This window comes from Pleurodeles waltl, chromosome 7, assembly GCF_031143425.1.
Source record: "Pleurodeles waltl isolate 20211129_DDA chromosome 7, aPleWal1.hap1.20221129, whole genome shotgun sequence".
NCBI classification, from domain to species: domain Eukaryota; kingdom Metazoa; phylum Chordata; class Amphibia; order Caudata; family Salamandridae; genus Pleurodeles; species Pleurodeles waltl.
This window is the reverse complement of record NC_090446.1, coordinates 1,144,362,494-1,144,506,672: the sequence shown is the minus strand read 5'-3', so window position 1 is coordinate 1,144,506,672 and position 144,179 is coordinate 1,144,362,494. Positions and strand designations below refer to the sequence as shown.

Sequence of the window (144,179 nt, the reverse complement as noted above, 5' to 3'; positions counted from 1 at the left end):
TGCCTTTGGTGTAATAGGCAATTCTCTTTTGGCTTTAAGATAGCATGTTTGAATGCATCTGACTATCCATCTAGCAATGCCTTGTTTAGAGATTGGATTTCCTATGTGTGGTTTTTGAAAAGCTATGAACAGTTGTTTTGTTTTTCTGATTAGCTTTGTTCTGTCAATGTAATACATTAGTGCTCTTTTGACGTCTAATGTATGTAGTGCCCTTTCAGCCACAGAATTTGGTTGTGGGAAGAACACTGGCAATTCTACTGTTTGATTTAAATGGAATGGTGAGATTACTTTTGGCAGAAATTTTGGATTTGTTCTTAGAACTATTTTATTGTTGTGTATTTGAATAAATGGTTCTTGTATGGTAAATGCCTGTATTTCACTTACTCTTCTGAGGGATGTGATTGCAATGAGAAATGCGACCTTCCAGGTTAGATATTGCATTTCACAGGAATGCATGGGTTCGAAAGGTGGACCCATGAGTCTTGTTAAGACGATGTTAAGATTCCATGAAGGAACTGGTGGTGTTCTTGGTGGTATAATTCTTTTTAGCCCTTCCATGAATGCTTTAATAACTGGTATTCTAAATAGAGACGATGAATGAGTAGTTTGTAGGTAAGCAGATATTGCTGCGAGGTGTATTTTTATAGATGAAAAAGCGAGATTTGCTTTTTGCAAATGTAGTAAGTATCCTACTATGTCTTTAGTAGAGGCATGTAATGGTTGTATTTGATTGGAATGGCAGCAGTAAACAAATCTTTTCCACTTAGATGCATAGCAGTGTCTAGTGGAAGGTTTTCTAGCTTGTTTTATGACCTCCATGCATTCTTGTGTGAGGTCTAAGTGTCCGAATTCTAGGACTTCAGGAGCCAAATTGCCAGATTCAATGTTGCTGGGTTTGGATGCCTGATCTGTTGTTTGTGTTGTGTTAACAGATCTGGCCTGTTGGGTAGTTTGACATGCGGTACTAGTGAAAGGTCTAGTAGAGTTGTATACCAAGGTTGTCTTGCCCATGTGGGTGCTATCAGTATGAGTTTGAGTTGGTTTTGACTCAACTTGTTTACTAGATATGGAAGGAGAGGGAGAGGGGGAAAAGCGTACGCAAATATCCCTGACCAACTCATCCATAGAGCATTGCCTTGTGATTCGCGGTGTGGGTACCTGGATGCGAAGTTTTGGCATTTTGAGTTTTCTTTTGTTGCGAACAAATCTATTTGGGGTGTTCCCCAAATTTGAAAGTACTTGTTCAGAACTTGGGGGTGAATTTCCCATTCGTGGACTTGTTGGTGGTCTCGCGAAAGGTTGTCTGCTAGTTGGTTTTGTATTCTTGGAATAAATTGTGCTATTAGGCGAATGTTGTTGTGAATCGCCCACTGCCAAATTCTTTGTGTTAGGAGGCACAATTGTGTTGAGTGTGTTCCTCCTTGTTTGTTTAAATAATACATTGTTGTCATGTTGTCTGTTTTGACAAGAATGTATTTGTGTGTTATTATGGGTTGGAAGGCTTTTAACGCTAGAAATACTGCTAACAGTTCTAGGTAATTGATATGAAATTTTGTTTCGTGTATATCCCATTGTCCTTGAATGCTGTGGTGATTGAGGTGTGCTCCCCACCCTGTCATGGAAGCGTCTGTTGTTATAACGTATTGAGGCACTGGGTCCTGAAATGTCCGCCCTTTGTTTAAATTTTTGCTGTTCCACCATAGAAGCGAGAGGTATGTTTGGCGGTTTACCAACACCAGATTTTGAAGTTGACCCTGTGCCTGTGACCATTGTGATGCTAGACACTGTTGTAAGGGTCGCATGTGTAGTCTTGCGTTTGGGACAATGGCTATGCATGATGACATCATGCCTAGAAGTTTTAGCACATGTTTTGCTTGTATCTTTTGGTTTGGAAACATAGCACTTATTACCTTGTGGAATGCCTGCACTCTTTGTGGACTTGGAGTGGCAATTCCTTTTGATGTGTTGATGGTTGCTCCTAGATATTGTTGTGTTTGACACGGTTCTAGGTGTGATTTTGTATAGTTGATGGAAAACCCCAGTTTGTGAAGGGTTTGTATGACAAATGTGGTGTCGTTTGCGCATTTTTTTACTGTGTTGGTCTTGATTAGCCAATCGTCTAGGTAAGGGAACACATGTATCTGTTGTCTCCTGATGTGTGCTGCAACTACTGCTAGACATTTTGTGAACACTCTTGGTGCAGTTGTTATTCCGAATGGCAACACCTTGAATTGGTAATGTATTCCTTTGAATACGAACCGTAGGTACTTTCTGTGAGAAGGGTGTATTGGTATATGAAAGTACGCATCCTTTAGGTCTAATGTGGTCATGTAATCTTGCTGTTTGAGCAGTGGAATGATGTCTTGTAGTGTGACCATGTGAAAATGGTCCGATATGATGTAGGTATTTAGTGTCCTGAGATCTAATATTGGTCTTAATGTTTTGTCTTTTTTTGGAATTAGAAAGTACAGGGAGTAAACTCCTGTGTTTTTTTGTTGTACTGGTACTAACTCTATTGCATCCTTTTGCAGTAGTGCTTGAACTTCTAGTCCTAAAAGTTCTAAATGTTGTGGTGACATTTTGCGTGTTTTGGGGGGGATGTTTGGTGGGAAGTTGTGGAATTCTATGCAATAGCCATGTTGGATTATTGCTAATACCCAATTGTCTGTTGTAATCTGTTGCCAAGATTGGTAGAATTGGCTTAGTCTTCCCCCCACTGGTGTTGAGTGAAGGGGTTGCGTGACTTGAAAGTCACTGTTTAGGTGGAGGTGTTTTTGGAGTCTGGAATCTTCCCCTACTCCTTGGGAATTGACCCCCCCGATATCCCCTGAAACCTCCCCTTTGGAAGGAACCCTGATATGGTGTGGTTCTTGTTTGTTGGCTGGTGGTGTCTGTAGGTTGGCCACGAAACCCCCCTCTAAATGGAGTTTTTCTGAAAGAGCCTCTGCTCTGCGGGGAGTAGAGTGCGCCCATGGCCTTGGCCGTGTCTGTGTCCTTTTTAAGTTTTTCAATGGCTGTGTCCACTTCAGAGCCAAAAAGTTGTTTCTCGTTGAAGGGCATATTAAGGACAGCCTGCTGGATTTCAGGTTTGAAGCCTGAAGTGCGTAGCCAAGCGTGTCTCCTTATGGTGACAGCAGTGTTGACTGTTCTCGCTGCAGTATCGGCTGCGTCTAGTGAAGAGCGGATTTGATTGTTTGAGATCGTTTGTCCCTCTTCCACTATTTGCTGCGCCCTTTTTTGGTATTCCTGGGGAAGATGGTCTACGAGAAGTTGCATCTCGTCCCAGTGTGCTCGGTCATATCTGGCCAGCAGCGCTTGTGAATTTGCGATGCGCCACTGGTTGGCTGCCTGTGATGCTACTCTTTTCCCTGCCGCATCAAATTTTCGGCTTTCTTTGTCCGGAGGTGGGGCGTCGCCAGATGTATGTGAATTTGCTCTCTTGCGAGCTGCCCCTACTACCACGGAGTCAGGTGGTAACTGCGAAGTAATAAACGCTGGGTCTGTGGGTGGTGGTTTGTATTTCTTATCCACCCTTGGGGTGATGGCTCTTGATTTTACGGGCTCTTCAAATATTGGTTTTGCGTGCCGTAACATCCCTGGTAGCATTGGGAGACATTGATATTGGCTGTGTGTAGCCGAGAGGGTGTTAAATAAAAAATCATCCTCTATAGGATCGGAATGCAGTTGGACATTGTGGAATTCTGCTGCCCTAGCCACCAGTTGCGAGTATGAGGTACTGTCCTCTGGCGGTGACGGCTTTGTGGGGTATGACTCGGGATCACTGTCCGGCACTGGGGTGTCATACAGGTCCCAAGCGTCTTGATCCTGATCGTCATGACTTATGGTAGTTTGCGCTGGTGAGTGCATTTGTGGCGGTGTTTGTGCCGGCGATGCCTGTGGTGGAGAGGGCGGAGGCGTGACTTTTTTAACCACTTTGGCTTGTGGTTGTGCGTCATCCTTTGGAAGTTCGATCCTTCTTTTCCTCATGATTGGGGGAAGGGTTGATATTTTCCCTGTGTCGTGCTGGATGTACAGTCTCTTTTGTGTGTAGTCCGATTCTACACTTTGGAGCTCTTGTCCAAATCTGTGCATTTGGCCACTTATTCCTTGTTCCTCTGAGTAGGATGAAGGTGTGGTATTTTTCGGCGCCGAGAGAGAATCTTTTTTCGGTTTCGGCACCGACAGAATTTTTGTTCCTTTCGGCATGGATTCTCGGTGCCGATGTTTTTCGGTGCCGGTATCTTGTTTTTGTCTCTCGGAGCCGCTTTCTCGGCTCCGAGGTTGCTCCATGGCGGTCCCTCGACCGGAGTCGGGTGTCTTCGCTATGGGCGTGCCCTTTTTCGGCGCCTTCGACAGGTCGCCTGTTTTATGGGTCGAGCCATGGCCTGTTGGCAGTGGCGTCCCCTGGGCTTTCGGTTTGTCGATGGATTTACTTTTCGACGTGTTACTCACGGTTTGTTGCTGTTGTTCGACGTCGGAGTCTCCGGATTCTGATTCCGGAACCGAGAATGTTTCCTCTTCCTCGTCGAAACGTTGTTTTGTCGACGTGGACGCCATTTGTTGACGCCTGGCTCTTCGGTCCCGGAGTGTTTTTCTGGACCGGAAGGCTCGACAGGCTTCACAGGTATCCTCCTTGTGCTCGGGGGACAAGCACAAGTTACAGACAAAGTGCTGATCTGTATAAGGATACTTACTGTGACATTTTGGGCAGAAACAAAACGGGGTCCGTTCCATCGGCTTCGATGTCGCACGCGGTCGGGCCGACCAGGCCCCGATGGGGGATCGAAACTACCCCAAAGTCTTCCGATGATCGGTGTCGATGTACCTAACTATCCCGATACCGAACGGAACAATACCGACGCTTTCTTCCGAGATTCTGACTAACTTTCCGAACCGAAACACGGAGCGAAAAGGAATACGTCCGAACCCGACAGCGGAAAAAAACAATCTAAGATGGAGTCGACGCCCATGCGCAATGGAGCCAAAGAGGGAGGAGTCCTTCGGTCCCGTGACCAAAAAGACTTCTTCGAAGAAAAACAACTTGTAATACTCCGAGCCCAACACCAGGCAGCGGACTGTGCCACACATGTGAATCTGCAGCAACATATGCCATCGAACTTGCTTTTCCTAAATGCCCAATTCACATTTAGGAAATGCTTTGTACATGGCACAGGAATCGCAAATAGGTAATCCCTTTTTGAAATTTCCTATTTAGGGAATCTCAAATTTAATTTTATACTGGGTAGGCATCGCAATTTGTGACCCCTTAAAGGGCTTTGTGTGTATGAAAAGCGCATTTAGTATTTCTTAATGGCCCGAAATAGCAATTCAGCCTGTTAAGAAATGCTAAATGGCTTTGTACAACCTTTGTGATGTCAGCACGCCGCGAGTCGCACTGACGTCACTATCTGTTTTACCCCCGAGCAGGAAGCGACCTGCTCCAGTGGGGAAAACGGGCCCAAACGTGCCTCCCCTAGGTTTGGTGAGGCCTCGTTTGAAAGGGGAGATTCTCCCCTTTCAAATGAGGACTTCCTGAACCGGTTTCCTGGCCCTCGATCACAGCCGTAATCAGGGCGATGCCACGTGGGCGCAATATTTTTTAAATAGTTGCATGGTTTCCCTGGGGGCCACTATGGGCCCCAAGGAAACCATACAGCTATTTAAAAAAAAAAAAAAAATATATATATATATATATATATATATATATCTATCTATCTATCTATCTATCTATATGGGTGTGGCTTTCCTGGGGGCCGATCGCAGCCCCCCCCCCAGGGAAACCACACATGCTTTCACAAATGTGATCGCTATATCTATATATATATTCGCCACCAATTCACTTGCTGTTGCAGCTTGCGTCTTCAAAGCAATGCACATACTTCAACTGGCGCGTTTCAACTGTACCTTTTAGGCAGCAATAAAGTCAAGTTTTGTGATTATGTTTCTGCTACAAAAAGATCTGACTTTTGTCTAGTGGCAGTTTTGGTGCCATAAAGTAGGATGGAAGGTTTATATGCCTACTGCAAAGATCAAATCTGTATTTTATGTGAACAGCTGAGTAGATTAGTAAAGCCAGCCATTACCTGTGCTATAATACAAATGAAATGTATGTGTGGGGGGCACTATGGAGAGATGAAGGGCACTTTTGCTGGGTGGTAGTGAGGGAATCGGTGGAGAAGGCCATGGGAGTGGGAGCACCAATAATGATCGTTGGACTGGGCGCTAAAGACTGTGATGATTGGTATGTGACAAGGTGAAATAATAGTGTTTATTTTTTTGAGTGTCTTGAGAGAACGTGCTGATTGAGGGAAGAAGCGAAGGCAAGATGACCTCTGCGGTTGCGTATCACACACACACCAACCCACCAGAAAGGTTATGACTGTCTATGTAGGCTAGTGTTTTAGAGCGACAGTTTAGCCAGTAGCAGAGATGGCATCTCATGGATGACTGCTGCTCAAGCCCTCACTCGGGTTATGGAGGACAGCTCTGATTTAGGATCAGATACTGAGAAAGAATCTGAGGGATAGGACAATGGCACAGACTCTGGGAGTGATTTTTCAGTCGAAGGAGTCCCATTCGATAACTCCTCTTCCAGTGATTATGAGGGAGGTGATGAGGACAGTCCTGCTGTCCCTTCGCAAGCAGTCTGTGCAGTGGGACAATAGCGGGATAGCCCAACCCAGACAGCAGGTGCATGCAGGGGCAAGCACAGAGAGAATGCTCTCTTGGGAGCATCCCAATTTAATTTAGCCCCAAATTCCAGAACCAAAATCGTATTGTGGAGACATCAAAATTATCTATCACAAAACAACCTGGTTTTGTAAGGCAGACACATGCATTTTTGGTTCTGGGCTCGGCGACCATATAGGGAAACATACCAAACCCAGACATTTCTGGAAACTAGACACCCGGGGGAGTCCCCAGAGGTGTGACTTGTGTGGATTCCCCAAAGTTTTCTTACCCAGAATACCCTGCAAAGGTGAAATGCTGAATAAAAACTAAAAATTTTCTTGCATTTCTGTCGCACAAACTACAGGAATATGCTGGGATCCACAAAATGCCTACCACCCAGTGTTTCCCCACCTGTCCTGATAAAAACGCTATCCCACTTGAGTGCCTGTACCTAGTGCCTGCATCAGGAATGGATCACCTTCGGGTCAACCGTTGCCCTGATATAAGGGCCAACATTGACCGTGGTGTGATCTAGTCCTGACACGGGCACAAGGCCTACCCACACAAGCGAGGTACTATTTTTATCGGGAGACTTGGGGGAGTGCTGGGTGGAAGGAAATTTGTGGCTCCTCTCAGATTCCAGAACTTTCCATCACTGAAATGTGGGGAAAAGTGTTTATTTGCCAAATATTGAGATTTGCAAAGGATTCTGGGTAACAGAACCTGGTGAGAGCACCACAAGTTACCCCATCCTGGGTTCCCCTAGGTGTCTAGTTTTAAAAAATGTACAGGTTTGGTAGGTTTTCCTAGGTACCGGCTGAGCTAGAGACCAAAATCCACAGCTAGGCCCTTTCCAAAAAACACATCAGTTTTCAATGTAAACATTTGATGTGTCCATGTTGCGTTTTGGGGCATTTCCTGTTGCGGGCACTAGGCCTACCCACACAAATGAGGTACCATTTTGTATCAGGAGACTTTGGGGAATGCTGGGTGGAAGGAAGTTTGTGGCTGCTCTCCGATTCCAGAACTTTGCAGCACAGAGATCTGAGGGAATTTATTTTTTTTCTTTTTTGTAAAATGTTGAGATTTGCAAAGGATTCTGGGTAACAGAACCTGGTGAGAGCCCCACAAGTCACCCGATTCTGAATTCCCCAAGGTGACTAGTTTCCAAACATATACAGGTTTACTAGGTTTCCCTAGATGGCAGCTGAGCTAGAGGCCAAAATCTACAGCTAGGCACTTTGCAAAAAACACATCCGTTTTCAAGGGAAAAATTTGATGTGTCCACATTGTGTTTTGTGGCATTTCCTGTCGCGGGCACTAGGCTTAGCCACACAAGTGAGGTACCATTTTTATCTGTAGACTTAGGGGAATGCTGGTTAGAAGGAAGTTTGCGGCTCCTCTCAGATTCCAGAACTTTGCAACACCAAAATCTGAGGGAAAAATTTTTTTGGGGTCACATTTTGAGGTTGCTTATGGATTCTGAGTAACAGAACCCGGTGAGAGCCCCACAAGTCACCCCATCCTGGATTCCCCTAGGTGTCTAGTTTTCAAACATGCACAGGTTTGGTAGGTTTCTTAGGTGCAGGCTAAGCTAGAGGCCAAAATCCGCAGCTATGCATTTTCCAAAAAACACATCAGTGTAAAAATGTGATGTGTCCATGTTGAGTTTCCTGTCGCGGGCATTAGGCCTACCCACGCAAGTGAGATACCATTTTTTATTGGGAGACTTCGGGGGAACACAGAATAGCAGAACAAGTGTTATTGCCCCTTGTCTTTCTTTACATTTTTTCCTTCCAAATGTAAGACAGTGTGTAAAAAAGACATCTATTTGAAAAATGCCCTGTAATTCACTTGTTAGAATGGGCATCCCAGAATTCAGAGATACGCAAATAACCACTGCTTCTCAGCACCTTATCTTGTGCCCATTTTGGAAATACAAAGGTTTCATTGATACCTACTTTTCACTCTTTATATTTCACCAAATGAATTGCTGTACACCCAGTATACAATGAAAACCCATAGAAAGGTGCAGCTCCGTTATTGGCTCTGGGTACCTAGGGTTCTTGGTGAACCTACAAGCCCTATATATCCCCGCAACCAGAAGCGTCCAGCAGACATAACGGTATATTAATTTTGAAAATCTGACATCGCAGGAAAAGTAAAACATGGAGAAAAGTGGCTGTTTTTTTCACCTCAATTTCAATATGTGTTTTATTTCAGCTGTTATTTTCTGTAGGAAAACCTTGTGGGATCTACACAAATTACCCCTTGCTGAATTCAGAATTTTGTCTACTTTTCAGAAATGTTTAGCTGTCCGGGATACAGCATTGGTTTCACAAAGGTCCTGTCACTAACTGGAAGGAGGCTAAAAGCACAGAAAATAGTAAAAATGTGGTATGTCCCAGTAAAATGCCAAAATTGTGTTGAAAAATGTGGTTTTCTGAGTCAAGTCTAACTGTTCCTGAAAGCTGGGACTATGGTGATTTTAGCACTGCAAACCCTTTGTTGATGCCATTTTCAGGGGAAAAAAACACATGCTTTTTTCTGAAGCCCTTTTTTCCAATTTTCATGGAAAACAAAAAGAAATAGCTGTATTTTGGCTAATTTCTTGGTTTTCTCCAGGGGAACCCGCAAACTCTGGGTACCTTTAGAATCCCTAGGATGTTGGGGAAAAAAAAGATGCAAATTTGGCCTGGATAGCTTATGTGGACAAAAAGCTATGAAGGCCTAAGTGCAAACTACCCCAAATATCAAAATAATGGCTCAGCACGAGGAGGGAGTGGGGTTGGTAAAGGCCCAGCAGCTAAGGGGTAAAAGAAAAACAGGATGCATTTAAAAAAGAAAAATGAAAAGTTTTCTTTTCATTTTTTAAGAGTAGGCAGTAGTCCGTGGGACCACTGCCTGCTTTAAAAACATGTTTTTGCATGCATTCACAAAAAGGAAGGTGTCCCTTGGGGACTCCTTCCCCTTTGCGAATGGGTTACCACCAATGTGAAATTGGTGGTAACTGCAATTGTTTTGAGATCGCATTCACGGTCACAAAACAATCATACATACCTCTGCGATTCGGTAATAGGAAGGGACGCCCTTGACACGCCCCTTCCTAATACCGAATCGGTATGTAGTCGCAAATCCAATTTGTGATTCGGTAACAAGTTACAGAATCGCTAATTGGACTTGATACATCCCATAATGCATTTTTGCGATCACATATACATCTGGCCCTTTGTCTCTACAATGACGTCACAGGAAGCAATGTCTTTCAACATTTGACTGCAATGCCATTTCAGGAAGTAATATGTGACCTTTGGAAAATCATGTTGCAGGTTTTTTCCCCTAACAAAGGTACATATCTAGAGGAGCCTTATTAGGGTATTTGTTAGGTATTTCTGTTAGAGGACAGGCATCCGTTACTACCATATACTTTCTATGCCTGGGACCACTATCAATATATTAATTTGCCTTAGGTGAAAAAGCACTTTAACAGGCGGGAATAAAATGTGAAAGAATACATTTCGTAAGAATAGCAGGACAGTCCAATCAGAATTTGGAGCTCATATGGAGTAGGACAGTGCATTGTTTACATACAAGACGGCGCACTGCTGACGAATAAAAGTAGTCGAAGATAGTACCCTTGTTGCTCTGCAGCTGAATGATCACTGGACATTAGGTACTACAAAACCTGATGCCACTACATCCACCTGAAAATAATGCCGATTTGTTTAAGTACAACTTTATAACATGTTTTAAGCTCAAGTTTCCAACTTATGACATGCTTAACTTGAATGCACGCTGGACAGCACCACTGTCCAGTCAGAAAAACCAAAATGTCACTTACGAATGGAATACACTTAAAATGTAAGATGTGTAAGATCTGTTATGTTTCAACGTTTAATGCATTTCCGTTTTGCTGTGGAGTCATCAACTAGAACACATATTGGTTTAACTGGCTGAACTGCCTTAAGGTTAAATTTGTACTCAAAGTTAGAAAGAATTTCAAAAAAAGTAAATGTTTTCAATATGGTTTAATTCATAATTCGGGTTTCTTACAGAATGCAGCTTTGCTTTAAATACAGTATGTGGTGCCCAAGGATCGCAGGGCCAAAGGTACCAAATGGCAAGCTAAGGGTAGCACCTACTGCGCCTTGAGACCCTCACGGGTGAGTAGTGCGCTTTACAAATTCCTGATCGATTGATTGATTGATTGACTGCGTCTGGGAATAAATGTCACTTTTTATATACTTTATAGGTTGGGGCAGTCCAAGGCTGCGTTGCTGACTTCTGGTTAAAATTCAGATTCCATAGTTACCCGAAAATTCTGGACATTTTGCAAAGTGTCCAACTTATGAAACGTTTGGAAACTGCACACAGATCTACCCTCTGCCTGACTTTCCAAACAAAGCAGAAGTATGCAGAAGCATCAGTAAAGAAACGACTGGGGCCAAGCAGGCAGCTTTCCTAAGCGAAGTGTGCCACAAGTGCATATCAAGTGTTTACAGGCGTGCCCGAGGAGTGCACGGCTTGCCAGGAAGCAGATTCCGGGCCCGGACTGGCGCTACTAGCACAAGGTGTTTTCCCAGTGGGCTGGCAGAGGACAGGCCAGCCGCGATTCCGGTCTGCAGCGCTTTATACATAAACAATGCAAAACAAATGATTTTAAAGCGTGCGGCAAAACCATTACTTTTGCATGTAGATGGCTCCCATACACTGCAGGGTCACCACGAGCAGCACCGACGTTCCGGTTTTGAGGCGCAGGGGTTAGCTTTTGCTTAGCTCAGAGTCGAATACATTTAGCATAAAGACTCTTCGAAAGACAAAACGGTTTAGTTCTTTATAATGTGACCTCTGCGACGCATTTCAGTTTAGTATATTAAATTATACAACTGCATTGTAATTGTAATTGTAATCGTATTGACTGCTAGATGTTAGAAGTGTCAGATTCTAACCCTGAACTAAAAACATTCATGCCCCACCAATGCTGCCCTGAGGACGAGCTATTAGTGAACCAACAGGAAAACTGTCTTTTGTCCCCTATATGTGCATAGGGTGTTACTATAAATGCAGTCACGACAAATATGAAGTAGCTCGTTTTCTAAAAGTCAAGTTGTCAAGAATAGTGAGCACAGTCTGACTTAATCTTCTCATTCTTGGCAGTAATCTCAACCTCCTTTTCCAGGAGGAATTTGTAAATACTTCAGCATACTTCGACTGCCTCTGGAAGTAGGTGTGAACTCTGGATCAACGCGAATACAAATCTCTCTTGTCTTTAGGAATTTAATCCTCCGTTTCTAAGTTGCTCAAAACATTACTGTGTAGATGTGCTAGTCCGTCAACAAGCCAATGTGGGCCAAGCAGATCTGCGTACACTAATTCAAACTGCTGTAGCTTCCTCAGGCTAGCCACCATTTGTGGTGGAGGACTGGTTTACAGTCTGTGCACAGCATGTGTATCTACAGACACACAGGCCTCGAAAGGAAAATGTTACTTACCCAGTAAACATCTGTTCGTGGCATCCATTGCTGTAGATTCACATTTACCCACCCTCTTCCCCGGACGCTGGTGCTTGTTACAGTTACTTTCACTATTCTTCCACAAACTCCTTTGACATCTCTCTATACTACGCGTTGCTTCATGTTTCATCCTCACCTGCAATGCAAGAAAACAATGGAGTCAATGACCATGTGCATTACCAGAAAATAGGGTCACAGTACCTTGCGACTCAAAGTACTTTCTTTGAAGAAAAACAACTAGCACAAACATAAGCCCAACACTAGATGGCAGAATTAAGCACAAAATTTGTATCTATAGCCACACATGCCTCGAACAAAGGAGGTTTGACTACACCCACTTGGATTCCAACTAGCCACTTCACTTTCCTACACGTCTAATGGTTATCCCCTTGCTCTTACATAGCTGAACAGTAGAGCACAACAGGAGCACTTCTGAACAAAGTGGGAATACAATTCCTCAATTTAGAATTTGAGTTATTGGCTCCAATGAAATTCATTAGGGGAAATATGTGGTACACTTTAATACATTTCTTCTTTTTCAGCTTCCAAGGTGGCCTGATGTTGCATGCATATGCAAAAGAAAAGTTACATGTATGTCCATTTTAAACCTTAAGCCGCTGGGGTCTAAAATTGAAGTCAGAATGTTAGGTATCAAAAATCTTCAAAATGAAATTGCAAGTGTCTAAAAAAAACTCTTTTGCAAAGCAAAGTCATTGCGAAGGTTTCACTGCCAAAACATGGAACAATTTAGGCTTCTCTGTTACAAATTCTTTCTGAGCCTTACAGTGTCACTTTTTCAAAATGTCTGGCGCCAGCGGCATTAATGTGGTAGTAAGACCAGTGGCGTCCTTAGTCTTCAGTCTTTTACAGATTCAAACTGGTATGTATCTGTTACTTTCCTTCAGAGTCTGAGGAGTTTCGAGTGGCCCGCCTTAGCAGATACACCCTCAGATGTTCTACTGCTGGGCAAGAGTAAACACTTTAACCAACCCCCTATCCTCTTAGGGGGCAAATAATCAGACAAATTACTACCTAGAAGAAGCACTAAAAAATAAATGGGAAACAGCAGATCATCAACGGAAGGGACATGACCCAAGAACACCTTAGCAGCCCTTTTGCACAAAGAAAAACATCCTCTGCCAGGAGAGTAGATACAAGATGCTCTGATGCCATTTAGAAAAAGCTAAGAGAACCACAGCCTGCTCAAAGTTGAATTACAAGGTCCCCAACACAATAAGTGCAAGATCATCAGAGATGGACAACAAAAATATGAGAGACTGCACATGCAAAGGGGGAAGATCCACAACAGTGGTTACTTACCTTCGTAACGGGCATCCTCTGATGGAGGATACAGCTTCTGCAGATTCATCACTTCAATCCTTCCCAGGTGCCCGGGAGGATCCAGTCTTGTTTTCTGTGCACAGTCAACCATCAGTTTTTGTGCCACACTGACATCATCATCAGTGCCAGACAACCACACAGGTTTATATACGGCACTAACAGTGCTGTGATATCAGCTCCACTTATTAATGTTCTGCACCTTCATTGAGGCAAAGTCACAGGACAAGTAAATAAGCACGGGCACAGCCAACAGGTTTGACATTTGTAAAGTGTGCTATTAATTTTGCCAATGCTTGCGTACCAAGGAGTGAGCACAAAACAAATTATCTTAGAAATGGATTCTACTGGAGGAAACGTATTGCTTTGTTTTCTGCAGAATCAATTTGCTAATATTTTGTGCTACTTGGCTGCTTGTTGGCCATAAAAGAGCCCCTCAGTCATCCCAGTAGAGGACGAAAATCAGATCCACACAGCCAATAGAATTACAGGGAGGCTAAATAATCCTGGGGGCTGAGCCAACAAACGAATGACAGTGACTCCAGAAAACAGTTTAAGGTTCCGAAACAAAAAAAAGCCAGTGGCTAAAGGAGACTGACTGGGAGCCCCTCAAAGTGATGATACAATACAATGTTTGCTAAATAATGGTAAAGCTAATAGGTCTTGCCTTGACACTAGGCAAAGACTTGACTTAATCCATTTTTGGTTTTGCCATTTTTATTGGAGGAGAAAGCATTTAAATAACGCTGCTGCTTTATATGTATGTAAAGTAACCTCTTGGTATGTTCTCTGTTATGCTTTATCAAAACATTACAAGTTCGCCACAATGCAAGGGTGAGGAGGCAGAAGAAATAAGGTAAGAATAAAACATGAGGCAGACAAAATAAGGTAAGAATAAAACCTACTAAAGTAGTAAACCACTTTTGGATTAAAAATGGCTTTGCAATGACCCCATCAACACACAGCAAATGGTGGAGAAGCTGAAACAAACTTCAACTCAGCAATCCTTCTACTAGAAGGTATAGCCAAAAGGAAATCCATCTTCCAAAAGAGAAACCTGAGCTGAGAGGAATTGAGAGCAATGAAGAGGCTAAAAAGAGAGGACCTTTGTAAAGGAAAAAAAACATAAGAACCAAATTAAATTCCACAAAGAGACCAGGAAGGACTTCAATGGAAACAAAATGGCCAAATCCTTCACAACCCTCGAAACCACCAGATTCTTATAGAACCACAAAACGGTAGAAAAGAACAGGGACTAAAAAGCAGATAGATATCCCATTATGATCCATTACAGACCTTAACTGGCCAAACTCAAAGTAAATTGAAGTACATGTCAAGAGTAGCTTGACAAGGATCCACAGTAGACTCATGACACAATGTTATCAAAAGAACACAATCTACTACCCTAAACAGCACATAGGAAATGCACGACGCTGCGCGAAGCACACCAATAATCTATTAAGGAAAACTGTAATCCAACAAAGGTAATCTTTTAAACTCCAAGTAAGTAACCTTAACATCTGAAGATTAGAACTCAAATGTTTATACCCCACCTCTAAAGACAGCAGACCCGCCAAATATGAAAGAGGCAGAGGAGTGCAACGTAATTACAGCTAAGAATAACATGCCCTAATGGCCTAGTATGAACTGATGAGATTAACATGAGCCATGTGCATTTCAATATTCTGATCACCTTTTGAATTGACAGGATAGTAGGAAAGCACAATGGAGTGAATATGTATGTGGAATGATACCAGCTCACAATGGTTCCCTCCTTGTAAACTGCATGGAGGACACACCCTTCCTGTACCCCTTGGCTGCAAATAGGTCTATACTTGGGACCTCTAAAAATGGGATACTCATCCACTACAATCTGCAGCAACTCCCCTCATGATTCGATAATTGTATTACACAGAGAATGTCTACCATAACATTCTGTTCTCTGACTGATGAGTTTCTGAGAGAATAATTTGATTCAACATGACCTCTTCACAGTTACTGAAAACTCCAAGCCATTTGAAAGTTTGCATCTTTCACAGACTTTTCTAGAGCCAGAATGAACAAGCTGCTTACGTACGGTAATGCTCTTTCTGGTGGATACTCTTATTTAGCTGTAGATTTCTCACTTTTAGAATATGCCCAGGCACCAGACTAGATCTATTGGATTTTCCAGCTTAGCCCCTGCACGCTCAGAGGTGGTATCTTAACGTACTGTGTTGAACTTGTTCCACTCCGGGAGTTATGGCTGGAGCTGCATATAAGCCCGTTCCCAAGAATGCAGGCTTCAGTTTCTTTGACACTGTCTGTACCCTCAGAAGTGGAGCCCAAGAAACAATTATTTGTGCCACTGTGCAGGTCATTGATTTAGGGGCTTTTGTAGATGAAAAGAAGCCATTCTAAAGAATGGGGAGGCAGCAGAGAAAAAGTTGCTGCTAGATAGAGTATACACCAGAAAGTGTGTTACTAAAGGTAACATGCTTGTCTGATGGATACTTGGAACCCCAGATTTCTCACCTTTAGAATAGATACCAAAGCACAGCTCTCCCCCATGGTGGGTCTGTGGATTGACTCAGAACAAAATGTCCTGCAGTACTCACTGACCAAAACGCCCTTCCCATCGGACCTGATTGTTAAGCAGTAATGCTTTGTGAACATGTGCAGATGCCACAATGCGACCTGACAAACATCCAGGACAGGCACTCCACATGCTAACGTAGAGATGGCAAGCCTTGGCCCGATGAACGGTGCCCTCAGTCCTTTTGGAGGCTACACATAGCAAATCTTAGAGGACTATCCAACTGCACCAAAGTATTTTTCTGCAGTGCCGTGCCTTTCTTTGCTCCAGAGAAACCTACCAAGAGCTGACTGTCCAACCAATGGCCTTAGGTATGATTTCTGTAAAAGCTCAGTCTTCTTTTGGGGTACAACCGATGGAGGCTCTTCTCTTTTAAGAGGTGAGGTGGTATGAAGAACGTCAAAAGTGTGGTGAACTGCCTGAAAGGGAGCCACAACCTTCAATAGGAAGGCTGCTATAGCCCTTAGCACCAGTTTGTCCTGAAAGAAGGCAATGTAGGGCAGCTGGACTGGAACAGCTTGAAACTCGCACAATGGTCTGAAGTTATCGATATTGGAAAGACAAACTTCAGGGTCAGAAGACTTAGATGGCAGCTGTGCACCAGCTCTTAAGTGGTCCATACAAGAAAATTTAAGGACCAAATGCATCACAAAGCATTTAAGGAGAACATAGGACTTAGGGCTACATGTATCAAAGTTTGGTTTTGCGAATCGCAAATTACGAGTCAGAGCGACTCGCAATTTGTGCGTCGCAAAACTGTATGTTGCATAGTGTCAATGACACTATTTGCGACTCGCAAGGGAGTCGCAAATGCCCACCTCGTGATTATTCATGAGGTAGGTCGCAATTTGCGACCCCCTTGGGAATGGCAGCCCTCAAAGGGATGGTGGCCTGCTGGAGACAGCAGACCACCATGTCTATGACTGCTTTTAAATAAAGCCGTTTTTTATTTTTTATTTTTTTAAATGCAGCCCATTTTCCTTTAAGGAAAACAAGATGCATTTCAAAAACAAAAAATTAAACGTTTTCATTTCATTTTTTCAGAGCAGGCAGTGGTCCATCTGAAAAAATGCTTTTACTGACATTCACAAAGGGAATGGGTTAGCACCAGTGGAACACTGGTGCTAACTGCAATTGTTTTGCGACCACAATCGCGGTCACAAAACAATCATACATAGGACTGCGAGTCGCAATTAGGAAGGGAACATCCCTTCCTAACTGCGACTCACAATCCCTTTTTTTGCGATTCAGTAAATAGTTTACAGAATCGCAAAATTGGTTTGGTACATGTCAAAGGGCTTTTTGCACGTCGCAAGTGGCCCGATTCGCCGTTTGCGACGTGCAAAAGGCTACGTACATGTGGCCCTTAATCACTTAAGAAATCTTATCACAACAGGTGATTTGTACAAGGCTTGTTAGTCTGTTAGACACAAAAAGCCCAAAAGAGCCAACAAATCATACCAGTCCCCAATACAAGTCCTTGCTGGGGTCATACAGAACTTCCAAAAGTTTGGTCTGAAACAGGTCTTTATTACAGGTGCCACACAAAACCACTAACCTGTTAGTTTGAAACAAACTGACTTTGAAGAAGGACACCTGGCAGGGATTCCTCCAATACTTCAGGAGAGAGATCCAATTCATCAACCATCGACACACATGGAGGCGTAGACAGAGCAGGCCCAGGTACAAGACCGTACCCTGCTACTGCGAAAGAAGATCCTCCAGAAGCCTTATTGGAAGGCATATGCTTACATCCAGAAGTTCCGGGTTCCACACTCTCATGGCCCAATCCGGAGTAAACTAGGATGACTTGGGCTCAATGGTTCCTGATCTTCAGAACTCCTGGCAGAAGAAGCAGCATTGTGAAGGCATACAGGAGTCCTGTGCTCCACTCTAGGCTGAATGAGTCTCCAAGAGAAAGCCTTCTTGGGAAGTCCAGCTTGCAAAAGTTCTGACATTGTGCATTCACAGCAATGGTGAGGAGATCAAGCCAAGTTTCCACCTCCAGGAGTAAGTGCCATTTGCAATCAGATAGGAGTTCCAGTCTGACTTCATCTTCCGTGGTGTTTAAAGATCCTACCAGGTGGTGTACAATCGAGGAAAATGGCCCGACGATTCACCCAGTTCCAGAGGTGCGGGTTTAGGGTACAGGGATAGGACCGCACCCACCATGTTTGTTGCAATATCACATGGCAGTGGTTTTGTCCAGGAGGACCTGAACCAGCCTACCCTTGATGGACAGCAAGAAGGCTTTTAAAACCAAGTGAATGGCCTGCAACACCACTGGGGAGTCCTCTGACCTCTACATCTCCAAGATAATCCTTTCAACCGAGCAGTGATGCATCAGTCATCACCTTCAGCTCTGGGTGAGGTAGGGAGAAGAGTCTGCCACTGGTTTAATTGCGATCTAGCAGTCATCACTGCAGATCTTTTGCAGTTTCCTCTGAAACCTGGAAGGAATCCGACTGGTTCCTCTCGTGCTGGGCCCACTGCAGAGCCAGCGTGCATCAACTAGCATGTTCAACAAGCAGGTCAATAGTCCAAGAAACAGAGCCACCATCACAGAGACTGAAACATCAGGATCATAGCCTGAATGTCCTGGACTCTTTGATCTGGAGGGAAGGCCCGATAACGTATCATATCTAGAATGGCTCCAATGAAAGAGAGCCTATGCAAAGGAGTCAGGTGCGCCTTCAAGCATGTCGACAGTGAACCCAGACAATGTCAGGAGGTTAACCATCACCTGGAGGTGGCCCACAAATGACTGTGGTGGCCTGCCTTCAACAGCCAGTCGTTAGGATTTGGGAAGACTGACATCAGACTTGTGAAGGTATGCTGCGACCACTGCCATCACCGTTGTGAGTACCCGAAGGGCACAGGTGAAGCCGAAAGGGAGCACAAACAAATTGAAAATGCTTCTGCCCCACTTTGCACTGCAAGTAGCATCTGCAGACCTGCAGGACAGAAACATGGAAACAGGCATACTGCAGGTCCCGGGCCAGTGTGAGAATCTTGAACATGTCCTTCTGCAGGAAGTAAATGAGAAAGACTCTAGAGCAGAATTGGCCTTCTCGCCACACAGGGGGGACCTGCCAAAAAGAATATTCATGAATGACATCTAGATGCCACCTGAAAAGCCTGTAGATCGCATTGATGTGTGGTGCCAGAAAACCACACTATTCCAGACTGCTCTGCCTACACGGATAGTCATGTCAAGGGTAGATCTTATGACTTGTCTGGCTGCATCATGGACAAGCATGGGCTGAATAGTTTTGTGCCAAGCTGGAGTGGAATTCTTCCAGGACTGCTGAAGACGGACGCTACGTGAAGAGCTCCGCAGAGGCCTCCACCTAAAATCCTGAAAACTGCATCCTAACCCCTCCGGACCACACTGGAGCAGAGAGGGTGACTCCTCTCACCCCCCTCCGAGGGACCGCAGACCACAGCAAGATGAGAAGCCGTGGAGAGATTGAGGTGCTCCCGGGCAGCTGCGAGAGCTGCTCAGTCAGGCCCAGGTCCCTAGGAATCCCCCTCTACAGGAGATCGGGTGGAGGCGGAGTTCCTCAGAGGAGAGGAAAGTCCGGGACGCGGGACCTCCGTTCGGTGGATCGGCCCCTGGAGCATCAGTGCCGGGGAGATGAGGAAGGAGGCTGGTCCTCCACAGATTCCGCTGGAGAGCTGAGATGGCCCTCCCCCCACCCTCAATTATTACGGCTGAATTTGGTGCAGAAACCGGGGCCGAAGTGAGTCGGAGGCCTGCAGGAACAAGAGAAGGGGCACGGAGGACGAGACCCCTGTCCATTCAATTACCAATCGATAGCCGGTGCCGGTAAACGTGCCCAGAGAGCGGTGGGGAGACCAAAGGCTGCCCCGGGGATCACAAGCAGGACGTGAGGGGTTGCCGAACGAGAGATGCATTCCCCCTTGGTGAGGAAGGGGAAGGAAAGCCCGGCTGCAAGACGGTAAAACTGGACACCCGGGGTGGACACTCACTCTGGGGGATCAGGGGGGGGCTTGGAAGCTCTCCACCCAGGTCTGTCCCGGCGGCTGGGCATCACAGCACATTGCCTGACAAGTGGCGAGTGGTTGGTACTGAGGAGCCTGTCGAGGTCTTCCAATGGCGAAAGACAAGGAGACTAAACCGCCTCGACAAGGCAAAATAGATCGGTATATTAAGGTGGTGACTCCCCTGCCACCGGTGACGGATCCCCTGGTGGCCCCCGACAACGCTGTGCTCCTATCGGCGATCCAGGCATCCAGAGAGGTCCTGGAGGGGAGAATGGGCGAAGTACGCTCAGAGGTCTCCCTGCTGGGACAAGACCTCCGGAATGTGGCAGAACGAGTTTACGACTGCGGAGACGCGAATCTCGGATCTGGAAGACACTGTTAGGGGCCTGCGAAAAGAAATTTCAGAAGCCAGTGTCCTTAACAAAGATATTGTGTGGCGGTTGGAGAACACTGAAAACCGGGGTCAGCGAAAAAATCTACGATTTGTGAGTTTTGCGGAGGGACTTGAAGGGACTGATTTTTGGATACATGACTACGGAGAGTCCTCCCGTCTGAAAAATTCTCTACTTGTTTTGTGATTGACATACCCACAGATCGCTGGGAGGGAGGCCTCCTCCTAGGGCACCCCCTAGGCCGGGGATTGCCCGTTTTCTAAACTACCAAGACTGGGACATGATCCTAATGGAAGTACGTAGAATGGGCGAGGTCCGGTACGAAAATTCTAAGATACTAGAGAAGTCTAGAAACAACACTGTACTTTTGACTCGGTTAAAGCCAAGTTTCGTGGTCTCCAGCTCCAATACATGCTCCTCTTTACCACCAAGTTGAAGGTTCTGTTTCAGGGAAAAGCTTTCTTTTTTCAATCTCTAGAAGAGGCCTGGGGGTGGCTGGAGGAACACCCCCAGCTTGCAAGGAAAGGGAGTGGAAGGACTGATGGCGTTCCCCAGGAGAAGGAAGGCGCAAGGCCCAAAGAGTGGTCCCTCCCAAAACGTAGAGGACGGCGATGACAAAGAGGTGGTAGAGACACGCCGTGGCGACTCCCCCAACAGGTGGGGGGGGGGGGGAAGCAGTCATAACTGATTCAGAGGGAAACCACAGTGCAATTATCCGGAAGAGAAATAGAAGTGCAGATACGGATTCTTTCACGTCAGAGAGTCGCCTGGAAATGGGCAGGGAGTCCCCCTCACCCGCTGCTAGAGGTCATTGACAATATGGAGACTAGAAATGAGGCCCTGGAGGCCCTGAAGTCCGGAGGGGTAGTCATATGAGGAGAGGCCAGAGGAGTGAGGAAAGATATTATCGCTCCCCCTGACGGATAGAGACCTTACACATGTCTACGGGGTTCTCTACGGGGGGCAAAGAGGCCCTTATCTATTAAGTACTAGACAGTTGGGTTTCCACTTTCAATAGTGGTGTAACCCCTTTAACTGAGTTTTATAAGTTTGTATTGTTGAGGGGGAGGGGTGGTGTTGGGGGGTGGGGCTACAGACCTCTTCACTCCTGTGGTGCAGGCGTGCGGAGATGAACACTCACAGGGGCCATTGCGCGGTGGGGATGGCGGTGGATCGGGGTTCTACTCTAGGAAGTTTTTTTTCTCTTGGGTTCTCACATTACATAGTCAGCCCACAGACACAGGTGGTTGGGCACTTTATTCTTAGGGAGGTTAGTTCTCGAGCTCCCCCTTTACATTCCTGGAGGCCTGGGCAGCTGCAGCGTTGTATAAATATGGCTGGTTGTCTTGAATGGCCCCCATGAGCAAAAACAAAGAGACACCTTGCGAAGGTGAGCAAGGTTTTATGGTCCTCTCCTGGAATGTGAACGGACTTGGAGACAAGGTTAAACGCGGATTAGTGTCCCAATATGTAAAGAGGCAGTGACCGGATATAGTTCTCCTTCAAGAGACATATCTCCGGGGTACAAAGTGTGCTTTCCTGAGTAGAGGCCCCTATGTTATGTTAGCGCATGCGGGATATACGTCTGAATCCAGGGGAGTGGCGATCTTGATTCATAGGTCTCCCCCTCCCATGTCACCCACCAATGGTCAGACCCTGAGGGCAGATATGTAGGAGTGAAGGGGTTCTGGGGACGGCAGGAGGTTTTGCTGCTGAGTGCGTATACCCCACTGAGACTCCAAGCCCCCCTCTTGGAGAAGTTAGCAAAGATCATGTTAGAGACTACTTCCCCACTCCATGTTTTGGGTGCAGATTTCAATGATGTGATGGAGGCAGATATGGACAGATCAGGAACAGGGAGATCATTGGGTCCCACCACCCCACTGTACGAGTTTGCTACCGCACTGGGCTTGTCGGATCTGTGGAGAAGGGCCCATCCCACCGACAGCAAATAGTCCTACTTTTCAGGGGCTCATAGGGTGTTCTCCCGACTAGACTATATCTCTGCTCCGGCGGGAGAGGTGGCCACCATACAACAGGCCGATTACCTAGCAAGAGTGCAGTCGGACCATTCTTCTCTGATGGTGCGTCTGGGTGGACGGGTGACGGGGCGCAGAGGGTGGCGGCTGGGAGCCCCGGGCCTACAGGACTGTGAAGTAGCACGTGGGCTTCGGATAAACACTGAATTATACTTTAAAGAAAATACAGGGTCAGTTATCTCGGCAGTGGTGCTCTGGGAGGCTTAGAAAGCGGTACTTCGAGATACTGCTAAAAAGTTAGTAGCCCAGAAAAGAAGGAGAGACAATTGATAGCGGAGTAACATGGAACATCAGCTCCTAGTTCTAGAAGAAAACGTAGGACAAGCGTCGACACTCTCGACACTTCGCCAACTGGAGTTGCCGAGAGCTGAATATCGGGAGACGGCAGAAAAGGAGGCTAAGAGTCGATTGCAGGAGGTCCAACATAGGTTGTATGATACTGGGGATAAGGCCGGGAAACTCCTGGCCTGGCTTGGGAGAAAGGAGAAGGAAGCTAGGTGGATACAGTAGGTGGAGACCCAGGAAGGGACTAAGGTGCCCGCCAACAACGATATTGCAGAGACCTTTGCCTACTACTATAGGGACTTCTATAGGGAAAGATTACTAGAAAATGTCAACCGCATCACCGAATATCTAGACAGTATAGACATTCCTGTCCTGGAAGCTGAGGGGCGAGAAGAGCTGGGGGGAGATGTCACTTTAGAAGAGGTCACAGCTGCCTTGACAAGGCTTAGACCAGGCAAAGTCCCGGGACCAAACAGGTTTCCGGCTGAGGTTTTTAAGAGCTCCGATTTTGCTGTTTTTGTTACTCTGGGCACTTTACCACTGCTAACCAGTGATAAAGTGCAAGTGTTCCTTTACAAAATGTGTATGTAATTGGCTTATCCATGATTGGCATATTTGATTTATTAGTAAGTCCCTAGTACAGTGCACCAGAGGTAGCCAGGACCTGTAAATCAAATGCTACTAGTGTGCCTGCAGCACTGGTTGTGCCACCCACATAAGTAGCTCTGTAATCATGTCTCAGACCTGCCACTGCAGTGTCTGTGTGTGCAGTTTTAACTGTAAATTCAACTTGGAAAGTGTACCCACTTGCCAGACCTCAACCTTCCCTTTTCTTACATGTCAGACCCCTAAGGTAGGACTTAGGTAACCCCAAGGGCAGAGTGCAGTGTATGGTTAAGGTAGGATATATAGTAATGTGTTTTATATGTCCTGACAGTGAAATATTGCTTAATTCGTTTTTCACTGTTGCAAGGCCTGTCCCTCTCATAGGTTAACATGGGGGCTACCTTTAAATCTGATTAAAGTGTAGATTCCCTTTGGGAGCAGATGGGCATGTGGAGTTTGGGGGCTCTGAACTCCCAATTTAAAAAATACATCTTTTCGTAGAGTTGATTTTAAGATTGTGTGTTTGAAAATGCCACTTTTAGAAAGTGGGCATTTTCTTGCTTATACCATTTCTGTGACTCTGCCTGTTTGTGGATTCCCTGTCTGGGTCAGTTTGACAGTTGGGCTGGTTGCACCTCCCACTAGACAGTGACACAAAGGGAGCTGAGGTGTAGTCTGCATTTTCCGATGAGACATCTGTGCTAGGAGGGGGGGAGGAGTGGCCACTCACACCTGAAAGGGCTGTGCCTGCCCTCACACAATGCAGTCTCCAACCCCCTGGTGAGTGTCTGGGGCCTGGCCTGGGCAAGGCAGGATTTCACATTCAAGAGAGACTTTGCTTTGAAGTAGGCCTACTTCAAGGGAGAAATTGGGTATAAGAAGGGCACCCAAAACCACAGACTTTAGAACACTTCTGGGAACCAAGAGGAACCTCTGCCTGGAGAAGAGCTCAAGAGCTGAGGAAAAAGAGCTGCCCTGCCAGTGACTGTGCTTAGTGGAGCTATTCTGCAGTTGCTGCTTCTGCAAGAGTAATAGGGCAAAGACTGGACTTTGTATGCCTTCCATCTTGTGACGATCTCCAAGGGCTTAATTTAGAGCTTGCCTCCTGTTTCAAGTCTCAGGGACCGCAAAGACTTCTCTCTGCCAGCACCTGGAGTCTCTGGAGAGACTCCTACTCTGCCCTGTGGTGCCCATCCAGTTCCTGGGACCCTGAAAGGAGAAGCTGGCAGCCTAAGAGGAAGAAATCCACGCACAGTGTACCGTGCAGGGTAAAGATTGACGCAACTCCGGGCTGCGGCTGAAGAAACGGTGCACCGCCGGCTCCGCAGCTGAAAGTTGATGATTGCCGGAAACGCGACTTAAGAATCAACACACGGAGCTGGAGAAATGACGCACAGCATCGTGAAGGGAGGCTGGGAGATCGCAACCCGTGCTGAGTGGTTTTCGGATCATCGTGCGGCAGGATTTCCGACGCAAAAAACACCACTGGCGTGTGAAAGCAACGCAAGGCCTGCCCGAACCCGAGAGTGCTGACCGGATCGACGCCTCACTCTCCTGTGGAGAGAAAAAACGACGCGCCCGACCCGACAAAAGGAGAACCGATGCAAGGTCTCGCTTGTGAGTGAAATCAACGCATCGCAAGCCCTTTTTGACACACACTCACCTGTGCAGGGTTATTTTTGACACACCCAAGGTACATTTTCACGCTAACAGTGTTAGTGTGTGTTTTAAACTACAGAAAGACTCTTTTTGCTTTTAAATTGATAACTTGACTCGTGTATTGTGGATTTTTGTTGTTTTGGGCTTGTTCTGTTTAGATAAATATGTCCTATTTTTCTAAACTGGTGTTGTGTCATTTTGTAGTGTTTTCATTAAGTTACTGTGTGTGTTGGTACAAATACTTTACACCTAGCACTCTGAAGTTAAGCCTACTGCTCTGCCAAGCTACCAAGGGGGTAAGCAGGGGTTAGCTGAGGGTGATTCTCTTTTACCTTGACTAGAGTGAGGGTCCTTGCTTGAACAGGGGGTAACCTGTCAACCAAAGACCCCATTTCTAACAGGGTCCTTTCTTCCAACTTCCCCATTGCACGGGGCACAAGGCAGGGATGCCCACTGTCCTCCCTATTGTTTGCCCTCACCTTGAAATCCCTAGCGTGTAAGATCCGTACTTATGCGGGACTGCATGGTTTCAGACTGAGAGAGGAAGATGTGGAGGAGTGTATTTCTCTATATGCGGATTATATCCTTCTATATGTAGCATGCCCAGAGATATCACTACCAATGCTTTTCCACCTGCTTGAGAAATACAGGAGGCACTCAGGACATCATATTAATTGGGACAAGACAAACCTATATGCTCCGCGGGGAAATGTACCACTCCCCCCTCTCCCGGTACACCTGCAAAGCACCACTGAAGGTTTCAAATACCTTGGTATTTACACAACACATAAGGCCGACAGCTGCCATACTTATAACCTGGGAGGGTAATGAGAGAGTGCAGGGCTGATTTGGAAAGATGAAGAACTCTGCCTCTCACGCTCATAGGGAGGGTTGCCATAATTAAAATGATCCCTCTACCAAAGTTCCTTTATGTTTTGCAGAACACATACTATCAGATCCCCACAAGCTTGTTCAGGGTCATAGATCGAGATATGCGACTGGTTATTCGCATCAGGAGATCATCCTACCTTCCGCCTAGAGAGACTACAATGGAAAAATAAATCATGTAAACACTACTTATACGAGGGAGAGGGGACCGGGAATCCAGGTGGCCTTAAAGGCTTGGATCAGAGCTACTGAGATGACAGGGTGGCACCGCTGTCCCACCAGGGAAACCCCTCTATGTGAGGAAGGCTAGCTGCTGGAGATTAAAAAATTGGATGGCTTCGCATGTTGGGATCGTATTGGTATCTCAAAAGTGGGAGACGTGATGTAGGGGGGAGATGTTATGTTCTTTGCATCTCTCCGGACTGAGTATACGCTGAACAAGTCACAGTTCTATCATTACACATGCTTGCGACATGCATGGAGAGCTGAGGGTCTCCCGGCAGAGGGAATACCTGATTATGCCCCTCTAGAAGGTAGAATATTAGCGGACGGCTTAGACGCTGAAGCAACATCCCTAACATATAAGACTATTAATAACAATATGCCAAATACACTTATAAACCTGCGTAGTAGGTGGGAAGCAGAGCTGGGGGCTCTAGAAGATATAGACTGGGAGGCTGCACTGATGTTCCCTAGAGAACTGGCTATCCGGTCAAGACTCAGGTTGATCCAGTTTAAAATTCTACATAGGGTATACTATGATAGACAACGACTACATGTGATGGGAAGAGCGCCTCATCCAAACTGTATTAGATGCTGAGGCAACATCGAATCCTTCTTCCATTTACTATGGGAATGCCCCAGGATTAAGGAGTACTGGCACAAGATGATAGGAGAGATGGAGGGAGTGCTGTCGGCGAAGATTCCCCCGGATCTCAAATTTACCCTATTGGGAATACCCAATGACATTGACTTGCTCCGACATAAGCTCATGCTCTGTGGACTGGGCTGGTGGTAGCAAAAAGGGACATCGCCCACCTTTGGGGCTCTGAGACATGCCCCTCTGTAGATGTGTGGAGAGGGATGGATGGGTTCATGATGGGGGAAAAAGTGACATACAAAAATAGAGGATACCCTTGGAAGTTTAAAAAGATATGGGGAGATTGGATGATGTACTATTCCCTGGAGGTATAGATGCTTGTTGAGTGTGGACTCCTGCGACAATGAGAGGGCCATATTGTATTACACTGAAAAATGAGAGGCCTCCGGGCTGGATGGGGAAGCGAAGAAACATGAAAGCAGGGATTGCTCAATATACAGATGGGTTCTGTGTCTGGGGATGGTTGGGGAGGGAGGGAGAGGGGTGTTTGACACATGTTCTTAGTTTAGGTGATTGCAAAGATACTGCTATATAATGTATATTTGGGTATGCTATGCACCCGTTGAAAATCGAATAAAAAAGAAAATACAATAAAAAAAAATAAAAAAAAGCAAGGCTAGCTTCAACTATCTCGGACTCTACCTGTGGGTTCCATATGGAATTTGTTAGTGAAAGCCTGAACTACCAGACTTTCAGGAACAGGGTGTTGCATCAAAAAAAGCAAGGTCACTCAGGCCAGTCTGTGTCATTGTGCTGTCTGTTAATAGGTGAGCAGGATCAAGGTTTAGCCGAGGTAACCTTGAGCAAGTGTCTCATGGCTTCATTGAATGGCAGCAAGGGCTCAGATGATGTCTGCCCAGGCTGCAAATCTTCAGTGAGGACACTGGTTTTCAAAGCAACAGTAAACTGTAAGTCCAGGACTTCAAATGCTCAGCTGATGACCACAACAAATTAGGCTGTCTCTTCCGAGGAAGGAACAGGGGGAAGAACCTAGCCCCATATCAGGGAGAATGTCCAATCCACTGGCCTCTTATAGGCCCATATAGAAACTGTCATCTTCATACTGTGGGAGAAATTCATCCCCACCACCTCCGCTGTTGTCCACGGCTGGCTGGCTTTGGTGAGAGTCTTATCCAAAAAAGTTGTTGGAGCACTGGAGGGAGGCTCCTAGGCAAAGGTGTTGTTTTTTTTAAATCAGGGTATATTGGAGCTGGTCATGTCGGTACTGTTGCAGGGGGCGACCTCTGTAAAGATGATTTGGGTAAAAGTCGAACAGGACAATAGAATCTGCATTAGGGTCAAGCATCTGCGTGCCAGGAACCATTGCCAAATAAAGTGCTGGACATGGAGTCGGCTCCATGAGACAGAGCTGAACCTAAAACTGGTTCCAGAAGCACAGACTGCACTGAGAACAGATCTGCTGGTGGTAAACCGACCAGTGGTGTGTCAGGTCTGTGGGGCCAGAGGGTATGCTAGAAGGAGACGGCAGGGTGGCAAAGATATACAACATGGTTTCCTTGAATCAATCTGTTCTGACATCAACAATAATCCCAGAAATTCAGGCTTCATCAGGATCTGCTGCAGAATTGGCTCCTTGGCAGTGGACCAGGATCGGCGGACACCCTGACTTCCTCAGAGGGAGGATGGTGAGACTTAGAGAAGTCCTGCCTGGCCTTCTTACACCAAAGACTTGGACTGCAAGAAAGACCTGACCTGGGAGGTGGCCCTGGGAGCATGTCCACACGCCTGACTGACAGTTTGCCACGTGTTCCTATGGTGTTTGATATGACAGAGCTGGGCTTTGCGATCCCGGATCACTTTCAGATGCAAAAGGGCACACTCCTCGTACAACCTGGAGTTACTGCCCAAACACAAATACCAGAGTCATACCTCTGGGAAATGTGTCAGACTCGACAAGGCTTAACCCCTGGAGTTTTAGAAGGGTGTATGTTCCCTTTCACACTGGAAAGACTATTTTAAGAAAGAAACATGTCAATTGACAAGAAAAGTTTAGGAACTAGCTCCAGATCCTTGTACAAAGGCATGCATGCAGGGGATATGCTGAAAATCCTTTTGGATTCAATCTGGCACCTGGACATATTCTAAAGGTGAGGAATCTGCAATATAAAGTATACATCTGCAAGATAAATTTAGTCAACCATATAAGGGTAGATGATGTGCTTCTAATAATGCAGATGTGCAATATGATAGTCATCATCAACATAAATGTATTAGGAGCAGACGACAGATCAAACTGAAGATCAGCAAATTGGTAATGAATGTTATGTCACATCACATATGTCATATACTACCTATGCTAAAGAGAAATCCGCATACAGAACTATGCATCCTAGCAGTCTAAGAGTCAAGCCAGTCCCACTCTTGCACAGCCACAGAACTGTTAAATTTTCAAACATCTTGAGTTTCTCAGTTTTGAGAAACTGTTTCAGAAATCTTAAAATGCAACACATGACAAATTTCCATTCCATTTCTGGGGGGATAACTCATGCCCCTCTCCAACAAGGGTAAAACACTTAAACACTCCTTTCTATTAAAAGGTGTTAGCAGAATTGCACATACCAGAGAAGTTACCTGTTTGAATAATTTGGGGGACCAACTGGTCTGGCGTTCACACTCTCAAAAGATACTGACAGCTGGAGAACAGTATACAAGAGCCACCAATGCCTCAATGTAGTTATGAGGTTGCTGGTGAGTAGATAGACGAAGAGGACTGCCATTTCCCCCTCAAAAGAGAGATAATGTGTGTTGTTCCTGCAAAAAAGGCTGTCTTTGCATCACAAATTGTTGGCTGTAGGTCCTAAACCCCACTCAAATATACCAAAAGGATCATTCAACCAAAACCCACAGTATTTGCAAAAACCCGAACTAACAGTGCTAAATAACAGATACTTACCTTCAGTAATGCCTTATCTGGTAGAGCTTCTACCTACCCAAAGATTCCTTACCTTAGAATATTCCCCATGTGTCAGACTGCATCCAGAAAAGTCTGCGCGCCAGTAGGTGACATTGATTGGCTCTGAGTTGTGGGGGTATCCGCGCAAGAGTAACATGAGCGGTGCCTATATAGACACCACCTCAGTGCATTGACATAAGTTTATTATAGTGACATTTCTGACAGACACCCAGAGCCACGTCAGAAGGCTGATGGACCAGTGTGTACATACTAAGGACCGACAGGGACCATTACGTAGGACAAGCCTGTTCACAGAAGTGGGGAGGCTTTGTAAGGAATCTCCAGCTAGATAGTCTATCTACCACACAAGGAGTTACCGAAGGTAAGTAACTTGTTCATTTGATAGACTTCTAGCCACCGATTTCTTACCTTAAAATATGTATCAAAGCAATGCCTTCTTAAAGGAGGGTCTGCAAACTGATTCACACCAAGTCCTCGGGGACCGAACAGTCAAAATGCCAGTCACAAATGACCCAATTGTTAAGACAGTAGTGTTTATCAACATGTGCAGAAGCCCACAAAGCAGTCTGGCCTGGGACTGTGTGAGCTAACGCTGTGGTTGCAGCCTTGGTTCTGTTGGAATTAGCACACAAACCTTCAGGGGTTTGCGTTTTGGCCCGTACATAACAGATCTTAATACAGAGCACAATCATCCGGAGATGGTATGTTTCTGCGCTGCTTTTATTTTTTTCCACTCCAGTGAACCCAACAAAGAGCTGCTCATCCACCCGGTGGTTTCTGGTGCGACGGTGCACTTTCTGGGTCCTGGCAATGGAGTCTCCCGCTCCCTCTTTATAGGGGTGAGGTGATGCGAAGGTCGGCAGCGTGATGTTTGGCTGACGTGGAAAGGCGTAACCACCAATGGCAGGAAAGAGACATTAGTGCAGGGAAACAGTTTGTCTGCGAAGAACTGGTATATGGAGGACTCGCTAACCCTTCTAGCCGAAGTTATGGTCACCAAAAAGACTGTTTTGATTGTCAAGGGATGCAGAGGGCAGCTATGCATCAAATCATTAACATTTATAAAGCGCGCTACTCACCCGTGCGGGTCTCAAGGCGCTTGGTTTGCATGGGCTCAAAGGGTGAACATATCAAAAAGCTTAAGATCAAGTTAAGGTCCCATTGTGGAAGGGTTTAGGTGGAAACGTGTTGGGAATATTTTTAGGAAATGAGTCACATGGCGATTTGAACAGGGCTGATCAGGCTACTGTAAGAAAGCCAAAATGGCCCAAAAGTTCCCTTTAACTGTGCCCCAAGCAAAGTCTTGCCGGATGTAAAAAAAAAAATGCCTCTTTTTGAATGTTCACCCCTACATTTTTGGACTGATGCTGCTGGTTTTGACTCAGGAATGCACTGAGGCCTGCTAACCAGACCTCAATGCCAGTGTTCTAACCCCATGCAAAGTATATGCCAAATTGGATTCATCAAGTTGGCAAGGCCTGACTTACTTATAAGACCCTAGTATGTGGTACCCAGGGCATGTAAGGCAGTGTGTCCACTCAGGGCTGCAGCACCGCTTGTGCCACCCTTGGTGTGACAAGGTACAAAATGGTTCAGAGCCTACCACTGCAGACTGGAAGGACGCTGTGTTCTCTGTTGGTTAGACTTTGCCATGCCACTTTGCTCCTTAACATTATATGCAAGTCTCCTTTATGGAAGGCCTAGAGAGCCCTACGGAAGAGATCTATATTTTTTAAAGTTGGACATACATACTTCGATATGTCTCAACAGCAACACTTCCCAAATGTTGTTTTGCTGTGGGTAAAGTTGGTAGCCCCATTGGCTAACACAGGGTTACTCAGGCTACCAAACTGGGTCATGTCAGTTGTCAAATTAATCACAACATTAAATGTGATCTGAAGCTCAGGTCAAAATTAATGTCACTATTAGTAGTTACCCACTTTTAGAAAAGTGACCACTTTGTGCTCTGCTCGTCAGCGGCCTCACAAAGGCACGGATAGCTTTCTGACCGCCTGGGGAGACATATGACGACTCCCAGGCTCAATGACTAACGCAAAGCTGCAGCAGTGAGGTGTCACTTTCTCTGCCAGCATGGCCACTCAGGGGATTAGCCCGGAGGCATGCTTCAAAGGGGAAGCCGCCTTTGATGGGCCACCTGGCCGAACACCTATGAGCAATCAATCATACAATCAATCATTGGATTTATAAAGCGCACTACGTACCCGTGAGGGTTTCAAGGCGCTGGGTGGAGTGGGGGTGGGGGGTAAGCAGGTGTTACTGGTCGAAGAGCCAGGTCTTGAGGAGTCTTCTGAAGGTGAGTAGGTCTTGAGTCTGTCGCAGGTTGGTGGGGAGGGTGTTCCAGGTTTTGGCGGCGAGGTATGAGAAGGATCTGCCGCCGGAGGTCTTTCGTCGGATGCGGGGGACGAGGGAGAGGCCAGAGGAGCGGAGCTGACGGGTAGTGGTTTAGAAGCTGAGTCTGTTGTTTAGGTAGGCTGGTCCGGTGTCGTGGAGCGTTTTGTGAGCGTGGGTAAGAAGCTTGAAAGTGATCCTTTTGTCCACGGGGAGTCAGTGAAGGTTTCTCAGGTGGTGGGAGATGTGGCTGTGGCGGGGTACGCTGAGGATCAGTCGGGCGGAGGCGTTTGTCCTTGCAGATTGTATTATGAGACGGCCAGAAGTGTTGTTCCCAGGTAGCCACACCTCTACGGTGTGCTGCCTTGCTCCTCACGATTAAGGGTGGTGCCATCTTGGAAGGGGCAAGAATGTGGCATTCTGGGAAAGCCAGATGCCACAAATCACAGGAATGTCATCACTAGGTAGGAGGGGACCCGGTAGCCCAATGGCCAATGACCGGGTGGTCCCCTGAGCACACTTTCCAGGAATAAATATGGCACCCCTGGTGCCCTGACCCTCAGTACTCACTGGATCTGATAAGAGGAAGACCACTCTGCACCCATTGGAAGTGCACAAAGAGAAGCTGAGAACTTTGGGCTAGTGGGTCAGTTGGCTGGCCCCCTGAACAGCACTGGGGGCATTAAAGCTGCAGGAGCCCAAGTCGCCTCTCTGGTCGCCACCGCAGAAGTCTTGTCGCTACTGGATGTGGGGCACCTCCACCTGTCCCCCCCCTCACCCTCCCTGGACCTCTGTCCTGCCAGACTTGGTTGCCCAACTAGGGGTAGGGTTGTCAAACTAAGTTTCCCAAACTTTTCAAAAGTTTCTATAGTTTTGCTGACCAATACTTGTTTGCGGTTAATGCTAAAGTTAGTTATTCCTTTACAAATCTATATCTACGGAACCATTCAGTGGATTTTGATTATCAAAGTCTCTAAGGATTTTTTCATGAGGCACGGGACAGCAGGATACTACCATGTATGATGAGGGAGGGTGTTATCTGTTTGTTGCCCAAGCCTGGAAGGGATGCGGCCGACCCATCTTCGTACAGGCCTCTTATGATGCTGAACACGGACGTAAAAGTATTGTGTAAAGTGTTGGCACCGCGGCTGTCGACGGTGGTTCACACATTCGTCCATGAAGATCAATGTGGCTTTATGCCTGCCCTTAGTACTACTCTTAACGTTCGTAGACTCACTCATGTATTACACGAAATGATGGATGGACTGTGCCTCCAACTTGGCACTGGTATCACTCGACTTGGAAAATGCATTTGATACAGTGGAGTGGCCATACATTATGGCTGTGCTGCGAGGAATGGGTATTGGACCTGTCTTTTGTAGTTGGGTGCCCCTTTTGTATACTAGCCCTGCAGTTAAGGTTCAAACTGGGAGAGACTTATCAGGGGAGTGGGAGGTGGGGAGTGGCACAAGGCAGGGCTGCACCTTCTAGCCACTACTATTCACCCTTGCTATTGACCCATTGGCAATTTGGCTGAGTAGGGAGATGGAACAATTGGGAATTAAGCTTGGTCATTCTATTAATGTTCTCTCTTTATACGCTGATGATGCGTTGATATATATCCATACCCCTGCCTGTGCGGTACCGGTCTTGCTGGGGCTCCTTGAGACCTTTGGTGCGGTCTCGGGTCTCCGTGTAAATGTTGGGAAGTCACTCCTGTTTCCAATGGGCAGCTTGGTGGGGGTTCCTGCTGATCGATTGCCTGAGCTTAGCCTCCACTGGGAATTGGAAGATTTTAGATAGTTGGGTATATGGATGGCCCATACAGAGGAAACACATAGAAGCCTCAACGAGGATAAGGTTATGACCAATCTCGAGGGGTCAATGGCATTTTGGAGTCGACTATCCCTGTCTGTAATGGGTAGGGCAGCTGTGGCGAAGATGTTTTTTCTCCTGCATTGCCTTTATCTGATTCATAATGCCATGCTCCTGATCCATTCTTCTTTTTTCTGGAAGTTAGACAGTTTACTTATCACCCTGGTCTCGGCCAGACGTCGTAGCAGGGTGGCATTGTCGGTTCTTAAATGGAACATGGAGGACAGTGGTCTCGCCCTGCCTGATGAGCAGCATTACTATTATGCGGCCCATTTACAACACGGAGCGCGATGGTGGACAGTGTCAGATAATTGGGAAAAGAGGTTGTTCCTCGGTATGTTGAGTGGAGACACCCTGGTGCAGTAACTGATGAGAGGAGGGAGGTCGGCAGAGGAAGCTCCTTATCTGGTGAGGCAGACCGCAGCAATTTGGGAGTCGTGTGTGGGTAAAGGGCTGGGTAGGGCGCCATTCGACATGGAGATGCACATTTGGGATCTTGCTCCATTCGGTGTCATCGCCGCCGATATATCTATAGATCGTTGGAGGGCAGGTGGCTGCCAGACTGGCGGGGATCTTTACCCCCAGGGAAGTATTCATTGAGTTCCCAGAGGCTCAAGAAACTTTTGAGGTGGGGCCGAGCCAGTTTCTGCTGTATGCCAAGTTGGAAAGTGTGGCGCAGGAGGTTTGGGTTGGGTTCCCGGCTGTCCTGCAGCCATCCCAAGTACTGGAAGGCTTGCTTCGATGGGGAGAATGGGGACACCTCATCTCATTGTTCTACAAAGCTGTCAGAGGTGATCAGGTGCTACCCCAGTGTGTGGCACATGCTGCGAGGGAGTTGGAGAAGGCGATAGCAGATGCGGATTGGGCACAAGCGTGAATGCTGGTGAAGAAAGTGTCCTGAGGGGGATGAGTATGATTCTCTTGACGGCTCAATGAGGAGGGGTGATGTGCGGACACCATTGTAGTGTTTTTTCTATTTATGATTGTTCCGTTTGACGACGAATGGTGTTGCTGGGTGGTCCCCATGTGTGGTCGTTGGGTCACCTGGGCATTAATGTGCCTTGAGAAGGAGGAGGCCCAGCTCCGGTGGATACGTGATCCAGATTGCATTTAATGCCCTTGCCCATGCTCGGGCCTCTGAAATTGTTCCTTCATTGAATTGCCGAAATGCACTGCCTGTTATGTTTTGAGTTATTGTAATATTCAATCATGACTGATGCCAGACGTTATAACAATACCAATAAAGTAAAAAATTTTAAAAAAACAAACAAAAAAAAAAAAAAGAGTCTCTAAAGATTAATAAAAATCTAAACTATTTTTCTAACCTAGAGATTTTCTTTCATGTTGTGACTCTCTTTTCTGTTATTTGGTGGTGTTAAAAGCTTTACACATTGTTCCTTTGCTAAGCCTTACTGCTCGCAGCTACAGCTACCCTAGGCTGAGCTTAAGGTTTTAATAAATGTACCTGACTGGACCAAGAGGGTATTTGTGAGTGTAGTACATGGAAGGGATGCCCAGCTATACCGTATAGAACACTCGAAATCCTCACACCAGGCTAAAGATAAAACAAACAAAACTTCAGACAGTTGTGCAAAAAGCAGATCAACATGCGTTTCAGCACACCAAGCCACATTCTGTTCCAAACAAAAAGTGTATAGAGCCTTTGTTGATGGACATCTAACTGCCAATATCACTTCCCAGACTTTCAAGGAAAGACCAAAACTGTCAACCACCACCGTTCAATCTCCAAGCACCACGGTGAAGCGTGAACACGTTCAGGTGCAGAACCCTGCCCTGTTGCTTTCAAAGGGGCAGTCTGACCGGAGGGCTAATGCTCTTCATCAGGAGTTCAGGATACCATACTCTCGGAGTCCAATCCAGAGCAAAAAAAAAAAAAAATTACTTGGGCCCAATTCACGGTTATTGATATTTCGAAATAAAATGTCATCATCAACAGCATAAATCAATCACAAGTAGAAAAAAAATGTTAAATTATGGTACAAAAATATACCCAATTACTGCATACATAAGAACAGTAACAAATACTGGCTTAAAACTCATATGTACAAAAGCTCATCAAATCAGGCTGCATAAAAAAAAACAAAAAAAAATAAAAAATCACCCTGAAACGTTACTCAGTAGCTTTTGCCTCGTGCAGAAGAATAACAGATGTTCATCTGTTTCCACCACAGATTTACAACAAAAGCAATAGTATGACTCCGACTTCATACCCACCCAGGAAGCAATAAAAGCTGCTGTGGGACATCTTTGACCAAAGGAGAAGTTTCTGGCACCTTCCGTTGTTGCAGAATCTTCGGCTTCTTCCACCCTGAGGCAGCCCTTTTGCACCTTCATCTGGGGTTTAGTGGGCTCCTGCCCCCAAGGACACTTGTGTGACTCTTGGACTTGGTCCTCTTCCTTTACAGGTCCTCAGGTCCAGGACCATCTTCAGTGTTTTGCAGTCAGTTGTTGTCCTTGCAGAATCCCCTATCTCGACTTTACTGTCTTTCTGGGGTAGTAGGGTAGCTTTACTCCTACTTTTCAGGGTCTTGGGGTGGGGTATCTTGGACACCCTTAGTGTTTTCTTATACTCCCAGTGACCCTCTACACACTACACTAGGCCTGGGGTAAATTTGTGGTTCGCATTCCACTTTTGGAGTATATGGTTTGTGTTGCCCCTAGACCTATTTCTCCCTATTGCATTCTATTGTGTTCTACATTGTTTGCACTACTTTTCTAACTGTTACTTACCTGATTTTGGTTTGTGTCTATATATTTTGTGTATATTACTTACCTCCTAAGGGAGTATATCCTCTGAGATACTTTTGGCATATTGTCACTAAAATAAAGTACCTTTATTTTTAGTAACTCTGAGTATTGTGTTCTCTTATGATATAGTGCTAGATGATATAAGTGGTATAGAAGGAGCTTTGTATGTCTCCTAGTTCAGCCTAAGCTGCTCTGCTATAGCTACCTCTATCAGCCTAAGCTGCTAGAACACCTCTATTCTACTAATAAGAGATAACTGGACCTGGCACAAGGTGTAAGTACCACAAGGTACCCACTATAAACCAGGCCAGCCTCCTACAGTGATTGTTTTACGCTGTTGATGACATTTTATTTAGAAATATCAATAAACTTGAGCTGGACTTGGGGCCCAGTACGTCCTGATCATCTTCAGAACCTAAGGCGGGAGTGCTATCAGCTGGAAGACATACAAGAGCCCCACTAAAGACTACATGAGTCTCCAAGCAATAGCACCCTTGTAAACTCCAACACACAGAACTGCTGAGATCTAACTAAGGTTCTTCCCAGTCATGGAAGAGACCTTGCACCACCTCTGGATGGAAATGCTATTTGTGATCTGCTAGATGTAGAGGGCCGAGTTAGTCTGCCCTGGTATTCAGAAGCCCACCAGGACCCCACACTACCCTGTTTGTTGCAATACCACATGGTAGTGGTATGGTCTGTAAACACCTGAATTAACATTCTGTTGACTGAGGGTAGCAAGGCTTTCAATGCCAGGCGGATCTCTCTCAGCTCCAACAAGTTGATCTGAAGCTGAGACTGGGTCAGAGACCAGCGTACTCTAATCTCCATCTCTCCCAGATGGCCGCTCCAAACCAAAATCTAACCCAGAAGGGACAACTGTCACCACTATGAGATCTGGTTAGTGTAGGGAGATGGGTCTGCCGCTCACCCAATCGCGGTTTGTCAGCCACCACTACAGGTCTTTTGCAGTTCTCTCTAAAATCTGGACCTGGTCAAGAGATTCACCTGATGCTGTGCCCACTGGGATTTCAGATCCTACTGCAGAGTCTGAATATGCCAGCGGGCATGCTGTACCAGAAAGACACAGAAGGCCATGAGACCCAGCAGCCTTAGAGTCAGTCTCACCAAAATTGAGCAAAAGGCAGAAACACAGCAATCATAGCCTGAATATCCTGGACTCACCACTCTGGAGAGCAGACGTGGAATTATTTGTGTACAGAATAATTCAGATGAAGGGAGAGTTGAAGAGGGAGTAAGGTGTGACTTTGGCATATATATATATAGTGAACCCCAGAATTTTTTTCATCTTGCACCCCTGTGTCTCCTGCACAGTCTGTATGACAACCAATAGATCCTCCCAACTTCCTCGGACCATATCCTTACTACTCTTAAGATGCATGTGACATGAGTGGTATGCAGAATGCCATCATGCCGATTAGTTTCATCACAGTTCTCACGATCATAGACTATCCCCTCTTTAAAGGTGAGTTTGCACTTTCAATGCCGGAGCTTTTTTGTATACTGTGAATGTTTTTACTTCCCTTCTCCCAGGAATACCTTCTCCTAATCTGGAAATGGGGATGATTTCTACAGATTTATCGACAATGCTAGTCTACAAAGCGTTTGTAATAGTGTTAAACTTTGATTTGATAATGAACCTTGCCAATGAATGATCCGAGGAGCTGCTTGTACTGGTGATTCATCTGAATATACAGTAAGAGCTTGAGATTTCTGGAGGCCATGCAGTCTCCATTTTTCAACAGTGGAATGTCCTCCTGCAATGTGGTAATTTTGGGGAGAGAGAGAAAATTGTGTGTGTATATATATATATATAAATATATATATATATATATATATAGAGAGAGAGAGAGAGAGAGAAAGAAAGAAAGAGAAAGAAAGAGAAAGAGAGAGACACAGACAGACACACACAGACGAATGATCATGTCACTTAGCTCAGGACCCCAGGCCCTTCAGGTTTTGGCCTCTTCCTCTGCCACAAAAGAATTATTGTGGTGTAGAGGGGTACTGCCACTGGGGCACTGCTCCTTGCAAGCTTCCCTGTTGGTTAAATGGCACCGGAGGAGAGCTTAACTGGAAGGTGCCCTTGCATGATTATCTTCAGGTTGGAATTATACCTCGCTTAAAAGGTACCTTGAAACTGCAATGAGCCAATTGCTTTAGCCATTTCATTATCTTTTTTGGATTTGTTGCAAGGCCTCATCTACTGCCGGTCCAAACAAATGTGAAGGCCATGTTGCTGTTGCTTGGAATTCCATCTTGAACCAAGAAAGTCTGAGACAGGCGTGCCTCCTCAGTGTTGTCCAGCACACATTTGTACACTTGAAGGTTTGCAGGATGACTGCAAGCATCTGTTTGTTATCGTCTTGAGCACTTGAATGACTGCTTTTGCTTTTCTCATACTGTTCTGGGAGATTTTGCATCAATCTTAAATTTCCTCCCATTGCTGGTAGACAAGCAGTTTGAGACGTGTGCTAGAATCTGAAACCCTCCACAGAGTGGCAGCCACCCTTTCCATTTTTCTACCAACCATCTCTAATAACCCTAACAATCAGACATCCATGGGCCCACTCCTCAGATAAAGTAAGAGTACTTTCCTTATTTGAAGGTGGACTAATGCATGTAGTATTGTGATGATTATAGAGTCAGGCACTACGTAGTCCCTGATGAACAGTGGACACTGGATCGGGTGCTTATATTGTTTCTAAGCATGAGGCGTCACAGCCTTCAAAGAAGCAGATTTTCTAAAGGCGTTTGCCCTCTGGTCCAAGATGCCTGGAAGCATTGGTAGATATAGGTTTTTCTTCTGACCCACTATGAGGGTCTCGGAAAGAAGCAGAGCTTCATCCGTTTTTTTTCAGGCTGAACATGTGTGCCTGCAGCACATTTTTATCAGGGAGTTGTAGACTGCCAAGTCATGAGGCAGCTAAGGCCACAAACTGTAGGAATCCAGTCTACCTTAGGTGATGGCATTGAGGTCCTGCCACATTTCTTATCATGTGCTCTCGTAGTAGGCCATGTCTTTGACGTTGCAGTCATCGGCATGGAGAAACTCTTCCTGTTCCTCATCATGTGGTTCTGGCATGGGAGGCAGTGGAAACAGCTCGTTTTGCTCTTTCTCGACCCCTTTGGCCTCCCATGGATTTCAAGCAATAAAGAACCATGTCAAGGACTCAAAGACTTTCTTGTGTAATAGGGCTGCCATTTCAGCCTCAAGTTGGAGTTCCATGCGCTCAACCTCGAGCATCAGTTCATTGTCAGCATCAGAGTTTCCTTCTCCTTTGCCTCCTCCCTTGATCGCCTGTCTATATCGATGCTGCCTCTGGGAGTTTGCCTCCTGTGGTGTCCCTAGTTTTGTAGCCATGGAGCCTTTTACAATTTTGCCACCCTTCAATAGTGTTGCAGCACTGGGTGGTTTCTCAGGGACTGCAATTACATTTTATTCATTTCAGACCAGGCACACATGCGCGCTATTACTTGCCAGCATCTCTTGGCTTTGCCATTCTTCAACAACTTCCTCGCCACATTCAGTCTCTCAATTTCGTCTCTTTTGTTAGAGCCCTCACTATGTGAGTTTGGTATCATCAGAGTAATGATTGTTGGATAGTCTGATGCCCTTAAGGGAAGTCTTCTTCTGCTGCAACTGCATCAAAGCGGCTTCATTTCAAATCGGATACCATATTGTGTCCCCCATTGCTTCTATGTTTCAAAATTTTAAGCTAAAATTCAGCACCTGCTTCACAGCCCTTAGTGCTGTGATTTTTCAGTAGAAACGAGTTGCAAACTCAGTGTCTGTTTGTGTGAAAACTTGTGGTGGCCATGCCAATAAAATCTAAAGGAAGAATTTTCCATTTCCCCCCCCTGACAACTCTAGGTATCTGCATATCCATTCTCCAATCAGGTGGTTGGATCTTCAATGTAACCTTTCATTTGAAAACCAGTCACAACTGTGTTACCTCTGATATTCTTTGTTGTTTCAACCCAGTTCATCCTTTTCCCACAGTCTTCCTTGACCATCTGTAAATTCACTTTCTGAATATTGGAGGTCCAGCATCTTGCTTTGAGACTCAACAGCAGACAAAAAAAGCAGAAGATGGCAATCATGCCGAAGGGCTTCTGGGACATATGACTGAAGTCAAAAGGGGATGGACCTGTCACCTAATGGTCCTAGATGACGCTCAATAGCAAAAAAAAAAACAAAAAAAAGCCAAGTGAAGAATTTCAAATACAACCATTAGACAGCAAAACAGACGTAAGCATTAGCAGAAACAGAAAGAGAGCCAACAAGCCAAAGAAAGACATACCTGTAAAGCTCAATCAAGGATTTCACAGTATTAGTTGAAAGGCAAGCCAAAGGATATGCACCAAACCCCAAATGTGCAATGTGGTAACACTACAGAATCCACATAAAACATGCACAGTAAAAATTGTACTACAGAAACAACTGTGCACTAGAACTGAGTTGTGGTCATGCGTAGTCCTTTCTCAAGTGACTCCCAAGGCCTGCTGAAACAGTGGCAAGCTAAAAAAAAAAAAGTACCCAAAGCTCTGACAAGCATAAACCAGTATTAGCAGGAAAGACCTGAGGAGAGGAAAAATGGGCCACGGTATGACAGCAAGAGAGAAGACAGAAATGGTTAGAGGGCAAGGATGAATATAATCAGAAAATAGCCTGGCAACAAAAGCCAGGCAAGTAAGTCTGGAGATGTACTGGTGGTTAAAAATAAAAAATAAAAAAATAAAATAGGTTGAGCAAAGAGGAGATGGGAGAAAACACACAAAGGCCATAAATATGGGTGACAGGAGAAATCTCAGGCATGGCCCTGACAGAGAGCTCTGAGAGCTTTGGAGACCACCTCTTACCAGTGAGAGGGCTCCGTGGCACCTCAGTTAAAAAACAAACTTGGAATGGCTCTCCTGAGTTTGGGCCACCAGTCATCCCCCAAACGACATCTCAGAAGCAGGGAGCCAGCAAGGGTACTTTGAAAATAGTGACAATTTGGTGCTATATTTGAGAACCCAAGGGCACACCTAAAAAAAAAAAAAAAAAAAAAAAAGGGTAAAACAAGGGCACTTCAGGCATAGTCTAATGAGGTCACAGAAGCTCGTGGGAAGACCCTGTAACACCTTGTGGTCCTCTCCGCTAAGACTTTAAGTAAGGCCACAGATGATCTTGTGAAAGGTCCTAGGGAGCAGCCTGAAAAAATACACTACAGAGTTCTGGGTCAGCGCCACGTTAAAGGAACATGAAGACATCTTGTGCGATACTCAGTGAAAAAGGACATGACAAAGTTACCTATGGTCCTCCAGGATGCATATCGGCTTTGCAGAAGAAGCTTGAGAGGCACACAACGAGAGTTTGGGTCAGGGACCCATTGGGAAATGAAAGCAGAGCCACCCTATACCCTTTTCAGCTCCAACATTTCGAAAGCTCCTTGAAAGACAGAACCCGAACGAAGTCAGCATGGGCAAAAAGGGAATTATACAACCCTAAAACAAAAGACAGAGCAAATGAGTGCTTGGTAAAAAGTCCTTCACATAATTCAGTATAGAGTGCAAAATGGCATCAAGAAGCTACTATCCCCATTCCCCCCACCCCCCTTTCTGGTTCAGGCCAGGCAGCCAGGAGCCAGACATGCGCTAAATGCACTAACTCGTGGCTGCTCGAGTTGGCTGCTTGAGTTGAACTTTGCTGTGCTGAAGAATTCACAGCTCCTGTGGGTGTGAACTTTTCAGCCTGACAAAAGGTGCCTCGAGGCCCTCTCCCTCGTGATGAGGGAAGAGCGTCACCAATTGCTTCTGAACTGGGTGCTTCAGTTTTAAATCCTGAAGTGTCCTGGGCTGAGTGTCAATCAGTGACACCCAGTCACAGGGTGGGGTCAGCAGTCTCACTGACCCCATCCCACTCTGATGAAATTGGGACTGTTGCCTTCCCTCACTGACGAGGGAAGACAGCAATACCAACCCTCCTGTGACCTCCGAGGCTTGGGAGGGCTTTACTGGCTGCCCTTGTGTCAGCCAATGAAGGAAGGCAGCAGTCCCAACCCTCCTGGGACTCAGATGCTTTCCTGTCAGAGCTACTGCTCTTGAGGTAAGTTTTGTTTGTTATATGTGTGCATGTATGAATGTATGTGTATTTGTTAGTGAGTGTTGTGAATGGATGTACAAGTGAATGAATGGGCGTTGGTGAGGTGCATATGTACCCACTCCACCCCACCCCACCCCATAAGATTAACAGCCGCCACTGCGATTTTGTGCAGAACATTAGTGACTGCAGCAGACAGGCCTCTATAAAAGAGTAATGCTTTAGCTCTCATGCTTAACCATGCACCAGAGTATGACACGCTCTTTCTCAAAGCATCTCTGCCTTGGACGCCTAATGGAGCACTCACCTTCATATCCCCCTTCTATATAATAAGATTGGTTTGCCAAGAATAAGAAAATTAGTTACTTACCTGTAACTTAAGTTCTCCAGTATTGGAATCTTTCATAGATTCACATGCTTGAATCATTACCTGTCGTCGAGATGGGAGCCCCAGTATTTTTAACCAAATAGTACTAACATAGGTTTAAACCTCAAGGCCCTTAGGCCTCTCAGTTTAACACTATCAGAGTCATTTTAAGAAAAAGGATCAAACTTCAGAGTCCACTAATCAGGTGACTCAACCCTATCGAACCTTCCTGAGAGAAGCTCCAGCACCTCAGATTTTCTAAGCACAAGTGTGTATAAGATGTAAAAGAAAAAAGAGAGGTGAAGGTGAGCCTCTCCGGGGAGGCAGGCGGGCCGCATGTGAATCTATGAAAGATTCCAATACTGGAGAACTAAAGTTACAGGTAAGTAACTAATTTTCTTACTCCAATATAGGAAGTTTCAGTACAAATGCACATTGTATTACACATCTAGTTTGTTCCATAAGTACATTAAAAGCATGTTAACATACACCGATACATAGAAAAAAATTCTAAACATTATAGGCACCCCGCAAAAAGGATTTAGCATGTATCTCAGACGTCTTTGACATAGACAATGTGCATACCTGAAGTTAGGATGGTGGGATGAAAGAAGTAGCTTGCCTTCACCGGGAAAGATTCCTGAAGACTTCTTGACCCACCGTTACCTCTCCTTGAGATAATGCTTCCAAGCAGTAATGTCTAGTAAATGTATGGCAGCTCTTCCAGGTTACTGCTCTACAAAATGTCTTCAAGTGGTACACCTGCAAACAGCGCTGAAGAGGAAACTGCCCGCATTGAGTGCGCACAGACAGATGACTGCAGTGGCTTGCCGGCCGCCTGGTGGCAAAATTGAATACCTGAGGAGATCCATCTAGCTATGCTCCGTTTAGAGAGCAGTTGACCCCGTCTGGGTGCACCGAAAGCCACAAATAGTTGGTTGGATTTACGAAAAGGTCTAGTTCTGTCTAAATAGAATTTAATACATCTTTTAATGTTCAAAGAGTGTAATGCTCTCTCCGCTGGAGTTGTAGGATTTGGAAAGAATGTTCTGAAAACTAAGGACTCATTCAAATGAAAATCTGAAGGGACCTTCGGAATAAAATGCAAATTAGTGCGCAAGATTGGGCTATCCTTTTTAATCTGTAAAAACGGCTCCTGTTTGGAAATGGCTTGTATCTCACGGACTAGTATCACAAGTTGCGTGAGAACAATATTTAAATTCCAAGAGGAAGGAGGAGGTCTAAATGGTGGAAAGACTCCAAAAAGCCCTTTCAGAAATCGTTTAATACGCCTAGAGGACCATAACGAAGGTGAAGAGTCAGAGCATCTATAAGACGCAATCGCCGGTAGGTGAACTTTTATAGAGGAATGCGCAAGGCCTGAGTGCGCTAAATGTAACAAATAAGGTAATATTTGTTCCGGAGATGAGGAAAGAGGATCAATATGCTGCTGATGACACTACAAGCACACCTTTTCCACTTACATGAGTATGTCTTGTTGGTGCTAGCCGCTCTGGCCTTGGACAGAATGTCCCTGCACTCTTGCGGAATATCTAGATGTGCAAACTCACAGTGCTCACGAGCCATGCTGATAATCGCATTGAATGAGGATCCGGATGCAAGATTTGTTTGTTGCTCATTGGTAGATGCAGAGATATTCTTAGTGGGATGTGAGGCTTCACTGACAGGAGAGGAAGCTCTGTGAACCAATGTTGACGAGGCCAGTACAGGGCTATTAATATTAGCGTGCATGGTTCTCTCTTCATCTTCGTTAGGACTCTCAGGACCAAGGGAATTGGAGGAAGAGCGTATGCAAAGATTCCTGACCATGCTATGGAAAATGCATTCCCCCATGATCCCTTCTGGTGATGCCAGCTTGCAAAGTATTGGCATTTGGCATTCGACCAGCTGGCGAAGAGGTAGAATTTGGGTGCTCCCCACAGAGAAAAAATGTGGTTGACCGTGGACTGGTCCAGTTCCCATTCGTGACACATTGATTTTTGCCTGCTGAGCGAGTCTGCTATCATGTGCTGTATGCCTGGAAGGTGCATTGCTGTGAGTAGGATGCCATGCTGCACCGCCCAGTTCCATATCTCCTGAGGTTCCCTGGAGAGAGGAAGAGATCTTGTGCCTCCCTATTTGTTGAGGTAATGCATCGTAGTGGTGCTGTCTGATCATATTACCACTTCTAAACCAGCAATCTTTGGGAGGAAAGCCTGTAAGGCTAGACGGACTGCTTTGAGCTCTAGCAGCTTGATGTGAGCTGTTTGCAACCCCAGTGGCCACTTGGCACTTATTTCTAGGTCTTGTAAAACTGCTCCCCAACCCTCCAAAGAGGTATCTGTGGTGATTGTCCATGGTGCTGGGCAATGAAGAAAAGATAGACCGATAGAAAGATGATGTTTCTGAGACCACCACACCAGAGCTTTGGTGATTACCAGGGTAACTTTTATCTGATCTTCGAAGCTTCCTGAAACCTGGAGCGACAGTAGATTGACCTGCTCCTGCAGGGGGCACATTTTGAGTCTGCTGAGAGGAACTAGAGGTATGCATGAGGACATCATCCCCAATAAGGACTTGAAGAGGCGTACTGAAATGTGCTCTTTTTTCTTTGTATTGATTTTGCTAGAGATATCAGTTTCTGTTGTCTTTCCACAGTGGGGCATGCCATGGTGGATTGAGTGTCCTGTTTCGCCCCCTAGAAAAGTGATCTTGCATGATGGTTGAGGTTTGGATTTTTCCCAGTTGATAGTGAGGTCTAGGCTGCTGAGCATGGCAACGCACTTTCTTGTTGACCTGCGTGCTTGCACATAGTTGTCTGCTTTTATCAACCAGTCGTCCAAGTATGGGAATACTTGATGTTTTCTCCTCCCGAGAAAGGCTGCAATAGGAGCTAGGCACTTTGTGAATATTCTGGCAGCTAACCTTAGGCAAAATGGAAGGACCTGAAATTGAAAATGGCTTCTGGCTACCATGAATCTCAGGTATTGCCTGTGGGCTGGGTGAATGGGGATGTGGAAATATGCATTCTTTAGGTCTAGAGTAGACAAAGTCTCCCTGGTTCAACAGCAGAAGGACGTCCTACAGGGAGATCATGCAGAAAGACTGTTTTCTCAAGTAGGTGTTTAATTCTCTTAGATCGGGGATCGGTCTCCAGTCCTTCCACTTTTTGCGAATGAGAAAGAATCTGGAATAAAAACCTTTTCCTTGCTGTGATGGAGGCACCCTTTCTATTGCACCCTTGAGCATTTTGCAGATCTCTCTCTTGAGTTGTTTTGGATACTTTGGTGAAATTCTGCAAGGAGGCCTTTGGACAAACTCTAGTGTGTGTCCACACTTTATCAGTTGTAACACCACCTTGTCCGATGATATGGTTTGCCATAGCTGGAAAAACAAAGATATCTTTCTGCCTAGAAATGGGGAAGGATGGTCTGGGTAGCCGGAGCCTTGGATACATCATGCCAAGCGAGCCGAGTCTTTAGCTGGACGAGCTGAACGTCCCCTGGAGGCAGACCTGTTGTACGCCACTTGCGGCGGGTGCATTTGGGTGTAATATTGACAAAATTGCTGAGTGGAGGAAAGAGACGACAAATACCTGAATTGCTGGTAGCCTCCCCTATATGACGGCATCCCCCACCCTCTTGTGCCTCGAAAGGAAGGCCTGTGAAACTGGAGTGTCCCCAAAGATCTTGCCCTGTCTGTGTCAGATTGAATCTACTGCAACGCCTCATCAATCGGAACAATATGGCCTTTAACCAACCTTGCCTCCGGAGGGCAGTCGAACCTGACGAAACACAGTAGTGGCTATAGCCATTGCAGAATCTATTATTTCCACCTATGTGCGTTCTCCCTCATTAAATGTCTTTTTAGCTTCCGACTTAATGTCCTCTAGCAACTGACCAAGATATGGGGCGATGTCTGCCCATAATGGTCTATCACATCACATCTGGCTAACACTGCCAGGGAGTTAGCCGCTCTTATAGTGAGGCTAGACATTGATGAAAACCTCTTACCGATGTTATCCAACCGTCTACCCTCTGTCGGGAGGTGCGGAAATTGGAGCAGAGGGATTTTTGGATCTTCTCTGTGCAGCTTGTGTGACCACGGAATCTGGATGGGGGTGACCAGTCAAGCATGCTGAGGCATCTTCCAGTGCTTTGTATTTCTTATCCAAGCAAGGAAGTACTGCTGTGACTGTAACAGGATTCTGCATGACCTTCAAACCCTCCTCCCATATGTAACTCACTAACGGTATGAAACGTACTGACTTCTTGAAAGGCTCTTAAAATCATATAGAAAGCAATCAGTTTGTTTGGATGTCATCTGGAGGTGAATCTACTTTTGGATGAGAAGGAGGAGGAGCTGGAATAATATATTCATCCCACTCCGACTGGCTGTCGAGGAGCTCACCTTCCTCTTGCTCTCCCTCCGAAATGTCAGTCTCATGTATGGTCATATCCGGTGTGGCCACATTCGCTAGTGGCAAAGTAGATGGCCTTTGATGCAGGGTGGTTAACTTTGAAACAGGCAATAAAAGAGGCTGCAGTTGCACCTGTTCTGAAGGAGGAAAACGCCTACTGTATTTGGCTAGCATTGCTCTGAGATCAGACAGTAATGAGCTTGGCATGTATACATCCTCTTGATATGGTTGAACCCCTGCGTAGAACTGTGGATCATACATTTTGCCGTACTCGTCATCCTGATACTTTACGCTCAACTGTGAGGGGCTGTGTGCTGTCCCAAATGGTCCCTCATAATCAGAGTCTTCATCACCCTCCAAAAGATATACCGGCATTAGAGGGGTTAGTTTACTAGGAGAAATATGCTGAGGAGTAAGTTTTTCTGTTTCCTGACTTCTGTGGATTTTTTTTTCCTCGTCGATGGTGACATTGACTAGCTCGTCTGAGTCGTAGACACCTTCGTCAACGGCGTAGTCGTCGATGATGATGTCAGCATGGAAATTTTCACCATCAATAGCTTCAAGGTGGGAGCTACCGTTGACGAGGTCGTCGACGATGAAGGCAGTAATGAAGAGACCATGGTTACTGACTATGAGGATGTGTATGTCTTCGTCGACGATGACGTCGATGTTGACCTCGTCAACTGTGGAAGGCTCGTTGTCGACGATGTCATTAGCACGGCAGTATTAATGTAGAAACCAGCGTCAACAGTGAAATGGCACTCACCACTGTCGTCGACGATGAGGCTGTCGTCGACAGTACAGTCTTTGCCAGCGGTCTATCGGCCATTGGAGCAGAGGAGGGCCGTTTAAGATATTCAGCAGACGTAGATGGAGGCACAGAAGATGATTTCCTAGGCCGTTCAGAACTGTTGAAAAGTCCTCCTTCCCCTTTTGTGGATAATTTGTGAGGTGAGGAAGAAGGGCTGCGGCCTTTGGAAGACACTGAGGTGGTCTTTTTGTGTGCCTTTCTTGGCTGCTCCGAGGAAGATCTTGAATGAGATCTAGGTCTCTTAGATGATTTTCTGGACTATGTTGAGTGATCATCGCTGTCTGAATCAGAGACTCGGTTGTCCCTAGATTTAAGTTTCTGCAGACATATTAATAATCTGCCCTCTCGATCCTTCAGATTCTTAGAAGAGAAGGTGCGACATACCTTGCAGTCCTAGGCAGAGTGGTCTTTGGTAAAGGCAGTATATGCAGTCCTGATGAGGGTCTTCAGAGTGTAACCTCTTTTCCCCCACAGGTCTTGCAAGATCTCAACAAACTTTTCCTTTCCAGACATGTTGTAGGCCTTACCCAAAATGAGTCAGAACAAGTTTTGAAGAATATCAACTTGAATCTATCCCTAAAGATATGAAGAATGGAGCAGAGCTCTGAGGAGACTCCCTAGCACAACATGTGGTAGAACATCTGAGGTGCTGGAGCTTCTCAGGAATGTTCTAAAGGGTGGTGTCGCCTGATTGGTGGACTCTGAAGTTTGGTCCTTTTTCTTGAAATGACTCTGATAGAGTGCTAAACTGAGAGGCCTAGGGGCCTTTAGGTTTAAACCTATGTCAATACTACTTGGTTAAATATACTGGGGGCTCCCATCTCGACAAAAGGGAATGATTCAAGCATGTGAATCTATGAAAGTTCCAATACTGGAGTAAAGTAGATTTACCATTTATGTGGTGACAATGTAGGTGGAACGGGGAAGAGTGGACGATTCCTCTGGAGCTCCAAATGCATCAGAGCTGGAGAACAATATTACCCTGATGAGAATCGGACACCTACTGCTTTAAATTAACAGTGGGTTCTGTAGTATTCCCAGGCTGTTTCAGACGTTCGGAGCATGATTTTGTATATGAACCCTGTAAAACCAATTCAAGAAATGAGGGTTCCCACCCCCCACTGCCCCCCCCCCCCACCGCCCTGCCCCCCCCCCCCCCCTCACTGTTCACAACCTAAGGGTTGTGATTAGTGGTCTCCCTTGCACATCAGTGGCACAAATTACCACAGTCATCTTGGAAAAACAATGCCTGTTACTGCCTGGGAACGAACTGTCATCCCATCAATTGCCTTGCTGCGCCTCATTACTCTAGTTAATATTTATAGAGCTCACTCACACCCAATAGGCATCATGGCACTAGAGCAACAGACCCTTCTGACTGCCAAGAAAACAAGCATTCGCAATGCAACAGGTCTCGCATGTACTTCAGTTGGAGCAATTGGCATTGCAAACTTATAACTGGACTTCTTTTGCCACATTAATTGGTCAACCCTGATGCACATTTTGGACCTTTCTGCCACATCGTTCCAATGGCCCTGCATATACTTAAAGGCTGATCGGCTTACGGGAATATTTTTTCGAACAAGGCTCTTAAAACACTAACTACTCAGCTGTAAAGCAAACGTTCCTGCCATTAGAGAGTTTAAAAAGACTGTGAATGGTGGGAGGGGTTATTATTTTGGGGTCCCAACTAACCTAGTGTGGGGACCCAGAGATGATGTAGACAGAAGGAGCATGCTGTCCTGAACGTTTTGGTGGTGATCACATTGTCCTAGGACCACCAAAGGCTGAGTTATGGGCAAAAATGTTTTGTAAAAGAATGCTTGCAAAGCATTATGGGGAGAGTTTCCCAAGTGCAGTGAATACTGTAGTTTCGCTCTCTCACTGTGTTGGGAGAGCAGCTTCGAGGATTTCTGTGTTTTTTACGTAAAGCATTTATCAATTACACTTTTTTTGTGAAAGCTATGGAGTGTGAAGGGGTGAGCCAAAAGAAATTACTCTGATTAGGTAACAGTGTGAACAATGTGACCAGCGCTTCAATACCTCCGATGGAGTTCACTCTGTGAGTGCCATGGCAGACATGAAACACAAAGGGAAAAGACAAAAGCAAAAAATAGTTTGCCCATACTGAAGTATATCAGCAATTGTGCAATAATCCATGTAACAGGGTCAGTCTGCAAGGCGGTAACAAAACTGCCCTAAGGCGGGACAAACGTAAAGCATTTACCAATGACATCACAGGAGTTTTGAAAGGCAAGCCCATGAACAAGTGAAAGTTATGGGCTTAGTTAAAACCCTCCTGAATACTTACAACAGGTCAAAAAGCACTAGAGCGCTCAACTTAACAATTGAACTACTACAAAAAAAAAAAAATTAAAAAAAATTAAAAATCTGCAAAGGGCGGTTTGATTTAAGAAACAGCGACATGGTAAACAAAACCACACCTTTCAAATTATTCTAGATACTACAAAAAAGGAAAGTCATCACGCAGAGCTCATTTCTTTTCCAAGTTGGTGACGCAGTTTAATAATTTCCCCCAAACTAATTAAAAAACATGGTACAAAAAAAAAAAAAAAAAATCACCAACTTTCAGCAGGAAAGTGAACAAAAACACTATATTTAACTGAAAACGCTGCATTTCCTGGTGTCTGCAGGCATGACAGATATCCTCCTTCCGGGATTCTTTCACTAAACAAAAACCCACTGCTTCACAACAACGTCAGAAACCAAGTCAGCAAATTTTCAAACAGACGTCCCTTAAATGCCAGGTGTGCTGAACGTGTCATCACTGATGAACAGACCAAAGGTTAACCCACATGAAAAGCAGTCAAATTACAATGTTTTACCCAATTTAATCCGTAGTCCACCAGGATGAAAGCTAGAAAGTCAGACACTCGAGTGCTTCACGCCGAGGTGAATCACAAACCTTCTACACTTTTCAGTTATATAATTCTTTTCAATACAGTTAAAGCCGGCTGCAACGTGCTGCGTAAAAAAAAATCCAAAAAAAAAATAAATCAGCCGCACCCCTCCTTGTGTGGATCAGCAGGCATGAGTAGCTCACTCCCCTCCGGTCGTCGTGCTGCTCAGCAGTGCCAATCTCAGGATACCATTCAGTCATGTGCGCAACTCCAGACGGAACTCCAGATGGAACAAATCATCAGCAGCTAGCAGGGCACCACTGAAACTGAAGCAGGACTGCAATAGAAAAGCAAAGGAAGGTGGTGTAGCTTAGAAGCGTTCCTCCTGCTCAAAACGCATACCTGGACACGCTGGCTTCAATGGTGGGGGGGGCATCCACAATTATCTTTTTAACGTAGCTTCCTCACACTAGGAAGTTAACACAATTGTCACTGAAGGGCCACCTCCCCTGCAATGCAGGAAAGGTGAGAATTCCTTTACATTATATATACTTATATATTATAGTAATATCTCTTTTAAAAAAAAAATCAGTTATTCTAACCTTGTGGAAGAAAACTAGCATGATCGCTTTTGAAAAAATACAAAATATTCCAGTTAATTTTTTTTTTTTGTAGGTGGCGTGGCTCGTAACTTGATTTGAATCCCGCCATGCCATTCCACTGAAAGCGCCCTCTCACGGGCTCTGTCTTATCTCTGACCGTCCATTGCGGCCATGGCTTTCTGCTGGCTCCCTCCTTGCTGGGCTCCCGGGGGCCACATAGGTTGCTGGTGATGCAGGTGGTGGTGGTGATGGTGCAGACTATGTCCTGTTGGCGAGGAAGGAGGGATCCATGCAGGTTGTTGACTTGGTGGAGAAGATGCCCAGAAGGGACTAAAACTGCCTGGTGGAGAACATGCCATAGAGGCAATAGGACTGTTGCCGCCCTGCAGGCTTTCCGAGGTCCGTAGCTTGGAAAACATGGCCAAGGCATCTGGGAAGTTGGGCGGCGTAGCTGGTGTGTTGCTTGGGGTACACATCTATGGAGAGAAGACAAAGACAAGTTACAACAAACCATCTGCCTGGGATAACAAACAATAAACCATGTCCTCATGTTGAAACTAGCCACTGAGAACAGTGATAAAATAGGTGTAGTAAGGAGCCAGTAACTTGAATATGGAATAGAAGTAGTGTGACAGAAGGCTGGGTAGTTTTATAAGGTAGTCAGCAAAGACAGTATAGGAGTGTGCCCAATCCCAGGTGCTAGATGCCAAAGAGCCACAACTTCCAAATTTGTAGACAAAAAGCTGTCTAACAAGTTTATCACCCACATACCTGCGTGTATTTAACTTTCTAATTTCCAGTCTGAGACCCACAGCCAGACAGCCTCCTGAATTATTAGTTTAGGAATGTAGAGGCGAGGCATAATGCAAACAGCTAGGTTAAGGTATGCTTAAACCAGACTGAGAACTGCCATCCCTCCCCCGAAAAGTACTCGAAATGGCGATGGCCATCCAGACTGTAGTTGAACCTAGTCCAAGACAAGGTTCTGTCAGACTCTGGCCTATTTTCCATTGTTTCGATTGGAAACACTGACAGGATTCAGCTGCTTTAACCCACAGGTCGAATCAATCAGGGACTTAGAAGGGAAACTTAGCACCTTTCCAATTCAGCATCTGTCTTGCACTGAACATCGAAGGTGTTCTTCATGTGATCCCCTACATTCATATCACCTTCACAGAACTACTGACCTACTAATAACCTGGAGGAGGGTTTGGGTATTGAGGCTTGAACAGGTTTCAGAGCACAACAAAGAAGGAGGACTAATAAAGGCCTTTAGTCAAGGAAGCAAGGGGAGGAAAAAGTAAGAAAGTCAAAATGGGAGAAAAAAAAAAAAGGAAAGAAAAAAGCAAGAAGGAATGGCATAGTGAGAAAAAAACAGACGGGGAAGGAAAAGAAACTAAGTAAAGGAATGGTGAAATTAAAGTGATGACCGCAAAGAGTAAGGTGAGAAAATGAGGAAAGAAAAGAAAAAACTGAAGAAAAAAACACAAACAAAGTTAAGTAAACAAAGAGTGAGGAAACAATACAAAGGGAGGAAAGGAGAAAAAAAAAAAAAAACACACACACACACACAACAAAAGACTTAATAGCCAGGACACAGAGTGAAAAGGAGAGAGAATTCGGTCAACAGATCAGAAGAGTAGAGCATAAGCAGGATAAAGCCGGTGACAGTGATAAAGAGGAACCAGAGAGAAACGGATATCATAAGCAACAAGCATTTGCAATACAATAGGCATTAGCGAGAGTTAGAGATGTTGGCGTTGTAAATTATAACGACAATTTCGCCTTTGGGGCCTTATAAATATTTAGCCATGCAGCACATTAAACCTTTATCGATATCTATTATGGACAACTTGCAAAACATATATTAGCACCGTAGTTGAATCACCGCAGTTCTTCCTGCCGGTGGGTGATAACATAAGGAACACTGAGTTGGCTAATAAATAACGTGTGGGTTTTCCCATTCAAATTCCAGCAGCTATGGAGCAGTCTCCGCGGATACAACAAGAATTGGGGGCCCATCGTCTCCCAGCCACCTGGTGTGCGGGGCCGACGCATTACCACAATCAAAAGGATTATTTTTCTTGAGCCTTCTACAATTATGGTGGCACTGTAAGGCTTTCTTATTGAAGCTAGGATACATGAAGGGGGGACCGGGAGATTACTGGTCCAGTGTACAGCCTCCCAATACAAGTGTTTAAAGACAAAAAGGTACACTGTTCCAAGGAAAAAGAATAAGAGCGAACCTAATTCTACAGGAGCGAGAACCCTCATGCATCACACTGGATGACTGGCTTCATCATTGGGAAGGCTCCTCGTCAGGCCGGTGCTGCAATGCCTAATGGGCTCCCCAAAGGGGGGCTCTTAACCGTATTGCTCAGATAGTAGCAGATGAGAATCAAATCATGTCGATAAGGTACCCAATTGCAAAAGATGGAGAGAATAGAATGTTAAACTTGGTTATCCATCAAAACATATTAATCATGAATTTAATCAGTGTTAGTATGATGGAGACCAAGGTTAAAAACAAAATGGGAGTAAAGGGTGATAGATAATGTTCCCCTACTCTCAATAAAAGTACAAGAGGATAAAACCAATTATGGTACCTCTAGACATCAGGTCTACATGTTTCGCGTCTGGTGGTCCAGCTGGATCCAATGACGCTCCATCAGGACCAAAGGAAAAAACTTCTCCAAAATCTAAGCTAAAGTGAACCCTAATATGGGAAAGGAAAAAACCGTCACTTACTTTGATCTACTTACTAAATCAATAAGGTCGCCCATCCCAGATATCAAGATATAGCTCAAAGGGATCGCATGTCAGGAAATGGAACTGAAATTTTCAGTGTCCTGATCGTAGGTTCCTGAACCTACCCTTCCGACGCGCGTCCCCAGTAAACAGCAGCACAGCGTTCGAACAGGTCTTTAATGTAGCACCTTTATTGTAGAAATCAGAGCTTTAGCAATGCAGTTGTATAAATGCATCCATTTTGCAAAAACTCTATAAATAAAATTAAAACATGCAGCAGTGTTGTAAGTAGAAGAGTACAATTTAATGTTAACCGTTGTGGGAGATAATCGGACTATACTGCCCACAGTACAATGCCCAGGTTAGTGTGGTTGGCCAAAAAGAAAATGCCTGGCAGCCGTTGCTTCCTTAATTCTGTGGCACTTTATTGCCATGAAACACATCCACACCCTCTGCATATTTTGAATACTCTATTTCCTTAGCACTGCTCTGTAAACGCGCAGACATACACTTGAGGCATGTTCCCATGGCAATGCAAGCTTGTCTACGTGTAATGTTTTCATGCCAGGTAGAATCAGTGAATTGCAAAGTTTGTAGCAATACATCCCTAATTACTCCCAAAACAGTTGACATGAGAAAGTCGACTCAAAGCGCCACGAGCATGAGTGCGAAGGAGAGACACAAAACGAAAACAAGGCTCAACAGTTAAAAAAAAAAAAAAAAAAAAAAACCACATACAACCTAACATGAAACATGGCTCCGAGCCGCAAAGAGAAAGGATTGCAGCTTGGATTGAAGGGAAAACTGATACCAGACAGGAGGAGGTGGGTGGGGCCATCACAGGCTGGAGGAAGCGTGACGTAGTAGGGAGGGAGATTTAGCACAATGCACCAATAAAAGTGAAGCATTTAAGAAAAACACAACAAAGAACGAATGGCAAGAGTGGGCGTGGTTTAAGCCCCTATGCTGAACACAGCATGTCTTGCAAAGACAGTGCATGCACAGCCTAGGCTCGACCTAAAAAGGTGAAAAAGAAGGGGATGGTATATTGGGACAAAATGAAGGTGAGGAAAGAGAGGAGACAAGCAACTAAAGTAAAGGAAGGTAAATGGTTAAGTATTTAAAGAAAGATGGTCAGAAAGGAGAATAAACCTATAGAGGGCTGGAGCTATAGGGAGTAATTAAAAATAAATCTATTTTGTGATTTTCCAGTTACACAAAATAGCTTTAAAACCCAATGACCGCATAAAATTGAGCAGCTGTCATCTTTCCTGAGGATCAGTACAGTGTTGGGAAATGGTTCTATTTATGATGTAAGCAAATTCTGGGTGGAATTGAGCAGAAAAACCTTATGGATAAAGTTACATATTTTTATCCCAGCAATCATTTAGCAATAAGCAGTCGAACTGCATATGTGCCAGTTTACCGTCTCTTTGCTGCTGCCAGCATCTGAATTGGTCTCTTATCTACAATTTGTGTAGGTGATATGGAGTCAATTCCCAGTGTAGTACCATAAATTTAATCTGGACTATGAATAGAATGATTATATTTCTAAAAGGGGAATTTCAGGTTTTCAGCCAATAAATGTGTTCTATTGTAGGAATGATTATTGGATATATCAGACTCTCATTTAGCTTGTGGACAATTTTTGTAGATTGAGGACAGAGGATAGTACGTTTCAAAGATCTTTAGGCCTTCTTTACGGCATTTAGCCATAAAATGGCAAATTAAGGGTTCAGCATTTAAGACTGAATACAGAAGCTATGCGTTTTAGTAAACTGTGTAATTAGTATGAGATTATGTTCTACAGATTAGCAAATGTGAGGGGTTCTTCGTGAGAACCAAGAGGTTTGTTCCAGAGAATGCCTGTTATTATCCAGTGGTTCCAATTAAGGGTAGAGCCATTTAATTTAATTCTCTCATTTTCCAAAAGTAAACTAAGGATAGAGTTCTTACCTTCTGTTTCAAGTTTCAAATCTATCTTCAAAATGGCATTTTGGTCTCATCTAGAATGTCTTTGGAGCATACCAATTCCGTTTGTTGTTAAATAGGAAATTAGATAAAAATATTAGATAATTGCTTTTTCAATTAAAAGCCAGGTTGAGGATAAGAAAGGACGATGAAGCCCACTCTGTCCCTTGCTTAAACAAGTATAGTTGGTCTTGGTCTTTGAGGAGTCATAGTTTAAGAGAGATTCTTGGGTATTTACCTTAGTAAAGGAAAAGGTTCAAATTTGGAGACACAAATGTTCAGATAGGTTAATGGGGAGACTATGCTGACAAGGTAGTTTGTTATAGTCATTTTTTTATGGTCTTCCGTTTCTCCCAGCAAAAGAGGAATTTGGGAGAAAAACATTTTATATAGTTTATTTTCTTCATTGCACTTAATAGATTCAGATAGGTCACCTGAAATTCTATACCAAGGTATTTTAAGAATCCAGATTACCAGGCTGGGCCTGAATTGCTCAAAATTTCTCTGGAATATAAGAGGTTTAAGGGTCTTACTTTGGATTAATCCTGGTATGGGAATATGCCAAAATGTCTGAGTAGGAGTCAATTGTGCCCTTTAAACATTCGTGGAGGAGACCATCTTTGAAAATATAAGTGTGTCAACAGCAGAAGTTGCTACCTTGCCTATTATATAGTTACATTTTCTACCCACAAAGCTGCTCCATTGCCTATTATATAGCTAGATTTATTACCCCAGATGTGCATACTTTCCCTGATGGGGTTTATTAATTGATCGATTAGTAATAAAAACAAGGCCCGGCGATAATCTGATCATATTCTTCCCATGCTTATCCTGGCTATAGGGTCCAAGGCCATCACCATTTTAATAAAGTTCTCCTCTAAATTACATTTGAGTAAGACCGCCCTACGAAACAGCCAAATTACTTTGTTAAAGTCCTTTTCTGAGCCTAATACAATTCCTAACTTTAGTGTTGTTGTTAGTCTTGCCTTTTCTATAATGTGGGAAATGAGCCTAGAGTTATCACTGGAAAGACTGTTTTTCACATTTTGTAGTATTGTTTCTAGCCTGTTGGCCACAGTTTTGACAAATTTAACAGTCCAGATTTATTGGAGACATGGGTCTACAGATTTTGGTTAGCATCACATCTTTCCTTCTTTTGGTAAGACAGCAATTAAGACCTCTGCTAGTGTGACTCTGAAAAAACCTACTCTAGTTGAGAAGTGACGGAACAGCTATATAATTTGAATATGCAGTGCAGGCCTAAAGGATTTATAAAATTGGGAGGAAATCTGTCAGGAACTGGTGCCTTGCCAATTGATTTGTCCAATTATAGCTTTAACCTCTTCTGAACTGGCTGGAGTTCTGAGTGAATGTCTCTTAAGACTTGCCAGAGCAGGGAGATTTAGGTTAGCCAGATTTTGTTCACAATCATTAATATTTATAATCTTATCTAAACAGGATTCAGTGCAGGAATACTGCTTAAGATTTCACTATACTCTTATTTATTTTATTGAAACCAAGATAATATTAATTGTAGACTGCCTATGATGGATTTTTAAGTGTTTAATTTATTTTTCTTCATTTTCAAGGATCTCATTTCTAATTTTGTTCATATTCATTCTTATACGGATTATAACACCTTAGATGGCTAGTTTAAGTGCTTCCCTCAGAAGTGCAGTTGAAATACTGGTGTACAATTGTGTTCGAGGTAGTTTCAAATTGCTAACTTTATTTTGTCAATTTTCTCTCGGTTTCAGGATTTGTTTGCTCATTCTCCACATTTTATTTTCTAGAGGTGAGGAGTCCCAAGTCATGGATACAGTTATGCAAGAATTGTTTGACATTAGTCTTTTTTTTTAACTGTTGCGTTGTGTACTGATTGGAGATAATTTCCCGAGATCAAAAACCTAATTAATTCTAGAAAAGACTGAGGACGTAATGAGAAGCGTAGCCAGTCTGGATGTTGTATCCTCCATATATTTTTCAAATTATATTTAGTGCAAATATTTTTCATAGTTTTGTATGCCCTCAAGGGTGAAATCTGAACTTTGCTGATCTATCTGAAGTACGATCCATCAGTAAGTTAAACTCTTACCAGTATTCATGCATTGTGAGTGATCACATTTACCTCATCACTTAGGTTAGGACAGAATCAGACGTTTGGGTGGGGATATCATCTGTATTTGGATCATGTATGTTAAAGACATGGAATCCTCAGTCATCTTTAATTAGTCTGAAAATGCTTTGTTTTTTCAACAATTAGGTCTGATTTGACAGTGATGTTGGCTTTTTATTTTTTCTCAGTTAGGATGAGAACTCTTTTTCTAGTGTCAGCTAGAGAGCACATAACCTATTGTTGTGTAGCCATTTTAGTTATAGCTCCATGCACTTTATTTTAACATACTAGGCCTGCCGCTGTACACTTTAACCTAGATGTATTTTATTTGGCGTTGCTTTATTATAGTTACAGTAGCCACTTTTACGGACTTGTTGTATTTTCTCTCTGACTGTTTTTGCCTAGGCCAGCACTCTGTTCTCAAACAAGACATTCTTGCTCACTCTGTGCTTCTTTCAAGGCTACAGCAGGATACGTTGCCGGTGAACGTAGTATAAGTTTAGTCTCTGACATTCATAGAAAATACACATCATTACGTAGGGACATTTAAAAACACTTCCCTGTCCCTTACAGGTTAGAGAACCACAACTGTATGCTGATTGCCGAATTCTTCGCTACAGCTGTTTTGCAGACGTCGGGCCTTTGCTCAAGTATGGGGATGATGTCTTCCTAGGGGAACCTGAAGGGCAGAATTAGAGCTTAAAACGATGTGCTCTATTGTAGCCTAGGTAGGAATTAGTCGGTTAACTCTAGTGACAAAATGGTAGCATTAATTTTATGTTTTACTCTCCTTGTTACAATTTTAATCGTCATGCTGTATCGTCCTGTTTATTGCAGTCCACGCTTTGCTATCTAAGAAGCAGTCGCTTTATTAAAGCATTATTGAAATATATACTGCCTCTGTTTGTCATTGCGTATGAGAGACTAATGTAACTGAGAGAAACTGATGAGACCTGAGTGACCACGGCTTCCCTGAGAAACCAGTTATGTATTGTATTGTAATCGTATTTATATAGCGCTTACTACCCCTGACGAGGCGTTGAAGCGCTTTTCGATGAGTAGCACGCTACCTGGAACCCAACAAGAATTAGTGATGGATTAGTATAGTTAAATAATGAGTACAGTTTTAGTATTATTATGAGTTCATTTGAGCCGCGGATATGAGAGTTTGCTAGTTAGATTGACTGGAGTAATGGAGGGGTGGAGGAGGAAAGAAATCCAGAAGTGTTAATTGGGAGTATATCCTTCATTTACTCAACGCAAAGGCTTGGGATGAGTAAAGGGGGGTGGAGGGGGGAAAGAGTATGTGGAAGGGTTAGGGAGAGCATAGTAGCAGGGTGAGATAAATGCAGGAGAATTTAGTAGGGTTGTGTGTGAGGTCACAGTAGTAGAGTGAGGTTTGGTGAGTTAGATGTGGAAGCGGAGGGAAGAGCTTAGGCAGAGTTATTTAGGAGATTAAAGTAGTAGAAGGGATTTGGGATGAGTCAGAGTGAGAATGGAGGATAGTTTGATAGAGACATGACATATGATGATGAGTAGATAAGTGTGATAAGATGAGAGCAGGAATTCATAGATATCTAGTATAACAACCCACCCAGGAGCCATGCAATGATCCACAAGCATGCCAAGCACAGAAACAACATATACAAACATATATATATATATATATATATATATATATACACATACATATATACATATACATACACACACATATATACACACACACACACACACAATACATAATTAGAACCATGGGTAAAAAATACTTAGTCAAACAGGTTTAAATAGTGTGTGTGTATTTTATTGTTATGACATAGTAGCAATACATATTTTCTAAAGAAACTATAAATAAATAGAAATATACATATAATCTGAAAAAATATTTATCAACATAGGCATATGCAGTTCATAGTTGTTTGAATAAGGTGGTTATGAAGGAAAGAGCCAACTCTTGAGTAGTTTTCTGAAGACAAGAAAGTGATCTGTGGCTCTTATAGTTGGGGGTAATTAATTCCATAGTTTGGCTGCTTGGACGGAGAAGGATGTACCACCTACAGTCTTATTCTTGTATGGTGGTGTTCTAAGGCGGGGTGGTAATCTTGAGCGGAGGGTTCTTTGTTGGATGTATTTGGTAATTTTCTTTCTGATAAAAAGCGGTACTGTTCCATGTATAGCTTTGTGGGTGATACAAAGCAGTTTGAAAGTGCATCTTCTGGCAACGGGTAACCAGTGTAGTGCTCTCAAGGCAGGGGAGATGTGGGCTTGCAGCTTTATATGTAATAGTAGCCTGGCTGCGGAATTCTGGATACGTTGTAGTTTTTTCATAACAGATAGAGATGATCCATGGTAGAGGCTATTGGCATAATCCAGTTTGGATAGTACAAGCGAGATAGTAGCTTGCACCTTGTGTGGAAATCCGAGGTGGGGGAAGGTGCGTCGTAAAGCCTGCAAGGTGATGAAGCTTGTGCGTGCTAATTTGTCTACTTGGGCATTCATAGTTAACTTGGAATCCATGGTGATTCCTAGGTTTTTAACTTCCTTGGATAGTTGAGGAGGTGGTCCGAGATAGTCAGGCCAGACGCACAGAGGGTCATAATTTTTCCAGTCACCACATATGAGTATTTCAGCTTTGGAGGTATTTAGTTTGAGATAGCTCTAGGTCATCCACTGATCAACGGCTCTGAGGCAACTGAAGATTTGTGAGTTTTCAATGTTTTTGGGGCATTCTAACTTAAGTAGTATTTGTGAGTCATCTGCATAGTTGTAGCATGTGTGATGGAAATCATTGATCAGTTCTGGTAACGATATCATGTAGATGTTGAAAAGCAAAGGTGAGATGATTGACCCTTAGGGGACCCCTGCTTTTGTGAGGTAGGGTTCGGACGAGAAGGGGGGGCGAGTGGATGATATTCGATCTTTTTTGAAGATGGGAAGTAATCCAGTCGAAAGCAATCCCTTGTATGCCGGCTTTGTGGAGTCTTTGAGTTAGGGTGTCATGGTCAACCGTATCAAAGGCAGCTGAGAGGTCCAAGAGAAGTAGTGCAGCAACTCCATTTCGGTTGACTGTGTTTTTAAGATCGTCCCAGATTGCCATGAGTGCCGATTGAGTGCTTCTTCCTGGGCGGAATCCAGTTTGGAAGTCTGAAAGTATAGAATTGTCTTCAATGAATTGTGACATCTGGGCGAATGCTGCTCTTTCTATCAATTTGCCCAGGAAAGGTCCATTTGTGATTGGTCTGTAGTTGTCGGGGTCTTGCAGGTCTACGTTTGTTTTCTTTAATAAAGGTCGTATGTATGCCTTTTTCAGGTCTACAGGAAAAGTTCCTGAAGTTAAAGAGTTGTTGATGATTCTTCTTACAGGTGTGGCAGCAGAAGTAGATAGAAGAATGTTCTTGAAGATTTGTGGTGGGCAAGGGACAGAAGAGCAACCAGAAGGTCTGCTTGCTTTGACCAAATCCATAAATTCATCCTGGGATATTTGTTTGAAGGACTGTAGAGGTTGGGTTGGTTTATTCTTAAAGGGTATTTTAGGAAAGGGGTTGGTGCTGATGTTTTTCTTCTGTTTTAAATAGGAGTCCAATGTGTCTGCCTTGGTTGTGTAGTGAGTTGCCAATTTGTTTGTGAAATCTTGAGTAGTGGGATGACTTCCTTCCATGTATGTAGGTTTTCGAAATTCATTGAGAATTGGATAAAATTCCTTGGTTGTAGATTGAGCATTTTGAATTCGGTCTGAGTAGTATTTTTTTTTATTTATTTTTTTAGCTTTTTTGATTGATGATTTGTATATCCTGTTAAGTTTGTGTAGCTGCAGTTTGTCTTGACTGTTGTTTGTTTTGAGCCAGGTCCGCTGCAACTTTCTGATTTGTTGCTTTATCTTTTTAAGTTCTGTGTTTCTCCAAGGTGTTGGTTTTCTTTTGTCGTGTTTAGTTTTTCTGAGTGGTATTAGGACATCAAAAGCTTCCTGTAGCCACTCAAAGTTTTGGCACAGAATTAATTGTATCTAGATCTGTGTTTGCGGTTAGTTGTGTTTCTAAGTGATCCAAATTGGGTTTGCTCCATGGTCGATAGGTGTATGTATGCAAGTAGTTGTGGGGTGTGTTGATTTGTGGAGTTGTATGTCGGAAAGTTATCATATGGTGGTCTGACCAGGTGATTGGCGTGATGCTATGAATAGTAATTAGTTCAGGCTTAGCAAAAATGACATCTAGGATCTGACCAGCGATGTGTGTGGAATTGTGTACAATCTGATGTAGGTTCAATGCGACTAGGCCAGTGGTGATAGCTTTTGGATGGGGCATATTGGGTTTGTCAAACCAAATGTTTAGATCCCCAAGAATGCATAGATTGGAGTATAGTGTAATAAGGTTTGAGACTGTGTCTAGAAAAGCATCTGGGAAAGTGGAGTTGTTAGGTGGATGTCTGTAAAGGAGGAGAAAGTTACAGGAGGAAGTTGGAGTAGGGTGGCATCTGGTAATGAGGGCTTCACAATCTTGTATGGAGATGTTGTCTGTTTTACTGAGGTTCATTGCCTGTTTGAATATAATAGCTAGTCCACCTCCTCTCTTGCCTATACGGTTTTGAGTGATGGTTTGATAGCCCGGAGGAACGGCTTCGTGCAACACTGGTGCCATGTCATCTCCCAACCAGGATTCAGTTATAAATAGTAAGTCAGGTTGTGTGTCTGTGAGCAGGTCCTAGATGTGGTGCTTGTTTTTTGAGAGTGATCGAGCATTTATGAGCTGGCAGTTTAGAAAAGGTGAGTTAGTGGTAGTGTTGTTTTGTTTAGGAGAAGGGTAAGTAGTATAATGTGAGCTTGAAGCAGGAGTGTTGCTAGTTGTGATAACTGTTTGAGGCTCACAATAGTCTTGCTTTTCAACATAGTGTTCCTCTTCATGCGCTTGGCTGCCCAATCATTCCTGCCCTTGGGTAGAGATGAGGGAACCCAGATTGGAGCGACAGGTGTCACCTGTAGTGGGTTAGACTCAGTCTTCCACACCGCAGGCGATTCTGCCACTCAAAATCCAGTAGTCTCATTAGAATGAGAGCCTACGCAACACTGTACTGACTACATCTCATAGCTCCCGCTTGTTTCAAGCCAATTTTAGTTTCATGGAAAATATCATATTCCCTTTTAATTTGTAAAGAACGTGTTTTTTTTTTGTTTTGTTTTTTTTAAACACGATGATTCATGCTCTCAGAGTTAAAAGATTTAACATTTATACCGTTTTTAGCTGCAGCCAGCTGCCTATTGTTAGTGTACTGATCAGAATTTGCAATGGAAGCACAGAGATTTAGAGGAGGCGAATGTGTAATACTTGCCAAGGCAGCAGCCAGGCTTAGCTTTGAATTTCAGGTGCTTTGGTAGGCACGTAATGTGGTATATGAATACATTCAGGAACTGTGTGTGCTTCACTGGTAGTTGGTTAAGAAACACAAAGCAGGAAAGGAGGAGACAAAACATGAAAAATATCCTGCACTGTCTGGGCAAATAGCCCCCAACTCTGCTCTCACACTCTTTGGCGAAACATACCAGTGCTTTAATTCAAGCCACCTATCATTCATACTAGATTACGTTTTCTGTACTTGCGCTTCTGCAAGATGCAAGCTAAGGATGAATCAACTTAATTTTTAACTTCAAATTCCTTCACATACACTGAACATTTTAAAATCTGCAACTTGCTTTTTATGTCTATATATGCTGTATTAATGCTTTTTATAGATATATATGCTGTATTAATCTAATATTATTTCGTTTCTATACAGTTGCGTGCCTCCTGTGTAGATGCTTCCAACCCCAGTTTAAGAGCTGCTGAGGTGCATTGAAAACTAAATCCTTTCTAGGCACTATTATTTTTTTGAGCAACTAAGTATGCAAGGGGATAGAGCTATACACTGATTTGCTTAGAATTCCCCAGTTTGGTCCTGTGAGGAAGCTGAGATTCTATTAAAAGTCTGGTGTAGATAGTGGCAAGAGAACAAGCGATAGATGCAGGAGGTAAAAAGGAAATCGAGAAGATGGCGGGAAAATAATGTACTGAAAGAGAACAGGAGGAGACTGTGGAGGGACTCTATGGAAGATGGGATGAATTAACGAAACAGAAGGAAATTTAGGAGAGAAACTGGAAGAGAAGCCAGAGCATAAAGGTGTAGTAGTTCAGGTAACAAGGACATATGGAACCAAAGGGATAACTACATACAAGTCAATTCCCATGGTACTATGTGTCAAGCAATCTGGTCTTTTATATGGTCACCCGATGAAGAGCACAGCGGCAGGGACGGCAAGCTGGAAATCCCTACATTGAGTGGGTTTCCTGCTCATCTTTTGAGGCTCTAAGCATAAGCATCTGAAGTCTACTAAGGGGTGTGAAAACACCCCGAGATATCAAAAGCAACCTTAGCAATATTGTGATTTCTTAGTTGGAGAGGGTGGTAGGCTGGTGGGAGAAGAAGTGCCTCTCAGGTAGGTCTTGGTATGAAGGCCCAGCCCGTCCTCAGATGGTGCTTTTTTATCTTAAGTAAGCAGGTCTGCCACTAGCAAAAAGTGGAAGTCAGTGAGGAAATGAGAAAGATGAGATAAGGCACACAAAGGGCAAGAATATTAAAAAAAAAAAAAAAAAAAAAAAAAAAAAAAACACAAGAAAAAAAACACTGGCAAAACCAATAGGTCTCGTCTACGAAGTCAGAAGGGCTTGTTTTTAAACAAAGAGGGAGAGGCCGAAATGGCTATATGTAGTTATAAGGGAAACAAAAGCGGGTACAAAAGCTTGAAAACGGAGCAATCTCTCACCAAATAGGGAGCCAAAATAACATTTTTGGGACGATTTGCATCGTCATTATTGTGGTTTCCTAGTTAACCTACACCATTACACACAACGCATATTTATTTCCCTATCCAAAGGGATGTAATTTAAAAAAAAAAAAAGAAAAACATGGAAATATTTTGCACCAAGGTATTTCAAAAACATCAGTTATCTGCTGACCTGTGGAGTTTGTAAAAAGGCCTGACAAAAAGAGAAGAAATTACAGAAATAATTGTTTTAATTTCAGAAATTAAATTAAATAAACGGGTGCAATCTTTAATTTTCTGTGTCCTTCATAATAAATAAGTCATACTAATTGTTTAAACACGATGTGTCTATAAAAAAGTAATTTATTCCAAACTATCCACTGGTGAGCATTGACAATAGGGCAGTGAACGATTCTTAAATTACTGGCCATGTGCCACTTCTCTTTTCGGTTTAAGAGCGATTGTAAACAAGGGGGCGGAGCTTATTGAGTTACGTTGATGCTAAAGGAATAAACGTCCAAAGCAAACCACTGAACGAGAACAGTGGTATAAGCGGCGACACGGCGAGGACGTCATACTTCATTTTCCAGTAATGGAGAAGGAAGTGCGAAATGACCAGTGATGTAATCAGTAATGCTCCAGAATCACGGGGAAGAAATGTTATTCCTGTTTTCCAAAAACCAGAGGGAGAGGCAGCATTATAAATAATAGGCAAAAACGTCTCGCAACAAAAACTTTATGCAGTAAAGAAAATACGTCTGGAGAATTGCATAAACCTGTTTCTCAACTGACAAGCAGAGTCATACATTGGTCAGCAAAACAAACATTTTCAGTTCTTTAGTGAGATGTTCAAAGTGGCAAGCCTTGCAAAAGATGGCTAGGTCACGCACGGCATGAATGAGTTGTCTGCACGATGGACCGGGCAGGACGGGCAAGCAAGGATAGGGAAGGGGTACAGGCAAACAACAAGAACGGGGATGTGTGGGGCAGAGACAGGTTGCAGCAACACACAGAAGGCGTAGGTGGGAGAGGAAAGAAGAACCACACATACGTGGGAGTGGTAGAGGGAGAAGAAATAGTATCTCAATCACAGCACGAGCAGCAAACAGGCACTAATTAAGTTGAATCAATATTAAGGGCAAATCACACGGACACCTTTAGGGAACGGGCTAATGAACACCTTATGAATTCTCCCAGTGCACCAGCATTCGACGGAAACTTTCTTCCCAGCTCTTCATATCAACGAGGACGTCACAATTGCAAGGCTCCGCACGCTACTTCGTCTGACATCATCATGGCAATAATCAGTTCTCCCCAGTGTGCTGACGTCAGTTTCACAATTTTTTATGTGCCTTCGAGGTGATCAGGTGAAAACCGACTTCACAAGAACAATATGTATACCAATCCAAATAAAAATATAAAACCACAATATTTGTTTATATAAAACACCAAAAACGTACATACATATATAACAAAAGAAGTCTTTGTATGATCAGACAGGCAATGGGGAGGTGGGTGGGGGGACTGTGAGGAATCCACAGGTAGCTACTGTATCCACCAGAAAAAGTGTTACTGAAGGTAAGTAACTTGTTCTTCTGATGGATACAACTACCTGTGGATTTCTCACCTTATGAATAGAACCCCAAAGCAATACCGCACTCGGAGGTGGGTGCCTGTCCGGTCACACCAAGAAATCCTGCAACACAGTACGTGCAAAATGGCCGTCTCTCCTAACTTCCGAATCCAGCCAATAATGCTTTGCGAAAGTGTGGAGGGAAGCCCAAGTTGCCGCCTTACAAATATCTACAACTGGCACACCTCTAGCCAAGGCCAAAGTGGCAGACTTCGCTCTGGTGGAATGAGCCCTAATACCTGCAGGAGGAACCTTCTTTGCCAGTGAATAACAAATCTTTATGCAAAGAATGACCCACCTGGAAAGGGTTCTCTTGTGGACGGCTTTGCCCTTCATCTTGCCCACATATCCAACGAAGAGTTGATCATCAATACGAAAGTCTTTTGCCCTTTCAATGTAAAAACTCAAAGCCCTTCTTGGATCTAGGAGATGAAGTCTTTCCTCCTCCTTTGAAGGATGGGGAGGAGGGTAAAAGGAAGGCAATGTTATAGACTGCCCCATATGAAAGGAAGTAACAACCTTGGAAAGGAAAGTCGCCCTGGTTCTCAGCACCACCTTGTCAGCGTGAGAGGACTTAAAAGGTGGTTTCACACTAAGAGCCTGGAGCTCACTCACATGCCTAGCAGACATAATGGCTGTGAGAAAAAACGTTCTCAAAACGAAAAATTTCAACGGGCAAGAATGCATAGGCTCAAACGGTGAACCCATTAAAAAAGTAAGAACCAAATTCAAATCCCACTGAGGCATGAGAAACGGAGTGGGAGGAAACTTGTTTGTCAGGCCTCTCAAAAACCTAACAACTATAGGAGACTTAAATAAGGAAGGCTGATCAGGAAGGTACAGAAAGGCCGACAGCGCCAATAAATAACCCTTCATTGTCGCAACTGCACAACCCTTCTGTGCCAAGGAAAGGGCAAAAAGCAAAACAGACAAATGGGCCTTTAAGGGACCAATTTGCCTCTCTCCACACCAAGTAACAAATTTGGCCCATCTGTTGGCACAGACAGTTTTGGTGGAGTGTTGCCTGGTCGATAAGGTAACATCCACCACTTCTGGAGGGAGAGAAAAAGAACTCCGATTGCCCCGTTCAATCTCCAAGCATGTAGGTGCAGGCTCTGGAGGTGGGGGTGTAAAACCTGCCCCTGCGAGAGGAGGTCTGCCCTGTGAGGGAGATGGAGCAGAGGGCACAGTAAGAGTTGGAGAAGGTCAGAGTACAACCCCCTTCTTGGACAATCCAGAGCTATTAAAATGACTTGGGCCCGATCTGGCCGGATCTTCCTCAGAACCAGAGGAATCAAGGGTATGGGGGAAATGCGTAAAGTAACTGGTTGCACCAAGACATATGAAACGCGTCCCCCAAACCTTCTTGCACCGGATACTGGAGGCTGCAGAATGACAGGCAGTGCACGTTCTCCCGAGTGGCAAACAAGTCTATCTGTGGAAAACCCCACATCCGGAAGATGTGAAGAACCAGGTCTGGATGGAGACGCCACTTGTGATCGATTGAGAAATGCCGACTGAGACGGTCCACACATACATTGAAAACTCTGGCCAGATGGTTTGCTACTATGCAAATCTGATGGTCCTGTGCCCAGGACCAGAGCCGCAGAGCCTCTCTGCAGAGAAGGTACGACCCCACACCTCCCTGCTTGTTGATGTACCACATCGCAGTAGTGTGGTCGGTCAAGACTTGAACTGACGGACCACGAAGGGACGGGAAGAAGGCCTTGAGAGCCAGACGTATCACCCGTAATTCTAACAGATTTATTTGAAAAGTCTGTTCCACTGGAGACCAATAACCTTTGATCTCCAGGTCCCCCAGAGGAGCTCCCCACCCCAGAGAGGAAGCATCCATTATAACCGTGGCCACCGGAGGTGGTAGACAAAACGGCCTTCCTTGGGAAAGGTTACCTTCCACAGCCCACCATTGTAGATCCATTATAGCATCTCTGGAGGTCGTTATAGACTCCGAGATCCCCTTTGTGTTGAAACCACTGCTTGCAGAGGCACCATTGGAGAGCCCTCGTGCATGAGTGACCAAGCGAATGCAAGAAGCGAACAGACGGAGCAGACATAGGACCTTGAGGACCGGAACAACCGCTCCATTTTGAAACATTGGAATCAACGCCTGAATGTCCTGAATCCGCTGAGGCGGAGGATAGACCGGATTCAATGTGGTATCCAGTACTGCCCCTTTGAACAGGAGGCGCGGAGAGGCTCCAGGTGAGACTTGGGCACGTTTACCATAAAGCCCAGGTTGAACAACAACCGTGTTGTCATTTGCAAGTGATGTAGCACAAGCTCTGGGGATTTGGCTTTTATTAGCCAATCGTCCAGGTAAGGGAATACAGATATTCCCTTCCTTCTGAGGTCCGCTGCAACCATCGCTATCACCTTCGTGAAGACCCGAGGTGCGGAAGTAAGACCATAAGGAAGGACCGCAAACTGGTAGTGTTGTGATCCTACCAAGAACGGGAGATACTTCCTGTGCGACTTCAGAATGGGGATATGAAAATAAGCATCCTGCAAGTCGACAGACACCATCCAGTCTTCCTTGTTCATCGCCAGAAGTACCTGTGCTAGAGTCAGCATTTTGAATTTCCCCTGTCTGAGGAACCAATTCAAAATCCCCAGGTTCAGGATAGGCCTCAAATCGACCATCCTTTTTTGGAATCAGGAAATATTTTGAATAGCATCCTTGACCCCTATCCTGCTCTGGAACCAACTCCATTGCACCCTTCAACAAAAGGACTAGCACCTCCTGCTGAAGCAACAGCAGATGATCTTTTGAACAAAAGGAATGACATGGAGGGATGGGAGGAGGAAATTCCCGAAAAGGAAGGGCATAACCTTTTCCCACAATATTTAGTACCCAGGAGTCCGATGTGACTAGCTCTCACTCGTGAAGAAAATGAAATATCCTGCCCCCTACAGGAGAAGCATGATCCAAGATGGATAGAAAACTAGTGCTGCTTTCCTTGTTGGGTTTCCCCCAGAGGAAGAGAAAGAGGATGAGACAGGATGTTGCTTGGAAACTCCTCGTGTTCTAACCCTCCCCCACCCTCTAAAAGACCTATAGAGAGGGTTGGCAGGCTGTTGAGTATTGGACTGTGGCCTTCCACGAAAAGAGGATCTACGGCCAAATTGCCTAAACTTCCGAAAGGATCTAAAGGGTGTGGATGCTAAAGCCTGTAGCTCCAAGGATCTTGCAGTAGCCCTGCTGTCTTTAAAAGGTTCCAAAGCAGAGTCGGCCTTAGACCCACACAACTTTTCGCCATCAACATAAGGTCCAAAAAAGTTGCTTTAACGTCCGTGGAAAAGCCAGAAGACATAAGTCACGCATGCCTCCTGGTCACCACCGAAGTTCTCATTTCCCTGGCCACTGAATCCGCTGTATCCAGACATGACTAGATAATCTGTTTGGCCGCCGCTTGACTGTTCAAAAGGAGCTCATCAAACTTCCCCTGCACATCCTGAGGAACGTTCGGCACCACAGCTCTTGCTGTGTCCATCAGGGCATGAACATACCTCCCCAGCATACAGGTAGCATTGACCAATTTCAGGGCCATACTACATGAGGAGAAACCTTTCTTGGCTGCCTGCTCCATTCTCTTAGACTCCCTCTCCGATGGAATAGCAAGAAACGAGCCAGGTGCAGATCGGGCAGAACAAGAAGCTTGAACCACTAAGCTCTCAGGAGTTGGATGTTAAGATAAAAATTGAGGATCCCCAGGAGCTTCCTGTACCTCCTAGCCACAGTCCTGGAAACCGCTGGAGTGACAGGTGTCTAAAACGGGTTCAGTAAGGGCATCATTAAAAGGGAGTAGGGGCTCCACAGAAGTAGAGGAAGGATGCAACACCTCCGTCAAGTTGTTTGGCTTCACTTCTGATGCTGGCAACGGAAGTTCCAAAAATTCAGCAGCCTTCCTTATAACAGTGTAATAGGATGCTGCTTCCTCTGTAAATTCACCCAGGGATGAAAGATCCCACTCAGGGGAAGTATCCAGTCCACTTGCAGAGTCCAGACCCTGAAACACCGCTATAAGCTCAGGCATCTCTCCTCCCTCCAACAGCTGCTGCTGATATTCCTGCTCCTCCAAGAGCCTCAAGGCTCTCCTCCATGATCTCAATCTGGACTCCAATCTCAGCGTGAGACCGAGTCAGCTGACGTCGACGACGCCGGCTTCAAAGCAGATGGACGTGGTGGAGGAGATAGTGGCGATACACTGCGTCCTGACCGGGAACCATCCGGCACCGGCATCGACTCCATCAGCGCAGTCGGTAACATCATCTGAGGAGACATCAGCGGCACCAAGCCAGCACTCTCAGCCGGATAGAAGGATACAAACGGAGCCTGTTTGTACGGCGCCGGTGAACCCAAAGAGAACGCTAATGGACCCGTGGGACCAGCCGGTGCACCAGCAAGGGCCATAGCCTTGTTGAAAATGCTAAACATAGCATTAAGGAAAGCCGCTGGGAAACCTCTGCTCATCTTGAGGCACTTGGGTCGGATCCAAAACTTGCCCAACCGGCTCCTGAGTCAACATGGGTGAAAAGGGAGTCGGAGGACTCACTGGGGACTCGACGACCTCAATCAGTGACGGAGCCTGAGAACCCTGTGGACTCTGAGGCTGGGGAGTGATCACTGGACTGATCTCCCACGCTGTACGGTGTCGTCTCGGAGGGGACTGAGACCGATCTCTGGAAGAACGGCATCGAGAATCGTGCTGGCGCCGCTTCTAATGAAATCTCGAGGACTTGTGAGAAGATGAGTCCCTCGCCTTAGATCTTCGATTACCCTTGTGTCCGCTCTTAGCTTTTGCTAAGAAGAGCTTAGCCTCTCTTTCTTTTAAGTCCTTTGGGTTCATCCTCTAGCTGGACACGCAACCCTCCACGTCATGGTCCGAACTTAGGCACCACAAGCAGTCTTCATGAGGATCTGTGACTGACATTCAAGCCCCGCACTCACAAAGTTTAAAACCAGATTTATTTGGCAGGGACATTGTAACGAGTACAAGACACCTTCGAAACAGTAGCTGTTCGAGAGCCAGGAAAAACCATTAGCGTTGAAGGCATGGAAAAAAGGGAACTGACGTCAGCACGCCGGCGAGGACTTCTCATTGCCACGATGACATCAGACAGAGTTGCATGCGGGGCCGTGCAATTTTGATGTCCTCACTGACATGAAGAGCTGGCAAGAAAGTGTCCATCAAATGCTGGCGCATTGGGAGAATTCATAAGATGAGGAATCCACAGGTAGTTGTATTCATCAGAAATCTGCATTATGTGACAATCTAAGCAACAGCCTTAGACCTCTGGCTGACCTCTCCGGAAGCACCACAGCCTTCCGATGCACTAGTGCCAGTGCTGAACACGGCAGGAATTTGCAGACTGATCTCTAGTATCTACAAAGACTTGCAAGCAGACATTCCGTCAGGGATGCTCCAGGTTCAGGACAAATGGGAAGATGTGCTGGAGGAACACCATGTCCCCAAAAGATTGGACACCAGTACACAGGTTAGTGAAATTGGTTAGCTCCAGCACTAAGTTCAAATTATTACAATACAATTATGTACACAAAACATACCTTTCTAGCAAGACACCACATCCTATGTACAACAACCATAGTGACTGCTGGCCACCCTGCAGAGGAATAGAGGAAATCTTAATCCACATGGTATGGTCCCATGTGAGGTTGATTCCTCATTGGCAAATGGTGGTGAAGGGAATCAATAGAGCCACAGGGTGGGATACTGAGCTTACAATAAAACAGATACTCCTAGGCCTAGTCCCCTCTCTGCCTCAAAAAACTTTGCAGAAGATGTATCTTACCCGGTCTACTCTTGGCTACGCACTAAATAGCTGTGAGATTGTTTGGATCGGATCCCCTGAGGCATTCGGAATGGCTCTGGGGTGTCAATGATTGGGCAGCAGCTGAAGAAATACACATGAAATGTGCACAAAGATGACAAGTTGGAGGATGATCTACGGGCTATGCTGGCCGATCTCAGGGAGACCTAAAGGCTGCCCCCTCGGCGAGCTAGGGAGATAACCCGAAGGGCCCCATTGTTGCCACAGTGGGAGAGTATGGGTGCAAATCAATTATATAACAAACAATTGCTAACACCGCTTCACAATATATGTTTAGTGCTTACAATGAGACATGTCACAAGAGCAGAGGGTTGGGGGGAGGGGCTGTTGGGGTTTTGTTGATCTGATAACATTAATGGAAATAATATGATGTTTAAGTATGCATCAATTGGTCGGTATACATGCACCTTGTATCCTAAGAAAACCAACAAAGATCACTTAAATAAAACAAATTTTAAAAAAAGTTGAATCATTCTGTGCTTGGTCCATGCTCCACAAAAAGGAAAGGAAGTGACCTTTGGCATATGTTATCCAATTAGGAAGCAGCAAAGAAAAGTGCCAATGAAGCCAACCAGCAGTAAGCAATGGGCGGGCTCCAAGCCCCCAAACCCCTTGTAAAAAAAAAAAAAAAAAAAAAAAACTAGCATGCACTGTTGCAGGATCAACCTAAAAATAAGTGAGGAGGTCATAAGTAGAGGAGGGTGATTCGTGGGACAGTAGAGATTAGGACAATATGATGACAACAGAGACTAAAAAAACAGCTTGCCCCAGGAGGTATTGGTACACCGCAAAAATAATTTGTAATTGCACAATGCCAACTTTTGTGTTCAGGACCATCTTTTGATGTCCATCCTAGGCCTTAAGCTTATCCTACAAGGCTTGCAAAATCTATCAATGCAATTCCACCTATACAGTTCCCTTGAACCATTCATTAGTACTCAAAAAGTGATTTCGAAGCATTCTAATAAAATAGTTTAATATGGCTATCAAATTAAGGGGGATATGGATATAGATATATATATATATATATATATATATATATATATATATATATATAAATAAATAACTCTGAGACCTTTCTGATTTTTATTGCACTCTTTAAAAAAAAATCATGTGACTTAGAAATGGGTGAAATGCTGATTTTTTTAATGAGCTAACTGCAGAGACGATCAAGCAACCCTCCAGCCACCACAGATATTTTCTACGCAGTCTCTAAATGAAGCTTTCTGAAAGACGAGTGCCCAAGGTGCACATTAACAGACTTTTCAAAGCATGCCAAGAGACTCTTAAGACATAGGCGTGGTGTCAAAAAAGTAATTCACCTTAATCTGCCCTGCTGAAAACTGAGTCTTAGAAATGGCACGCCCATACCACATTGACAACGCTAGTTCAGTTTGTGATGGCCAAGACATGCCTGTGCGGCGCCCTTCCAAAACTTGCCTGTGGCAAATGGGAATGATGGTGCAGTCTGTGCTTAGTCTCAGACTTGCTGCGCCACAAATGGCACAGCAGGCACACAAAAGATTATGAAGCACGTTGTGTGTCATTATTCGGTACTAAGCCCCCATCATGTTGGAAAACCTCATGCTCTAAATGCAAGTCTAGAAAAGCGTACCACCAGCCTTAAGAAGAGAGGAGACCCACACGTAAAAGTGTAACACGGTGTCTAGTCCGCAGAGCAGCCCAAAATTTTACCACATCGGTGTTCCAGGAGCACCAAGTGAGCAGGCGGATTTATTATATTAAAATAAAATAAAATGGTGCAAAGCAGAGGTCTACACAGCCAGCCATAACAATGGGTATTAGTCAACAAATGGCATGCTCTTTTGCATGCGAGTGCCTGGACAAGCACTGCACAAAGTCCACATTACAATATGGAGCTGGACATCAGGGGGTGCATCGATAATATAGGCCACCTCGCCAGGACACTAAAGCCAAGAATAGTAGTCAGACATTGCTACTGTGAGTACTATGCTAGGCACGGACCTATTTCCTAGTGCCCCAAAGTATTCCTCAGTACCAGAATACAAAACCCACATCTTGCAGGCAAAACAACATAGAAGAAAACGTGTACATTACACACAATATATAAAGACATTCTTCCTGTTCAGCACCCTCGGATCTCTGCTATGCGGAGAGGGGGACATTACTACAAGTGTGTTAACTCTCACAAATACACACAAGTAACTTTTTCAGCCTTTTCAGAGGAATGAGCGCACATAGTTTGGAAATCCCCAAAGACAGTGACGCATGCTTACGTCTACTTGGGAATGACAAACCTCCCCAACCAAAAGAAATGGAGCTGTAAACATGATGGGCTTCATAATAACAAGCACTTTGGAATGCCACAGAATGAAGAGAGAGCTTCAGAGCAGCTCCCGTTATTGTCAGAACAAGCCAGAAAAACCAACAGGAAGCAGAGAAACGCAGAGTGGTTATGGACAGGATAAGCTCGACGGCGAGTAAAGGGTCGCCCCGACAGACAGACACACACCACCCTTCTCTACCCCCGCTCCTCCAGCCCCCTTCTGCTGCTTCTGTTAAACCTATTTTTAGATGCGCCATGCCTGGAGCAGAGAAGGAAATGCATGTGAGCAGCATGTGACCAGAGAATCACTGCACGAGAGTCAAGACTATGTACTAAGAGGCCCTGTATGCACAACCAAGACTAATATCAACAGCAGCAGCGGCGGCATTACTAGGATACTGTCTAAACACCTCCGGTTTAAAGTCTGGACTTCTCACACAAAATCAATAAATAAAATAAAATCAGCAAATCAAAGAGTCAGTGAAGCAAGTGAACAGCTCGCCAATGACACAAAGGCCGGAAGCCTGTATACTAGGCCCTGGCAGAAAGTTTCATTCCACTCTGCATTATTCTTGTAATGTGGAGTTCCAGCCAAATTCCACCAAACGCAGTGTGGCGGCTATATCCCCCCTGCCCCCCTCCGCCCAGGGGCTCCATAAATGAGATTTGGCCTCCCCTAGCATGATTTCCAATTGCTAGGAGGACTTCAGGCAAGATTTTCTAACGTGGCCAGCCACAGTCAAAGGGCTGTTTCTTGAGTAGATTTTCGACTCTAACGCCAGCAAAATTAACTCGAATGGAGGTGTGCTTTTACACAAGCATGGGACAATTTGTGCAAATTTTTCAGAGCGGAACATGCTACTGGTGCTAAATCACAGAGCGACATGCATATTTCCAATGGCTGGCGGGATTCCACAGAATGTTGGTGAGTTTTTAATCTTGGTGAGTTTTTACGAAAGTCTGCAGAATTCCATGGAGGGCAATTCTGCTAATTCCCCACACCTCTGATGCACACCTATACAGCAGAAACCTAGCTGCAACTGAATATTTACTCATGGTGTGCGTGGGTCTCTTCTCTATTATGGTTCCTAAATAAGAACCCTACTTTCTGTGGAGCCCCAGGCGGTTTGTAACAGTGCTCGCTAAGGTGCCATCAGCAATTCATAAATCACGTTATGCAAAAAACAGGTCTGGGATTAAGACTGCGTGAAACAATGTTGGCTGACTGAGAATACGAAAAAAGCGGCACATATTCAGTTTCTTTTTTTTACGTTCAGCGCTGTGTCACTGTAGATTATGTTTTTACATTAGCTCTCATCACAATGGCATCCTTTTTGGCAGTCTCTGCTGAGGCCAAGTTTTTCAGCATGGAACCGAAGGGTGACTGACCTGCCAAGCAGGTTTTTGTGCCGTTAACAGCCAACCTAAGGCCTCCACTGCTGCAGAGGACTCGTGGCTCCGGACCGTGCTGTCAAAGCTGCTGTCACACCAACAATATACTGAATTTCATCCACTCAAGTGCAAAGGGCAGGAATTAGGGATGCAGCAGGTGCTGCAGTGTACGCGCAGATAACCTGGAACGCGTTCAGTAGGTTAATGAACAACAAGGTTGCTTTTCAAGTGCTCTCCCCTAGAAGTGTTAGTTTTAGCTTTGTGTTGAAAAACAACCAAAGGTAAAACATAATTCTAATTTAAGCAGAAAAGGCCAGAAAACATTTTCGTGAAAAATAGTAATTTTTTTATCATTTAGATCGAAGTTTAAGTTGACGCTCTAAATACTAAAAGTAATAAATAATTATTGTTAAGAATTTTTTTGCCTCGGACCCGCGGTGTGCTTTTAGTGTATGTCATGTTAAATTATACTGTATTATGATACATTATTCTTTATGTTCCACCCTTTCCTTCATCTGTGGTATTGCCCATTTCTTAATTTTTGATTATTTTACCATCTGTGCAGTAGGTATATTAATTATAACCTTACCAAATACTGGGACTCACATTCTAGTCAGAACTCTATCCATCCTGTCAGATTAAATACCTGAAAACTGTGAAGAAAAAAAACGTATTTTCTTTGGATTGGCCGAATTATTGGAAGTATACATTCAGGAATGTTGCACTGTAATGCACTTTTAGTAAGTGCAACTGACTGGCAGGGTGTGGGTTTGTACTCCCGTACGTGGAAATGTTTTTAGTGTTGTGCGAGATGACCAGTGTTGTGGTACACTATATCTCAGGATAAAATAGTGCAAAAAGGAGAAAGGGTTGAATGCTTAAGCAAACAAGCATCTATGTTTCAGTGGAGAAGGAGCTGGAATGCAGTGATTGACGTGGGACGTGTTTTGGCGGATGGATAATTTACAGAAGTTGAGGTTGTGTCACTGCAATTGTGTAGCTGTACTTGAGCGTGGGCCCTAGTGAAGGATAGCCAGACTGCAGTGCAGGTGTTCGTGCCTACAATCCTTCAGGAACATTTGGTTCCAGTTCATGGGTAGACACTGTCGTAAGTACTGCAACGTCTGTGAAAGTACAATACAATTAGTAGGTTTCTATAAAAAATATCTTCACAGAAAGTAACACCTTTTTTTCTAAATCACGCTTAAACAAGAAGCTTGGGACATTATTAGAAGTGACCCATTAAAATCCCTGTTATTTATTCACTGCGAAATTACCATTACACTGGGTATTAAAAGCAGCAGAGTTATGAGTGGGTCTATTAAACAAGGCAAGGCTTTGAGTTACTCTGGATGTTATCAGCAGAAGGTATCTTTACCACAGGTAGTATTAAGAATACATTTTGGAACATATATATGAATTAGCAAGAGTACAAATATTAGCGTTATAAAGAGACGCATTATTATGAAAGTTTGTTTTATACCTACAGCAGAGGTCAGAGCGAGTCTGCTATTATCTAAACCGAAGTTTTGAGTGACTATTATCGTTACCAGAGGTCAGAGAGATAGGCAACTCACTATTTCTGATTATTATTAAAAGCAGACTTTTTGACGGATTCTATGGTAAGAACTCTTAGTAAATCACTATATTATCAAGAGTAAAGCTAAGAATTTAGGTATTAGCTAGAATAAAGCAATCTTGTGATTTACAAAAAGGATAAACAGTACATGCAATTTTCAGCGTTGAAACTTCAAGGCACAGGGCATCTTGTCTGAACTTGTACAGATACCATGAAGAGGCAGAACTGAAAAAGAAACCAGTCATTGGTAGTTCCGCAATAAGAGTCCGAGGTGGCTGTACCGTGGCAGTTTATAGCATGAGAGAGCTAGGAACACCACCAAAACCCACAGACCACCAGAAATCTGGGAATCATCCTGGACGACAAGGTCAACATAACAGCCTAGTCAACACAGTGAGTGCTGCCTGTTTCCACATCCCATGTATGCTAGGAAAGACTTTCAAGTGGCTGTCACAGAATACCAGACGAACAGTCACGCAAGCAATCGTCACAAGGAGACTCAACTCAGGAACGCACTGTACACTGGGATTCCCAAGCAGCTTCTGCAAAGACTTAAGACCATCCCGAACGCTGCAAGACTCATTCTCAATCTCCCATGCCGCACCCACATCACACCTCACCTCACAGAGCTCCACTGGCTTCTTATCTACAAACACAGCCTACTCAAATACCTCACACACATACAGAGCCTTGCACAACACCAGACCAGCAAACCTTCCTTACACTTTCACTAGCTTGCCAGACACCTACGCTCAGTCTCACTAACACTTACACACATCCTGCATTCACAGAATAAGAACAGGAGGTTGCTCATTCTCATACATCGCGCTCTAAACATGGAACAACCTCCCAAAACGCATCAGAGCCTCCTCTTCACTTCTTGAGTTTCGCAAGGAGCTGAAGACCTGGCTCTTCGAATAACTGCCGGGAGCAGATGCCTGCACACCTGCCCAAGCGCCTGGCTACCCTCACAGGTGACATAACAAATTTATATAATGTCACCTGCGAGGGTGAATCGACAGAACATTTATTAACAGCACCAAGACACAATCTCATTGAAGAATGGGTTTACTATAAAAAGGACCATAGACTACCAAACTATATTTATACCACATTCTTACCATGCTATATTTATACCTTCTCATACAAAAGAGGCCACTGTTGCTTCTGGAAGTAACCTTGTGGAGTTTTAGGTTTATTTTACTGCCTTTGAAAAAAAAAAGTTGTTTTACTTGTATTTCTGCTTTTTCTCATGCTTTTTTCGAATAAAGTGTTTTGGCACTTCGATACTGCATCTGTCAGAGCGCTTTCTTTGCACAACCCACTTTACTCATGTGGGGGTGGGGAGGACAAAGAGCACGCTGAGACGCTAGCTTGGTTAGTGCTCCAGGTGCTCACACCAACAGACATTTTAACCCCAACTTTGAGAAGTCCATTAAAACGCAAGTAACTGGATTTCTGCAAAATCGATTAGCTATCCAAGTTATCCAAAGAGTACAAGGCCCGACTCACAAAAGGGGACATCTGCTCGATCCCATTTTCTCACAAGTTTTAGATCCTCTTCGGATCTCTCCGGGTTTGGTGGCTTAGTGGACTAATGCATCCACTGCAGGGGGGTCTGTGTTTGACCTCATGGTCACAGGTTCAAATCCCAGCAGGTCCACTCAGTCTTTCATCCAAAATTCTGAGGTCGATAAAATGAGTATCACTGAGTTGGGTAACAATAAACTTATGTTATTCAGTGCCAACAGGCCTACGGGTGAACGTGCGCTTTACAAATACACCTTATGTTATGTTATTTGATATGATTATTATTGGATTCACATGTACCTCAATATTCCTGGTCCATGTGTATCACCTAAACTTTTGGCCCAGACTGACCGCAATCGGTCTAATCTTAACCTTGCTGAATGGAAGTGTGTATTGAGTGTACCATTCCAATAAAACATTCCCTTGAAAATGCAAGTTTCCAAAAAAATACATAAGTCTGACCCTTTATATACCTCCCACCTGCGAAAACTTAAAAAAAAAAAAATAATAATTGCAGAAAGATCCTGGATGAAAGACTATGGGAAACTGTCAAAAGCTAATATTGTAATCAGTCAGGATCTACCCTCAAATGCCGGATATAATGACCTTGGCACCTATTTTCACAACAAAATAATTAATATTTATCGATCTTTTCCTGGCACAGATGGAGTTTTGGCCCCTAATGTCCAGTCTAGTAGCATGGAAGGCAGAACTAGAGTCCTTTGAGAATTCCCTCTTCTATCCTATGAAAGCTTTGCAACTATTTTCAGCCAAGTTAAATCCGGCTCCTCTTGTGATCCCGCCTCCCCCTGCCCCCGGCCAGGATTCTATCTTCAGGTAATGAACTTATTTTCCCTATCCTCCTCAAAATGGCCAAATCCGTCCTTAGAAAAGAGAACGGTCGCTGCAGCATGCAAGCATGCCATGGTCATAGCCTTCTTCAAGAAACCAAATGCAGATCCCAACTGCTTGACAAATTATCAACCTACAGATCTGCTTCCAGGACCGATTAAAGTGTTGGAAAGGCACGGTAATACACATCTCTCTGAATTAATTGAAACCAACAATATAATTCATCCCACTCAAAACGGTTTCTGGTCCAAGCACAGCACAGAAACCGCCCTTCTAGCTGTGGAGGAGGATGCTAAAATAAAGCTCGATCAAGGACACACATTAGCCATTATCCCTCTTCACTTAAGTGTTTCCTTTGACACTGTGAACCACAAGATCCTTCTGGAAAGGATGCACAGGGTCAGAATTGCAGGAACTGCCCTGGAGAGGTTCAGGTCTTTTCTCTACAATAGATCCTTCCAGGTTTTTGAGAGGTCCATTTCTTGTGATACATTTCCTCTCCACTGTGGAGTACCACAGGGCTCCTCTTTAAGCACTACCCTTTTTTATTTTTATATGTAGCCCCTTGTAGACACTGTGAAACCATTTGGGATCTCCATAGTATTGTATGCCAATAATACCCAATTGATTGTCTTATTCACCCCAGACATGGAGCCATCTTCTCCCTCTCTAGGGTCTTGTATGGTGGTGGTTGCCAGTTGGATGGACAAATCCGGCCTGAAACTGAACGGGAATAAAACCGGTGAACAATTGCTCTCCCCAACATTCCCTAGGCTTGATGGATTGTTTAGGTCCGCCCCCACCCACAAACTATCCGTTAAAAGTCTGGGAGTGTGGCTGGATAGAACCTTATAGATAGACACACAGTCCAGCAAACTCTTGGCCTGCTGTTTTGGAATTCCCAGAATGCTTCGCAAAATCACTCCCTCTACTTTCCATGACATCGAGAAGACTAGTAATCAAGCCAATGATTCTCTCTCACCTGGACTACGGCAACTCTCTCTTCTTGGGAGCTCCCAAAGCAGTCATTAGCAAACTACAACTAGTGCAGAATGTAGCTGCATGGACACTGTTACAAATACCGAGACATAAGTCAGTCAGTCAGGCAAGGGCTTAGGGACCTTCACTGGTCACTCGTTTCCAAGAGAATCAAATTTAAGACTTTGTGTATTGCCTATAGAGCACTTTGAGAGCACGGACCTCCCACTTCCTATCAGTTCATAACCCTTTATACCCCAAAGAGGTCACTCATTATAGAGCCGTGGTCTCTCCCATCCGAAGGTCAAGAAGCGGAGGCAGATCATTTTCTTCACTGCCCCCATGCTCTGGAATTCCCTGCCTATGAGGTCAACAGGCAATGAATGTACTTTCCGGAAACTACCTAAAACTTGGCTATTTGATAACTAACCCTCACACTAGGTGTTTTTAAGTCAGAGCCACCTTATCCAGCGCTGGGATGCCCAGGGGCCACCATGCACTCTATAAATTCTCTTAGTATGGTATAGTAGTATTTATGTACATTAGCTTTTAAAAGCAGCACTGGGTAACATTTTTGCCAAATTATCTTTGAAAATCGCATTATCACTACTCACTATCCACTCTCACTCCTCCACATAACAAAGACTTGTACTTAAAAGTTCTTCCTCAATTTTGAAACTGGTTTATTCAGCAAAACTAATATTTTTGAAACTCGTATGTTTTTTGGGAACACTGGCTCCCACCCTCCTGTTAGAACTGTTCCAGCACCACTATTCAAGCTACTAGAAGAGTCTGAGGTTACAATACTAAAAAAAAAATAAAAAAAAAATAATGAGTTGGCATGTTTTCAGCTGAAAAATGCACTTGTACAAATGTCCTCACTTTTGGCAGGAATGGCACAAGACTAATCCCAATAACCACTGACTAACCACTAACCTTGTGTGCTGAAGCAGCATACTGCCTTGTGTAAGGGCTGCAATGGGAAGAAGAGCTCTAATTAGCCTCACTCCGCTTGAGCGGGAGATGGTGATTATAAGTAAACTACGCATTGTGGAAGAAATGCATTCTAAGCCAGGCAAATTCTATGAGTTTGCAGAGAGGGAAGTTAGACATATCCGTAAATTCGCCGAGGCAAGAACATTTGGAGAGGAAGAGAGGCCTGGTAAGACCATGGCAACACTACTGAACCTCAGACGGCAACTACTAATATTTCATACAACTTTTTTCCTGCATTATCCAAGGAGTTAACAAGAAATGGCCAGTAATATTTCTCCAACATGCCTAGAAATTCAAAAAAGTTTCCTGAACTGAAGCTTTTACTTCAAAACTCTGCACAGAACATCAATTTTGCATTGCACAATTTTTAGTACCACCAGAAAATATGAAACATATGCTGTGCACTCTCCACTCCCGACAGCAACACCAGCCTTGGGGAATTTGAGGCCATAAGCTCACTCCACTGTCAAGTTTTTGATTGTGCCCCAAGCGTCAGTGAGGTGACTTTTGAACTGTGTAAAAAAAAAAAAAAAAAAAAATTGCACACACAATAGGCGATTCTCCCCACACTGTTTCAGGAATATATTTCTAAAGCATCTATTAAACAGAACTGCTACTGGTCTTCAAGGGCCCATAATTGCAGAATAGTACCAGGATGTCTGCTCAGCGTATTATGCACAATCCAGCTCTGCCATTTAATTTTTCCATTATAGTGAGCAGATCCAACTGAGGAGACCAGCGTGAAACAAAAAAAAACAAAAAACTGATAGCCATCAAATATGTTTCCGTAAGTTTTCCCGATCCTGTGAGTATATGCTACTACACTGTTCTTAAGGGGGCCTTCACTCCTTGTGCTGTTCTCTCCATGACCTCTGAGCTTTTCATTCAATTCCAGTTATCAACTTCTGCAAAATTTTGGTCAAGGGTTCGTTTTTTAAGCCTGTAACACCTGTTTTCTCAACACTTTTGCAATTCCATGTACACAATACCACTCTCACTCTGCCCACTCACGGACATCTTTTTTTTTTTAAAATCTGTTTATTAAACATAACATTCACATACCAGTACATTGGCTGTTTACAATTTATCGAATTATTTGCTCGCATAAATAATCTTGCACAGCCTCTTTGCATATTAACTGGTATGAAAGAGAAAGAGAAAAATCAAATTATAAACAAACATAAGATAATGCCAACAGAGCAAGAAAAAAGGAAACATACAGCTTAAATACTGTGCGGCAACTACTTGCCGAATATCAATGCAGCTAAGCACGACCAATGTCATTGATAATATTTGCAACCTCAAGCCGAGGTAGGGAGAGGCTAGAGGAAGGAATGCAGCTAATATATGTAAGTGTGTTTAGATCGAAGGACAGAGGTGGGGCAAGGATTGTGTTTTGTGGGGTTCAGCTGGATGCTGAGCCTACTTGGCATTGATCGGACTGGGTTTGACCTGCGTAGAGGCTTGTACGCAGTGGAAACAGCCTGGTTTGTTAGGTTAATACTTTGAGGATTAGAATGAGAGTGTCAGCAATGTCTATAATTAAGATTGAGGCAGTTCAAGTATCCTGCTGATCGTATCCACCTTGCTGTAAGATTTGTGTATGTTGCTCTATTCGCGGGGGGTGCAGGTCGTCACGCACTTCTATTGCCACCACAAAGGTATTCCAGACTTCAGGGCCCACTTCGATGAGACCTTTACGTTGTAATAGATTAAGTGTCTGCGCCTCGGCCTGCGAGCGACTATGTAAGTCGCGCAGCCAAACCGAATGGGACGGAACATGTGGAGCCTTCCAATGTGTTGCAATCAGACGTCTGAAGACAACAAACGCTAAGTCTATGAATCTGTGTGTCTGTTTATCTCCCTTAGTGCGGTGACGTATGCCCAGTAAGCAGGACTCTGGTATGGGGGATAATGCGAGGGATGAAATGTCTGCTGTAACGTTTGTAACTCGGTGCCAGGCTGAGTTTATTGAGTGACAACTCCAAACCATGTGGTAAAAGTCAGCTGCCGGGGTAGCACATCTTGGGCACGACGGAGTTGTGTTCGGGTATATTCTTAGAATGCGGGCTGGGGATAAATAAGCATGGTGAATATAATTAAATTGGGTATAGCGTAAGCGAGGATTACGGGATATTGATTTGATTGTTGCAAGAGCTGCGGTCCAGGTTTTTAGTGGTAATGGCGTAGGAAGGACCATGTCCCAGCGTGCTTTAGGGTGCAGCAGGGTAGTGCAAACTGCTGCTAATAATATTTTGTATATTTTAGTTATGGTACCTTTTGCGCTACCTATTGTAAGGATAGTAGTGAATAATGGGGACTCAGGGGGTGCATTATTGCCGAGGCCCCAGGTCTTGTTTAGCAGTCGTTTAATGGCGCTGTATGTCAAAAAGGCCCCATTGTGCATCACCCCGGCAGACACCAGTTCCGTAAAGGAGTACAGCGCGGAATGGGAGTATAGATCGCCCACCTTCAGTGTATTTATATCCCGTGTGTTATGATGTATTGAAATAATTTGGGTGCCCGGCAATTGAAACAACGGTATCAAGGGTGAGTAAGGGGGGGAGGGGGACTTGCCATGGACATATCTGTACCAGCAAAAGCGAGCTGCTTCCATCAGTATGTGTTTCGAGGGTAAGGAGTGAGGGGTAGACAACAATGTGAGCAGCAGCCCCTTGGGGGCCATACATGACTGCAGCAGTGCGCCCTCAGCGGAAGGGGCATCATGCAGCCATCCAGCCAGCCACGACAGTTGAGCGGCCGCGTAGTATCTTTCGAGGTTAGGCATGCCCAACCCGCCCATTTCCTGCGGATGTTGTGTTATGGTCAACGCTACTCTACGTCTATCTTTGCCCCAGAGTAGGTCGGTTAATATTGAATGTAATTTATTAAAGAAGGAGCGTGGCAGGCACACTGGCAGGGCAGTAAAATAATATAGGAACCTCGGGAGGATAATCATCTTGGTTATTGCTACCCGGCCCAACGGGGATAAAGGGAGTGAGCTCCAGAATGGTATCGAGCCGCGAGTGGATCTCACCACTCTGTCAATATTGCCCTCTTTTAAATCTGTAACAGAGTGGTAAATCTGCACCCCGAGGTACTTAATGGTTGTATATGACCACGGTAGTTTATATTGCGGAAGTGTTATATGCGCATCAGTCGGAATGGAGATAAGAGGGAAAATACTGGATTTGGACCAGTTGACGTGAAGTCCAGAGGCGAGGGCGAAGGAGTCCAGCAATTTCAGCACCTCTGACATGGAGGTAGAATGATTACTCAGATAAATCAGGGCATCATCTGCATATAGAGATATGATATGATAGGTGTTCGATTCCGGGATACCCCACATATGCGCGAAGCTACGCAGTTTGATTGCCAGTGGCTCCATGGCAATGGCAAACAGCAAGGGGGATAATGGGCAACCCTGTCTGGTGCCTCTACTTATGGCAAATGCTACGGAGATAATGCGACCATTTTTTACACGTGCTGTGGGCTTAGAGTACAGCGTCCTGATCCAGTTTATGAAGCCAGGTCCGAAGCCAAACGCCCTGAGTGTGCAAATAAGATAATTCCAGCTTAGTGTATCAAACGCTTTTTCAATATCTAGGGAGAGGGCGACCGCTTCGGTGTTCGTGTTGTTATGCATTATATGAAGCAGTCTCCTAATATTTAGGAAGGTGCTCCTGCCGGGGATAAAGCCGGACTGGTCTTGATGTATCAGACTCGGTAGGTAGGGGAGGAGCCTATTCGCTAATATTTTCCCTAGTAATTTGCAGTCTGTGTTTAGGAGGGAGAGCGGTCTGTATGATTTAACATCAAGTGGGTCTCGACCAGCTTTTGGAAGGACCACTATTAAAGCTTTGCGCAAAGAGTCTGGCAATTGCAAATTATGGTACGCCTCATTGAACACTTCAACGAGCGGGGGCAGGAGATGACTCGCATGAGAGTTAAAATATTCCACCGGGAGTCCATCCGATCCGGGGGTTTTACTGCGCGCAATTTGTGCCAAAGCTGAGCGCAGTTCTTCAATGGTAATGGGGCCATCTAGAATATGGGTGTTATCGAGGATAAGTTGGTTTTGAGAGACAAGTTGTAGTGTATCAGTTAGGTGTGATTCCGGCGGAGGGGGAGGAGACGTATAAAGTGTACGATAATATGTGAAAAAGGCTTCATTAATGCCAGACTGAGTGTTAACGATAACGTTGGGGTTTAAACGTATCGCGCCGATAGGTGTTGGCTGTGAGGGCTGTCGAGTCAGCCAAGCCAACAATCTACCGGACCTGTCTCCTTCAGCGTGCTGTCTTGTTATATAATGTCTGTAGTCATGTTTGCCTAGCCTAGTATCTGCTTCGCTATGAGCGGCCCTGAGCGAATTCAGTGTTGTTAGTATGGACTCGTCCCCAACAACCGCAGCCTCCGCATTACGGATTTTAACCTCTAATGTTTGTAGCTCTTTAGTGAGTACTTTTCTCACCCCTACCGTGGCTGCAAGGCAGTGTCCCCTTATCACCACTTTGTGGGCATCCCACTCTATAGAGCGGGATGATGACGAGTTTTTATTTAGCAGGAAATAATCAGCTAATATTTTAGCTATCTCTGTTTGAAAGGGGGGATCTAAAAGGGCTTCCGACTGTAAACGCCACGTCGGTATGCGGGTGTGCATGTGACCCCAAGCTATTGTTACACATAAAGGATTATGATCTGATATAGTGCGCGCTAAGTATTCAGATCCGCACACCTTCTGAATCACTGTTGCAGATACAAAAACCATATCTATTCTGGTATACAGCTTATGTACAGGGGAATAATAAGAGTATTCCCGTTGGGCAGGATGGGCCGTCCTCCATACTTCGCTCAGGCCATTGTTTAAAGCCCAGCTTGCTAGTGCTTGAGAGGCACGATTGGAAGGAGCTGAGGTAAGCGGGGGGAACGAGCGGTCCTTTTGAGTGTCTAAGACACTGTTAAAGTCTCCTCCCCAAACGCATTCCAACGTAGGGTCATTAAGGTTGCCGGTTGAAAGTGTAGATAGGAAATCTCGCTGGTCTACATTTGGGGAGTACAGTGCAACTAGGGCTAAAGGGGATCCATCTAGTATGCCCTCAACTATCACGTGGCGACCATTTGAGTCACATTGTGTGCGAGACACGGTGAATGGAACCCCGGGGGCGATCCAAATCGCTACCCCGCGGGCAAATGATGAAGAAGTTGTGCCATGCAATTGCCCCTTCCATTTTGAGCGTGTGTTTTCTAGCGTAGCTTTAGAGAGATGTGTTTCTTGCAATAGTGCTATATGTATCTGATGTCTCTTAAGAAAGGCGTAAACTCTGACGCTTCCGTGAGGTTGCCATGCCTCTAATATTCCATGTGAGCACTTTGTATTTTGCTATACTCTGATGAGTTTGAGTGGCCATGATATTGTTGTGGTTTTCGTATGCCCAAGGGAATGATTGCCTGCTGACCATGACATAAAAACATTGTGACATGCGCACACTAAGGTTGGGCGACCCACACCAGCGACATTGCGAGCTGCAGTCCTATTGCTATGATAATCATGACATGTACATTTGCTGCTGCATTTGCAATTAACTAACATGTGATAAAACCAACGATTAAATAAAAGGGAGCACACTAAAACAACACACAATAACAACTGAATTGAAAAATAGAAATCTATTCCAGCATTTGCTGGCATGAGAGAATGGTCCATATGGAGCAGGGGGGTGTCGGGCAGCATTGATACAGAGTCTAGGGTTTACCTTGCCCTGTTCACTTGTGGTGAAGAGTGTGCCGCCCAGGGGCACAATCGAATCATGCGGCGTAGCAGGTGGATGCCGATGGCGCTCAGAAGGAGGTGTAATAGTATTGTGATACTGTCCACGATCTGTAAGAACCAGTAGGGCCCAGCTGTTTAGCAGATATCATCTGCTGTGCGTGGTGTGAGGGTAGGGCCACGTGTGGATTCAGCTGAGTCAGAGTTTGCATCCTGTTCCTGCTCAACGTCCGCTTGTGTAGAGGAGGCAGTAGGTGACGCGTTAACAAATCTGGATGTGGCTCGCAAAAGTCGGGAGCGTTCAGTTTGCGCTTGTTCAGGCGAGGGCTTCGCGCCTTGTTTCTTGCGCTGTCTGCGACCTGACGTGGAGGAGGGTCTATCGGCTCCCAGAGCAATTGTGTCTAATGGATCGGCTAGCCCCTTGGCATGTAGCCAGGTCCAGGCGTCCTCTGGAGAGGTAAAAAAGAGTGTGCGAGTGTCATCTTGTATCCGGAGTCTGGCAGGGAACAACAGCGCATACTTGATGTTGTGTTTTCGGAGACACGCCTTAACATGGTAGAAAGAGTTGCGTTTCTTCTGTACTTCTGCTGTAAAATCTGGGTAGGCTGTAATCACACCATCTTCGAAGCTTACCGGGCCAGATTTGCGAAATAACTGTAGGATAAGATCTCTGTCACGGTAATTAAGGAGTCTTACTATAAGCGGACGTGGTTGGGAGCCAGGAGGGGGAGGCCTGGCAGGGATCCTGTGTGCTCTTTCGACAGAAAAGAACTTCGGGATATTATCCTTCAGAATAGTATCAGTAAGCCATTTCTCTATAAATAGTTCAGCACTGAGGCCCTCGGCACGCTCGGGGAATCCCACCATACGGATATTGTTGCGGCGAGATCTACCTTCTGCATCCTCACCTCTGCGTTTTAAAGAGTCCACCTCTGTCGATAAGTGAACTAGTTGCGATTGGAGATCTTTCACCGAGCGGGGGATAGCCACAGTATCTCTTTCAAGTTCCGATACCCTATCAGCTAGTGCGTGTTGGTCAGTGCGAAGTATGTTAAGATCTTCTGTTACCGAACCTATTTTAGCTTCCAGAGTAATTTTAGTGTCTAGAATGGCTTGTAGTATCTTTTCGAATTGTGATGTGTGTGATTGTAGGGTCAATTCTAGTTTCTGAAGTGCCACTTGTGTGTTGGCGTAGGGCTCTGAGGAGGATGAGGTGGCGTGTTCCATCTTGCCCAGAGGTGCACGTGGGGTTTTTGGTTTGACCATTTGGCAAGTACAGGAGCTCTTAGACGTTAGCGTGCTGAGAAAACGCGAAGCAGTATGCACGATCTAGTCAAGTGTCACACCAGTTCGAGCCTAGACGTTGAAAAGGAGCAAGGCCAGGAACAAGCAAGGCTTTGGATGGTATTTTTGCTATCACTTGTGTCACTTAATAATGACAGGGCTGGTATGAATTTATAAGACTGGTGGAATAGGGAGCAATACGCTGTGCATTGTGACAGAAGTTACAGCAACACATGGGAATTAGTGTCCCAAGAGGGATGATTCATGCGCGTGCGCACTACCACACGGTAACTGTCATCGATAGGCACTTCCCTTATAAACAGCCAGGTCTATTATGTGTTTACCCCTCTCCCAGATAGCTGACTTCCTAATGCCTCAGTCTCCCAGAAGTGAAGCACGGGCCAATGCAGGACAAGGATACGTACAGTAGGGGCTGCGGCTGTGGTCCCCTGTGCTGGTGTAGCAATCCGCATTGATTCAGTGCGTTTAATTGGCCACAATTTATCATCCAACGTGGGCTGCGACACTGGAGCCAGTTATTTAGTGAGTCTGTTTTCCCGGACTGCTCTGTGCAGGGAGCAGGGATGCCACAGGTCGATGCTGCCCCACAGCGATAACACAGAGTGAGTTTACAGGGTGCGCGCCCCAATGCGACGCGCCATTGCACAGCGCCACCCACGCGCCAGCGGGCCTTTTATGGCAGAGTTAGGCACTATTGTTTGCAAAAGATGCAGAGGTGTTACGTATTGGCCGCCGCCTGTTGGGCCTGTTGATGCGATGGATTAATCAGTAGCCAGAGCGCGGGGCGCTATGCAGCTATGGGTGGGCAGAGGAAACCAGAACATCCACACCGGCTTCTCATCTCGATGATTATGGTGCGGGGGAGGGCCTACCTCGACAGGATTCGGCCCCTGAGGGGCTTCGCCGCAGTGAATAAAATAAATTCCAGCCAGCACAGTTCTGCGTAGAGTTCCCAATGGCGCCTTCCGTGCATGCGGCGCAATCCCCAGGCCACACCAACAGGAGGCGTGTTCCGTGCAGTACGACCTCCAGGACGGCCGCGGAACGGTGTGTTACCGCAGGACAGCAAGAGAGTCACAGTACGGGAAGCCCCATTCACCGGGTGTAAAACAGGTAAGCCTGCTCCGGCAGGGCTTATCTCGCTAAGATGGCGCTGTACCGTAGGTGGCCTGGACGGCACCGCCCCTCCAGAGCGCGCATCCCGGCGCCTCTCCCCACCGGGTAAAAACGAAGGTGCTATGTCGCCTCAGCATAACGCGAACCCGTGTTCTGGGACCGGGTCGCGGGTGGTTCCATGTAGCGCTCGCCGCGAGCGCGTTGTCTGCAGCGCGATCACGGCCTCAATCCAGCCGATCGCCAGCCATGCGAGTAGCGCGTCTCCGGCCGCGATTAACGATGCCGCCCCCGGGCAGCCCTCTTAGCGGCAGTCGGACCCGCTCTCGGGGGGGCCCGGGCGCCTCCAACAGGATAATTTACCGGGCCAGGGATCGGAGCTGCAGTTTATGCTGCCGCTCCGGTCGCCATCTTGGCCACGCCCCCCACTCACGCACATCTGGCTTACATTTGTCTAGACTTGGGCTTATATTCAATTTCTAAATCATTGTAATAAGTCACTTTGGTATTGCTGAAGTGAAATCTATACATTTTATATCCATCTTTCACTTCTTGGGACAAGGGTTAAAATTCATCAGGTAGCTCTGGCTTTTTCAAATTAGATCTTCCTGTGCCTTGAGTTAAATGTTCTGTAAGACCATCACAATAATTCCATAGACCCAGACACGACAAAACCCTGTGGAAAGACAACCTCATGAGTTTTACATTTCAGGAAGAAGGAATCGAGTACTATAACGATCCCACTTAGATTTTAGGGGGTCAAATGTATGATGTTAAATAAGTGTGAAGTGCAGATTTACTGAACTGCTGGGCATATGCACCAGGATTAGTGTCCCGTACACTTAGCTAATGTCCATTTTTTCTACAAGCAACCATTGTTTTTACCTTTCTCTCTCAAGTGAGTCCTATATAAAGACTGTGTACAATACGGTTACCATCTTCTTTCCTCCTTTCTGGTTTGTATAATAATTTAAGAATCGCCTTGGAGGGCAATTCTGAGCCATCCTATTCCTACTTATGGCTCAGCATACCGGTGATTAACCTATACAATAAAAACTGTCCTGCTGGAATTTCTTGGTCCTGGACAAGCCCAGGAAAAGGCCTGACACTCCCACAGTCATTTCTGTCCCGTTGTCTTGACAACTGTCTACTGCCTGGCCTCATCTCCTTGATGGTTTAGCAACCTCAAACAAACAGAAAATTAAAGATGTGCGTTACCTTCAAAGGAGTCCTCTTCATGCAACGAGTCCAACATGAAACCGCTTCCTTAAATTGGGTTATTGGATCTGTGCATTTTTAATTCCAATAACTAGGCTTGACAGCATACCTTGGAATTTTCATCTTGGGAAAAAATGTATTCCTGCTCACTTTTCTGCATCTAGCCAGTGAGCCAACTATTGAAGTAGGCAGCTAAGTAATACAACTTAAAGTCATGGATGCCCAAGCCACCATTACTGATTAGGAATGCTCAGTGACACACTGTCTACTGGTGTCCCAAAACAAATCCAGTAGGATGGTGTCCAACCGTTTAAATAGTCCAATTGGTATTAATCCTGGTAAATGAACAAAATAATATAAAAGACATAGAAGCATGACCATCACCAATATAGCAATTCTTCCCATAACGGACATTTAAAAGGTTCCTTAGCATTGCCACTGCAGACCTGACATTTTTATTTGCGACCTTGGAGTTTTGTTTAATAAATCTTCACAACCAGCTATTGGAACGTGGTTGGTTCCCATGAGAACTCTTTTCAATATACAAGGTGTTTCAACTATCCCAGTTTGTAAATGAAAAATACAAGATTTAGCACAATTATCTTGTAATCCTGACACACACACACACACACACACACTTTAAGCATAGTTGTGGTCAGCTAACATCAACATATTATCTGCTTATAATAAGACAACGAGTTTGCCAATCACCCTGTGCACCCTGAGATATGCCCTCTCTCCTTAAAAGGTTTGAAAGGGCTCTATAGCTAATCCAAATATTACTGGGGGGAAAAGAGCAAACACAACGAGTTTCTCTCCCAGTGTCGTACTCCTGTGAAATCACTTGACCTGTTCGGAACCCTGCACCAAAATTAGCATACAGCAACGAAATTCATTTTAGGTGACCTGTTCTTAGACCCATTAGTTTCAACAACGCTATAAACTAGGGGTATTGAAAGATTTTTCCAAATATATTGCCACTTTGCAGCTACTAATATATTGAACAACTGCGGACGTTGCCCATCGAATTAAATAGCATATATTCAGAGAGGTTTTCAGCCAAATTAACCGTTTTTGGTTCTTATGTACCATTTGTGGAATCATCCATACTAGTTGTTGGACAGACGTTTAGTTAGAATTTCATAATCTCTGTTCAACATTGATAGCTAATGATAGGACGTTCTCCTTAAACAATCGTTTCTAGAGTTAAGAATTCACTATTAACACCTCATAGGTATAGCAGGACAATGAAACTTGGATTGGCCACTGTGCACATTTCTTTAAACTTGGGAGCCAGAAGGTCTATGTAAGCAGACTAAAGTTCAATTGGGTAGTCACCCTGACCCATGAATCTTCCCTCTAGCCACTCCCTTTACAACTGATTTTATTTCAGTCATCACAACTGGAACTTCTGGTGGTCCAACCTACTATGGTGGTAATAAATTTAGATCGACCCTCCTTTGATAATTTTTTTATTTCTTGCTCAGTACCCAGACCATGATTTTGATATAGTTCAGAGCAATAATCTGAATACATTACTTTTTTCTCTGAATAAACAAGATTTCCTTTCTCATACAAACACGTGTGATTGTGGGAAAGTAGTTTTGCCTTCTATGCCAGAAATCTGTTGCTCAAGCAGTGAACCTTGGGAGGGCTATGCCCATTGCGGAAGTGTGACCAAAGTTCCGATCTGCTCAGTCTCTAAAGCTTCATTTGCACTTTTGGATACTTCAGTGAACTGTCTGGTGCGATGGAAGTGGGTGTACTCTTTGATTACTCCCTATGTCTGGGATTGTCCGTCGATCATATATCAAGAAGCGTTAAATAGTGTTACTCTGCCAGCCCTTTGTAAGGTTGCAATGAGCTTCTGTATGTTTTGGCATATATGGTCGGCTCTGAAAAGGGAACAAATATATAGAATTCCAGGTCTGACTACTAAAGTTCCTTTCCATCAGTCAAAACAGGAATCACAGAGTTTAGACAAGTTAAAGGGTCTGTTTAAAATGCTTAATTCTCTTCCTTTCCACTTCTGACAAAAAGCCAAAATGTTCATGAAGGTGATTGGTGGGATTCACCGTAAACTCCACTTCTGGTCACTCCCCCAAACCCCATCTAGCCTCAGCACCTTCCACCACTCAACTGCTTCACCTCCATACAGGTGCTGGTCTGAATAAACCACTTCAGTTGGACACTTGAGACATCGCTATGTTGCAACAGCCAGGGTCAGAGTACCTTCCTGTCTCTGTCAACGAGCACTAGAACACATCAGCGCACCAAATGCTGTATCTTCGCTCCAATGCGAGAAGGTGTGGTCTCGTGCAATTTTCATTCAGACAGATCACTGCTTGCTACCGAATTTACAATATAGCTGAGAACTGTAAACTTGCTTCCATTAAGACACCACTTCCAACACAGCTCAGGTCCTTCCACCTAACCACTCAAGTTCTGGTAATGTCACTGAAAGCGTTATCAGTATCACATCTACCCCTGTCAGGGAGCTCAGGGTGATAACACCTTTTCAGTACAGTGTAAGATTCCACTAGAGCCCTAGATCAAGGCAGCCACAATTCTCCCTCCATCTCTGGCACTTTCGATCCGCAATGGAGCTCTAATTTATACCCACAAGGCACCATGCCAGGTTCCCTGGAGACTGCGGCATGTGTAGGTATGTGAATTTTCAGAAATGTGATATCCTGCAGGGCAAATGATTCGTAAAGCAGCTGACATGGAGTTTAGGATCAGTACAAGTACACCATGAGCTATTGCCCCCACTCTCCCAATTGCTAAGCTATAAAAAGTATTTTCTATAGTCAACACTGTGTTTGACTAAGTACTGGTGTGTACCAGAATTTTCAAAAGGTGGAGATTTTACAGAGAGATCGAGCTGGAAAAAACAATTAACATGAAGACAGTAAATTGAAAGGGCGGCAGCACACATCCTGGGCCATTCATTCGTTTTCCACATCATTAATTATGCAATATTAAACACTTATAGCAAAGGTGGTGTACAAAGCATCGCCTTAGACTAGATAAGGTCTTTCAGGATGTCAGGTCCTACCTAGTCCCGTTTATTTTAAGCTATATCCTCTTACTTTAGAAGACTACATGGCGCTACACTTCTATTCAAAAGCTCTCAGCCAACCGGCTTAACTGCTCCTCCAGAAACACATAGTACAGCTGCATTAAAACGCAAATCATTACGATCAATTAAAGATAACTTGCACAAGCGGCTGTCTCAGAAGGTCAAGTAGGAAATGTCCCAAAATAACCTCATGTCAAACTCAAACAAAACAGAAGATGATGTTTTGAGTAACCTTCATTGAAGCATTCGTCATTCCCCTGCACACTAACATTCCTTCCCGGTCTCCAAAAGAACGCAGAACCTTGGCATCTAAATGGAAAGCAACTGAAAATAAATCTGCTATCCTGCCAGTCCTGTCCCCTTACCCCACCCCGAACTAGCCAAGGGACTCTACAATGCCTACAATCCTTACACAAATTGAAAATTAGTAGCCAGACTAACTTAGGCCAGTACAAGAGGTCAATCATGAATACTTCATATGCTTGATTGGCTTATAGTTGGTCAACATATTGGGCCTGGAACCCACCCTCCTCTGGGCAGGGGTGGAAGGGGAAATCGCTTCCCCTTCCACCCCCAATCACCTGTGGCATCTGATGATGTCAGTGCACGATTGCACGCTGACCTCATCAGAGGCCGGATCGGAGGAGAAATGCAAAAGCATTCTATTAGGCTGATCTGCCCCCCTCCCCCCTCCCCCCCCAGGGAGGGCAGAAACCACTTAGGCAACAGGGATTATTGTGTATGTGTGTGTTTTGTTTGGGGGGGGGGAGGGGGGCAGCCCCTTCGGCAAGGGTCACTCCCCAAAGGGGGCACATCACTGTTGGCCATACCAGCCCCCTCCCTCCCCAGAGGGGCAGATTGGCCTACTTTTGGAAGGCCCGTCTGCACCCAAGAAAGCCCACTAGAGAAGTTTTTTTTCCCCCCCAAACAAAAGAGGGTAGGGGTATGGCCATACCCTCACCCCAAATAAATGGGGCCAAAGTTGTTCTGCCCACCGGTGGGGAGATGAGCAATTACCCTGGATCCACTACCGGCAAGGGGGGGGGGGGGGGGGGAGCATACTAGATGCCAGGGAATTTAAAAAAAATATATTAAATAGTGGGGTGGTGGCTACCAACCAGTGTGGGCCTGGTTATGCCCCCACCCCAACTGAAGGAGGTAACAGTCTTTCAGCTCTCCCTCCGCACACTAAAACATTTTATTCCACGGCAAGCAAGAGGACATTTGATTATTTTGGGTTTTGGTTTTACATTTGGGCCATGAGAGCTTGGCTAACTCTCAAAATCGTCCCACTTGGAATGGTGAGGGTTGCACTTTTTGGACTTTGGGACGCTGCCACGTAAAAAAATTCACAAGACCTAGACACATCTGAAAAGGAAACATCTGGGTGATTCCAGGGTGGTGTGCTTCACATGCACCCCGCACCATTTTCTCACCCACAATGCCATGCAAAACTCCAACTTTGCTGGAAATCACACATTTTTCCCACATTTTGGTGATGGAACCTTCCCGAGTCTGCAGGAATCTACAAAATTCCTACCACCCAGCATTATCTATACCGATGAAAATTCTTTTTCAACTGCCCTTTTGGACCCCCTTTGCTTCCCCCTCACTTTCGACATGTTTTTGGCTCTTCCTTGTCACAGGCACTTGGCCCACGTACACAAGTGAGGTATCATTTTTACCAGGAGACTGAGGGGAATGTTGGGGGTAGGAATTTTGTCCCAGTGTGGTGATCCCACACAGAAATGTGGGAAAAATTCGATTTTTTAGCTAAATGAGGTTTGCGGAGGATTCTGGGTAAGAAAACAATGGGGGATCCACACAAGTCACACCTCCCTGGACTCCCTCAGGTGTCTAGTTTTCAGAAATGTCTGGGTTTGGTAGGTTTCCCTAGTTGGCTGCTGAGCCCAGGACCAAAAACACAGGTGCAACCCGCAAAAACAGGTAGTTTTGCATTTGATAATTTTGAGGTGTCCAGATAGTGTTTTGGGGCATTTCCTTTCGCGGGCGCTAGGCCTACCCACACTAGTGAGGTACCATTTTTATCAGGAGACCCCTGGAGAATGCAGGGTGGAAGGAAATTTGGGGCTCCTCTCAGATTCAGAACTTTGTGTCACCGAACTGTGAGGAAAAAGTTTTTTTTTAGCCAACTTTTGAGGTTTGCAAAGGGTTTTGGGTAACAGAACCTAGTCTGTGCCCCACAAGTCACCCATCTTGGATTCCCCTAGGTGTCTAGTTTTCAAAAATGCACAGGTTTGGTAGGTTTCCTTAGGTGCCGGCTGAGCTAGAGGCCAAAATCCACATCTAGGCACTCTGCAAAAAACAGGTTGGTTTTCTTTGGGAGAATGTGATTTGTCCACGTTGTGTTTTGGGGCATTTCCTTTCGTGGGCACTAGGCCTACCCACACAAGTGAGGTACCATTTTTATCAGGAGAGTTGGGGGAATGCTAGGTAGAAGGAAATTTTTGGCTCCTCTCAGATTCCAGAACTTTGTGTCACCGAAATGTGAGGAAAAAGTGTTTTTTTAGCCAAATTTTGAGGTTTGAAAATGATTCTGGGTTACAGAACCTGGTGAAAGCCCCACAAGTCACCCCATCTTGGATTCCCCTAGGTGCCTAGTTTTCAAATATGCGCAGGTTTGGTAGGTTTCCCTATATGTCGGCTGAGCTAGAGGCCCAAACGCACTTTGCAAAAAACATGTCAGATTTCAATGCAAAAATGTGATGTGTCCATGTTGTGTTTCCTGTCCCGAGCATTAGGCCTACCCATGCTAGTGAGGTACCATTTTTATCGGGAGACTTGGGGGAACACAGAATCGCAAAACAAGTGCTATTGCCCCTTGTCTCTTCTTTACATTTTTTCCTTCAAAATTTAAGACATTATGTAAAAAAGAAGTCCGTTTGAGAAATGCCCTGTAATTCACATGCTAGTATGGGCACCCAGGAATTCAGAGATGTGCAAATAACCACTGCTTCTCAACACCTTATCTTATGCCCATTTTGGAAATACAAAGGTTTTCTTGATACCTATTTTTCACTCTTTATATTGCAGCAAATGAATTGCTGTATACCAGATATAGAATGAAAACCCATTGCAAGGTGCAGCTCATTAGGGTTCTTGATGAACCTACAAGCCGTATATATCCCCGCAACCAGAAGAGTAAAGCAAACCTTGTAGGATCTACACAAAGTACCCGTTGCTGAATTCAGAATGTTGGCTACTTTTCAGAAATGTTTAGCGTTCTGGGATCCAGCATTGGTTTCACACTAATTTCTGTCACTAACTGGAAGGAGGCTGAAAGCACAAAAAAAAAAAAAAAAAAAAATGGGGTATGTCTCAGTAAGATGCCAAAATTGTGTTGAAAAATTGGGTTTTCTGATTCAAGTCCGCCAGTTCCTGAAAGCTGGTGATTTTAGCACTGCAAACCCTTTGTTGATGCCATTTTCAGCTAAAAAAACACAAGCCTACTTCTGCAGCCCTTTTTCCCATTTGTATTTTTTTTTTAAACGAAATCGTCACTGTATTTTTGCCAATTTCTTGGTCTCCTTCAGGTCAACCCACAAAGGTCGGGTTACCTCTTGAATCCCTATGATGTTGGAAAAAAAAAAAAAAAAAAAAGAACATAAATTTGGTGTGGGTAGCTTATGTGGACAAAACGTTATGAGGGCCTAAGCGCGAACTGCCTTAAATAGCCAAATAAAAAAAAGAAGGCGTGGCACCTGAGAGGAAAAGGTCTAGCAGTGAAGGGGTTAAAGAGGACATTGCACAAAACATACATTAATCCAGAAATTGGGACCAGCTGTCAAGCAAGTAAACTCATGGTATAGCACCCAATGCATGCATTACTATCGCGTCAGTGCATCTGCTTACTGCTCCATCCAACACACAAGGGCAGGATTTCATTCTCAGTACAGACCTCTAAACGTTGGGACTAGCCCTAAAAACGCATCCAAATCACCAATGACAAAGCATGATGGAACAGGCAAAAAACAAAAAACCCAACCCTACTAAAATCACTGAATAGCAACAAACAGAATCGTCTACCTGGAGAATTAAATCTCTGAAAAATATGAAAGCCAGGGCATTTCGAGATTACCACACAGCTCAGACCGACATGGTATAAATCTGTCAAGCTATTCTTCACTAAAAGACAACAGAATCCCAAATCAAATCATCACAAATGTGAACACTTATGAAGGAGATGAGGGAGGTGGGAAGAGGTGCTTCTCTGATGTTATAGTATATCCCTCAAACTCCACCTGCACCCCCCCCAACCAAAAACAAGAATCTATACATGTCTTAAAATGTTTCATATCCCCACTCACACACCACTTGTGACAAGCAGATGTAAAATCATCACTGTGGCTGTGAACAACACTCCAGCCAAAGGCCATACGGTGGAACTCTACCATCTGAGGCTAGACTCTATGCCAAACACAGGGGTCACTGTAATAAAATCACAACATGCACATTTAACTATCGACATTGCTTAATACACTTCACAAGGTCAAAAACATGAGATGTGTCACTGCACATATACAGCAAACACAGAAAGACAACCAGATGGTTTAACCCCAAATTAACCTAATCACAGATTAGACACAACACTAAGCTTCAACTTCAACGGCAAAGACTGCAGACACTACAAAATCCTTTCAATTCAACAACAGCCTCAGGCAAGATGCTATAAGTGGCAGCGCATCACTCTTCAAGAACAAATACCACAAACATAACACCAGTTACATAATCAAACATACACAAAATCCATGCATCTAGCAGATCCATACATATAGCAATAACACCATGCAGTAACATGTTAGACTCAACAGCATCAAACACAATAAAACACCTCCCAACATAAGATACTGAAGCACTAATTTAAAAGTTTCAAAGTTCAACCAAACGCGGCCAGCACAACAGAATTCATCAGATATCTTTTCTCAACCTTCCCCAATAACACAAACATGGGTGTGACTTTCACTCAGGGGTCTTGGGGAAGTCAGCAGTTATTGGTCAGTATTTTAAGTAACTCTCATTTTGCCACTGATATTTGAGGGGCATCAATATTTCCGCTCTCCAATTGAATAAAACACCTCACTTACCGTAGGCTTCACCTGAGATAAAAACTGTGAGCCATCACAGTTTACTCTAGGCTACAGCAGGGGTGTCAGATAGTGATTCTGACCAAGTTGTTAAAGGAACCCTTGCAAGAAATTTAGATGCAGGGTAAACTTCATGTACAATAATGTCCCGACTGTCTAGACCCAACATCACTAACTGCCTAACATTACATCAGGATCACGCCCAAATGCTGGTTGAATTCTCGTCACTGGGTATGGTTTCCACTTTTGGTTTGAGAGCAGTCTCACACATCAGGGCTTCGTTTTATTTCTTTGACTAAAAAACGCAAGCATGCATTAATACAATAGAATCAAAATCAATAATGCCTTCCCAGCACCCTCCGAGAGGCCAATCTGACCTTGATATTAAAACCAGGTGAGACCCAACCAACCTGGCCGCCTTGTGTCCCCTTGCCAGTATGAATATGGACTATAAGATAGATCCTCAATAAGATTCTGGCTACTAGAATCCAACCAGCGATTCCACACCTAGTACATGCAGACCAGAATAGATTTGTACCAAGGAGGATGTCTTTGTACCCGGGAAGAAAACCTACCTGAACATTCAACGGTTGTATGGAATTATGGAGGAGGTGCACCCCACCTGCCAAATTGTGGCTACCCTTTTACTAGACTTAAAAAAGTGTTCAACACAATGCACCGAGCCTACCTTTTCCTTGTTCTGTACGGCTTTGGAGCCCGCACGATGGGTCCACAATCTGAATCAATTTCCAGGGCCATATATCAGCACCTATATCACTGCATAGGGACTAGACGAGGGTGTCCGCTCTCCCCACTGTTTCCATTTGCCACTGAGCCCCTAGGAATCCAGAAGCACACCAAGTGGAAGAACCTGGGCTATCTCCCTGAAGACAGGCTCCACATATTCTTGAGCGCAGATAATGTATTACATTACCTCAAAAACTTCACGTGTGACCATTCTCATATTTCCCTCTTTCTTGCGAATTCTGGTGCGGTGTCGGACCATAGAGTCAGCTGGAACAAGTCCTGTTTGTTCCCACTCTATTCTCCAAACCCTCCCCAACATTCTACCCAGGAGACACACTGGTTTGGAAGGTGACTGTCGGCTACCTGGGCATCTGTATCTTTCACTCTGACTCTGGCCTTTTCGATGGGAATCGGACTACAGCAGTTGCATCCCTCAATGTGCAAGCTGCATTCTGAAGAAAATTTGTGCTGTCTGTCATGGGGCACATAGCGGTGTCCAAGATGGCGATACTTCCTTGTCTCTTTGCCAACCTTCCGGTGCACCTTCCCTCTAAATCTTTCCAAGCTTTAGACGGATGTCCTCAGAAAAATTATATGGCATGGGTCTCGCCGCCGCATCGCTTTGCCTAACCTGTGCCTTCCATTGGAGCAGAGTTGGCTGGGTGCCCAAACTTTTAATATTATCTGGCTGCCCAGCTCCAGTGGTTGACTCGCTGGATGGCGGGGCACTGCATCAGCTCTCACCCTTTAAAGCATTGTTATGCTCTCAGTCCCTGGCATCCCTGTTTGTACATACCTTCCCTGCCTTGTCTCAGGAGCATCACACTGCCTGGCTAGAAACCCTTTGATTATTAAATTAGTCTCTACCTATGCCCCTGCGATACCGCTGCTGGGTTTACCCAAGGCTGCAGATCATTTGGTGAGTCACAAGTTATCCCTCTGGGACGGGGCTGGTATAATAACACTGGGTATCTATTTTGGGGTAGGCACCTTGCCCAGTTCCCTGATCTGATGGAGGACTGTGGCCTCCATGTGGGCCAGTTCCTAACTTATGGCCTGATACTGAAAGCAGTCAGATGGATCTGGTCCATAGCAGAAGCTGAAACACCCAAGCATAAACTGATGAACTCCGTCCACACCATGGGATGTGTCCAGGTTTTCCACTTGGCTCAATAGGGCCACGATTAACTACACACATGTTCCACTGCAAGCCACACAAGAAACATGGGAGGGCGAATTTGGCAAGGCCCTTAAAGAGAAGGAATGAGGTCGGCCCTAGAATGTACAGGGAGTGCAGAATTATTAGGCAAATGAGTATTTTGACCACATCATCCTCTTTATGCATGTTGTCTTACTCCAAGCTGTATAGGCTCGAAAGCCTACTACCAATTAAGCATATTAGGTGATGTGCATCTCTGTAATGAGAAGGGGTGTGGTCTAATGACATCAACACCCTATATCAGGTGTGCATAATTATTAGGCAACTTCCTTTCCTTTGGCAAAATGGGTCAAAAGAAGGACTTGACAGGCTCAGAAAAGTCAAAAATAGTGAGATATCTTGCAGAGGGATGCAGCACTCTTAAAATTGCAAAGCTTCTGAAGCGTGATCATCGAACAATCAAGCGTTTCATTCAAAATAGTCAACAGGGTCGCAAGAAGCGTGTGGAAAAACCAAGGCGCAAAATACCTGCCCATGAACTGAGAAAAGTCAAGCGTGCAGCTGCCACGATGCCACTTGCCACCAGTTTGGCCATATTTCAGAGCTGCAACATCACTGGAGTGCCCAAAAGCACAAGGTGTGCAATACTCCGAGACATGGCCAAGGTAAGAAAGGCTGAAAGACGACCACCACTGAACAAGACACACAAGCTGAAACGTCAAGACTGGGCCAAGAAATATCTCAAGACTGATTTTTATAAGGTTTTATGGACTGATGAAATGAGAGTGAGTCTTGATGGGCCAGATGGATGGGCCCGTGGCTGGATTGGTAAAGGGCAGAGAGCTCCAGTCCGACTCAGACGCCAGCAAGGTGGAGGTGGAATACTGGTTTGGGCTGGTATCATCAAAGATGAGCTTGTGGGGCCTTTTCGGGTTGAGAATGGAGTCAAGCTCAACTCCCAGTCCTACTGCCAGTTCCTGGAAGACACCTTCTTCAAGCAGTGGTACAGGAAGAAGTCTGCATCCTTCAAGAAAAACATGATTTTCATGCAGGACAATGCTCCATCACACGCGTCCAAGTACTCCACAGCGTGGCTGGCAAAAAAGGGTATAAAAGAAGGAAATCTAATGACATGGCCTCCTTGTTTACCTGATCTGAACCCCATTGAGAACCTGTGGTCCATCATCAAATGTGAGATTTACAAGGAGGGAAAACAGTACACCTCTCTGAACAGTGTCTGGGAGGCTGTGGTTGCTGCTGCACGCAATGTTGATGGTGAACAGATCAAAACACTGACAAAATCCATGGATGGCAGGCTTTTGAGTGTCCTTGCAAAGAAAGATGGCTATATTGGTCACTGATTTGTTTTTGAATGTCAGAAATGTATATTTGTGAATGTTGAGATGTTATATTGGTTTCACTGGTAATAATAAATAATTGAAATGGGTATATATTTTTTTTTGTTAAGTTGCCTAATAATTATGCACAGTAATAGTCACCTGCACACACAGATATCCCCCTAACATAGCTAAATCTAAAAACAAACTAAAAACTACTTCCAAAAATATTCAGCTTTGATATTAATGAGTTTTTTGGGTTCATTGAGAACATGGTTGTTGTTCAATAATAAAATTAATCCTCAAAAATACAACTTGCCTAATAATTCTGCACTCTCTGTACAAAGTCTTCCGCAAAACATGGTTAAAACATATTTAATTCAATTGTCTGCAGGAATTACCTTTCACCAGAGTTTATTTGTAAGATATTCCCTGAGCTATCAGACACTTACGCTAGGTGTGCCTTGCCAGCAGCTAATTTAAAACACATTCTCTGGGATTGCCCCTCTCTTCGCAAGTATTGGGGAGAGGAGTTGGGATGACTGGAGGCGATCACTGGGTTGCCAGAGTTGGACTCTTGAGAGATGGCTGCATTAGCCAAATACGGGCATCCGAAGAAACACAAGGTACTCTCTCACTTGCTTAACTGGGCACTGGTGCTTGAGAAAAAAAAAAAAAAACTGATTGCCACTCACTAGAAGACCCCAGGAACTGTCCAGCCAACCCCCAAGACTACTTGGTGCCTCGCTCAAGCTATAGGTAGAGGGGGAAAGTGTGGCCCTCTATAGGGAGAAATCAAGAGGGCTGCATAGGTGGCCAGTAGCTGTCGACTAGGCTACCCTGATGTCCAAGTTAACCACTGAAACTGCAGATGTGGACCCTAATCCTGATCCCCCTTTCCCTTCACTGAGGCCCAAAGACCCACCCCAAGGCCCTAATTGTTACTTACATCACTGTACCTTAACACCCCTTTGGCACGCAGCTCAACAGGCCCTCATTTGTTATTCACTTTGCCATGGGGTGGTTCGAGACAACCCCTCCTCCCTTCACTGTATGCTACAGTTTTGGGTTGTTTATTTTTGCCCCTTCCACCCCACAATTGTTCCTACATTATTGTTACCCTCTTGGACTAATACACTAAGTAATCGCATATTTTATAATCTGGTGCTTTATGTCTTGCACTGGGCCCTTGGACTCTGACAGGCAAGCAACCTCCTCTTATGGGAGTGTCTCCCTGACTGGGTGCTATGTTTTTTACATCAACAATAAAAAAAACACATAAAATGCATGCACAATTTATGGTCCAAAGAGTAATGCTTGCATGGACCTGTAAAAGATTAAATAAAAAAGAATAACAACAATTAGAACAATATTGTGTGCCCACACTCAATACTCCCCACCGCACCTCATTAACATGTTGTAGGAGTCAAGATTTAACAGTGCATTAGTGCCAAAGGGAACTTGGAAGTTATAGTCACCCCTAAATAGCTTAATCTCCAGAATCCTAAGGGACAGAAAGATAATCGTAACTGTTTCCGAATCAGGATAATCACCTCCAACCTGCAGAAAGATACCCCATTTTCAGGTAGCTAAATTGCAAGACCCGCTGTTTCCTGTGAATCTCAAAAAAGCAAATATGGGCCTGCCAAGAATACTAGCAAGTTTAGAGAGGTGTTCGCTCGCTGCAGCTCCAATACCCAGTTGTTGGTGTTAGATACTCGTTTCTTCTCCTGGCCAGTGGAAATCTCTTGGCTGCTTCTTTTTTTGACTTCCTCCAATTGAAGACTTTCCAATCAGCTTGAACTAGTCTTTCTGAGATCAGGGCACTCTTCTACTGGCAAGTACAATCCAGATCTTCTTGCAAGGTGGTAAGCCATGTTTCTCTCATCAAGTCACTGCAGGAACCAAGCTGAGGTTGATTTCCTACGACCCTTCTGCTCTGCAACAGAGGACGAAGTCTACTGGAAGTCCAAAGAGTGTACTAAGTATTGGCTAAGTGTGGGGAAGTATTTTACTTCTCTGTTGGCTACATTTGCAGACCCAGAGTTAACCAGTTGGTTGCCTTTTTCAAAGCTCAAGCACTTACTTCAATGATGCAGAAGCGCATCTGACCCTGGTGTCGTTTTCTTAGTTTCAGCAAAGATCACTCTTGCTCAGTGAACCAAAACAAAAACCATGAAGGTTGTGGGGTGGTGCGTTTCAATCGTGGAGGGGCCCACCACCACCGGGAAAACAGGTTTTGTGCTGTAGTAATGGACACATGTAGGAATTTTAGGCTTGCATATCCTCCTGCATAAAGGCAATCTGCATGAAAAAGGGACATCATCTCGTACAGCACTCAGAGGGAGTCTAACCAAGTCCCACCATTCATTCAATACATACACACACAGTTTCCATTTATGCCAAACACATGAGGAAGGCAAGGGACCTCAGTGGGGACTGGATGGATCTTAAATAAATTTGAGCCAGTAAGAATTATCTACACAACGGTACAGGTAAAAAAGCCTGCAACTCTTGGACAATAAATCAATGTCTCTACTGAAAAGTAACACAAAGCTTGAGAAGAGAATGGGGTTGATGTGTGGTCAGAGGGAAGGAATAACAATGCCCATCATTCCTAGAGACAATACAGCTCAGATGATAAACAGGAAAGGACAAGCAATAGCAAAGTCAATATGCCTGGGCGTAATGTGCCAACGCATGCAGCACTAGCACATTGGAGCAAGAACCTCAAGAGGGATCCATCAGGAACACACAGGTGGCTATAGTTGTAAAATAGTCCCTCAGGCAGTTCGATCCAGGCACTGGAGTGAAGGCAGATGTATACATTCAAAAAGGCAACAGCATTAGGTGAGCAATGAATAAGAATGGACGGAGCCAATTTGTGAGTGACCAATATCCCCAGGCACCAGTCTTGATGGGGAAATTCTTCAGCAATGCTCCTGAGTGCTGGCAAACAGCGCCATATGGCTCTGTACTGACTCCATGCAGCCCCAGAAGTGATGGAGTAGAGCCACATAAAAGCACCACCCCTGAGTTCTGACATCAGTTTCTTATAACTTTCACCTCCCAAACACTCATATGTGGAGCCTAGAACAATACGTTTTAGACATTACACTATGCTGAGATTCTAACTTGGGACCTTTTTAGATGTAAAAGAGGTCACTCCACAAAACAGGGAGGCAGGAGGGCAGCAAGGAATCTGCAGTTAGAGAATGCACCAGAAACAACATGAGCATTCTTCTGATGGCTAAATCTAACCACAATTTCCTCATCTTTAGAATACATACTATAGCAGTACCGCCAAAGTGGAGGTTATGGGGAATGGACTGAGACCAAAATGACCTGCAAAACCAAGCAGGCAAAATGCTCCCCCAACCCACCCCCACCCCCCCAAACCCGCCCCCCACAACCTTTCCATCCTACCCACACGACCAGATGGTCAAGGATGTAATATTTTGTGAACGTATGTACCAGTTCCCACATAGCAGCCTAGCAGATGTCTAAAACAGGTACACTTCTTGCCAATATCATCGTAGTAGCTGTGGCCTTGGTGAACAGGCCCTTCGGTCTTAAAGTGCCTTTTCTCTGGCCAATGCCTAACAGATTTTGATGTGCGAAGCCTTGCCTTTTTTTGCATCAGAAAATACCACAAAGAGCTGATCTTCCACAGGATGGTCCTTTACGCTGTTGAAGTGAAAGCTTAGTGCACTTCAAGGGACTGGGTGATGGAGATTGTCACCCTCTTTCAAGGTATGTGGGGGCAAAACATGCTGGCAGAGTGATCAAGTGGCCCTTGTGAAAGGAAGTCATGACCTTTGGTAAGAAGGCCACTGAGGGCTTCAGCAATAACTTTCCCAGAAGCAAGGTGGTGTGTACAGCCATTACATCGAGAGTGTCTGTAGTTCACTCATTTATAATGGGTCCTGAGCATGGATGAGTTCCAAGGAAGGGCATCTGGCCACAAGGATGACATAAGCCGCCTCAGTCAGTAAGTCAAACACATTTAGCTGCAACTGCTCAATCTCCATGTGCTGAGGTGACTGTGGAGACTCATTTGTAGGACCCTGCCATTTTGCTAGGAAAGTAGGTCCTTCTGAAGTAAAAGCCTGATCAGAAGACAAAAGCGCAGAAGCACTGAGACAACACCCTCTTGGCATAGTGCAGTGGGACAAAGATGACTTGGGTCCAGACTGTCTTGCACTTCATCAGAACTCAAGGTATGGGTGGAAAGCTAGCAAGGGTATACCCTACTACTCTAAAACGCACTGCGCCTCCTCAGGATGAAGTTGACACTTTTGGTCTGCCACAGGATGCCTACTCATTTTGTCCGCTCTGGCATTCTAAGACCCCCACTAGGGGGTTGGCAACCAGGAAGAAGATGTTATGCAGGCCCCGCCAAACCCAGAGGCTTAGCACCTTCTGACGCAAGATCCAGGCCAACCCACCACATTGCTTATTTGAGTATCGGATGGCAGGTGGATTGAAATGAGAAATTGCACCAGCCTCCCCTTTGATGGACAGAAGGAACATTTTTAGGCTGCATCGACCAGCCCCAAAGCTCTAGAACATGGATATGGAACTGGTTCTTTGTCGAAGACCAGAAACCTCTGAGCTCCACCTCTCCCAAATGTTACCCAGTCTCACTGCAGCAGAGAAAAGGCCTTGAACGCCACCCTGTCCAGAGTTGCCCCGGTGAATGAATGCAAGTCTGTGTTAGGGCTCAGTGGGACTTTAAATCATTAATGGAGAAACCTAACAATGTCAGGATTCAGCAGTGATGTAAAGGTGGTCTAAAACAGGTTGTGGCAAGCCCACATTTAGAAGCTAGTCACTGAGGTACAGGAATACGTATACTTGTGACCTTTGAAGAAAGGCAGTAACCACCATCTCACTTCTGTGAATACCTGAGGGTCAGAGGTATGGCCAAAGAAAAACATCTGCTGGATTGCAGAACAGGCAGGGGTGTGGTATTCCTATAGCCTGACTCCAATGACATATTGTTAGGGGGCAAGGACAACAAGTTTGCATGTTTATTTTGTCCTTGGGACAATTAGGCCCAATCCCCTGCAGCACAAACCCTTTGGCTGCCAGTTTACAGTACCACATATGGACCAGGAAAGAGCATTGTCTGCAGTTAAGGTAATGTTTGTGTCCACATATTTATGCTGTTCGAACTTGTATTTATAGTGCATTAAAGCAAAGCTGTTATTATTAGGGCACTGCAACAGTGGTCCCAGTATAAAAATGTGTACACATGTTTGCAAAGTTAAACAATACAAGGCTACGTATAATTCTCCCAGAATGCTCTTTGATTAGATGTGGATATCTGCATAAGCTTGAAACCAAGATTGATGAGTCTTTGCTTTCAAATTAAATGTTCCCAAAAAATAAAACTAGGAAAAAAAACAAAAAAAACTTTCCTAACTACTGTAACATTTTAGGTACCATTTCTCTGAAGCATCATCTCTTAAAATGTGTTGATGCATGCTATTATTCATAATAGAAAAATCAATGCAACCAGCCTTGGTGCCAAAGGTATTGTAGCTATGTTTGTTATCGATTACCCATGTAAAGACATTCCATATTGACAAAGACTTGTTTCCGTTACTGCTAGCAATCATTCCTGATGTACACCACAGCAAAGCTTTCTTAATTAGATCATTATGGAAGGAAACCTTTCTAAGCAGCTGTCTCCGGTGACCTAATAGTTTAGGAACACCTAGGCTAAAGTCGGCTAATTCTATTACTTTCCCTTTTCGCATTAGTTTCCCCACAGAGCACAACAAACTACCCCACTAGAAACCCTGGCATGAAAACAAAACACAGGACAACCATTATTGGGAAAGACCTGTTGCTGCAGGCAGTCGTTCCTAACTGGGCAGGAACTTGTGTCATACCGATGGCACAATGCCAGTTTTACGATTTAGAAAGATAGGATAATAATGCTTTCATTTCTGCGGTAGGCAGGTCTCCAGCAACAGAAAACACACAAACAGCCAGAAGCAAAGAGCACAGCAGGTTGTTCTGCTGGATCTATGGCAGTTCACAAAGCCATTAGCAGCTTTCACTTTCAAAATCAACACTAGGTATTGGGAACCATTTTTCCCCCCAACAGAATTGGTTTACCTAGGAAAAAAACGTAAGGGATTTTTTGCACCATTTGAGCAGCACAGTCGTAGGAACCAGCTTTAAATCGGGCATATATTTTTGCACAATAAAATGGAAGACAACCTGGTTGAAAAGTAATTTGTTCCAGTCAATATTTGATTAAGAGCAAACCACATATTTTGTACATGTGAAATACTAATGTGCACATCTACTATATGTGCCCTTAGCTGCATGATTATCCTCTAGGAAAAACTCCAGACTTTAGGGCAACGAGACTGGCAGGGATAAAAGGATAAAAATACCATTACTCAAAAAATGATAAAAACAAAACACTGAGGCGAGGGGACTTACACACCCCCCCCCCCCCATCCTGAATGCTTTCCATTGCTCTTTCCTTGAAAGCTCAACCCAAACCCACCTCTGTTTAAGAAACACGCAAAAGTGTACTTTAAGAATATCCTTGGGGATATTAGGGTGTGCCACTCTGAAAGCAGCATATTTAAACTTTCTCCCTACTTGAGTTATCCTAAAGGTAAATGGAACTAACCTGTCAAGTACATTCTAACTGAAAGGTGCATTCTAACTGAAAGTATGACACAGAGCCGTGTTCCTTTTTTAATGTGAGCAACGATACAGCATGACTCTTAGACAGGTGTGCAAAGTTGGTAAAAGCGTTGAAGTCCAGTGATTAATAATTTTAGATTCAGCCATAAACAAATAGTGCCCTGGTCTAGCCTTGTACGAGGACATCTGTCCAGATGTGAAAGCCTTTGCTGATAAATCCTCTGGGATTGTTTTTAAACTGAAGACGAGATGCGACTGTTTTAATCTAACGTGTATGTTATGTTGAGGTATTTCATTTTGTTATTAACCTGAATATTTAACCATTTCTATCGTCCTCAAAGTGGCGTGTGGGGGTATAACTAACGAATGAAATACAACGGTGCGTCGATGTTGGGGGCGGGGGGGCATGTGACGCATCTGCGGAAACAGCATTTGATCTTGAAAACCCAGCGTACTCTTTTGCACATTTAATACCAAGTGATGCTGTGGGCATGTAAGATTATAGGCAAGGGGTAAACCACTGCCACGCCGCTCAGAAACACCAAACGAGCGGCTGACGAACTGCGAGGCAATGTTTACCGGAAAAACCTCGATTCGGGACGACGCTGGCTAACCGCCACATATCACAGGAACACGAGGAAGACGAGGCGCGTTTCCATTTCTGGCTATGGAGTTGTAGTGTCTGCTGCTGCCGGGGAGGGCTCCATCTGCCTCAACATGGCTGGCACACGGGCACAGAAAAGCACATTCCTGCCAGAGGGCCCTCCCCCACTGCTTCAAAACACAAACATCTCGCGCAGACAGAGCATGTGGGCATTCATCTACACCACAGACAGCGACTGGGGGAGGGTAACAGTTGTGACATCCTCCAGCTGAACATACCCCACTGCTACATCAGCAAATCAGACCCCACCACCCCACACAGCCGTCACACAAGGGGACCCTGAAGGGGTAACTTACCATCTGATGATGATGCTGGTTGGTGGGAATGTTCGTTTCTTGGAAAAATGTGCTCAGGGCAGTCTGCGAGAAAAGCATTGGGGGGGGGGAGGGGGCAGGAAAAAAAAAGAAGACGATGAGACAATATTTCACAACACCCAGAGACGACAATACTCTTATCTAAACCTCATAGCTTTAAACGAGGTCGCAAGCAACGCAGGGAAGTGCATGTATCCCAGTACAAAAATATTTATCTTAGCATGGTTTCCTCGTGGTTGAAAACAAGCATATACATTTACCGCACCAACAAATTAATAATGTATTTAAAAAATCCAATGTAATCAGTAATCGTCACCAATTTGTAGATACAGTTCATAATAACACAAAATTGATTTTTAACATCACATTGTGCTGGCCACTTAAGAAAAAAATAGACGTCTTAGACTTCAGCTTACACAGGTGTAAACCAATACAGGATAATACAATGTGTACTTGTCTTTGTGGCAGAGCCCTGGGCGGCTGTTAACCGGATAAATATCCACCCAGGAGCCCGACGCCACAAATGTCCAAATCTAATTGTCACGTATTTCAAAGCTGGGAAAAGACATTTCAGTAAATCGGAGTAACAACGACATTAATTTTCATTATAACTACTAATTTACATCTTCTCTGGAAGGTTTTCATCTGTGCTCGCAGATGCAGCCTGATGCAACGCAAGAAGCGTGGTGAGCTCGAACAAGAGGGCGTACAAAGAAACCACCAAAATGAGCATTAAACCCAAGCTGGGATTCACAAAAGTGCGTAGTGCTTTGGTTTTTGCTGCAACAAACACACGTGTTCCTATTACCAGGCGAGATGGTAGCCATTTTAAAGAGCTCAGAAGAACGAAAGTCTACACCCACCCTACTTCAAAGAACTGTAGTGTACGGGTGTAGCCCAATATCTGAGATATAGATAAACTTGTTGAGTTAACTTACTGGTTTCATAAACATACAGGGGGTCATTCTGACCCTGGCGGTCATGGACCGCCAGGACCGGGGACGGAGGAAGCACCGCCAACAGGCTGGCGGTGCTTCAGGGGCATTCTGACCGCGGCGGTACAGCCGCGGTCAGAAACGGAAAACCGCCGGTGTCCCGCCGGTTTCCTGCTGCCCTAGGGAATCCTCCATGGCGGCGCTGCCATGGGGATTCCGACCCCCTTACCGCCAGCCTGGTTCTGGCGGTTTTGACCGCCAGAACCTGGCTGGCGGTAACGGGTGTCGTGGGGCCCCTGGGGGCCCCTGCAGTGCCCATGCCAATGGCATGGGCACTGCAGGGGCCCCCTAACAGGGCCCCACCAAGATTTTCAGTGTCTGCCAAGCAGACACTGAAAATCGCGACGGGTGCAACTGCACCCGTCGCACCCCTTCCACTTCGCCGGATCCATTCGGAGCCGGCATCCTCATGGAAGGGGGTTTCCCGCTGGGCTGGCGGGCGGCCTTCTGGCGGTCGGTCGCCCGCCAGCCCAGCGGGAAACTCAGAATTACCGCTGCGGTCTTTTGACAGCGCAGCGGTATTCTGACGGCGGTACTTTGGCGGGCGACCTCCGCCACCCGCCAAAGTCAGAATGACCCCCCCAGTCTAAAAAATACAAAGCTTCATGAAGAAGCCTAATTTATGCAGAAAAGGAACACCAACTACTGGATTGTAACTCAATCTTCATAGTTCACTGAAGCATACATTGTTTTGATGCTTATCTAATTTAAAACATACGATGGTGCTCAAATCATTAACTAGGAGTGCAGCTGACCCCAGGGAAATATTCAAACGCACTTTATTTGCGCTCGTATAAGTGTGGAGAAAAAGGCTACGGGCCAGTTGTGGGTACTAGAACCTCAGAATCCGGACTGTAATTTTGCCTTTAGCATATCACATTGTGCAATTCTGAATAAATCACGTCTTATCCATGTGCCTAGAAACTGTAAAAACGGGAAAATCAAATTATATTAACTATTGTCACACTATTTACCAACAACAATTCATGTAATCTTTCAGTCGCCTGTGATCTATATGTCCAGGACCCCAAGATCCTGTCAAACACTCTGGCGTCCCACATTTCTGTCAGCTATCGGTCTGCCATGCCCCTTCTTCGGATCACCAACAGAACTTTTTTTTAATCCCAGGAGGAGGGAAGTGCTGCAGGCGTCGTCAGGCTGACATATTATGGTCCGCAAAAACATTTCTTGGTCAGAGCAGAGGTTGTAAATACCGCAGCGTCTGTTCGCTCGCTCTTGACGATATAGAACGAGACGACCGGATTGCTTAATAATGCGATGTTTGCCTGCACAGCTAAAGTTTCAGCCAATGTCGGACATGCGTGTTTTGCATAAATTTGGAGACATACGCACAGCGTGTATACAAATGGGCCTCGGCGCTTTCCCTCAGGAGGGAAGTCAAAGATCACGAACCAAAACAACCGACACGTTTTTAATTACAGGAAAAAGGGCCTAACGCGGGGGAAGCCATAGAGGGTTTAATACACGGACAATATGACCACAGTAATAACATTCGAAGTCAGTGTCCAGTATGATCAACATCGTTTAGATGGCATTATATTTACCTCCCCCCCCACCCCCCGCCAGCACGAGGAACACTGCAAACAAAAAAAGGAGTGTCATAACTGGGGCAAGCCTATGAAAACAAACACAACCGAGGCGCTGACAGAGAAAGGCGTTACCACACAACTGACATGGGCACGGGGTATGGTGAATATCATCACACAGAAAAAGGTTTGGTTGGACATGCGCAGATTTCATGGGAAATCCTCTTAACATAAACCTTTAATCATTACATTACATTAAGATTACTTTATAAATGAGACATAGCTGCCACACACAATGCTAAAAAATATTTAATTTTTACTTGTTTTGTTCCTCAGCGATGTACAAACGGGAAGGAGCTCCAGTGGCTCTGAGTCGTCCAAACTCTCCAAAAAACATGAATCTTGTCGCCCAAAAAACAACAAAATATACACTTTCACGTTCCAGCAAGGAATTGAGGGTGCCAATGGTTACCAGAAGACTCAATGTGCAATTTAAGGCGCCACTATGGTTCCAAAGGTCAGCATCCAGGTTACTTTCCTAAACGGCAAATTAATTCCAGGGTTTTTTAAATGTTTTAAAAGTGGGTAGGAGAGTAAGACGTACTGGAATTGGGCTAGTACCAAAGCTACAGGGTTTGTCAAGCACTTACGGAAAAATAATGGAGGAAAAGTTAACTTCACAGGTCTATATCTAAAAACCAGGAAGTCACGTTTTCAGACGGTGGGGCATTAATAGAGCATGCGGTGCCTGTGAACTTCCAAATTTACTAAATGGAAATTGAATTTAAGACCAGAGGCCTACCACATATGCACATCTTAAGGGCTACACAGTTATCCAAATGAATCCAGAATCAAGGTGACTGATGTTAGCAAACAGGACACGACTTCAAGTCACATGATGAAAATATATATGTGTGTGTGTGTGTGTATACACACATATACATACACAATTGTACACACACACCTGTTTTTTTCCTGCACTCGAATTGAGGCATAGTCATGAACCGATCGTAAAAGGACAAAAGTACATTTGGGTTTTCAGCCCGTTTAATAAATGCATTCTCATGTTGATAGTTGTGTGTCCAGACTCAGCTGGGAGTGCCAGTGCATGTTTTTCACTTGGACCAGTCACTCATGTGGCATGGGCACACTGCCCCTGAACTAGTGATGTCCTTATTTTTAGATCAACTCCTCCTCCTTTCCATACACCAAAGGACAGGAACACAAAGGAAATTATTAACACGCAATGAGGCAGGATGGCTCCCAAACTGGATGAAAACTATACTTCACACACCCTCCTCCTCAAAACAAGACGTTTCTACGTGTTTATTTTTTAAGCAGACAATCGGGACTCCTATACTGACGATGTAAAGATATATCAAACATGAGGCGGACGACGGCAAGATAGCCACAGCCTTTTGATTTAAAATTGTATATATGGGACACCTGCCTATAGGGGCTTTCAGCCAACCTACTGTTACATAAGCATTTGCTTCCACTCACTACAGCATGAAGCATGGGGTAATGTGCCAGTTAACTTCAGTCATTAGTTAACTTCACTGTGTGAAACCCCATTGTACCATGGCCAAGTATGCCAATGTGTGCTTTTGGAGAATAAACATATTTTTGCTTTAAGTCATTTTTGGTTTACTGACGAGGGTCTGGCAGCTTCCCTGACAAAGTTCTGCACAAACAATAACAAAACAAAAAAGCACTGACTAAGCTGAAATGCTGCAACTGATACCAGGACTATTGGCTTTGCTAATGTTTGTAGTTCTTGGAGCGGGAGAACAGGACAAAAGCAAATAATATGCTTTACTTATTTTTTTATTTTGTGGGAAGAAACAGAGAACTTACTTAAACTTCAAGCCAATACTAGATCTGCTAGTGTGTCTCTGCATTTTAGCAAGAAGGTACTGGACTTGTTGACCTCTATTTTGGCAAACGTATTTAAAAATAAAAAATACACCGCTTTGCACTTTAAAAAAAATTAAAGTCCCTTTGCAACATATTAAGATATTTGTTACTGTTGGGAAGGTGGGCGGTGTGACAGATAACATGTTAGACAATAAATAGACACCAGGCGTCCTTCTTACCAAATTAAGAAGGGTCCCAATAGCTGGTTGCTATCCCTCATTTCATCACATTATGGTTTCGGTAATCTAGTTTCACCTGGACCCCCTGCACACCATACTGTGTAATGTACGGAACCTCAAGCTTGAAATGCGCCTCACACCATAACCATGCCTTTCAGAGTTAAGTCGTGCCATACCCAATGTATCAAACATACAAACAACCTTAATCGTTTACCCACAGTTGTCAGTTCAAGCATTAGTCCACAGAGCTATTTTACCGGCACAGGAATCTTTTATTTGCAGCAGTCACTCAACCGCCTGAACTAAATCACTGGGAATTGTTACCTGCAGGTGAGTTTTCCTGGCAGATGTTCAACTCAGATCTATTGCCAGGCCTTCTCAATGCTTGGAAATATTTGAAAAGCTTCAAGAATGTTGTCTGCAATTCAAACTAGTTTTCGCTCCCAGTGGCACGCCTTAACAATGCCCATCAATCAATCCCATCATCCCTGCTCGATGCATCACCAACTTTTTATACGGGTATTAAGGTAGGGAATTCTAAGACTCAAGCTCCTAACCTACTAAAATAAGACCCGGGGGTTTGCAGTGAGAGGTCACGTATGACGCAGTTTATCCACATGCTGAGTAATGTAAACCTTCCCTGCAAAAAACACTGGAAGAGAGCCTGTGGAGATGCATCCACGTGGAGTTGATTGGGATTTTGAAATTAAAAGAAATCTTGCTTAGCTCTGGATGCCATTGAGTAAGTGATCTGTATTTCACTTGGACTTCATGAAGAACTCAAAGACCACTAGGGGTCGAGGGCCTGCAGAGAGTATCTCACTAAATAGAACACACAGCACAACACAGAGTAAACTGAAACTGGCAATTTTTCTGAGAGAAGTTTTGGGCGTGGCCGAAAGGAAATGCTTATTCTCTTGTCCACCTGACTCACTCTGGATCTAAAGGCTGGCAAATGTAGCAGGTCTCTCAAAGCACAAAGAAACCTCAGCCTCGGGGAGGGAAACGGGGTATTGGAGCAGCTATTTTCTGCAGCACCCATTGTACCCCATGACATTATTTAATACCATGGAGACAAGGAAAAATAAAAGTGTTAAATCTAAACATAATAACAGGAGAGTGATCAAGATTTACAGGGTAAAGCCAGCTACCCACTGAGTGTACAGGTACAAAGGCATATGCCCCTTTAGCCATAATGAGCTACCTACTGACAGTCTGTAGAAGGGACAGCAACCAACCCCTAGAACAAGCAGCCAGCAGAGCTAGGTGCTATGCTGGTCGAGCACTGTCAAAACACAGAGCACCTCCAATGGACTCACAGTCATGACCACTGGAGGAAAAGTCACAATGCAGGCCAGAAAAGCTTAGAGTCGGAGCTACAACTTTACTTGGCATGGAAGTCCTTTTATCATTACATTCTCCCAATCCAGTCCTAGCTAGCCACACCAGCGGTAAGCGTGATCAGGCCTCACTAGTTCCACATGCGAGATGCCAAGGTTTCAAGCTTTTTTTTTTTTTTAAACACAAAACTCTCAAACTGAATTCTGACAAAACTGAGGTCCTCATCCTTGGCCCCACCCCCACTGCCTGGGACGACTCCTGGTGGCCTGCCACACAGGGAACCGCACCGACACCCACCGACCACACACAAAACTTGGGATTCATCCTGGACTCATCACTATCAATGACCCAGCAAGTCAACGCTGTCTCCTCCTCCTGCTTAAACAGCCTCCACATGCTTTGGAAGATCTACAAATGGATCTCAACTGGAACCAGAAGGACTGTCACCCAAGCCCTCGTAAGCAGCAGACTGGACTACAGCAAAGCCCTTTACGCAGGAACCGCGGCCAAGCTCCAGAAAAGACTGCAACACATAAAGAACGCCTCTGCACGCCTCATCCTGGACATCCCCTGCCACAGCCACATCACAGCCCACCTGAGAGACCTGCACTGGCTCCCCGTCACAGAACCACTTTTAAGCTCCTCACCCACGCTCACAAGGCACTGCACAACACCGGACCAGAATACCTCAACAGACGGCTCTCCTTCTACACCCCGACCCGACAGCTTTGCTCCACTGACCTTGCCCATGCCACCATCACACACTACCACAGAATGACCGCCGGCAGATTGTTCTCCCACCTCGCCGCCAAGACATGGAACACTCTTCCCACCCACCGGCGACAGACACAGGACCTACTTACCTTCAGGAGACACCTCAAGACTTGGCTGTTCGAGCAGTAGCAGCCCTTCCACCCCACCCACCTCAGCGCCTTGAGACCCTCACGGATGAGTAGTGCACTTTACAAATGCCTTGATTGATTGATAAGACAAGCACATTAAATCACACCAACACTGCCACTCGCCAATACCATCTAGTCAAATTAGAAGTGTCCCATGGAGCTGTCTCCACACACTACCCCCTTACCTCTGAAGCACCCACAACCGGCATCAGTGCACAGCAGTATCCATGAGGTCGGAGTACCCTTGCTTCTCCTTGATGCATGACCCATCCCATAAGGCAGACCACCACATCTGCAAGTCAGATTACAACTTCCCAATCTACCAGATACTGGGCACATCCAGAGGTACACCCATACACTATGTGCTTTAAACAGTTTTCACAATCAGCCTTCAAAATCTGTCACTTCAACCAAGTCTCCCACTTCTGACAAGACCTTTTCATGAAGTACTTGGTAAACTAATTAACCAGAATCTCTCAATTTGTGTTGGTCGAATCATGGAGTCCGAGTAACAAAAATAACAGTTTCCTCCATTGTGCATACACAAAAAACTCACAATTCATAAACAGAGAGAAAGGGCAACGTGGGTCCCACTTTTAGATCTCTGGAAAAAATATATACCTTGCAGTGCATGTAACGAACTTCCCAAAGAAACGGTGAGTGAGTAAGATGTGACATCAAAATCAGCACACCTCGTACTGGCCAATAAACCAGTGATAGGCAATGTAAATGATGTTCACACCACCAAAAAGATCAAACCGGAAGTAATGGTCTGACAACTGATAAAGGCGAAAAAACAGAAATTTGCCAAACATCTAATTTGCCCTTGTGGAACTCGCCCTATGCAATGGAAAATGTGACCATATATTCACGAATACAACAAGTACAGGAAACAGAGGCCATATGCAACGTAGTTTCCAGATGCCATACCTATGGCATGGACACAAAGGGTGGCATACATGCAAGTTCTGCAGGTACAGAAGCTGTCATTTTTTCAAGGTTCACTCTATTTCTTGAGGCATCTCGTGCACAATTTACTTGAACAGACATGTACATTTTGCTCACAGCCACATCTTGCAGATAAAAAAAACTGAGATTTTTAGTCATGTCTAAAGCTAAAAACATAGTTGTCTGAACCCAATAATGTACGGCAAATTCTCAACATCAAAATGTCCAGCGCTTACTCGTTACTAGCCAAAGATAGGAGAAGTAAGAAATGCCTGCAACCACTGGAGTTCTTTGTCTCACTCATAAGGCACCTACGGCAGCAACAGAACGCGAGTGACCTATAGAAGATACATTACAAATAAACAAGCAGTACGGTGTAAACAGGAAATCAAGTATTGTAATCATGTACTAGAAAGGTAAAGTACCGCTCTGCCAGCCGAAGTTTGAATTGCTAATCTTATACTCCTCCCAAATAAACAAAGGGATCCAAAAAAAGAAACAAGAATTGCGGCAAGAAATAAATTAATAATAGAAAAACTGAGTCAGCGGGAGGGGCCTGTTTCATGCAATACTGTGCAAAACAACCTCCCCTAGGGATGGGATTGTTCTATGGGCTGAAAGGAAATTTCTGTGCGCCAGCTCAATGCCCTCGACGCCTTGTTTACAACAGCGGAGAGTCTATCAGGTGTGCCAACGGTAACCCGGGCTATTTGCCCATATAACGCCTGTGTAGCAATTATTGCAGCCTGCCAGGTGAGAGAATATTGGCGGATGAATTGCACCATCGCATGCACGTCTTACTTACCCCGTACACGGTACAAGACAGCACCAACTCACAACCGGCACCTGCACATACAGGATGGATTCCAAGTCAGTATATGTATGGAATCATTATTTACTTTTATGAAAGATAAAGTATAAAGACACGAACACGCTGTACCCAACCATCTCCACAAGTCTATAATTAATAGGCCCATCTCAGAAAGTGCATGAGCCCACCTGGTTACAAAAGGGCGCTTTCAATATTCATGTACAGCGCTTAAAAATAAGGATTTCTGGTTTGAAAAAAGAATGTCAGCGTCCCAGTCCAGTCCAACTATTACAGACAGGACCAAACATAAGCGAATCAATCTGGGCCTAGTCGGAAAAGGGACAGTCGAGACGGAATTGCTAGGCTGCGAAAACTCTGAAAGGCAACAAAAGCAAACCCAGACCGGTTTCAAGGAAGGGTCGTGCAATAAAGACTGGGTTCCCTAAAGGGCGGTCGAGCATGTGTGTTTACCATCCTCGGAATTATTAAAAGAAAGGTTTTCTCCACAACTGATGTCCATTACTGTAATAACTAAGTCTGACGGCAGCGGTATGGTTTTCACAGAAAAAACAAGACCACTATTATCTGAACGTCGTTAACATTTAACGAGTAAAAGGTTAGTGGTTCCCAGACCTCCACAAATCTGCAATTTCAACAAATGTATCTTTCTTGTGGCTATTTTGTACGTATACTCTATGCAAAACACAACAGTGTACAAAGAAACAATACTGCATAATCTTTAGATCTTGTACATCGAAGCAGGGAAAGCGAGGCTCTGGGCTCTCGATTAGTCAAGACCCAAGATAAAGAGCAGAATGTTTTTTTTTAGAGAACAGTGTTTTGCAACAAAAGGGCGACCGGCTACATTCTGGCGTTTACAGCAAGTCTTAGGCTGCAACTTTCGTGAAGGGGCACATAAAACAATTATAATTCGGTGTGTTCCAGTGAGCGTCACACTCACGTCGGTTGCGAACCCTCGAAAATACGGGCCTAGTCCCCGATTCAGAATATGGCAGCCCCACTCCCCTCTATAAGGCAAATTAACTGCTATATTCAGTTTCTCTAGGTCCAGAAAAAAAGAGCAGGCTCTCCCCAATCTCCTTTACTGTGGGATGCAGTGCTGGCTCTTAGTTGCTTTCTTGATTTATAAAGTTGTGATGAATGGGGGCTGTCATAGATGAGTCAAGCATCCAACTTATAGGGTTACAGAGTAGATATAAATAGGTTCGAGATGTGCACTGGGCGGATCCTTCTTGTTACTGACCGCGCATGAGGCATGTTCATAGGTCACACCAATAAACTCCACCCGAAGATCGCTGTTGCATACGCTAACTCACACCTGCGATGACTGATCTCCTGTGACTAATGTGCAGGCCCTTAACATCACTGTAGAAAACAGAATACATGGACTCGGATAAGCCGAAAGAGGAGGCGAATATTGTGAAGGAAATGACGGAGCTACATGATAATCAACTACTTATCACTTACAATATCGAAAGGCATCTATATACAGGACGAGAAGACTCGTCATGACTAAGTGTCCTGCGAATTTCAGGAGTTTATGCAGCTTTTACTTCACCTACAGAGGGTATAAAAAGCTTGCGCAGAAGAGTTGGTGGGAGGTGCAAACAAACCTCTCCCTAATGTTGCTTCTCTTATAGCATACCTTTCAATTCTTTCACACTGGTACAATCTGTGACATCTACTATACCATTTTACTACTGGATGACTTATTTTTATAGTAGCAATTAATTGTGTAATATTACTACAGTTGTTGCTCTCCTATGCTGTTTTTATTTGTAAAGGGCACTAGCACTAAGTCTGAGTGGAGCAGGGCTATGAAGTAAATGCTATCCACACAAACAGGAGCGCTGTTTTTTTTTTTCTTGAGGGGGGGGGGAGGCAGCCACGAGTAGAAAGTGGGTACAGACAAGGAAGAGCACAAATGGTAGAGGGAAAACAAGCCAGCATTCGGGGGCAGAAAAAAAGCCTGTGGCTCTGCACTGTCCTTGAGCTAAATTTAAGTGATTTGTTTGGCGTTTGCCCAATTAAGGGGTAAATGGCCCTGCTGCAAAGCACTGAAGACCAGGTATGAGTCACAAGACACCTTTATGTCACAAAGGCTGGCACCACCCTACCCCACTTTTACAGCAGGGACTCCCAATCCTACACGGGTGAACAAAGAAAACTATCTCCTAGCATATGAGTAGTAAGACCAAGAGGAAAGCAAAACAATATTATGAACTGGGCCTAGAGAAGCATGCTAACTCACAATGTGTTGCTGATTCGTTCTTATGTGTCACCCACACACGTTTTGTGGAAAACAGACCTCCATACTGATGATGTCAGATGAGATGAAACTGCATTGGAGGTTGGACGGTACAAGACCAGCAAATTAAAAGTAACACTCGTATGGGCTCCCGCGTCCACAAACTACACCTGGGCTCCCAAAAAACTCAATTCACTTGGTCAATCATCATATACGTACACCTGGCACGTCTCGAGCTTGGGGATACTGTGGATGCTGGAGTCCTAAAATAGAAGGCCCAATATGTGTACCTTAAGAACATGTGCAGACAACATATTTTCAATTCAAACTCCTAAAACACCAGGCCTCCTTAAAGTCTAGTTTTGTGGGGGCTCTTTGTTTTTTTTGTTTTTTTTGCTGGAAAAGGGAATTAATGGAAAATTGGTAAAGGAGAATCGTGTTCACTGTTTTATCCCCAATGCACAGGGCTCTCATGGAGTTGACTGTGGTTCATGCCACGTAAGTAACAGCATCACGAACAGCGAGTTCCATAGGGATACAACCTCAATCACAGGCATCGCTCCTTGCTCAACTTATTTAGCCTTGCCCAATCACCTAAACTAATAGTTAGCTAAGTCTCCTGCCCCAATAATTTGTAATTTAACCACACTGGATCCCAGCTACATGCTATGAGCTGCGCTATACATCCTCTTTAAATCCCAGATACTCGAATTTTCCCACTAAATACCAGCTCCTCGCTCAACTTGCAATCAGTAGTCACTTGCTTGCTGCCTTTCGCTTTCCTCAAACTTCATCACAGACCGTCATGTATCCTCATCGATACTTGCCCCTATCGTCTTAGTTAACAGGCCCAATCCATGCTGTCTCTTACACTGTTGTCTCTGCCACCCCTTGATTCAGTACCCGCTTATACCTGAACCTGCCACAGACCCTTCTCGTCCAAAACCGCCTTTCCTAATCCCCCCGTTCTCCCAGAGTCACCCTTATCCTCGTTCAGTCACCTACTCCTTGATGCCCAAATACAACATCCGGCATTTGCCATTCAGTCTACCTTCTAACTCCACCCGCATTACCCCAGTTCCCATCCCAAAAGCCACTCTAACCCAAGTATCTTGGTCACAGCCTACCCACTGATTTCTCTATGATAACTCACCAGTCAGTACTGCTTCTGAAGTCCTTTCCCCTTCAGTCCCAGTGTCCCCTATATTTCTCCTCAAGCCCCGACACCAGGATACGCCTCTCAGCTAACACCAGTCATAGACTACCCCCCAGTCTCACCTCAAACTGCCACCCGGCACCCTGGAGCAGCTGTCGGGCCTGTTCGGCCGCGCACCCTGCTGCCAGCACGAACTGGTTGATCATCACCTGCTGCCGCAGCTCCTCCATGTTCACAGACATGGCTGCCGCCGCCCTCCACTCACCGATCCCCGCCGGCCCCTCTCGCAGCACCCGACAAGCCCTCGGTTCCCACTCCCAACGTTCATTGGCGGAGTCTGCCTCGTGTCAGCAACATCATAGGCCCAAGATCCTGTCACTCGTCTCCCGGTGTCCCACAACAAACAGTGTACGGCGGCGTCCAATGGCAGCAGTACATTAGCCATTGGACGTCAGCGACGCAATGTTTGTTGTGCTTTTTTTACAGGCCCCGCCCGGAGCTGTTCACCATTGGTCCATTTTACGCCATTGCTCCTATTCCGTTGGTCCGTTTGACGGAGAAATGACGGCTGACAGTTTCCTTTGGCACTCTCCTGATTGGCCTGTCTACTGTAACGGTTAACTCGGTCCCTCATTGGACGTGTCATTTGCTGTTTTAAACTGGCAAGTTGTGCCCGTAAGTGATTGGCCGCGTAAGTGCTGAGACTTAAATTGATGCCGTGGGCAAGTTCATTCAGGACTTTACTTGGCTGCTTTTATCCACAGTACATCTGAACCGGAAATGTTAGTGTCACTAAGTCACTTCCTGGTGCGTGGGTGCGTGTTTTTTTTTTACTATCACACATGAGCAGCGTATCGTTGCCGGCAGTCGTATAGCACAATAACAGCATGACTTTTTTGCCTACGTAAACAGATACTTTTATTATGTGCAGCTTTATGTAGCGCGGACTTAACCCATGAGTTAGAGCGCTTTACAGTAGCATTCTAGCATTACATAAGGCACACAGACTGCCTAGTCATAATTAATGCATAGCTGAATGAACACAGAGGCTAGGCAGGTGCCAAATAGTCTTGCGGTACACCGGAAGGTTCCATCCAACAGACGATCATCACATACATTTCCGCATGTTCGAGCATTTTGTTGCAAATAGAGCAATACGCTTTTCACATACATTGCACAAGGAGTAATATTGAATAATAGAATGAAAGTCTGCAGTGTTATTAGGGAGCCTAACCCTATCGAGATCGACAGTTTTGTATCAGCGTGGAAAGTGGCGCTAGATGAGGAGGGAAGAGTAGGAATTAGCTAAAATGTCTTTCGAATAGAAGGGATTTATTTTTACAGTTTTATATAACACAGAATTGACACAAGAGTGTAGTTTCGGGTAGTACACCTTGATAATGAATACACGAAGACCATGCTTGCTTGCTAACACACGTGGAACTGCGTCACCGCAGTTCGTCCTTTATTTATACCCGTGCTCTGTGCCCCTCCCGGACACGCAGAGCACGTTATACAAACAGGGAGAGCCCGAATGGCTTCCCGCATACTCTTTACATCCCCCCCATGTTTTACTCCACATGGACAGGGATTAACGAATAAACTTAAACAATGATTGAACGTTTCTCCACGGACCCCACAAGGGGAATGAGTGAAAGAAGGCAATAGAAATAACAAATAAACCAAAATGCTGTAATTCCGGAACAACCTACGTTCCCATCCCCGCAAATACTGTCCACTTTAGACATCTGGACACCTTCTCATGCGGTCAACATCAGTCTTAAACAGTGTTCCGTCGCTGGAAGATGATAGCGAAACACAGTTCACAAACAGCCTGCTTGACAGACAAAATCTTTCAGCTGACTACTTGGTACGGGATTGGGGCGTAAGTCATACCTCGCACTTCTAGTGCGCAAACCTCCATGCTCAGGAGCAAAACCAGGCCTAGTTTGCTCATTTAGTACAGGCCCGGTGACACTCTCAGTCTCTTCAGACATCATTGATGGACCACATGTTATGTCATCCATTTCTCCTTCTTCTTCAGCCGACGCTCTCATGCCAGCTCTCCGAAAATGTGACACGTTTCGTGTCACTCTCTGTCTTCCTCTAGCCGCAGTTATCATCGATCCTTTGACACCAATAACCTCCCACACCTCAGGCCCGAACGGTGTCCTAAACTTCCCTCCACCTCGCCGACATCTCACCACCACCCGATCACCTTCTTGAAACCCTCGATACTTGGCTCTTCGTTTGACACTGGCCTTCTGATTAGTAATTTCCCATCGTCTTTGAGTGGCCTTAACATCCAGCACAGGAGGTTTCCACCTAGGACCTGATGGAATACAGTCACATGGAGACACCTTGAACATCAGAGCGGAGGGGGAACACCCAGTGGTGCTATGGGGTGTTTACTGATAAGCGCTCAAGAACTGATACAAACACTGTTCACTGTCTTCTCTTTGCTCAACTCCAATCCTGAGGGCCCTATTCAAAGTTCGCATAAACCTTTTGACGTCCCCATTTGCCTGAGGCCAGTAGGGCATTATCTTACGATGATGAATCGCCAACCCATCAAGGTACGATCGAAACTCTTGCCCCTGAAATGGGGGACCATTGTCTGTTCTAACTTCGTCGGGCATGCCAAACAATGCAAATGTCTTCTGCAGAACTGGCCGTACATTTTCAAACACCGTGGATGCTATAACCTCGACCACAGGGAATTTTGTGTAGGAATCGATCAAAACAGCGGTCAGCCTTCCATCTGGAAAACTCCCAAAGTCCATGCTCACCTTTGCCCATGGTTTCAAAGTAGCAGGCTCAGTCACCACTGGGCAACCTGGAGGTTCCATCGATGTGATGATATAGGAGTGACACTTCCCTACCATTTAATCCACTTGACTGTCCATTCCAGGGAACCATACTTTGGCACGTGACCTTGCTTTGGTTTTAGCAGCACCTAGATGCCCTTGATGAGCCAACTCAATCACCAGAGACACTGAGGAAGTACAATTCTCCTTCCCCTCAGAATCAGCCCAGCATTATCTGTAGACAGTTCGTCACGCACCTTCCATATACTTTGCATAGCCAGCTTCTGATCTGGGCAGGACACATTTGTCTTCTCTAAAAAATATTTCCATTTCTTATGGTTCAATGCCTCTTTAACATGACTCAGCATCACATCATCCTGGGTAGCACTTACAATGTCAGTTACGAGAAGAGCATTAGGACATGCCGACTGCACGACCATGCTGACAAAAACCTCGGTGCTCTCTTCATTCTGCTCTTGGTGAGCATCAAGTACCTTCGGAGAAGGGTGGCGAGACAAATAGTCTGCTGGATTGTTCGCCCCAGGTCGATAAACGGCTGTAAATCTATAAGGTTGAAGCAGAACAGTCCATCGTTCAATTCTCGGAGGTGCAAGGCGTGGGCTACCCGCAAACAACGAAACTAAAGGCTTGTGATCAGTTACTACTTGAAACTCATGCCCATACAGATACAAATGAAAGTGGCTGCATGCCCATCGAATAGCTAGAGCTTCTCGCTCAATTTGCGCATACCTTGTTTCAACCGCCGACAAAGCCCGGCTGGCATATGCAACAGGGATCCACTCTTGATGTCTCTGTTCTTGAAGAAGAACAGCCCCAAGACCAACAGGGCTCGCATCTACCACCACTTCTGTTCGCCTGCTAGGGTTAAAATAAGCCATAGTAGACCTATCCAGCAACGCGGCCTTAATGTCCACGAACGCCTTGTGTGCATCTGGAGTCCAGTCCCAACGGTGTTGCCCTTTTGTGAGCTGTCGAAGAGGTTCAGACATGGTGGCAAGCTGTGGTATGAACCTTCCACAGTACGTGGCCATCCCCAGGAAGCTGCGCACTTCGGTGGGATTTTGCGGAACAGGGGCTTGGTGGATTGCTTCAGCCTTACGTGGGTCAACCTGCAGACCATCTTTCAAAAAGATGTAGCCAAAAAAATCTACAGATGTTTGATAAAAGGCACACTTCTTTTTGTGCAGTGTCAACCCTGCTTCGGCTAGTCTTTGCAATGTCGCTCTCAAGTGACGGTGATGCTCCTCTCTCGTCCTGGAGTGTATCAAAATGTCATCACTCAAGTTGATTACTCCCGGTAATCCAGACAAAGTCTCTCTGATCACATTCTGAAACACCTTGGCGGCCGAGGACACCCCAAAACTTAGTCTCTTGTATCTTCTCAACCCTACATGCATCGAGAAAGTGGTGATGTTCCTACTTTCAGGATCTAGTTCCAGGGCATGATACCCTTCGTTCAGATCCAGTTTTGAGAACCACTGTGCCCCGTTCAGATCTGCAATGATGTCATCCATTGTGGGCGTTATGTGTCTCTCCCTTCGAATGGCTTTATTTGGCAACCGCATGTCGACACATAGGCGAATAGCTCCAGGTTGTTTAGGTTTCGGTGCAATCACCAACGGTGATACCCAGGGCGTAGGCCCATCTACCTTTTCAATGACTCCTTGGTCCTCAAGCAGTTGCAACTCTCTTTCAACGGCAGGGCCAAATGGAACGGCACCCGACGATGTCTTAGCGCCACAGGAACCACACTGTGGTCTATATGCAGTTTAATGCGTTTCCCTTTCAAGCGTCCCAGCCCCTCAAAGAGTTGCGGGAACTCATCGAGAAGGCGTTCCACCTGAGTGTCATAAACTTGACGTGCAAAGAACACCAGTTCTAACTCTTCTGCGGTGTGACATCCTAGCAGAGTGCCGCGATCTCCAGCCACCACATAGAACTTTGCTTCTGTTGATCTGTCCCCACTGTTCACAGACACTTCCACCGTTCCTTTGAGAGGAAGGGGGTCTCGTCCTCCATAGTTATATATCTTGGTAGCCGTACAGGTAAGTGGTGGGGTAGGAGTCAATTGCTGGAAGAGTGTTTCATCCATGACATTGACGGACACCCCTGTGTCAATGAGTACTGATACCAACATGCCATTGACATGTACATCGCTCATGGGAGGCGGTCTCCTTTTTTGTTGCCTCCCTCCTGTGAAGGAGATTACAAAAATGTCCTCTTCCTCATCTTCCTCAAAAACAGGGCCAATCGGCGTCACGCGATCCCTTACCTCCTCAGCACTTTTGGATACAGCTCTGACATTAGCATCCTTTCCCTTCTGATCCCCTGGCTTATTCCTCCTGGATCGGCACACTTTTGCAAAATGATTTGCTTTACCACATCGGTTGCACGACTGCCCTTTTGCCGGGCACCCCATATTCGCTCGGTGTTCATAGCCACAGCTTCCACAGGCCCTATCACTGGATCTGGCAAGGTTCGGCTTGCGCGGTGCCACCTGCCGTGTCTGGACAGCGTCCACCTGCTCCTCCTTCACTTGGACAGTACGGGTCGATGACGCTGCAGCCAATGACTGACCTCTCACAGCTGCCATTGCGTCTGCCCGTACCGCCAACAGTTCATGCGACCATGCAAGAATCAGAATATCGTCAAGGGACATACCCTGCTGTCGAAGAATAAGCTTTCTTAAGGCATTGGACCTGCAGCCTTGAATGATCTGCGCTCGGATCTCTTCTTGCTGGTTGAGTCCTGTGCACGAACTCAGTAGCTTTCTCAACCTGGCGTAAAACATGTCCATCGACTCGACTTCTGTTTGTTGCGCCTGTCTCAGTTTGAAACGTTCGTAATCAGAATTAAGTTGAGGATCAAAGTGTCTATTTAAAGCGGTTACTGCCGCGTCAAAATCAGACTTGTCCCCTGTATCGGTAAGGGAATCAAAAAGCTCTTGTAGTTCATCCCCGCCCATCAACAGCATTACAGACCTTCGTACTGCCCCATCCGTTTCCCTTGTAGCGCAAAAATAGTTTTGTAGGCGATTTATCCACAAACGCCATCTGGGCGCGGCAGTGGCTGGGTCAATCAGTTGGCTAAACGGTGGTAATGATGTGACTGAGGACTGAACACTGTTGTTTAACTGTGCCGGTAGCTGGGGATTTCCTGGTGGTGGTGGATTGGCATTATCTTGGGGCGGGGCACTCATATTTGCACTCTCACGTTCCACTGGTTTGCAGAGGCTAACGTTTTATCCTTATTTTCTTTGAACTCCACGCTCCTTTTTTTTTTTTTTTTTTTTTTTAGTGCTTTGTGTTCCTTTTTTTTTTTAAATGTCCCCTGTGGTCAGTGTCCGACAACCCTCTACTCGTTTATGCTTCTTTTTGTTGTTCTCTTTTTTTTTTTTTTTGGAGCACAAGTCTCTGCCTGCCAGCTCAGATTCAAGCTTACCGCTTATACCAGTCTTCGTTTTATAACGCAGGGACACGCCCTCTCCGAGCCCCTGCAGGGGAGAGTCTCCGGCCTCGGGAAGGCACTCGGCATTCACTGCTGCTCTCCCGTAGCAACAGGACGCTCATAGGCGGAGCGCTCGACGGAGCGCTTCACTCCGTGTGATGTTTCCTTTGGGGCAGGGGCGTGGCTCACCGTCTCCAGCTTCCCCGGGCAGGGACCCAGGCCGCACATCGAGCCGCACACTCTTCGGGCAGGACACGAGGCGGTCGGGCTCCACCGAGCCAGGACCAACGATCGCCCTCGTCACTGAGGCTACACAGCGCCTCCGCCTTTGCAGCATTCGACGCCGCACCTTCGTCCGCACCGGTACGTTTTCGCCGAGGGTGGAGAATGATTTCACCTCGTTATTGACGTTTGATATATTGCATCAATTGCGTGGCATATCTGTTTCCCGCTCGTCGCCAATGTAGTTTCGGGTAGTACACCTTGATAATGAATACACGGAGACCATGCTTGCTTGCTAACACACGTGGAACTGCGTCACCGCAGTTCGTCCTTTATTTATACCCGGGCTCTGCGCCCCTCCCGGACACGCAGAGCACGTTATACAAACAGGGAGAGCCCGAATGGCTTCCCGCATACTCTTTACAAAGAGCATTAGTGCGCCAGATCACATTACACAAATACTTTGAGCGCTTGGTTAGGTACTGTATTATTTTCACTTTTTCGAAGACACCGTTTATACGTAATGAGGAGATAGCCAGGGTCTTTATTGTTCCGGGGTGTAATCCTTTTGAATACTACCCTGTCACTCACCCTCATTTCGCCGGGCCCCCTCATTTTACTGATTTCACGTTCCAATAATACTGTACATTCACCTCATGTTTGACTTCACCCTCATTTTAGAGTCAACAGGATAACGGGTACGCTGTTATGTGTCACTATGGTGACTATTCATAAATTGCATTTAGTCATACACAAATCAGTACTATTCGCATACTTTAAAATGCAATTCACAAACTTATGAGCAGGGACCTGCGCCTCCGCTATATTTTCTGCGCAGAGATCACCACCACAGATCTCTCCACACATAGGTTTACACATTAGTAGTAAATGTGGGAGGGATGAGTGGGGGTGGCTAAACATGAGGAATACTTATTTCTAAATGAGAGGGTGTTAAGTTCAAAATACGCAAATACTTAAGGATAGTTTAGAAAGTATTTACTTCAGTCATAACAATAAACCACCAACCTCCAGGGGCAGCGACTAAACTCCAACTGTCGCTTTGCGGTTGAAACTCTGGCACCTTAGATGCACAGGATGTCATGTGTCATTATGACATCCTTGACATTCCATTCATGGCAAAGATCAGTGTCAGATTTAAACACAGCACCCCTTCCTCCCTACAAATTTATAAAAACTATACATATTTGTAAAAATAGAATTCTATATTATAACAACTTGGTGCTGAATATAATGCTATACCAAAATTACACATCTGGTTAAAGACAAAACATTAAAGTAGAATTTAGAAGGAGAAAAGAAAATATATATATATACTGCTATAAACCATTTACAATGTCTCTGAAAACAATATGGCCCTTATTACGACGTGGTGGCGGTTGGACTCCCGCGTTATAACCGCGGCGGGAGTGCCATGGTCGGACCATCAGCACCTCCACTTTTCCTCCACAGGACGGTGTGGTGGTGCTAGCGGTCCTAACCCACCAAGGCAGTGCTGCAAGCAGTGTTAGCGCATCAGACCTTATTTGGTTATTTACCGTTAGTTATAAGGGGACGCGTTAGAGGTTCAATGGACCTTTTGACTGTGCTTAGAGTAGTTCCCACCATAAGACCCAGTATCAATCAATAACAATACCAATCAATAATCTTGGGAGTCAATAATTTCCACGCACCATGACCCTCTTGGTCGTGAATAACCACACCTTTATGAAAAAGTTAGAATGTTTATCTCCCTATATGAACAATGCTAATATAATGTAAGGTAGTCTAAAAATCAAATGGTAAGCATACAGAAACAACATTGGTTGACCGAATCTTCTAAAGCAGTGGTTCCCAACCTTTTGACTTCTGTGGACCCCCACTTTATCTTTACTGGAACCTGGGGACCCCCACAGAATCATAATTGGAATTCGGGGACCCCCCCACTGAGTCATTATTGAAAGCTGGGCACCTAATCTGTTCTAAGCAGTTGTGGACCCCCTAAAGACGCTTCGCGGATCCCCTGGGTTCCCCAGACCACAGGTTGGGAACCACTGTTCTAAAGAATCTCAATTTAATCAAAGCTTGGATCACTACACATTCTAAAGTTACAGTACAAATCAATAGCAAGAATAACCGCAATAGAAATGGCATACATTTAGAATTCAGCAAAGAAAAGACATCAACTGGTGTTAATATTTAGCAGGCATCAATCAGTGAGTATCATAACTAACCTTCTGATTAGAATGGCATGTTTGGGCTTCATGCAAAACAATTTAGTCAATACAAATTTGGAAAACATCTGACTATAGCTCTATCAAAATAAGCGGTTAGTACCTAAGGACAAAAGCAAATAGACATGGCACTGTGGGGCTCATTCTGAGCCCGGCGGGCGGAAACCGCCGAAAGACCGCACCGCGGTCAATAGACCGCGGGGATCATTTTGACTTTCCTGCTGGGCCGGCGGGCGATCGCCAGAAGATCGCCCGCCGGCCCAGCGGGAAAGCCCCTGCAACGAGGAAGCCGGCTCCGAATGGAGCCGGCAGAGTTGCAGGGGTGCGACGGGTGCAGTATCACCCGTCGCGATTTTCCCTGTCTGCATAGCAGACAGTGAAAATCTTTGTGGGGCCCTGTTAGGGGGCCCCTGCCAGTGGCATGGGCAGTGCAGGGGCCCCCAGGGGCCCCACGACACCCGTTCCCGCCATCCTGTTCCTGGCGGGTTTTACCGCCAGGAACAGGATGGCGGGAAGGGGTCGGAATCCCCATGGCAGCGCTGCAAGCAGCGCCGCCATGGAGGATTCTCTGGCCCAGGGGAAATCCGGCGGGAAATCCGGCGGGAAACCGCCGGATCCCCTTTTCTGACCGCGGCTTTACCGCCGCGGTCAGAATGGGCACTGAAGCACCGCCAGCCTGTTGGCGGTGCTTCCGTTGCCCGTGGCCCTGGCGGTTTAGGACCGCCAGGGTCAGAATGAGGGCCTCAGTAACACCATCTTATACCTTGCCTCAGTATGGTTCAGCAAGCTGCGACTTTCTTTGTCAACTGGACATCTATTTGGTCAGCAAAGCATTGGAATTCAGCATTACAGTTCAAGATAGGAAATGTCTCTTCATGCAGTTCCAAAAGAATAATGACTATATCCTCTCAGGACGGTTAGGAAAGAATGGGGCGAATGGCCTCTCTCCTCTCGGTGCAGTCTGGCTAAGTTAGATTCCCTAAAACTACTTCCCACATTGCTATTGGTCAAAGAATCGTACATTTATGTTTAGTGTAATGAAAGTAGAACCTCAGATCTAAGAATTTACTAAACTGTTGTTCACATGTCGATGATTGGCTCCTCTACTCCAGGTCCCGTCGTTGGGCTCGTCAGGTAACAAATTTGTATCAGCTTATACTCCAGTCAGTGCATTCATTGTTAGCTCCTAGGATCGTTGCCTTTACATACACTAAGTTATACAAAGTATCCTTAGCTAGTACAACATTAACATTAACATTACTCTTTTAAGCAGTTCTCATGGGAAAGGATTCTAGCTACTAACATTAGGTCAATGCAATGGAAAATTACAATTTATTCTCTAAGCAGCCATTCTATGATTTGTCTAAGCAATGCAACTTGACATGAGGCCGTGCAACTAGGCCCAAGACCTCCCTAAATTAAGGCCTATTATTAATAAAGCAAACACATAATAGATAATAACCATTAATATGACATACTAGTACATTAATCCAAATATAAGCTCAACATGTTACATTAATAAGCTGTTAATAAGTACACTTTGTGATTATTGGTGACCACTCAGGTAGAAACATTTTCAAACTTGTGCATTATTTTCTATATCAGCTCATTTGCTGTGCAGATTTAACATTCAGAATACATGAATATTCGTTAGTACATTTTCAGCGTTAACAATCCCTCCTCTGATGACTAAATATGTTATCACATTTAAATCTTCCCACACAAACTTTTCGCTACGGCTAAAATTTGTCATCTCTATCCCTTTTAATCTTCGTTCCCTCCTTGAATTTTCCCTAAACAATTTTTCCATTTGTATCTCTTCCCTCCTCTGATCATTTTTCATTTTCCTTGATTTAATCACATGATACAATTTGCATATTCTCCGTGCTCCAGTTATACAAACCACAATAATCCATATCCCTTGTATTATTTTCAATGATATCCCTCTCCCAATGTTGCTGAGCCAATTTCCCACTTAAGCAAATCCTTTACCAACTTTCTCCCAAACACCTGGTTCTTTCAGCTCTTTCAAGTCAGCACTATACTTAGTCAGATTAATAAGTAAGCTTCTAATTTCTTTGCTATTACCAGGAATATATATGAACAACAATGCTTCGAATTCAGCATTTTGCAAACTCTGCAATCTTTTGCTAAATGAATGTCTAACGTGAGGTGGTTCTGAAGAGTCATAGATCTTACCACAGCCACTTCTGTATCCATTAGGATCATGGCTCCTGAAAATTTTGTCAATATGTTGTCCACAATAGTAGACAACTTTCAAATCTTTATAGAATTCAGAACAACTCCTACTGAAGGAATTATTGCTCCAAATATATCTCCCACTATACTAGAAGGAGACTCTCTCTTGTTTAATGTGATGTAACACGGTAATGTTCGGGAATCTTTTCAAGTCCACAAGTTGAAATATCTTTGGAAAACCTATCCCCAAGTAACATGTGCCATACCATTCTCTTGGAAGACGGTAATAAGCACTAGGCCCACAGATGTAATAAATTCCAGGAATCGCTGGATCCTGTCGGTTCAACATGAACGTCCATTTACTATGAAACAAAAACACATGTCTACATTCACTCGTTCCCACAAACAACGTATCAGTACTAGATTTAGGCCTGTATATACAAAACTTTCTACGTGTTGTGCATCTAGAGCTAACCTCCCTTGTGTTTTTACTTCACTAAATGCATAATCATTTCTAAAAGTCATTTTCTCTAAGCCCTTTTCTAACTTCTCCTTTAATGCCTTTCTTCTGCCATCTGTCTGATCTAAGAAGCTCTTTTCTAGTGGTGTGAACAAGCATGTCAGATTGTTTCAATGCACATATGCAGTGCCAAAGGTAATGTAGGCTCAAAGAATCCTCTCACTAATTCTATAGTGTTCTGCTTAGCTGCTCTATTCAGGTACTTAATTATGGGACAAACGAAAACACAACATCATAATTGGAGTAGAAATACCGAATGTACTCCTGATTATAGAATCTTGTTAGTAACAGACTACAACTTATCCCATAAGTGCCATTTAGCACCTTGAGACCCTAACAGGTGAGTAGCTGTGCTTTACAAGCACTGATTGATTGATTGATTGATAAGTGAGGGGCAAACTATGATAGGTAAATTCTTCTTCGACTGATGAAGGAATATGCGTGTAAACATAATTTCCCACATCCATCGTCTCAACATACTCGAGAAGCAATAGGAAACATTAGAAGAAAGTTCGGCTTGTGAAAATCCTTCTCATCTAACCTAAACATCTCTATTTCTGTGAGTGCGGTAGTTGTTTCTGAAGCTGAAGTATGGTTGGCTCTATTCTTGTCAAGAACAGTTATTCCCACAATCAATACCAGGCACAATATCATGCATACAATCACCAAACCAATACTCAAGTATTTACAGCATCCATTCTTTCTACCCTGCTGGCTACGGTTACTCATGATCTGTAAAGATTCAGAAAGTAGAAGAGAAGAATAATAATAACTATGCAGCAAAAATCAAAAACAAAATCTTCAATCTTCTTTCAGTAATTATTTACAGCTTTCAGTCTTACTTCCAGGATCCTTTTGTCAAAATCGATAATTTGTCAAAATGGATTTAGCAGCTTGTCAAATCAGGTTATTTTGTCAATTCAGGCTATCAAAAAGCCTTTCCGGTTACTTTCAACAGTCTCTTTTTCTTCCTTGTACTTTTCTCAGCTTTTAGTTTCAACAGTTCCGTTTATCGGTTTCCTTCAAGTGCCAAAATATTGACCTGGAATGACTCGATCAAAATAAAAAGACAAAGGGGGTCATTCTGACTCCCGCCGGCGGCGGTAACCGCACGCCCGGCGGGAGCCGCCGAATGACCGCACCGCGGTCAAATAACCGCGGCGGCCATTCTGGCTTTCCCGCTGGGCTGGCGGGCGACCGCCAGAAGGCCGCCCGCCGGCCCAGCAGGAAAGCGCCTTCAACGAGGAAGCCAGCTCCGAATGGAGCTGGCGGAGTTGAAGGCGTGCGACGGGTGCAGTGGCACCCGTCGCGATTTTCAGTGTCTGCTTGGCAGACACTGAAAATCAATGTGGGGCCCTGTTAGGGGGCCCCACGACACCCGTTACCGCCATCCTGTTCCCGGCGGTGAAAACCGCCAGGAACAGGATGGCGGTAAGGGGGTCGGAATCCCCATGGCGGCGCTGCAAGCAGCGCCGCCGTGGAGGATTCCCTGGGGCAGCGGGAAACCGGCGGGACACTGCCGGTTTCCCGTTTCTGACCGCGGCTGTACCGCCGCGGTCAGAATGCCCATGGAAGCACCTGTTGGCGGTGCTTCCGCGGTCGTTGGCCCTGGTGGTCGGTGACCGCCAGGGTCAGAATGACCCCCAAAATTTCTCTTTGCCATTCACTTGTTGGTACATACGCACATTCAGGACCAGCGTACCTTCGACTTGCAATTCCCTTTCTTTTCAATTTTCGATCTCCATTCAACTCTCCTTCACTCAGATCTTCTATCCTTGTCATATCTACTTCCTCCTCCATAGTTGTCACAACAATTGCTTCTTTCCTCTTTGTTTGTGACTCCAGCCACTTAGCTCCTTTTAGTGGACCTTTGGTCAATGCTCTTTTCAGTATCGAACTTTCTCTTGACAGACCTGCAACTGGTTCAGGAGGAGTCAGACCACAGTGGCTTTGATCCGGCTCAACTCCTTCCCCCTCAGGGTCTGTCCTTTGCTCTGTTTGTCTCTCAAAGTCGTCTACTTCTGGGAGAGCCCTCCTCTGACTAGACTGACCTGCTGCCTCAATTGAGATAGGTTCGCTTTCACTTTCCTGTAGGTCTTCTCCTTCATCTCTCACAGGAGTGGCTGAACCATTGCTCAGATCCGGTCTCAGTTCCTTTTTCTCCTCTTTCCAGCTGAGAGGTTGGTCTGGTCGTTGTTGGTACTCTCAACAACTCTTCTTCAATGTCCAAAGGACATGCCACCTTTCTCGTATGGCTTGCGTGGATCCAGTTCGGAACTCCAGCGCACTTCACAGCTGTGGTAGTGATCAGAACTACCTGGAAAGGGCCTTTCCACCAAGGCTCCAAATATGTCTTCCTCACATGTTTTTTTATCACAACCCAGTCACCTGCTCTCAGGTTGTGTCCTTTATCTTGAGGCGGTTGCAGTGTGGTGGCTTCCACCTGATGAGAGAAAGAGCAAACCACATCAGCCAGACCCTTGCAGTAGTCCAACACCATATCATCTGTTATGTTCACAAGAGCATTTGCAGGAACTGCTGACAACCTCATTGCTCTGCCCATGAGTATCTCATGCGTTGACAATCCTGTCTTCCTGTCGGGTGTGTTTGTTATTGTCTTCAGAACTAACAATAGTGCATCGGGCCATTTCAGATTCGTGGATGCACACATTTTCTCCATTCTTGATTTCAAGGTACCATTCATCTGTTTCACAAGTCCTGATGCTTCGGGCGGTAACTACAATGCAACTTCTGCTCAATGTTTAAGGCTGAACATATTAATTTAATTACTTCATTATTGAAGTGACTTCCTCTATCTGATTCTAAAGGGATCAGAAACCCAAAACGTGGCATATGTTCCATAAGCAGTAATTTTGCGATTGTGAGGCTGTTATTTCTTTGTGTAGGATAAGCTTCTACCCAATGACTAAAGATGCACACAATCACCAACAGGTATCTCAATCCTCCACCCACCGGCCTCTTGATAAAATCCATCTGAATTCTGCTGAATGGACTTCCTGCTCTTCTAAGCGGCTCAAATTGAGCACTGTCCCTTTACCCACGTTCATTTGTTAGCAATTGACGCAACCTCTGGCAAACTGCTTCAGCAACCTGTCTAAACATTGGATTGAACTAATTCTGCTTGAACAATCGAATCATCGCATCCCTCCCAACATGTGCTTGACCATGATAAAATCTAGCCATTTGAGTCAACAAACTGTTCGGCAGTACCAATTGACTTTCTTCTGAAATCCACAGTTCATCCTGTCGCTGTACACATTTCATTTTGGCCCATGACCGTTTTTCCTCCCTATCAACATTATTTTGCAATGTTTTCAGCTCTTCCAAGGTGTCTATAACATGTAATGCATAACTTGAACATTTCTCATCTTCCTCAGTAACAGTTCCCACTTGTCCTTGAACGACACACAGTTCAATACACAAAAGCCTTGTGACTTGATCCGCATATCCATTTCCCATTAACACAAAATCTTGCGATTTCAGATGTGCACTGCATTTCAACACAGCAATCTTTTCAGGCATTTGGATAGTTTGTAACAACTCCTGAATTCTCTCACCGTTTCTTACCGGTGACCCAGAAGAGGTCAGGAAACCTCTCTGAGACCATAACTGGCCAAAATCATGCACTATTCCAAATTCATGCTGGCTATCCGTATAGATGGAACTTAAAGTTGTGCAGAAACATGAGATGCTCTAGTAAGCGCTACCAGTTTCACTGCTTGTGCAGAGTATAGTCCTCGAAGCCAGGACACTTCAAGTATACCAGAAGTTGTGCACACACCATATCCTGCTCTCAGTATTTCCGTATTGTCCCTTAGACAGGAACCGTCAACAAAGATAATTTGGTCATTTTCTTCCAATTGGGTGTCTCTAATATCGGGTCTCGTTTTGGGCACTGATCACTTACTTCAAGACAATGATGCTCAATAGCTTCCAATTTTTCAATTTCAACATTCTCATTTGGGAGTAAGGTTGCCAGATTAAGCAATGTACATCTTTTCAATTACACGTTTGGGAACCCCAGGATACTCGTTTCATACCAAGTCAGCCTTGCACCTGTTAGGTACTGCGTCTTTGTTCGTATAAGTAAAACTTCAATGGAGTGAGGGACCATAATAGTCAGGGGATGTCCTATCACAATGCCTTCACACTGTGCGAGGCTCTGTCCAACCGCAGCGACTGAACGCAAACTGCCTAGTAAAGCTTCTGCAACTGGGTCTACAGTAGCTGAAAAAAGTACTGGGCGGTTTACACCTCCATGGACTTAAGTCAAAACAGGCAAAGAACATGCATCACGCACAACATGAAGGGTTTTGTGTAGTTAGGCATTCCTAAAGCAAGGGTTCTGCACAAACTCTCTCTCAATTCAGAAAATGCTTTCATACATGCCTGATCTAACACTAGGGGATCAGTGACTTCTTTGTGGGTCAGCTTCTGCAATGGCTTTGAAATGACTGAAAAGTTGGGAATCCATTGGTGACAGTAGCCTACCATCCCCCCCAAAATTCTGACATCTCTCTGTGTGGCAGGGGGGCTCATCTGCAATATGGCTGTGACCCTTTCTCTAGATATTTTCCTAATTCCCTTCTCAATCTGGTGACCCAAATATTTCACTTCTTTCTGACAGGATTGTAACTTAATTGGGGACACTTTATGACCGTTGTTACCCAAAAGGTTCAGTAAGGCACCCTTCCCTTGTTTTGGATGCAATCAACAAATCATCAATGTACTGTACCTATGTCATTTGAAGAGGCATTTCCAATTACTCCAGGTTCTTTTACAAGATCTGGATGAATATGGAAGGTGATTCTGAACACCTTTGAGGAATTCTACACCAACAGTAAACTTGATCTAAAATGTTAAACAGAAGAGAAATTGACTATCCTCATGAAGAGGCACTAAAAAAAAATGCTTGTGACAAGGTGAACCATTCAGCATCACATGGAATCTTAAAACAGAATCACGGCTCGATTTGGTACTACAGGACAACTTTAGATAACAATGTCATTTATTTTCCTCAGATCCAAACTTTCCCACAGGGCTTTCTCAACCCCATTATCAGTGAGTTACAGGGGCTGCTCGATACTTCTTTCAAAACTCCTTGGTTCACCAATTCTGCAATTATGGGAGCAGCCTTTTCAATGCTGTCCTGTGCCATGTGATACTGGGAAATCTGGGGGAAAATTGCATTCGGCTTAACTGAAACTTTAACTGGCTCAACTACCTTTATCAGGCCAATGTCTTTCCCTGTCAAATCCCCCACTTTCTCCTTACCTGTTCCATGTAAGTCAGAAGGAAGATCCTTCACTGTAAAAATTGGAAAGAAACTAATCAGTGGGTATTCCTCATTTACTATCTCACACTCTGTCTCTGGGGCTGGGTCATCCTCATCATCACTGTTCATCTGTATCACAATTCTATAATTTGAGCAAGTAATCAAACATCTTGTTTTACACAGCAAGTCCCTTCCCAGTAGGGATACTGAACTTGAGTCGCAAACTACAAATCTGTGTAGTTGCCAATGTTAACCTGAACTGGTTCTGTAATTGGGTTGCTCAAATACTGATTAGCTACTCTTGCAATCTGGACTGTTTTTCCTGAAAGGGGCAAATTCGAAACTTCTGCAGTTCTCAGTGTAGAGCGTGTGGCTCCTGTGTTGACCAAAAATAAAACTTTGTGACCCATTACTTTTCCCTTCATATATGGACCTTTCTGTTCTACCTCTAAGGAAGCTGAAAGCACACATTCCTCTTTGTCCGAACTCTCGCTCACTTAATAGTTGTTTATTCCATTCTCACTGTGTAGCGAAAATTGGTGTACTGTGTTATTACTCTGGCTAAACTTCTGGCCTGTGACCTGTTGAGGAAGCGTCACCTGTTGCTGCTCCATTGGGGCTTGAGGTATCTGGATTTGCTGTCTAGGTACCATTTGAACCTGCTGTTGCATTGGCTGTAACTGTGCCATCTGCACATGTGGCAATTGCACCTGCTGCACGGGTTGAAAATTCTGCATCTGATTCACATTGCTTTGAAAATTTGGATTATGACCCCTCATCCTTTGTCCTCTTATGTTTTGATACAAATTGATGACACTTGTTTGCTGAATAACACCTTCCTATACCATCATCGGACACTCCAGCTTCCAATGTCTGATCCCTCCGCAAGTGTGGCAAGGCAACAATCTCTTCATTCCCTGCACATCATTCTGAACCACTACAGTACCCAAATTGGGACTACAGTTTCCACTTCCCATTCCTCCGCGACCTTTACCTCTCGCCTGATTTTGAAATATCACATTTCCCTGCTGCTGCTGTTGCTGCTGCAGTGGAAAACTTCCCTGCATCCCTGTTTGTGCCACTCTAATCTGCATCACTATTGCCTTTCCTTTCAACTTTCTCTGCTTCAACTCAGTCTCGTCACTACAGTGCTCTGCATACTGCAATACCACATCAATTATCTTTGCTTGCCAGCAAATCAAATTACTCCTAATCATCTGGCTAATTTCAGGTCTCAGTCCATCCACAGATCTGAACACAAAATTAATCATGTTTTTCGGCTCAATTGTTTCTGTACTATGATGCTTAAACGCATGCAACAATCTCTCATAATACGCATGTATTGATTCTTTTGCTTCCTGGGCTGTCCTATCTATTCTCTTCCAGTCAATGTTTTTGGGTGAGATTCTCGTTTTTAAAAATTCAATCACTTTACAGTAGTAGTTCATCACTTCGGGAGACGGTGCACCTGTGATCAGGTCTCTCTCTGGTTTCTTTGTCGGCCAATCTACACTCCTCTTGAACTCAATCCATAAATCTGCTGCAACTACAATCTCTAGTAGGGTGTTCAAATCATCCCACAGACATTTTGCAAGTTTCACAAACCTGTCTGTCTGCTGGTACCATTCCACTGTTTTTTCTCTCAACCTGGGATAATCGTTTGCAAGGGACAGAATGTCACTTCTACCCCAAGACAAAATTCCCTCCTGGAATCTCTCTCATTGGTAAAATTTGTACCAGATCCTCAACCTGCTGCACATTCGCAGTAAGATTCACAGAATCCTTTTTCTTCTTATCTCTCTTCTTTACCCATCTGCCTTCCCACTTGTCTAATGCTCCCCATGTCTGTACGCTTTGGAGTAACTCCTTAAACTGTGCCTTCATTCCTGCAGATCCCATGTGTTCGAAATCTTTTGAGTCAAAATCTAACCTGTAACTCCTCTTCAAGTGTTTTCTTTTCTCTGTTTCTATGCTGTATTTCTCTGCTATATCAGCTAGCTTTTGGTGCATCTCGTTTGCTTCTCTTGTAATTTTCGGGCACAATTATCTCAATTCTGCTTCGGTGGAGGATTCGAGTCTGTTCACCCCCACAGTTCCTTCGATAAGTTCACCCGCTTCTATTCCTAGTCTAATATAGTTCAAGTACTCCTCTCCCCTAGGAGCACTCTGCAGGGTATTCAGCTTATCTAACCATTCAGTCAATTGTTGGACAGTCAAACCTCGCAGTGAAATGTTGTTGGTCTGGGTATTTGGCAATGGTTGTACAGTTAGTTTTGGAGACTGGAGTGTCAGTAATATCAGGTCTGTCCCATAGGAGAGCCTACTCTGGCACTCTCATTTAGTCCTCCCCTCATTTAATTCTGACCCAGGACTCCCTGTCCATTTTTACTGTTATTTCCCTGGTCAAACAAGGGTATGACTGGACTAATGGTGACGGGTACAGACACAGTGTCTGGACTTTGTCTAATATTCGGGTTCTGTGGGTGCATAATTCCCGTATTCTGACTCATCAGTACGGACATATCTGTCTGTGTCCCTGTTATAGGAGTGTACTTTGGCATTGCGTGGGACTGAACTTGGGGCAGTGAGAGTGGAGTTGGCTCTGTCTGAACCAATGGCAGTTTCAGGAAAGCTTGTGCTGTTGGCACTATTATGTTTGTGGCAGTTTCCACAAGAGGTACACCAAGGTAGATTCTCTGGACATTCGTCTGTAGCATCGGATTTTGAGCTGTCGATGTAGTAGGCAGGTTCTGCATTGGTCTCTGTGTCATGCTAGGATTAATCTGCACTGTACTCGTCGTCATGTTAACTGATGTTGGTGCCGAAGGGTTTAAAATAGTGCTCGGAACGCCCTCTTGTGCTGCATATGGTGGGGGATCGATTTCTCAGTAACTACAAAATGAACTCATCATCATCTGACTCTTCCTCAAATGTTAAAGATCTCCTAGATTCTTTTGCTCTCTGCTCCCTACTCTCGGAGGGACTTCTGTTTGTGTTTCGGATAGCTTTCCTTTCTTCTCTCTCACTGTCCTGTATAATGGCAGGAAACAGCTCAATTCCCTGTAAAGTCTTGATTCTCCAAAATTTCTGATGCATGTCCCATCTAGCCTCCGCTAGTGTCTTTTCTGCCTTTCTCATTCTCCTCTCAAACGTCTATTGCTGTCTGGCTACTAACTCCCAGATTTCTAATGCCTCGAACTGTGCTGGTCTCAGAGGAGTTTTCAAATCATATAGCTCCCTCCTCAAATTCTCTAAGCTCCTCAAATTAAATGTTCCGTGGGCAGGAAACGTTAAACTCCCATCTTTCCCTGTCACTTTGGAACATTGTTTCAGCCAAAGACATGGCGCAGCACCCTTTGCTTCACTTACAATGTAACAGGGTCAAGACTGATTTGCATATGGCTGAGTCCAAACTGGAATGGAATGGGCAGCATAAAAACAATGGATTTAGGCCCAGATCTCTGTACTGGGGGTGAATGTTTGACATTGTTCAGCAGTCCATCCATCACTTGTTCTTTTTGTACCTTCTGGCGGTGCAATGTCTCCTATACCCGTTGTAATATACATATCTCCCCATGAAGCACATTTTACTGGTTTGAAAAATGTACTCTCTGCGACCTTTATGTTATTTTAAATCAAATCAGGAAGTGACTTTCAATCCCAGAATCCTTTTCACAGACCTTCTCAACCAATTGCACTACACGATTGTTTGCCAATCTGTGCGTGACCCTTCTCACTAACCAACCTATCTCAACGCGGCTCCAATGATGTCACACTCACATGTACAGCATCTGACAAAGTCTTGCAGCTTGTCCTCCTAAACTCAGATTCACACTCAACTAATGCAAAATTATTGCGAGCACTAAATAAAATCAAAACCCAATTTGTCAGTTTACTACAGGTGGGGTAACACAATCGCTTCAGAAACCTTACAGATTTTTCACGGACACTGTTTCACTCTAGCAGCTACTCCTTCTTTCTCAGTTTCCCTGATTCGTAAGCAAAATTTGACCCACAAATTTTACTCTCAACTGATCAGTGGGTCTGTCCTGGTGCACACAGGACTCCCCCGATCTCATTCGAAAAGTTCTTTCACCCACTTTGACTCACACACTGACTTGTCGACCACGCCCGATCGATCTATTAAACCAGACAAATTACAACAAAA

The 144,179-nt window shown here is 44.8% G+C and overlaps 1 protein-coding gene across 2 annotated transcripts; it reads right to left on the bottom strand.

Annotated features, from left to right (window-relative positions):
* Nucleotides 1-50,981: 50,981 nt before the first annotated feature.
* On the bottom strand, nt 50,982-123,739 carry UBALD2 (UBA like domain containing 2). 2 transcript variants are annotated; one of them, XM_069200217.1, is made up of 3 exons: nt 123,534-123,739; nt 111,186-111,248; nt 50,982-52,426 (listed from the first exon to the last, which is right to left on the bottom strand). In XM_069200217.1, the coding sequence occupies exons 1-3, from the start codon at nt 123,711-123,713 to the stop codon at nt 52,097-52,099; spliced, it is 573 nt and encodes a 190-aa protein (XP_069056318.1). In that variant the 5' UTR covers nt 123,714-123,739; the 3' UTR covers nt 50,982-52,096. The 2 variants fall into 2 exon arrangements, with proteins under 2 accessions (XP_069056318.1, XP_069056319.1); XM_069200218.1 differs by having other exon boundaries at nt 123,391-123,728.
* Nucleotides 123,740-144,179: the final 20,440 nt, after the last annotated feature.

Excerpts from the sequence above, each read along its gene's own strand:
- UBALD2 (XM_069200217.1), bottom strand. The coding sequence starts at position 123,713 with ATGGCTAATGTACTGCTGCCATTGGACGCCGCCGTACACTGTTTGTTG. Across the intron at positions 111,249-123,533 it reads AGAGGGGCCGGCGGGGATCG|ACTGCCCTGAGCACATTTTT; the intron begins GTGAGTGGAGGG and ends CTTTTCTCGCAG. Across the intron at positions 52,427-111,185 it reads ACCAGCATCATCATCAGATG|ATGTGTACCCCAAGCAACAC; the intron begins GTAAGTTACCCC and ends TTCTCTCCATAG.